The following is a 144,179-nucleotide window of genomic DNA, read 5'->3' on the forward strand; positions in this document are numbered from 1 at the left end:
GAATCAAACTGAAGACCCAGAGATGAATCCACACACATTTGCTCACTTGATTTTCGACAAAGAAGCCAAATCCATTCAATGGAAAAACGACAGCATCTTCAACAAATGGTGCTGGTCTAACTGGATGTCTACATGTAGAAAAATGAAATTAGACCCCTATTTGTCACCATGCACAAAACTCAAGTCCAAGTGGATTAAAGACCTCAACCTAAAACCACAGACATTAACCCAGTTAGAGGAAAAAGTGGGGAAGAGTCTGGAACTCATAGGCACAGGAGACAACTTCCTGAACAGAACACCAACAGCCCAGGCCTTAACATCAACAATTAATAAATGGGACCTCATGAGGCTGAGAAGCTTCTGTAAGGCAGGTGACACTGTCAAGAGAACAAAGCAACAGCCTACAGACTGGGAAAAGATCTTCACCAACTCTTCATCTGACAAAGGTCTAATATCCAAAATATATAAAGAACTCAAGAAATTAAACACCACAAAACCAAATAACCCAATAGAGAAATGGGGCGCAGAGCTAAACAGAGAATTCTCAACAGAGGAATATCAAATGGCTGAGAAACACTTAAAGAATGCTCGACCTCCTTAGTCATCAGAGAAATGCAAATCAAAACGACACTGAGATTCCATCTTACACCCATCAGAATGGCTAAGATCAATAACTCAACTGACACCTCATGCTGGCGAGGGTGTAGAGAAAGAGGAAAACTCCTTCATTGCTGGTGGGAATGCAAACTAGTACAAACACTTTGGAAAGCTATCTGGTGCTTTCTCAGAAAAATGGGAATAGGGCTTCCTCAAGACCCAGCTATTCCACTCCTTGGAATATACCCAGAGGATGCACTACCACACAACAGGGACATATGCTCAACCATGTTCATAGCTGCCTTATTCATAATAGCCAGAACTTGGAAACAACCTACGTGTCCCTCAATAGAAGAATGGATAAAGAAACTGTGGTACATTTACACTATGGAATACTACTCAGCTATTAAAAACAAGGAATTTCCAAAATTTGTGGACAAATGGATTGGACTAGAAATTGTCATAATGAGTGAGTTCACACAGAAGCAAAAAGAGCTAAATGGTATATACTCACTTATATCGAGACACTAGTCCAAGGTGTACGTCCCCATGAAAAACTGTACCTACCAGGATAGTGGGTAAGAGGGGAGGACACCCTATTGAAACTTTAGGTGTGAGAAGCCAGGGAGAAAGAGGAAATAGAAGGATCCAGCGGGTCCTGGAAAACTACAGGCGAGTCTGGGCCCTGGGGTTCTCCGCAAACTGTGGCAACAGCCAAGGAAAAAATAGGCAGTAAACCTCGAACCCCTACCCGGACTAGCCGATGGACATTCTCCACTGTTGAATGGAGAAGGAGATCTAACTTTCACACAAACTCTGGTGCCCCATATTTGAACATGTCCCTTGGATGGAGATGCCTGGTGGCACTCAGAAGAAAGATAATAGGTCACCAAGGAGAGACTTGATACCGTATGAGCATATTCAGGGGGAGGAGGTCCCCCTCAGACACAGACTTAGGGGAGGGGAGGGGAGTAGGAGGGAAGTGGGAGGAAGGGAGGAATGGGAGGATACATGGGATGGGCTAACAACTGAGATATAATATGAATAAATTAATTATAAAAAATATACAAGCCTTTTGCTACCATGGGCTCACATACAAATATATAAACATGTATGTTTATTATTTAAACGTTATGTAAATCTACATAAACATACATTCCTCATGTATGTTCAGAATGAGGAAACGCAAAGAAAGATAATATAAAATGAAGGAAATTTAATATTTGGACTACCCCAAGGCTTTTCTAAGCCAATAGTTGATAAGCTGAGGTGCAAGTTTCTATGGAGAGAACAAAACCACAGATCGTTGGGAACCGGAACCACACGGGCAGAGCTCCAGTGATGTAAGCTAGAGCAAGAGAGGTCTGTAACAAGAATGCTGAGATGGGCACAGTCCAACAAGGTGTGGCTCTACAAGAGTCTGATGGAAAACATGAACAGACTGGAAAGGCATCTATCACTAAAATGTTGGGACACATTCAGGTACAGCAAGGACAGATATGAGAAGGAGCTGTGAGCGCTGTCCTGCCAGCAGATGTTGATACCTTGGGTTAGATTGATGGTGGTCATAAGGATGGGAAAAATGTGAGGAATCTGAAACTCTCATGACTTATTAATGCTACTACTTATTGGTTATAAGAGTTCATGTAAGGAGCAAATGAGGAGGACTAGGCAAGCCCCTCATGCTGAGGATACATCATTTGGGAAAATACCAAGTCCTAGCAAACATACAAAACTAGTCTATTTTTTTAAATGCTATACATGATCTTTTCCATTAGAAATATTCAGTCTAATGAAGACAGTTCTACATTTGACACATACTTTTCAAGACGTTCTTTGTGAAAGTTGTCCTGTAAAATGAAGGGGGGAAAGAGAGTACAGATTCTGACAGGTAGATTTTATGTGGCAGATTTGAAAAGGGGACCTGTTATTCCCACTGCAAATCCACTGACTGGAAATGAGTTACACCATCTTGGCTGGTTGCAAAAGTGGTTAGAAAAGCTCTCTTCTTAGAATAGATAACAAACTTGGTAGAAGGCTATCCATCTCTGGATGATGGGGAGATAGTTCCATGGTACAGGAAACTAGATGTATAATCACAAGGAAAAGCATCAGATAGCCACTTAGTTCAAGCTCACTTCTAGAAAGTTCTACCTCAAAAGTGGCCATGCATGGAGTCATGAAAATAAACATACCTCCCCAGAAGAGTTTATGTTGATGAAACTCTTTGAGGGGAAAAGTTATCCTTTCTTCGCGTCTTCAATGCACAGTGCTAAAGCGTGCTAAAACTGCAGAGGGCATCCTTATTTAAAAGAGAGGAAGACAGAGGCATCACACTCACTGGTCCTTAGTGATTGTAAACTCTAGTTATAGGAGCCACAGCTGTGATCAGTGCTCACCCTTGCTGGTGGCCACCCCTTTAGTGTCTTACTTTTGCCCTCTGGTGTCGGCTTCTGAGTCATCCTCCTTGTTAGACAAGAAGAATGTAAATTTCCAACCTAGCCACTTTCTCGCCCTTCTTCATGCCTATAAAAGGTTTGAAAGAGTGAAAGCTTTTTTTTTCTTTCTATTTTTTTTTCTGCCTTCATTAAAGTACAAGATGGGAGAAAAAGAAACAGAAAATGGAAAAAAAAAAACCGAGAGTCCCACATTTTCTAAAAATGTATTAAAATAGCCCCCAATGGAGGAAAAAAAAAATAATCGGGTTTACCAAGCTCTTCTTTTGTACTTAGGCTTTACCTAAAATCTGAAATTTGTATTAAGGAGAATTTCTTCTGCAAATCACGACTCACCATACATATGCAAAAATATGAACAACAGTATCTGTCACTCACATCAAAACTTAAAAACATGCAAAAATTAGTTACAGCTGATTTCTATTTTCCTTTCCCCAATGCAACTTCCACTTCCTCAGTAGTGAAAACAATCAAATGGGTACACACTAGCTACCTCTCCCATGCTGTAAAAAACACTACACAGACTACTTAACCTCTTTGTGCCTAACTTTCCTCAGTATTAGGCAAAGACTAATAGATTGGTATATAAATGATATATGAAGTTAATAAGTTAGCATTAAGATGCCACCACTCAGCGAGTTCCATGTAGCTCTTGGTTTCATGTTCCTTTTCGATGATAGAAACATGTAAGTTTCTAACCTGATTGTAATTGTGAGGTGAGTGTTCCTCTTTCAATCAGCCACTAAGAAGCTGGCATGGAGTCTGCCCAGAACAAGCTGTCCACTTTACCATCTTCTGGCCCCATTTTTAGACTTTAAAGTCTACAAACATGTATTGATTATTACGATGTGTGGTTGACAGCAGTTCAGATGTCATTCCTGGTGTCTGAGACGTAAGGCTCTCTCCTAGAAAGCACTCATGCTGACGACTCATGGGAATGCACCTGTTGCTTCGGTCCTTCGATCTCTTTTCATCTCCTTCCATTTTCCCACCAAGCAGAAAGCTTGCTCCATAAACCTATCTTGTATCCTCATCACCACGCAAAGATCCAAATCCAAGTCACTTAATCTGGAGTAGCAGCCCAACACTTCGACTAGATACGTATTCCCAAAGCAATATGGTGAGGCAGAACTCAGAGCCCTGAGGTCAAGGATTCTGAGTTTTAAGATTTCCACAACAACCTCACCGCGGCTTAGAGGAACACCTTTATGCAAAGCAGTGGGCTGGCTCTTTTGGCATACATACAGTTGTTATAAGGAACACATTTCCGAATATCTGCACGTAAACCCATACTAACAAATCTCCTAGGTTAAGCTAGCGTCCTCTTTGAAATCTGAAAATAATTCTGCTGGTAATTTATCCATAGCACCACATGGGAAAGGTATTCGTTATGTAATCCATGTATAAAACCGTTACAGAAAATGATCTGACTGGGCTCAAAGAACTAAAGTACAGCAGTGTGCCATCAATTTGGCGAATTATTTTTAAAGACTTTAAAAACCTCAGTAAAACAGTAATAGCATGTGTACAAAAGAAAGAAATAAGTAGAACGAGAAGAGTGTCTCTTCTCCACCCAGAGACAGGCTGATCAGCTTGGGTGGTTTAGCGAGAGGACGGACAGCACGTGGTTCAGAACTGCACGGCAGTCCTTGGATTTAATCCTGCTTGTGCCATTAGCGGAGGCCAAGGTTGATGCTGTTCCACCCAACCTCTTCCATCCTCCTGGACCATCCCCTGTGTGTTCCACCCAACCTCTTCCATCCTCCTGGACCATCCCCTGTGTGTTCCACCCAACCTCTTCCATCCTCCTGGACCATCCCTTGTGTGTTCCACTCAACCTCTTCCATCCTCCTGGACCATCCCCTGTGTGTTCCCCCCAACCTCTTCCATCCTCCTGGACCATCCCCTGTGTCTTCCACTCAACCTCTTCCATCCTCCTGGACCATCCCCTGTGTGTTCCACCCAACCTCTTCCATCCTCCTGGACCATCCCCTGTGTGTTCCACCCAACCTCTTCCATCCTCCTGGACCATCCCCTGTGTGTTCCCCCCAACCTCTTCCATCCTTCTGGACCATCCCCTGTGTCTTCCACTCAACCTCTTCCATCCTTCTGGACCATCCCCTGTGTCTTCCACTCAACCTCTTCCATCCTGGACCATCCCCTGTGTGTTCCACCTAACCTCTTCCATCCTCCTGGACCATCCCCTGTGTGTTCCCCCCAACCTCTTCCATCCTCCTGGACCATCCCCTGTGTCTTCCACTCAACCTCTTCCATCCTCCTGGACCATCCCCTGTGTGTTCCCCCCAACCTCTTCCATCCTCCTGGACCATCCCCTGTGTGTTCCACCCAACCTCTTCCATCCTCCTGGACCATCCCCTGTGTGTTCCCCCCAACCTCTTCCATCCTCCTGGACCATCCCCTGTGTCTTCCACTCAACTCTTCCATCCTCCTGGACCATCCCCTGTGTGTTCCCCCCAACCTCTTCCATCCTTCTGGACCATCCCCTGTGTGTACACCCTCCAGCTTCTGCATATTTTTCTTTTACATAGGTGCTATTAGAGCTTCTTTTCAGAACGGGTAGAAAACTGAAGGCATGTGCAAGCTCATCCCATGAGGGTGGCATGGGATTGTGAAGGCCCATGTCACAGCACAAAAGGGACACACATAGTACAGCTTATCCTCCATGATGCCTTGGTGTGAAGTCTGAGACTCTATTAAAATTGCGTATCACTTAGCCTCTTCCCTTTTCTGCTTCCTGCACACCCCTAGCCCTTTACTCTGGTATCTCTTCTTAATACAATCACTTGGCCAGCTGTGGTGCCACATGCCTTTAATCCAAGCACATGGGAGGCAGAGGCAGGCAGATCTCTGTGAGTTTGAGGCCAGCCTAGTGTACAAAGTGAACCCAGGACAGCCAGGGCTGTTACTCAGAGAAACTCTGTCTCAAAAAATAAGACAAAACAAAAATCACTTGATGAAAAATGTTGTTCCTGGAGGCCAACTTCTGAGAAATCTGGCCTAACACATCTAAGTGAAGTTGGATTTTAAAAGAAACAAACAAAAAAACAAAACAAAATAAACAAAAAACCCCACAAAACAAGAACAAAACAAATAAAAAAACAGCAACAACAACAACAAAAAAAACAAACTGGGCATTAGTGGTGCATGCCTTTAATCCCAGCACCTGGGAGGCAAAGTAGGTAGATCTCTGTGAGTTCAAGGGCAGCCTGATCTAGAAATGGAGCTCCAAGACAGCCAGGGGTACACAGAGAAACCCTGTCTTAAAAAATTAATTAATTAATAATTTAAAAATTACTATGTGAAATCCATTTCCCTAGTTGCAAATTCAGAGAAGATGGAGTTTTTATAAGGAATTATATGAGATAAATTTTAAAGGAAAACATCTCACTGTCTATCACATGGTCCGCTTGCATAAAATATTTATTTAATGGAGAAAGTGCATAAAGGTTATTGAGCTTAATATGAGTCATGAATTTATGTTTCTCAAAATAATTATTATCCCAAATGTTCTGACCTTTTCTGGCAATGAATGGTTGTGTAGCCTTGATAACATTTCTATAAAAATGTAAATACACTTAATCTTCACCTTTCAAGGTAAACATGACATTTTAATAATAAGAGAAAAACTCATACCACAGAAATATCATTGTGAAAATGAGTGTTTGGAGCAGTGCTGTTATGTTGAGAGTCATATAAAGTAGTTCTCATAGAAATTCACATCCGAGTATTTACAAATCTCATTTTAAGTCTTTAAAAGTGAATTAATAAGCTACAGAAACTCTTCAAGGAGGTTGGGGATGTAGGACAGTTGGTAAAGTGCTTACATAGCATTCATACTTTGAGTGCTAGGCCTAGCATCACATAGAACCAGACATGGTGCTGCATCCTTGTAATAATCATATCAGGGCCATGGAAGCTGAGGTCATCCTCCGCTACATAGCAAGTCTGAGGCCAGCCTCTGTCTCTCTTTCTCTAATATATACAATATATTATATTATTAGCATATAATTATAATATATATTAGAGAGTCATAAAAGTGCAGTTCCTTGTGATTGGTTCTCAATAAAAACTGATTGATGTATGACAGAAGAAACATTTATCCAGTTCTTGTCATATTTCACCCTTATTTAATAATATAATTTTAGCATTGCTACTTAAATATAAATTTCAAATATTTAAATAGAAGGATGATGGAAAAATACAGAGAAAGACAGAAACATGCCCATAAAAATTTTCCCTTCATGAGAACATGTGATCAAAAGTGGACTAGTTCATTTCTAAAGACTTTCAAGATCTGGATCCATTAATAAAGAAACAGATTTTCAGTCTAGATCACCAACAAAGAATAAGTGATATGCTTATTATAAGACACTCACTCATAGGGTATCAAGTCTCTTCTTGGTAGCCTGATATCCTTCCTCTGAGTGCCACCAGGCCTCCCCATCCAGGGGACATGGTCAAATATAGGGCACCAGAGTTCATGTGAAAGTCAGTCCCCACTCTCCACTCAACTGTGAAGAATGTCCTGTCCATTGGCTAGATCTGGGTAGGGGATCGAAGTTTACTGCATGTATTGTCCTTGGCTGGTGCCATAGTTTGAGCAGGACCCCTGGGCCCAGATCTGCCCATCATAATGTTCTTCTTGTAGGTTTCTAGGATCCTCTGGATCCTTCTATTTCCCCATTCTCCCATGTCCTATGAGCATATACAGGGGGAGGAGGTCCCCCTCATTCACAGTCATAGGGGAGGGGAGTAAGGTGAAAATGGGAGGGAGGGAGGAATGGAAGGATACAAGGGATGGGATAACAATTGAGATGTAATATGAATAAATTAATAAAATATATTTAAAAAGACACCCACTTTACATATAATATTTAAATTAAATTTAAAGTAATTGAGTGCCTAATTACTATGGTAGTATGAATCAGAATATTTACAGATAAACTATATTAACTTCGTTCAAGGCAGAGCTAAAAACATGCTCAGTATTTGTCTTGGACCTCTTAAATTTCTCTATCTCTAATTTTGTTTTTCTTTGTCTTTATCATTTAAGCTTTTACTTATTATCAAGAATTAACAATGTTGATCTTTATTTTTTTTATGTTACTTTTTAGCGGTACAATGACATTGTACCTTTGGATATTTTTTTCATAAACATTTTTACTTTCATTTGTGACTTTACTACTTTGCCAGCTCGATAACATTTTAATCAGATAAAGATATTATTCCTACTTTAAATTTCAGTTTTTGATTTGGCAAATAAGATGTATTGTCACAGGGAAAAAGTAGTATAACAAGCATAACCCATACGTAGTAAAGGATAGGAAACACCTTCGCTATGGCTAGACATCCTCTCCCATGTGGAGGTTTCCAATCTGGTTTGACATTGGTACTATAATACATCTTTGCTATGGTGACTTTGAGCATTTGGCTATCCAGGAAAGTTGTTGTTCTACCAAGCTGACACATCCACAAAAAATATGGTACAGGTCTTTTCTAGACATCTTATATTAAACCATCTTCATGAGATGCTACATTCTGAAACCTATGATCTCAGCATCTACAACTAGTAAACTTTGGGGAAGGGATGCTGCCTAACAGTAGGGGGAGACAGCAGTTTGATTCTGTTCGATAAGTATCTCTAGAAAAGTCGCCATCCTGGCTCTGGCTCTTACTAAGATCCCTTTTGGTAAATGTCCTAATGTAAGAAGAATATTAAGCCTCTTGCCCATTTGAATTTATCACCTTTATCTTGAGTCTTAACCTTTATCTTTAGGTCAGTTTTAGCCACCCCTTAATGGCCAGAATGCTGCTCAGAAGTTGTTAACCAACAAAGTTTGTCTTTAGGTAGATCCAGTGGTACTTGTAAAGGAGTATTCTGATTATTAGAAAATGATAACGACCACCCTAGCTTTGGGGCAGATTGCCACTGCCCAAAGAGAAAGAAAGAGCATCCTAGCCTCTGGCCCTGAGTCTCTGACACCCTTGGAAACATCTTGTGACTTAAGAAGACAGAAACAATATCTCTAGCCATTGTGTTGCAACCAAGGGTGGGATTTAGGACACATAAAAAATTCCCAAAGTAGATTTGTCCTTTTTTCAGAATTTGAGTCTTTCTGTGACAGGCTGTAAAACTCCTGTTTATTATTGCTGTTTGGCTTTAATTCAAGAGTTGTATTATGGCAGAGAGCCCTAAGAATAGACACCAAATATAATTTTGAAATAACACATAGAAAAAAGCAAAATATTTGATTATCCTTTCTCATTGTACCTTACATTCATGGAGCAACTGTCTAATTTTGCAGAAATCTCATTGTTAACGTCTATCCACGGATTTCATTCACCCTGACTGCTGTCCAATCTCCTTAACATGTAGAGAGGCGTGGCCTTCTTTTAAGAAAATGATGACATTGAACTAACAATCATGATTCTTTTTTGTCAAGCAGAAGAAGGAGCAGTGGTCAGGAGAAGCTCCATATTACTCTAAAATGAGTCCTTTTTATATAGTTACAGTTATACAATTCACAGTTTTAATATCCTTGTAATTGGAGGATAATTTGTTTGTTCAAGTATTATATTCATGGAGTCTCTGTTCCTGCACTTGGTGACATTTTCCTCTCCAGTACAAAATCTACTGTTGTTATTCCCGTTTTCAAACAAGGACTTCGAGGCTTAGAGAGAACAACTTACTCCAGCTTATCATCAAAGGGAGCAGAGGAGATATTAAATCCTTAGGAGTCTGACTCACAGGCAATGTTCTTAACACCCTATGTTGAACAGAATGTCAGCTAAATTCTTGACAGCCTAAGAAATTGGTTTCTGGTTCCTAAACTAAAACCTCTACCCTCTAAATCTGATTTCTTTCCTAAGTCAGATGCCATCTGCATTGACATTCCTCATGGACCTTTTGTATTTATCCAGATTCAGGAAGACTTCAATGACTTTCAATTTTCCAAATTGGGCTTAGCATCCATGCCTACAAGACAATTGCAGATCCTCAAAAGACAGAAGCAGAGGGGGCTTCTCTGTCTTTAGTCTATAGCAAAAGCTAGGTGACAAGCCTGTGGCTGCCATGAAGACTCAGCATTCAGAAGACTCTTTCTGAAGTAGCTTTTTGTTCTTATTTGAAAAGAAACATGACATCATCTCCTTCCTCAACTTTGGCCTCCCTTGGGTAGTTTCTTTAAAAGTTGGTGCATTTTGGCAGTTTTTAACAGGCACCTTCCCCAACATCAACAGATATTCCTGGCAATGATGAAACCAAATTACAATGCCACCAGTTCTTCTGTGAAAGCCTGTACAAGCAGATCCCTCTCTGGTTATTTATTATCAACATATTTAAAGTAAGTTGGCATCATTGGGGTGGGCAAAAATTACTCACAGGAAATGAATTTGAAAGTTCTGAAGATTCCACACACAGAAATGAGAACTCATAGTTCTTGGTATGACTAAGGTAAGGATAACATCTATCTGCAACAATTTGTTATTTCCATAATTTTTGTTGTCTTACAAGGGAAACTATAAAAATCATTAAACTTATAGCAAGCAACAAGAAGGCATCATGTCTATGACTAGAATTTGACTCAGCGTCTCAGGAAAAGTATCATGTGTTGAAAATCCCTAGAAGGCTGAGTCATGGAGTATGGCAGATGTTGGGCAAACTAATTTGAAGCAACTTCATATTGGATACCTGTTTTCCTATGCATGGACCACTTATCCAGATCATAGTTGCACAGAGGTGGTCCAGTGCACATCTCTCTTCTTGTTTTCAACACAGACTCTTGGCTGCTAACCTAATTCCTCCCATTCAGAATGTCTAGGAATAGAGCTTAAGGAATGTATGTTTTTTAACAAGTTCCTTAAGTGGTCCTTTTAAACACTAAAATTCAAGAAACTTTTTAAAAGGCGAGTAACAACAATGTAATAGAAGACACCTCAGTGAATGTTACTGAATGTAAAACAAAACAAAACAGGGAAGTGATTAGGAAAATGCCTAGGAAAGAGACCTTGAAGGAACAATACCACCTCTCCAAGATTCTGGTTAGTGTCAGAGTCCAAGGTTGGAATGGACATCTTGACACACATGGAAAGTGATTAATTTTTGAAAGCTTGAACCCTTGGTCTTAGAGTTAGGAACTGTTAATATTTATCATAGTTTGCTTTTTTTGCTGTTATAAATAGCATGATCAAAAGCAATATGAGTATCAAAGGGTTTGTTTCAGTTTATAATTCTAGGTCATGATCCATCAAGGGAAGTAGAGTTGGGAAACCAATGCAGGAACCTGGATCTGAACCAACGGAGGAGTACTGCTTAATGGATTACTCTCCGGGTTATGCTTAGCTACATTCTTATATAGTCTAAGTCTGTCTGCCTAGGGATGATGCCACCCAAAGTGGGCTGGGACCACACACAACAATCACCAAATAAGACAGTCTTTCATAGACATGGCCACAGGTTGTCTGATCTAGGTAACTCTTCAAGTGAGGTTCCATCTTTGCAGTTGGTCCTATGTTGTATCAAGGTGAAAACAAAAACTAACAAGGACAATATTTGTCTTATGCGCTGTTCTATTGCTGTTAAGAGACACTGTGGCCAAGGCAACTCTTATAAAAGAATTTAATTCAGGGCTTGTTTATAGTTTCAGAGGCTTAGTCCATTATTATCAGCATGGTGCTGGAGCAGTAACTGAGAGTTAATCCTGATCCATAGTCAAAGAAAGACCCTCGGCATGGTATGAAGTTTTGAAACCTTAAAGTCCACCCCCAGTGACACACCTCCTCTAATAAGGCCACCCCTCCTACCCTCCTAATCCTTCTCAAATAGTGCCACTCCATGATAACTAAGTAGTGAATATGAGCCTGTGGGGGACAGGGAATTTTGATCCACCAAAATATTGATAATGAGAAGGAACTAAAAGGAATCAAATACAAGATCAGATTTTATTTCTTAATTCTACTCATAGAGTTTCTACTTGAGAACAGTGTTTCCTTTGAGTTAATATCAAAGTCAAAATAATCTTTGGGCTAGCATCACCTTACCAATGGATTGTTGTAAAATTTAATGAATATTTTAGATGACAGGAATTATAGAGCACCACATATAGAGCGCTGGACAGATGAAAAACATGTGCTACATGAAGTTCCAAAGAAGTCCACTTGGGGAAGCTTGAAACTGTTTACACCATTCCTTGTACTCTATATTGTCTCTCAAGCCAGTCAGGATTGTAAGATGGTTGTTTTTAATTAGATGATGTTCTTTAGTTTGTTTGGGGTTTGTTGTTCTTGTTTCTTTGTTTGCTTTGCTGTTGTTGATGTTTTGTTTTTGTGCTTTTCCAGGCCTCTGGAACAGTCAGTTCTGTAGTAGGGGGTTGGGAGTTGGTAAACTGTGCTCATCAAACTTCATCCAAGCTTGCTTGTTGCTGGGTATTAATCAGTGCTAAAGTGGAGAGTTCAGATGTATTTCATTTTACACACACACACACACACACACACACACACACACACACACACACACACACAATCCTGTAAATAGTCTCTTTAGGTAGCAAGACTTATAGCTTCTTGGGATCAACATGTCCTTGGCAGAACTTTCATCTTCAAACTAGAGAGGTAATTTATATCCTAGGCACAAGAGCATCTTCTAAGAAAATAGCATGAAATATTGTCTTGCAGACTCAAGCAGGAAAACTACACAGGGACCAAAACTCCTTTTCTAGCTCTCAAAATTTATTCTCTAGTATAAATATTGGTTGATGCAACGACTTATAGTGTTGTCCCTAGAGGGTTGGGCTTAAAACGTCAGACAGACAGCTGAACCTTCATATGTTTTCTTCTTGTCTGTTATAATAACAGGTAATGCTCAATCTGCTCTCTGTTCCCATGTGCTGAGTGCTGCCTTTCTGAGTACCCCATGGTTAGACGCAAGTTTAAGATTCTGTTTTCTTCTCTCATTTATGAGGATAGAAGATCTTAGAAGAAATGATGCCATAGATTCCTGGTCTGGGACACATGAAGTGAAAGAGGGACCTACTGGGAGGAGATAGAGGCATCATATCATCAAGAGAGATTATAACAAGCCTCAAAGATGAGGTTCTTTGACTCCACAGGCAAGACATATTTCTGTGGGGCCTATTGCTATCATTATTGCAATTTTGACTTACCTACAATAAGACTCTTTTCAGGCTTTGAGCTCATATGCTCATAAATAACCAAGATGGAGAGAAAAAAACAATATACCAATACTGGCTTCATATTATAAAGCAGGGTGGATATAGTAAGAGTATCAATTACCATGTCTCTAAATATTCATTGTGAACCAACCAAAGGAAGGCTCTGGGATAACAATAGCAACACAAAAACATATAAGTTTCAAATCCTGCAAAATAGACAAACCATCAGGAGTGGTTATAGGAGAGTAGTTATGGCCATTAGTCTATATTTACCATGAGGTCTTCTTATTGATTCTTTACATTAAGTATGCTGATTCATTTCTTAAGGTACCTAGATAGAATATTTGTTATGTCTTTTTGTTTCTCACACAGTAAAGTATTTATGATCCCTATGCTTTAAGAAGTCTGAAGGGCTTCTTTAATTTCTTACTTAACTTAATCTTATGCCATCAGAAGATCACATGTCTGTGAGGCAGAACAGTTATAAGATGGCTAGCCCATGATTAGCAACTGTTTTTCATCATTTTTTTTCTGGTGATATTTTCCTCCATATTTTTGTGTCTTCTATGTAATGAACCTTCCTTTTGAGCTCACAAACGTTGAAGATAAAAATGGTATCTCTGCCATTTTAATAGGATTTTCTTAGTAGAACAGAAGGCCTCTGCTAAGAACTGTAGATATCAAAGAATTGAGTGAAGGCACTCACAGATGGGATGCAAGAGAATTATGCTTGATCTCCAAAATCTACATTTTTAACTTAAACTGTTGCCATCATTGGAAACATGTCTTTATTGCCTTCCCCAAAATGCTCAAGATTTACCCCAGAGACAGGAAGACCTTACATGAAGATAAACCATTTCACAGAATGATGACGATATATAAAGATAGATTGGACATCTGGTCAACCAACACCCATGTAATTATATAAGTGAAACTTATATATGAAACTTAGAGTAACTTCTTCAATGCTCCCTAAAGAATAGGCCGAAAAGGATTAATACTGTACCAATGAGAGTACATTATAAATGCAGTTAGTTTGAAAAATGAGTTTTCAGAAAAATATACAGAAGTATTACTTTGCAGAGTAGACCCTTAAAGGAGAAAAGGCTTGATAGTTATTAAATTGCTCATATAAATTTTCATTTAATTTAACAACATTGTAGAATTATTTATCCCACTTAGATTTCTAGGACTTTAAAGCCTTTTTCTAAATTGATGGTAAAAACAAAAAAGGAGCCATTCGTTTTATAACCTGTACAGATGAAGCCTTCTGTGTGTTACACAGTGCCTGAGCCCATGAAATTTGGAATTATCTCATTCCTTATAATTACCATGTATCATTAGTGATCCCTTTAGGAAATTTTCTAGCTTTGTCTTTCAACATCAACATTTTTGGTATGTTTGGAAAAATCTCTATAAATGGTATATTCTCGGTTGTCAACTTAACTATATCTGGAATTAACTAAAACCCAAAACCAGAGGACACACTTTTCAGAAATTTCTGCTTAATTTGTAGTGGGAAGATCTACTTCTAATCAGAATCTTTGATGTGGGAAGACACACCTTTAATGCAGATCTGATCTGGGCCGGGCCTACTGCTGGAAGCCTACATACAGACAAGGAAGAAAGAACAACTTTCTCTTGTCTGCTTGTTCTCACTCCGGCAAGTTCATTCCCTCACTGCTAGTAGAGCCTACTGCTTTGGGATTCCAGTGTATACTGAAGACCAGTGAGACATCCAGCCCACTGAACTGAACAACTACTATATTCTTGGACATTCTACCAGGAGACAGTCATTGGTAGAATAGTTATAACTCATAACCCTAAGTCATAAACCATTCTAATAAAGTAAGTATATATATATATATATATATATATATATATATATATATATATATATATTTCATTCTATCATTTCTATTTCTCTAGAGAATCCTGACTAATACAGTGTTCCAAGACTCAACTCAATGCAGTTGATAATTGTTTTGTTGGTGTTGGTGTTGGTGTTGGTGGTGGTGATGTTTTTTTTTTTTTGTTTTTGTTTTTTGCTTGCTTGTTTTTTTACTTAGCATTCATAATAATGGGGCAATGGAGATTTACTTTTGCTCAAAGCCCTTCCTTCATCTGCTGGCCATGATCTTTCAGGACCAATGCCAGGAGGCTCCTGAATCAACACTGAGGATGAAGCTTACTTCCTAATGGATCATCAGGAAAAAAGTGAGACACTCTAGGATCTAGCTCATTTATCACAATTTTCTGTCTTTCTAAAAATATATAAGTAATGCATATTCAATTAAAAACAGTCTGAAAATACTAACAATGGAAGCAAAATGAAATTAAAACCATGTATATTCTATCACCTAAAGATATTCCTGTTTTTATTGATAAATGTTTATTTAGTTTTTAAAAATTGAAGATAACACACTTTTTCCTACAAGATTGAGATCTATTCTACATATTATTCAATATTTTTCCCCACAGCAAAATTTAAAGGTTATTTGATACTCCATTATATACAAATACACATAGTCCATCCAACCAAGGTGCCTAGCACAAGGAACTTGATCAATATGACAGAATGTAGCTAAACTCTAATTTGCCATATATGAAACCAAAAACATCATATTTGAGATGACTAAGTTCAGAAGCTTTGGGACAAGTGTATGGAGAAAGATGCCAGATGGATACTTGCCATGATGTACTTGACTTTCACTCTTATTCACACAACTCTTCCCATCCCAACCCACGAAGGGCAAATCCATCTTTAAAACCAACAAAAAATAGATGCTACTAAGAGTTAAGAAAGTGCTCTGCTCCCTACTTATACCTCGTAGCCCTTACTTAGCCAATATTAAAAAAAATGGCAGTAGAATGGATAAATGTTGGGGGATATGAGGACTGAGGACGCTTGGGTCCACCTCTTAAACTGAAACTCAGGCATGCCATCCTATTGAAGCTCCCTAAGGCAAAGATACAAAAATGTTGGGAGTAGAAAGCTGGAGGCAAGCTCTTCCATGTGCCCTAAGAAAAGAAGCCTTCTGAGCAGGTAGCTAGCACATCTGCTAAGCCTTGCTCTGGGGTGAGAGAGGCAGCTGGGGCACGAAGAAAGGATGCAAAAGACTGGGAACAAATGGGTTCCACTGGAGTGATAGCTGCATCCAAGGACTTGATGGCTCAGTGTACACCTCGGGAGTTGTTTGCATGAACACACCAGATGATTTCTCTTGACAATAATCTATAAAAATCACATAAGCTTAGATGTCATTGCAGGGAGGAAAGAGAGAAAAGAAAACTACTAAATTGTCTGATTTAAGCCGTAAGAGACTAAAGTACTTTAAAGTAGACTATCGATGGGCAAAGGAAGGACACAAAAGGAGAAGCTTGTGGAAATGTGTGGTTTGTTTCTTTTTAACAGCTTTCCTAAGATGGTAAAATCCAAATACCCTAAACTGTGCCTGTTTACAAAGTATAATTCAGAAGGTTTTAGCATAACTACAGTGCTTCATAACCGTTCCTAGAATCTTGTTTTTAAAATTTGCTATATCCCCCTAAAAACAAATTGTGCCTGTCAACAGCTGTAAGAACTTTGTGTTGTTTCATCCTTGCCCCGACCTTGTTTCCCTAGACATGGGAAACTGTTATCTTGTCTTTTTGTCTTTACACATCTGTATATTCTTGAATTTCATAAAAGTGTGTACACACACACACACACACACACACACACACACACACACACACATACAGGTTGACTTTTTCACTTAATATGATTCCAGGGCTTTCTCAGGCTGTATTGTCTCATTATGGATTGAGTTGTTTCCCAGGAAACCTTTACATGCTGATGTTTAAGCTCCTCATATCTGGGAACATGACTGGGTTTGGAGACAGATGGTATTTTGGGAAAGCCTTGATCCAATCATGCTGCGATGTTATATACATTAGGATATATGCATGCAAAAAGACTGTGTAAAAGACTGGAAAAATATAAGGAAAGATGGCCATTTTCACACCAAAGAGACCTTAGAACAAATCAATCCAGGCACCACTTGGATGTCAGACTTCCAGCTTTTAGAACTGTGAAAACACACTTTGATAGTTAAAGCCACCTGGTTTCTGGTACTTTGTTATGATAGCCTTAGACAGCTAGTATGTGTGTATTAATATTATGGTATGTTGTTCTTTTTGTTGAATGATAGTTTCACATGCTATGGACATGCTGGATTTTACTTATCCATTTATCACTGGTGGACTGTGGTTTTGGCTATTATGATTAATACTGCCAAGAACATTTGCATGTAATTGTTATGTGGACCCATATTTTCATTTTTTCTCTCATGCATACCTAGGAATGGAACTGTGGGTCATATGGTAACCCTGTGCTTTACATGTGAAAGAACTGTCAAACTGCATTCCAAAGAGATTGTGATTTTTAGCCCACAAAGTATACTTCTCTCTGCAGAATACATGGAAAACATCAGGTTTTTCATAGAAGATTCTAGAGCTGGCATGAATCTGTTAGGGATTGTCAGGCTTAGGCTTCCAGCCTTTCCCATATTCTCTACATGCAGGGCATCTGGTTTCAGTCATTAACAGCAACAGTGCCAACAGGGCACATATTTAAAATTAATGATCAAAATACAGATCAAAGAGAAGATATCCTGTTACCTCTGATTAAAGAGTAACTCAATACTTTGACAACAGGCCAGGTAAACGTTGCTTCTGAAATATAACAAGTGGTTCACAAAACAACCTTTAGCAGAACCCTAATTGGTAATTTCATCTCCAGTGTGAACTTTAAAAGGCTATTTCTTTGTGCAACCTTGGATTGTAGTCAGGCAGGGCTGAGAGAAAACTGTGGCCTCTTTATTTGTTGTTTCTCTTGCAGACATTTGAGTGAATAATGTAGAGCTCAACCTATCTCCACAAGAACTAAACAAACGATAATTTTGATTTTTTTATCATGAAGTATTTTAATTTCTATTTGTCTTTGATTTCATATATACAAGGTATTTTGATCATATCTACCCCTTCCCAGCATTTTCTCTCTCAAGTTCATGTCCTCTCTCTCTCTCTCTCTCTCTCTCTCTCTCTCTCTCTCTCTCTCTCTCTCTCTCTCTCTCTCTGTCTCTCTCTCACTGAATCTAAATCTAATGAGTGTTGTCCATAGGTGAACGGGTGTGGGGGCATCCACTAAAGATCCAACTTCAAGGTTGCACTCCCACAGCAGCCATCAGATGCCAACAGCTGTTCGGTTAGAGGCAGTGCCTCAGGAGTCCCTCTCACCTACAGTCTAGACTATGGAAAGACTGGCTTGAGCTTGCACCAACAGCCTCAGCTGCTCTGGGTTCACATGTGCAACAGTCCTGTCATGTCTGAATGACATTTTCTCAGAAGTCCTTCTCAAGGTAAAAATCTTTATATCCCCTCCTCTAGAATCTTTTCCAAGACTTGAGGAGCAGGCATATGATAGAGCCTTCCCATTGGGCTGAGCACTCCATAGTCATTTAGTCTCTCTACTTTGGCCGGTAGTGCTTCTCTATAATGACCCCCACTCACTTCGAAAAGAAGCTTCTTTGATGAGGGGAGAGAACTATACTGACCTATTGTGTATGGCTAAGGATTCAGAAGGTAGTTGGATACTATAGGATTTCAGCAAAACAACAATGGTAGGTTCTCCTTCACTGTTTACAACCTCTCCAGTCATAGGTACTTGTTTGGGTGTGGAGTACCAAGCTTGACTTCCATCCCACCAAAAAGGCCTTAATTCTAAGACAGCTGTTTGTTCACATTAGCTCCCAAGACATCAGTGCCACTATCGTACCATTGGACATATGTAGCTGGGCCATCCGTTATTACAATTCATGGGAATTACTACTGGGTAGGACCACTGATATCTTTTCTGCTTCAGCAGCTTATGTAGCACCTTCTAATACTATAAAAATTAGCCCATGATTCGATTTCAGTACCGTTGGTGACCTGTACTGTGACTGATGTGTGTATTGTCTACAATAGTGTCTTACTTTTTAATACTAGTATGCAACAAACAACAATTATATTAGCCTGCATTGTTTTAAGAGTCTCTTGGTCTACCACGGCCAACAACTCAAAGAAGCAGAATCTCACATCTGACACTGGGTATTTTGTTTGCTAATCTAATGGCTTCCAAGAAGAGCACTATCCTCCCAGTATAGAGCAATCCCAGCTAAACTGCATACTTATATAGGCAGAGATTTTTAAAAAGCTCGTAAAACAGTAAAGTTATACACAGAGGAATAGAAATAGATGCTATGAAGTGGGAAAGAGGAAACCAGTGTGGGCTGACTTCAGTGTGTGGAGGGTAGGAGGATAAAGCAGGGAGGAAGTCACTTCTTTAGGCCCAAGTTCCCAGCATGCAATCATAATATTTGGGTCACAAAAGGCATCATAGTCCAAAATGGGTTTTTTTTTGGTTGTTTTATAGAAAAAGAAAAATATAAGAAGAAAGCTACCCAGACGTGTGTGACTCCAAACTACCTCCAGTATTCGTCATAACACTGTTTATTAATTAAATAACATTAAAAAATATTGGGAAAAACAACAAGTAAACCTATTTTATAAGCTTTCTAACATTGATTTTTCACATGTCCTGTGTACATGACACATACTGCAGACAAAGCCAAGTATATGGTGTGGGTGTTCTTTAGAAATGGATTGTAATTCAAATTTAATTTACAAAAATGATAGAAAATCTCCTGTCTTTTTCCCTCTCATTAAATGAAAAAGCACATTGAATCAGACCTCAACTCCCTTGTCTCCAAAATTAAAATAATGAAAGTTAAGGAGCCTCTCATCTGAAATAGAAAGGACATTAGAAAAAATGGATATCCAATTTGATGGGGGAAAATTATCCTCTTATCGTGTTCTAAATAGCAGGAACTATTAGGACCACAGAGTAGCTGTTCAGTAGGCAGAGGAGAGGCCCCTGAGCTGACCTGTCACTAAGAGCTTGCTTTATCAAAAGTGAGTCATGAGGAAAGCACCCCCGTTGCTACTTGTATTTGAGCCATTTGTCTCTGGCACAAACCAGCACGCTACTGTGATAGAGAGCCTAAGGAGCCTTAGGACTTTTTCAGGAGCCCTTGGGGACCATGGCTTTTGTAGGTACATGAATGTTTCCAGTGTACAATCACAATATTTGGGTCAATAAAAATGACATCATAGGAAAGATGTTTACTTCAAGTTTGCCAAATACAAATAGCCAAATCACTATGAAGGTAACATTTATATAATTCCTGATTGTCTTATGGTTCTTCCTGCTGTATGCAGTTTATTTTATTCATGTGTAATAATATAAATATATACGTTAAAAAAAGAAATAATAAAAGAGACATCATAGTTCAAAATGTCTTTTCTTAAATTTTGTATAAAAAGAAAAACATAAGAAGAAAGGCACCCAGGATCATGTGACTCCGAACGCCCTACACTATTCCTCGTACCTGTGTTTCATAATCCACTCTCAGATTCTCTCCTTTGGTTCTCATCAAAATGCAAGCACACTTCGGAAGTATGACATGCACTTCACATGATTGAAGAGTAAGTGTTCAGCAGAAAGTTCAGGAAAGGGACCGTGTTCTACAGTGTGAGGCACAGATAATTTGGAGCTAAAACAAGCCTGAAAATGGAGAGGACATATAAAGGGGCAGAGAAAAGAAAGTCTGAACATGCGGAGACAGAGCCGAGAAGTCAGTGGGCCTGGTGTGCTTTGTAAGTGCTGTCACCAAGTCTGCTCATCAGCATAGAGCTGCTAAAGATTTCTTAGCCAATGATTTTGTATGTGATTTAAATCTCTCCTTGGTTTTACTTGCCCTTAATAATGAATAGAGAATGTGTAGAGCTATATCTTTGCTTTAAAAAAAAAAAAAGGGGATAGGTGTTTTAGAATGCAACAGTGGAGTCAGAATGCCTAGGTTCCAATTCTACTTACTAGTTGCTATGGTGGCTTAAAAACACATCTGGAATTAGCATGATGTGTACCTTATGACGTGTAGTTACATGTGCAACCTATGTAAGTTCCATGACCCTCCCCTTTTTATCTTTGCTCTCCCCAGTGATTTCTTAGTAACTGCCTGCACCAGTCAGACTTACTGATAGTAGCTGTGGGCTAGTGCAGTCATGGACCCAAACTTCAAAGGAAACAGGACACTGTGCAAGAACTCCCTTTCAACTGAGAGTAAAATACTGGGGAATCTCAGATACAGGTGCTAAGAAGAATCTACAGCCACAATCTAGAGCCGGAAGCATGTGCCATCTTGACTCTCCAGCTAGTAGAAGTTTCAGACGACAGTGGCACCAGCCTGTGTGTGCCACTCACAGGAGAGCTACTCCGCTGTTTCCTTCCTGACACACAGGATCACACATTGATCAAATAACTCGCGGGCCACATCTTACAAGGTGAGTTCATCCAGATAAACACATTGGAAGTTAAAAGGACAGCAAGTAAACAAATTCACTTAAGACAACTAATCAACCCGATAAGATGGCTTACCTAAATAGCACACTGCAGAAAACATGTTTGTTCTTGTGATTATGGAGAGGGCTGGAAGCCCAGGCCCCCCTGCTGCTGCCCAGCAGCCTGAGAGGATATAGCCATGTCCTCACAAGAAATGGAAACTCAAATCGTGAACTTCAGTTACTACTGAATGTGTAAACGCGTGCATATCGTGAGAAAGTTGAGACATCCTGAGTCAGCCCATCAGGAGGCAGGCCTGCCTGTAGTATAGTTTTTCACAATTTGCTTTGTAGCAATAGTGACTGAAACATTGTTCTCTAGGTAAAAACATTCACATGTCTCAGTGTTTCATTGCATAGACATTAGAAGGGTGACCACTGGCCTGGGGTATTCATTTGCTTTTCTTGTATTTGTTTTTCTTTGCTTTGTTTTGGAGTCCTTGTTTGTTGTTTGTTTGTTTGTTTGTTTGTTTGTTTGTTTGAGACAGGGTTTCTTTGTATAACAGAATCCTGGCTTTCAAGGACTCCTTTATGAACCAGGCTGGCCTCCAATTCATAGAGATCCACCTGCCTTTGCCTCCCAAGTGCTGAGATTAAAGGCATGGGCCACCATGCCTGGCTTGGAGTGCCTTTTTTTTTTCTTTCAAATTAAGTGCAACAATGCAACATAATTTAGTTCTCTATATATCATACTTTGCAGTCACAATAAAGTAATTAGAGAAATAAAACACCATCAAAAGATTAATATAATTAAATTTACTCTGATATTACAATCAAGCTTAAAATCAATTTGGAAGATTTATTTAATTTGTGTGTGTGTGTGTGTGTGTGTGTGTGTGTGTGTATATGTGTGTGTGTGTGTGTGTGTGTGTGTGTGTATGGGTGTGTGTGCACACATGTGTGCATATGCTTATGAAGACCAACTGAGGGCATCAAGTCCCAGGAAGCTGGGGTTACAGGTTTCTGTGAGATGCCCAGTGTAGATACTGGGATCCGAACCTAAGTCCTCTGGAAGAGAAGCATTCACTCTTAACTCCTGAGTTATCCCTCCAGCTCCCAGGAAGAACAATTTTCAAAATAAAGAGCCCAGGGAGGATTTCCCAGAATTCCACCTAATACTAGAATGGTGTTTCAATGTGCACGCAGAAGAGTAAGTGGCACGGATGTGCGCACAAAGCTTTGGCAGGAACACAACCAGTGGATTTCAGCACTGTTTGGTTGAGCAGCAACCAGCCCTGGGCAGCTGCTAGGTGCTTGAAATAAAACCTAATAAAATGTAAACAGTTAATAAAACTTAAAGTTCAAATCACTATATATGGTGAATGGGTACCATATTGGTAGCACAATTTCAGAACATTCTTGCTAAGCAGGTCTAGAATCTGGGGCCTATAACAAAAGGAATTTTTTTTAACATACTAAAGTAGCTCACTCACAATGTGTATGCTGGTTATCAATGAGCAAAGGTAGGAAAAACATCAACCACTTTCTATATTTTATTTTTTTTAATTTTAATTTTATTAATTTATTCAGATTACAACTAAATTGTTACCCCATCACTTGTATCCTCCCATTCTTCCCTCCCTCCTGTTTTCACCCTATTCCCTTCCCCTAGGTCTAAGACTGAGGGGGACCTCCTCCCCCACTATATGGTAATAGGCTATTAAGTCTCATCTTGGTAGACTGCTTATCCTTTCTCTGAGTGCCACCAGGCCTCCCCACCGAGGGGAAGTGGTCAAATATGGAGCACCAGAGTTCATGTCAGAGTCAGTGCCCGCTCTCCCATAACTGTGGAGAATGTCCTGTCCATTGGGTAGATCAGAGTAGGGGTTTGATGTTTACTATTGTATTGTCCTTGGTTAGTGCAATAGTTTGAGCAGACTCCCCTGGGCCCCAATCTACCCGTCATGATGTTCTTCTTGTAGGTTTCTAGGATCCTCTGGTTCCTTCAAGACACATAAACATATGTTTCATAACAAAAAGGGACTAAGCTTACAAATGAAATTCAGGTTGATTTGACATATCTACTTTAAAGGACATAAGAAAGCCCTTTTCCCCCTGAGCCATATCGGTGACTGTGGCTAAGGTGCAGATTTCCATTGTTCTGAATGACAAACTCTACCATCCAAAGATGTTGTGTGACCCTCTGTAGTCAAGGAATAAAGGAAGTCATAAGTCCTTATGCTTGAAGTGCACATCAGTGAAGATATTACTTAGGTGAGCTACATCAAGGCAGGGAGATCTTTTCCTTCAGGTTTCAAATGTTACAGTGTTCTCAGCTTTAGACTTGGCAGGGCCTAGAGATTGCTCTAAGTCAGAGATTCAAAATAGCTGGATATTAAAAAGACAAAAAGCCCAAGAAGAGTTTGCCTTTTGACCTATAACTCTCCATCATTCCACTACCTCAGTGTCCTAAGCTTGGGTCAAAGAGTCTTTGGGATCTTTAATATAAATCCAATCTCAGGCTCTTCGGAGTCACAGCTGCAAGTCAGCAGGTGAGATTGACCTGAACTACTTAACTGGCTTCATGGTAACTGCAAGGGCCTTTTAACTATAGAGGGTAAAGGCAGAAGAAGACAATGACAAAACAAGGTGTGAAGAGCATGCAGGGTCCGAGAAATGCTGCCTTCTTGCCGTTGAAGGCAGTGAGGGCGTGAGCTGGAAATGGGAGCCACTTCTAGAAACCGTAGGGAAAATAAATCAAGGGAAGTCATCTCTTGGGCTACCCAGAAGGTTCACAAACTTGTCTGGGGACACCGTGTTAGCCTCTGACCTCCAGGACTCATCCAGTGTACGATCATAAGAGACTCATTCATCTGTTTGGAGTAGTAATAGAAAGCCAGGCACATAACCACGGAGCCTCTTAACCTAAGAGGCCCCTTCAAGATTCCAAAAAGCATTCTGCTGCCTCTCTGGGCGTCTTTCTCTTCTTCAAGTAGTCCCAAGTTCTCCAGCTACCCATCAAGTACTATGGTTCTGTGCCCTACCATCCTGGCCAGTGACTCCAAGTCCGTAGATGGTTTAGCAGAAGCAGTAAGCAGTGTCACCTACTATAGAACATGAGTCCACCTGGGCCTCAGTGGCACTTTCTCTCATGCATGGACCTTATATGATATCCCTCTGTAAAAGGCTGACAGTGGCTTCGCTTTTGTGGAAACAGATACAGAAAGAGAGTTTCCAGTTTCACCTTATTCTCCATCTACCCACCGACTCTGTTTTTTTTAATAGATTTGCTGCACAGTAACTTTAATCTTATTTCTTAAAGACACGATGAGATTGTGGTTCCCAAGTGTCAGCTTTCTCTTCTAACTTTTTGTGTCCTGCAAATTGGTCTTTTCCCCATTAACATATACATCAAGAAAATTAATTAATGAGTTTCCTGTGGCATAGCCTTGTAGACCCTTCTATCTTTGTCTATCCATCCGCAGAACAGATTGAGTTTCTTTAGTGACTCAAACATTTCCATTTCTGGGGATGTGGAGTTTTCAGTACTGACACTGGACCAGTGGCTAGCAAGTGGGGCTTCCTGGCCATATCTCAATGTGCCTTACTTTATGCAGGTCACAAACAAACAAACAAACAAACAAACTGAGAATAAGGCAGACTCACCTCTCAATTATCACCCACCCTCAAATCTAGCCTTCTTCATCTCCTTTAAGATTTCCTTTCATATTCTGCACTTTCCCAAGAGCCAAGAAGACTGATTTAGTTTTATTATCCATAGTTTATGTTAGAGTAAAACATGGACCTGTCTTGTTTATTTTTGCAAAGTACAGACTCTCACCACTTAGACATCACATTTAGCATCTGGTTACTGAAACGAGGGAAAGAGCGATTTTAAAATAATGAGAAAGGCTTTTTAAAATTGCTTTTGTTGCTGCTGTTTCTTCCTGTAGAAGTAGAAGCCTGTGAGAATCTGCCCAGGACTTTTAAAACAGTTTCATGGCATAAGGGAGAATTATCTCCCATTTATTTCCCCCTTCCTCTCATGTGTCCCACCATGTAGCTTTCTTTAGAGCTGGGCATTGAGCCCAGAGCCTCATACACTCTAGGCAAATGGTCAAAAGCTAAGTGGTATCCCAACCCACTCAGCACAAAGCCACATTAGACTGGGTTTGCCCTGTGCTTACAAAGGGGCTAACACCCTCCCCCCCCACTTATCCCAAGCAGGAAGAAAGGAACGAAACCGTGTACAAACTTGCAAGCCATTGAAAACTAATCAAGATTAGATAAGCAATTTAAGCAGCCCTATAGCTCCTAAGGAAATAGAAGCAATAATAAAAAATCTATCTAGCAAAGAAGAAAAAAGTCCAGCACTACATGTTTATAATGTAGAATTCTAACTGACTCTTAAAGAAAGCTAATGCCAGTACTCTCAAATGATCACAAAAGAGAAACGAAAGTAGGATTTTCCAATTAATTTTATGAGGCCTCTGTTATCCTGACACACACACACACACACACACACACACACACACACACACACACACACACTGATCTCCTAGATCAGTAGGATTAATACAAGAAAAATGAATATCCTACCAAAAGCAACCACATATAGACCCAACAAAGAAAATTACAGACTAATTTCTTTCATTAATATAGATGCAAAAGTTCTTGGTAAAATATTTGCAAGCTGAATCCAAAAACACATTATAAATATCACCCACCATGATCAAGTAGGCTTCATCCCAGAGAGGCAGGGATGGTTCAACATAAATGAATCAATAAATGCAATCCACCATATTAAAAAACTGAAAGACAAACAGCACATGATCAACTCATTAGATGCAGAAAATGCCTTTGACAAAATCCAACACCCTTCATGATAAAAATTTTGAAGAGATTGGGAACACACATATCTCACCATGATAAAGACAGTTTACATCAAGTCCATAGCCAATATCAAATTAAATGGAGAGAAATTCAAAGCAATTATACTAAAATCAGGAATAAGGCAAGGTTGTCTCTTCTCTCCATCCAATTCAATATAGTACTTGCATTGTATGGCCAATATCCGCTTATAAGTAAGTATATATCATGTGTGTCTTTCTGGGTCTGGGACACCTCACTCAGTATGATCTTTTCTAGTTCCATCCATTTGCCTGCAAATTTCATGATTTTCTTGCTTTTAACAGCTGAGTAGTATTCCATTGTGTAAACGCACAGTACTTATAATCTTAGCTAGGGCAGTAAGACAACTGAAGGAGATCAAAGGGATACATATAGGAAAAGAAGTCAAAATATTTTTATATGCAGATAATATGATTATATACGTAAGTGATGCTAAAAATTGCACTGTGAAACCCTTGCAGCTAATAAACAGTTTTATGAAAGAAAGTAGCTGGATACAAAGTTAACACAAAAATCAGTAGTCTTTGCTATATATAAATGATTGGGAAAGTAGTCAAGGAAACAACACCTTTCATATAATATAATATATATATAATAATAATATAAAATATCTTGTGATAATTTTAACCAAGAAGTAAACGACTTGCATGATAAGAACTGAAAGTGAAAGACTTTTATGATAAAAACTTTTATGACACTAAAGAAATAAATTGAAGAATATGTCAGAAAATACAGGGATCTCCTAGACCAGTAGGATTAATATAATAAAAATAGGTATCCTACCAAAAGCAATCTACAGATTCAATGCAATTCCCATCAAAAGTCCAATGCAATTTTTCACAGATGTTCATTCATGTGGAAGCAGGAAAACCCAGGATAGGGAAAAGAATCCTGACTAATCAAAGAATTGGAGGAAGCATCACCATTCCCAACCTCAAATTGTACTACAGAACTATAATAATAAACAATCATAGCCTGGTAGTAGAATAAAAACAGACACATTGATCATCTGAATAAACTTCAAGTCAAACTGAAGACCCAGAAACAAATCTACATACCTACAGATGTTAAAGTTACTTATATTTGCCTGTTTTTAAATGTAGGCGTGTGGGCCTACTGCCTCTGCCTGCTGTCCTAGGCCTAGTCTCGGAAGCTTCTAGTCTCCATTCAATCTAATCTAGGCCTAGAATGTTTTCAGCCTCTGAGACTTGCTTCTGAGTAAACTCACCCCTTTTTTTTTTTTTTTTTTAGCTCTTTCTGAACTCTGGCTTGCTGGTTCAACTCAGCTGTTCTAGCTGAAACTCCTCTCCAAGCTGGCTGATTCAATCTGGCTTCTCTGTCAGCCTCTGAATGAATTGCTCTACTTGGCCTCAAACTAACTTAGGCAATATGTTCTAATCTTCTGGCTCCTTTTCATTTTATGGCTTGTTTTGTCTTTACCTGTGTCTAGCTTATGCTCTCTCTGCAACCTGTCTCTCTGTAAAAACTCACTGAGTAAAAATTTCCTCTGAATTCCATGAAATAATCTGCCAAGAACTCAACACTTCCAACTCCCTTACTCAACACTCAGAGATTTGCTTGCCTCGGGCATGTCTGTATTCCAGCTGAATCACATAGACCTAGGAGGTCTTTGGATGTGATCTCTTGCTATGGCAGCCATGTTGTGAATTAAAATGTCTCTACATAGAGATACCTGATTTTTCTTTTAATAAAGAATCAATAAATACAAGCTAAAAAAAAAAAACAACAAATAGAGAGCATCTTCAACAAATGGTGTTGGTCAAACGGGATTGCTGAACATAGAAGCATTCAAGTAGAGCCATACTTATCACCCTGACCAAAACCCAGCTCCAAATAGATAAAAAAAAAAATCCTTAGCAGAAAATCACATACACAGAACTTGATAGAGGAGAAAGTGGGAAATAGCCTTGAAGTCATTGGCATAGGAAACAACTTTCTGAACAGAACACCATTAGCAAAGGCAGTAAGATCAAAAGTTAATAAATGGGACCTCATGAGGCTGAAAAATCTGTGTGGCAAAGGACATTGTCATTCAGATGAAGCAGCAGCCTACAGAATAAAAAAAGATTTTTTACCAACTATATATCCAATAAAAGGCCAATATTCAAAATATATAAAGAAATAAAAACCTAGATATTAAGAAAATAAATAATCCACTTCAAAAATGTGGTACAAATTTAAACAGAAAATTCTCAAAAGCAAAAATTCAAACGGCAGAAAACACCTCATCCTTTTTCATTGGGGAAATAAGTATCAAAACTACTTTGATATTTTATCGTACATGTCAGAATGCCTAAGATCAATAAAACAAGTGACAGCTCATGCTGTTGAGGACGTGGAATAAGGGGAACACTTTTCCACTGCTGGTGAAAGTGCAAACTAATAGAGCCACTATGGAAATCAGTGAGGCTGTTTTTCTGGAAGCTGGTAATTAAGCCACCTAAAATTCCAGCTATACCACTTTTGGGCATATAACCAAAGGGCACTTCATCCTACCACAGAGACATTGGCTCAGCCATGTTCATTGCTGTTGTATTCATAATAGCCAGAAATTGGAAACAATCTAGATTTTTCCCAACAGATTAATGAATATAGAAAATATGGTACATTTAAAATATGGAATATTACCCAGCCCTTCCCCTCAAAAAATAGAAAAAAGAAATGAAGAAATGAAGGAATAACAAAGGAAAAGGAAGGAATGAAGGAATAACAAAGGAAAGAAAAAAAGAAAAGAAATAATGAAATACAGTAAATGGACAGGACTAGAAAAAAAAATTATCCCGAGGTAACCCAGACTCAGAAAGACAATTATGGTAAGTATTTGCTTATATGTAGATATTAGCTGTTTTGCCAATGGCAATGAAGCTACACGCCATAGAACCACAGAACTTAGATATAGAGTAAGGGACTAGGAAGGGACAGATAGATCTCCCCCAAAAGGGAAATAGAATAGATAGTTACAGATGGTAGGGGTAGGAACTTTACCAGATGGATCAACTGCGTAGGGGGAGGGAAGAGAGGATCTAGGAAAATAATATAGGGAGAGACAAATTAATGGCCATTTGAGGGGTGTGATGGAAACCTAATACAGTAGAAACTTGTTAAAATATATACATATATGAAGGCTGTCTAAATGAAATTGCTAAATAATGGGAAAGACAGAGCTCCAACTGGACATCCCTTTTCACCAAATTAAACTTCCAATACTGGTTACATCCTATTGAATTGTTGGTCAAAGGGGCCCAAAGGGAACCCCCAAACAACCTAAACTGTTGCCGAGACTATAGAATGTTCTTCACAAATTGACAGTAAAACCCCATTGCTGAAGATAACACTACACAAGTAATTGAACAAGGAGGAGTTGAGTTGTTGCCTACATGCCTGCACCTCTACTTGCTAGTATCTTTGGTACAGCAAAGTAAAGTGCTCTGCAGGTTACCAAAGGAGAAATACTAAGCAACAAAACCTTTTTCTTTTCTTTTCTTTTTTTTTTATTAATTTATTCAGATTACAACTTAATTGTTCTCCCATCACTTGCATCTTCCCGTTCCTCTTACCCTCCCACCTTCACCCTATTTACCCTCCCTTAGGTCCATGTCCAAAAGGGACCTCCTCCCCCACTTTATGGTCACAGGCTAACAAGTCTCATCTTGGTAGTCTGCCTATTCTTTCTTTGAGGGGAGGTCATCAAATATGGGGAACCAGAGCTCATGTCACAGTTAGTCCCTGCTCTCCACATAACTGCGGAGGATGTCAAAACCTTTGATCTACAATGATGTCATGCCTGTAGCATGCTAGTGCAATGGTGGCACAAAGCTTGTGGGAGTAACCAACCAATATCTGATTTGATAGCCTACCCCATGAGATGAAATTCATATCCAACACTGCTTGGGTAACCAGTTACCTGAAACCAGGTATACTAGAGACCTGGGATGAATCCAAATACTTCTATTCAAAATAAATAAATAGTTAAATAAATAAATAAAGTAGCAATAAAATGGACATTTTGCTTTGCTCATAGTGCAGTGCCTTGTTCAGACATCGTCAGAAAAGCTTTCTCCTGCAGCAGATGGGAACAAATACAGAGACACATAGCCAGACATTATGCAGAGAGTCAGAAACCTTGGAACACTTAATCCTAAATGGGATGTCTCAGGGATAGTGTTCACCATAGAAATGAGCCTCTCTACATCAGCATGCTTGAAACACACTGTGAACTCACAGAGATGGAGGCAGCATGCACACGGCCTGCAGGGATCTGCACCATTTGGGGTTATAGAGCTGAAAAGAGAAGTGGGGGAAACAAAGTACTCGTAAGGATAGGATGAGTGCCCAGCAGCTGATGGACAATAGAAAATTAATTGAGTATAATATTTGGACATGGCCAAGGGTGTGGGGAGAATTGGACACTGCCTAGGCAATTGGCTACTTAAATCTGATCTTCTCTCCCTAGATCATGGTTTCGCCTGTCTTTGTTTTGTTTGTTATGGCCCATGCAGTCTTCATGTCATGTGCTTTATTGGCATCTAGATCACCTAACATTAGTAGGATATTACTCATCTGCTGCTGCAACTCATGATAATCATACACCACAAATACATTCATGCCAATCTGATTAAAACAAAGGAATTTGCACAGATGTATGAATGATCAAAGAATGATTTTTAGAAGGAGGAGTGATTTTTTAAAAAAGTGTCTATCACTAGTGAGCAAAAAATTGAATTATTTTTCATGACTCATTTTCTATTTGTACAATTCCAGCTATATCCTTTAAGTAGAACCATATTTACCAACCTAAATAAAAATTATAATTAAGAATGTAAATGTTTTAAATTATACACTTAAGGGGAAATAACAGCATTTTGCTAGTCTATTATAAATAATGTGTATTTTTTTCATTAATTCTACATGCAGCATTTCTTTGTGGTTAAGCTTGCTCCATTCTTTTCTGATCTATTCTCAAAACAAACAGGAAGTGTTCTCGGTTTCCTTTAAAGGTTAAAAAAGAGCTATGAAAAACAAAGTAGACTAGCACTAAGCTGCAGCCAATGGGCTTATTAATCCTTCCAAATGAGAGTAAAGATCATTACCCAAATTCTTTGCTCAAACTAAGCAAGCTTTATTTTCTGTCAATCAGAGCTATCTCCTTAAAGTGGGGTTTGAGAAAATAGCATCGAACACAGGAGAATGTGGGGTTTATATAGACTGTGCTGGGGGTTTTCCAGTGAAATTTTTGGTTATATAGAAACTTAGATAAACATTTCAAAATTATTTTCCAGAGCTTCTTATCAGAGTGGAGGTCAAAGGTATAGGGTGCAGAAGATGTCAAATTCCAGAAAGTGGATCAAGACCTGGTCTAACCCAATTTTTCACAGAAAACAGGAATACACTTATATTGACCTTGTAACTGACAGACCAAAGTAACTCCATTTTGCGTAAACGATCCATTTCTGTATTTAGGTGACCTATTCCTGAACTCCAGATCCAGAAACAACCCACAGAATATACACTTGGCACAAAGATCTAGAATAACCAATCAGCTGGAGAACAGAAAAGTACTGAAAGTCCAGATGCTCCCCCAGATCTTCCAAAACGTTATTCCTTACATCTTCTAAAGAAGTTAGTCCTTTGTGGTTTGGCACTGGACTCTACCAGACTAGTACTAATCAGTTCAAAGGGCAACATCTTGCTACAAGTGTTAGCCAATGAGATGCTTGCCAGGCTAGAAACTTGCTTATTTGCTTGCTTACTATAATCTACAAAAAGTCTTCCCTGCCTGTGCTTTGGGCTCACACATGATCCGCTGCATTGATGACAGTGGAAGCCCAACTTAAGCTAGGACTAAAGCTCTTAGTAATCACTGGGGTTTTGTTAAACTGGGCACAATATAAGAAGATGGCTTTTAATCTTAAGATGGAGTCAGGCTAGTACATCAGGCTCGTGTCATTTAAATATTTAACTAGAAATTTCCAAGTACAGTTTTATGGCTGGTAAAGTAACTCAGTTGGTAGGGTGCTTGCTTAGCATACAAGATACTCTGGATTAGATTTTCAGCACTGCATAAAACCGAGTGCCGTTGTGCATAATATTTACAATGAATTGTTTACAATAAAAAAAACACATGCAATATAACAATGGGTACATATAGCATTTGCACTTTTAAAACAAAGGACTTTTAATTAATAAGTAAATTAGAGACATGGTCTCTTGAAGCCTAGACTGGCCTCAAACTGACGATGGAGTTAGGATGACCTTGAACTTCTGATCCTCCTGGCTCTACCTCCAAAGTGCTGGAATTGCAGGCCTGCCCTGCTGTAATACAGTTTGCTATTCTGTGGCTAGGATAAACACAATGACCAAGTAGGGAAAGATTTCTTTTATTCGTAGGTTGAGTCCATTATTGAGAGAAGACAAAGCAGGAGCTGAAAGCAGAAATCTGGAGGAAGAAACCATGGAGCAACGGTGCTTACTGGCTTGCTTCCTCTGGCTGGCTCTGCTACCTTTCTTGTACAGCTACCCAGGAATGTTACCACCTGCAGCTGTATGAGTTCTCCCATATCCATCAGTGATCAGGGCAATGCTCCACCATAAGCCAACGGGCAAATCTGATGGGCACACTCCTTTCCCAGGTAGTTAAGGTGACTACCAGAATCACTGTTCTATCTATGATTAATATAGACTCCAAAGAAAAAGCCATATGACAGAAAACTTAGCTTTAGAACTAGTGGGTAAAGGAGATAAGTACAAATTGCATTGGAAATATGTAAGGCAGTGAGATCCGTGGTGTTTGTGTAAGGGCACTGATTATACTGGACCTAAGGTTTTGGAGAGACAATAGGCCAGAGAGTCAGGGTAAAGTAATCCCAATGTATTAATTGTATTTAGAAAGACAAAGTGCTCATGAAGAGAGTTGGTAAAGTTTGGGTTCTTCATAAATAAGCATTGAGTAAAAGGTTGGGGCATTAATATCAGGAAATAAGATAAAGCAATATTTCATAAGATGTAATGCCCCCCCTCCCCTTGCCACTTAAAGCTGACCTTGGGGTCATGGGAAAGGATGAACTAGCCTTGTCCTTTGACGGTTACAACACTCAGGAGAGTAGGCCCTGCACCTCACCTGGGCAGCACAGTAGATCAGGTCCTGGAGGAGGGATTGAAGGTGAGCCAGCCCTGGTGGGTGAGAGCAAGGGAGAGTTATCCCCACCACTCCTGGAGAAGGTGCCAGGGTGATATACACCCCCCCACACACACACACAAACACATACCTAGTCGGGAGAGCTGGCCTCGATATCATGAGTGAGGAAGAACTAGGCCTGCCCCTGTATTTAGCAGCACAGTGAAGCTGGCTCAGGAGGCACGGGTGCCAGTGAGCCAGCCCCAAGGGCCTTAGAGCAGAAGAGCTGACCCTGCCTTCTTTTGACGGCGGTATTGGAAGACCTAGCAGGAACAGTGCTGGAGAGCTCCCCCTGGTGGTGTAGATAAACGAGCTGGCAGGCTGACAAGCTAAACTACCACCTAGGCCCAGACCCAGGGCTTCGAGTTGGCCCACCTCAAAACCTACATTATCTATGAACTACTGGGGCACGTGAAAGGGCTGGTCCTGCTCATCCAAAGCTACAGGATCTCCATGACACAGGGCAACAACAGGATAATTGGGAGAAGTCCTGTGAGGATCCAAAATTGATGGCGCCGTGGAAGCCAAGGACCTCAAACCAGACCAACGACTCTCATTGCAATGGACATTTTCAAGTGAAGATGTGAGGACAGAGATGTAAACTCTGGGATACATTATAGCTTCCATGATAAGATGTTTTCTATGCTTTGTCTTGTTTTACTTGTTTCTTGTTGTTTATCTTGTGAGGGAAAGTTGCAAGGTTGAAGGGACAGGGAGATGAGTGGGACGGCAGTGCATGATCTGGTGAGCCTGATTTGAGTTCAACTGGGTTCAAGGGCTAAGCACTCAGAGGTGACAGTCCCTCAGATTGTTCCAGGCCAAATAAAACAACTGAATGATAACTATGATAAGGCTGAAGGATGGTAGGATAAGTAAGAGCTAAAATGGTTCTCTGCAGACCCTAACCAACGTTCCTGTTGGTTTCAGATACCTTGGAGTGAGACGTGGATGCTATATCTAAGTTTCAAACTCCTTGGAACGATATTGGGTTTTGCAGGAGGAGGGCAAGGCAGCAGCCACAGGTCAGCTGTACTTTAGATGCTTCTCCCATCTCTGCCACTGACTATGACCTGTAAACTCATCTTCACAATGTCTCTACTTACTCAGTAGAGGTTGGCTTCCAGGACTTCTGAAGTCTGCCCGCCCTTTAATAGCCTAAAGTCATATAGTGCTATGTATTTGTTGACTTAACAGGAATTTACTGAGGCAATTTTTGTACCAGCCAGTTCTAAACATACGAGATACACCAAGAAGGTGGACAGAGTCTCCTGCCCTTGTGGAGAGCAATTCTTATGCTTTTATAGTGCTGTATAATATAAGAAAAAGCAATGACATGGGATTTTAATCAGGAAAATATACCTTAATTAAATTCCTCTAGCATTTGTGAAACTTCTCCAAAGAAGAGCAGTTTGATATTCAAGGAGTCACAGAAAATATATCATGCCCTAAAAGAAACCCAATGAATTATTTACTGGGCCATATCATAGCTTTCACACACTGTACAAGAAATAAGATTTTTTTCCTACCTTTTGTCTATGAGCGCTAATAAAATTACTGACAAGCTTTCCACACTGACAAAGGCAGGAAGAAAATTAAAGTCCAGAGAAGAGGAAATAAAATATGCTTTCAGAAACTTGGACTGAAAATATGTCAAGGCTCTTCCTGGTGAGTCAGACAGAAAGTTATTAAAACCATGATTGTAACACAAGATATGGAAACAAATAAAGAGTATTTCAACCCGTCTCATATGAGCTTCAATATTGGATCTTATTTTCAGCTGTTATCATGGGAGGCACTGGGCAGAAAAAAATTGCATGAAAATGTCCTTTATTTTTGTTTATTTTCTTAAGACCTTTTAAAATATTATAAACAGACAAGGATTTATTTGAGGGATCTGACTTGGGGCTCAGTATGACACATTAGAAAGAATTTTTTGACAATACTCAATATTCGGCAAATAAGCATAGCATTAAGCCTATAGAGCTATCCTTTACAACCCTGAATTCAAAGATCTATTTAAGGAAGAAAAAAAGTAAGAAACAAACAAACACACAAAAGTAAGAAACTGAACTTGGAAGAGTTGAGGAAAATGATACACAGCACAAGTTCCCACATCAATCTGGGAAAATACTTATGAGTTTAGCAGAACATAGACTAGAGTAATTATGTTCTATTCTTCTATAGGACAGTATAACAATTATTGGTTGAAATCACCTCTAATATATTTCAAAATGTCTAGAAAAATTACAAAATTTGCAACACATAAAATTAATCCGTGTTTGAAGAAATGCAAAAGCTAATTTGACCTGGTTTTATTATTTATTTCATACATGTATTTAATTACCAAAATGTAGTGCACAAAGAAGGCAAATACATCTTAATAAAAACAAAAATAAATTGAATTTATTAGAAAAATCTTTTTTAAGGAAGGAGTTGTGATATTTTTAAGACTTAGCCATTCAATTTTGTGTTTTACATCTACTGTTTCATATGTTGTTTTTATTTACAAGAGAAGTGGAAACAAAATTTTCAGGGTGGTTTATTTTGTTCGCTTAGACACGAATCAGGCAAGCAAATCCAACCTAACTAGAAATCACCACAGTAGGGACACTACCTGCACGACAACCCAAGAGCAAAGTCTGTGGGGAAGAGGAGAGTTTAGTAGATATGGAACATACACACAAATGTTGTGGCTCATTTGCTCAGGACGTCCTCCTCAGAGGCAACAAAAAGACCCATTTTATAGAGATGTTCAACTCAAACCTTATATTAAAAAGAGGAAAAAGGAAAATAGAGAAGAAACCCAAAACAACACACAACCCCACAACCACCCAGCCATAGCTTCTATCCTTAGTCAACTATATGAGATGAGGTTCTTTTCATTTTATAAAAAGATTAACACACATATGGGAAATATCTTATAATGTTATATTTGTAAAGATTATGGAATTGCAGAGGTCTTCTAGACAGCAAACCAGAACCGCTCTCTAGTCTCTGCCTCTGTTGCAGAGTCTGGGATACTGGAACTGTGGGATGGAAGCCCAACCTGGGAGAAATCAGGAAGACAAGCACTTTGGGGTGGTTGGGAGCGACTCATGTGGTACATGGCTCTGTAGAAAGGTGACCGTAGGGTGTCAGAAAGGTCTTTAACTCCTCTTTGACATGAAAGATTAATTTTTTTTACAAAAATCCAAGCAGTTTGGTCCCAAACCGAAATGAGCACATCAGTGTTTTCAATATTCAAATTTAATGAAATAACAAGTAAATTTTCCCAGGATCATGATTCTATGTGATTTAATAATAATATTCTTTTTTCCTACAGAAAATACAAATATCCCATGACCCCAAGTACTAAGTACACTTTAGGAAAATAATTGTAGCATAATTCAACAGATGACTGGGTTATTGTTGCTCCATCTAGGACAGATGGCATAGCATCAGTCCTGCACCTTCACCACTATGGGTTTTTGTTGCTCCATCTAGGACAGATGGCATAGCATCAGTCCTGCACCTTCGTCATTACTGCCATGATGACAGTGGACTAGCCCTCAGAAGCTGAAAGCAAGCCCCCAGTTAAACACTTTCTTCTCGAACTTGCCTTGATTATGATGCCTCTTCAGAGCAAGAGAAGGATGACTGAGCTAGGCAGAGTAGGTCATTCAAATGCCTTCTTCTCATGAGAACAACTAGTTAATCAAAAAGAAAAAACAACCATTACAGTGAAGGCCTACAGAGCTCCCACAATAATGAAGACTTATGGAGACAAGAGTTAAGAGAAAGAGGAAACACTCACAAAATGGAGTCGGGCATGGAGAACCTTTGCACACAGAAGCATCTACCAATTCCTGGGAGACCCCAATGCTGTTAAGAATGTCAGACAGAACCACGTGGCTGCATGACCAAAATCAGGGTTCAGGTGTCACTGAGGAGCTGATGTGCTGGGCAGTAGAACATGCAAGTCCATGTTTGGACTTAGAAAGGGAGAAGACTCAAGGAAGAAGGTGGAGCTATGGCCAGAAGCGTCTGCACGGAGAGAACCTACTGGGATCCTTTCCATTCTGATGGAGTCAGACAACGAGAGATCTGCAGCAAGTATTTGTGTGTTCCAGAGGCAAACGTAGACCGTAGAAGTGCTTGGCTTAGAGCTACTATATGTACGATGGGGAAATAGAAGAATGAGTATCCTTGAACAGAAGGGCTGGGGTGGCTGGGAGCTCAGATGTGAAAATACTTCTGAGAAACCTCTTATTCCTAGTTTTCTGTTCTTTGTTTGGGGGGGTTGGGGGCGGAACCTAAGCATGCACTACACCTGCTCTGCTAGATGTGGTTGGAGGCTATGACATTTAGGAATTGAGAGTTTTCCAAGTTTCCCAGCGTCTTAAATATTGGCTTTGGTGTTTGACCAGATAGCCCTACTCTCATCTCATTTCTTTCTGGACTTAGAGTGGGACAAAGAAGAACAAAAAGGACTCTGGAAAGAAAACAGAGCCAACGTGGCTTAGGTTGTCTTGTTTTTAATCTAGTCTTTTGGCTAAAGTTTACTTTATGAGACTATTTTTTAAAAAATCCTTGAACACAGTCTTGCCATTCAAAGCCAGTGGTGTATGCTTTCATCAGTACCCTGGTCCAAAGCAACAGAAAAGAAACAGGAACCTGTGGTTCCTCATCCTTCCAACCCCCACTTACAAAATTCGACAGGTTCCTCTTGTAACCTAGACTGGGCTGTCCAATATGATATCCACTAATCACATAGGCGATTTAAATTAACCACAACTAAACAGAACTTAAAATCTATTTTCTCATTAGTCATATCACAAGCATCCACTAAACAATTGTGGTTAGTGGCTGTCACATTGAGCTGTGCTAAGTATAAAACATTCCTATTGGCAAATGTATCCTGGTGGATGGCAGAATGGCAGACCAACTTCCATGTGATAGGGTGGCTGACTATAAAAAAGAAATTGGCAAAGCAATGTTTTGAGGCTGCCTGGAAAAGACGCTTTTCCAGTGGGTAAGGGTCAAGCTAGACCTGACATGTGCCTCTTCATTTAGGAAACATTGTTGATTTAACACATGTGAGGATTTTAGCTGAAGTTCCTTAAGAACTCACGTGTATATGCCAAGCAATAATCCTTTATCTCACCATGTGGGGAGGTGGGAGACATCTGCAATAGGAAACAGTAGACGGAGATTCTAGAAGCTTCTCTGGTTCATTCTATCCCAGGAGCTTGACTCTTTCCCTCTTGATCTCATATTTTCTTTTATAAAAATCACATTCTGTTTTCATTAGAATTAAATTCAAATTTTAATCTGGACGCTATGCTGTTCAGAGTGAAATTCGATCTGAATTCTTTGTTCTGTGACTCCTTGTGAAAACACCAATCTCTCCCAATGTGTGTTTCCCAAAAGTTAGACAGGATTCCTTTCTCAGGGTAGTTATGGCCTCAGACCTCAGAAATCAAGGGTGATGCTTCCAGATTTGGTGTTGGTTTATTAAACCCATTCTGGGCCAAGGTTCCTGGAAAAAAGCCTAAACATGAGAATGAGAATTTAAATCTCAACCAAGAAAAACTGAATAAATTATCTAAGGATCTCAGTTCTGTGTTGTCTTCAGTGAGGGAAGTAAAGATAGCAGCACCACTCATTTCATCAGAATGCCAAAGTAAAGAACATGAGATGAGCATTCTCATGACATTAATAATGGAAAAAAATGCAAGAAAGTGTCTGTCAGGGACTGTATGTAGAAGGGCAGCCTCAGCGTTCTTCAGGCTGAATAGGGAAGACTGTCAGTTCAAGACCAGCCTGTGCTACACAGTGAGAATCTATCTCCCAAACAAGAGCATCACCCACTGGTACTATTTTTTCTTCACTTTTTTTCAGCAATACAATAAAGATAAAAGGTAATGAGTCCTTTCATATTAATTCAGTTATAAGTGCCATCCAATATTTTATATGTTACTTTCTTTTTAAAAGATTTATTTTAGTTTTAATAGTATGTGCTTGTGAGTGTCTGTGTGTGGTACATACATACATACATGTGCAGGTGTTCACTGAAGCCAGAGGTTACATGTCCCTTGGAGCTGGAGTGACAGGTGGTTAGGTGCTCATTACTCAGTAAGGGTACTGGAAAGTCTGCAGGCACTCTTCAATGCTGAGTCATCTTTGTAACCCCATTATCTACTTTCTAATCAGGGAATCATATACATGCACTTCTTTGGTGTGGATAGTAAGGAGGTACATGCTTGTGTCCATCTAATAAGGCATATTTTTAATGAACATGTATAACTTTTCAGAAAATTCTCAGCAAATATTTCAAGTACCTATTGCAAAACAAACCACTACAGAATTCAGTGTTTCTAATTAACAGTTTGCTACTGTTTGTCCCAGTTTGACAGGTTGGATGTCTCCTCCGGGAAGCTCACACGGTGAGGTTTTTTTTTGTTTTGTTTTTTTTTTTTAATTGCAGTTATCTAGGGATACAGTCACCTGAGAGATTAGCACGGCTGAGTGCTGTTCAAAGAAACAAGACAAAACAAAAACCCAACAACAGAGCTAAACAGAGCTCAGCTTTAAATCCATAGTAAAAGTAGTATAAAAGGAATATATACACAAAATGAGAAAGGAGGCCCAGTAAATAATAGAGATCAATCTGAATATTAAAACATTTGTCGCCAGGCATGGTGGTGCACACCTTTAATGCCAGCACTCGGGAAGGCAGAGGCAGGTGGGTCGCTGTGAGTTTGAGGCCAGCTTGGTCTACAAAGTGAGTCCAGGACAGCAAAGACTACACAGAAAAACCCTTTCTTGAAATGTCGCCCCCCCCAAAAAAAAATTGTAGCTGATTGAAGTATTGGATGGGAAACAACTAAACTGCTGCATCATGGGAAGGGGGTGTATGTTGTGGCTTGAATGTGAAGTATCCCCCACAAATTCACGTGTTTAAACATTGGGTCCTCAGAAGCACCAATTGGGAGGTTGTGGGAATTGTTGGACAGGGGCGTGAGGAATCTGGGGAAACTACATTTCCCCCTGAGTTTTCTGTTTCTTGATCCCTGGAGACGAGAGGAAGCCATGACACTAGCTCCCTAGCTCCCACTGCCAGGAACAAGATGGTTCCCAATGCAGTACATTTCTTGCCGTATTGAACTGTATTCCCCTAAACCATGAGCCAAAATAAATTCTTACTCCTTTAAGTTAGTCCTGTCAGGTATTCTACCATACCCATGAGAAAAGTAGCTAGTAGGGAAAGAATCTTCCTAGAAAGACTAAAGAGGAGTCTTGTTGAAGGGAGGCCAGACTGATCAGATATAAATGGTAGAAGCATGAGGAATTTTATTATGTATCATAAAAAATGACTATCTACCAAGCATGGAGGGGGTTCTAAACCAACCTGACAGAGTTCTCAGGAAAGCAGTACCATGCAGATGTGGCTGGGATTGTTGGAAAAGGGAGGCAGAGTAGAGAAGGTTTGGAGCAGTTTGACTGAGATTTGGTTACTGGCAGAGCTTTTGTCCATGTTAGGACAGATCAATGCTGTTCTGGGGATCCAAAAAGACTAGGTCACCAAATGTGGCTTTTCGGTTTGAGCCTTTTGTAGCATTGTAAAAAGGCCTGAGAGAAATTCCCAAGAGAGAACATTGCCAGAGAATCAGGTAGAAACTGCAAGTTTTCTTATGATCCAACCTCAGAGATCTTGGAATGTCACGACCAATATGTATTATTGGTCCACACATTGCTAAGACAGGCTAGATTCCAAATTAGAGGAATTATCTTCTACAATTTAACATGAAGAGGAGGAGGGTGTGATTGATGGCAGCTCTTTTTAGGAAATCTCATAGTATCCATATGCTAAGTCATTTGAGTTCTAAAACTAACTATTTAGGAGCATCACACAGTTGAGAGTTGACCTATATGCCTATCTTTCTGTGAGTAGCCTTGCTTAGTTTATAATGGGCATCTAAATGCAAGGAGAACTCTTCTAAAAAGGTAATGTTATCAATTAAGGAACATGAAAATACTCATTGATTGAAACATGGAAAGATCCATTGTCTGGAAGTCTTCTAAGAAGGTAATATTATCAATTAAAAACATGGAAAGAGTCACTGGCTAGAAAAAAATGTTCCCATGAACATTACAGGTACACTTATAGAGGCAAAAATCAACAATGTCCATATACTCATATATATGTATAAATGGATGGATTGATATGTGTGCATGTCTGTGTATATTGTATGTATGGTTGTACATGCCTCCGTCTCTGTCTCTGTCTCTGTCTCTCTGTCTCTCTGTCTCTCTCTGTCTCTCTCTGTCTCTCTGACTCTCTGTCTCTGTCTCTGTCTCTGTCTCTGTCTCTCTCTCTCTCTCTCTCTCTCTCTCTGTGTGTGTGTGTGTGTGTGTGTGTGTGTGTGTGTGTGTGTGTGTGTGTATGTGAATGGATGGATGTGGGTGCATGTGGAAGCTGGAGGACAGCCTCCAATATCATTTCTGAGGAGTCATCCACCTTTTTTTCAGACTAGGACTTTCATTGGTACCCAGGGCTCACCATTTTTAGATTAGTCAGACTGGCCAGTGAGCCCAAGGATTTACTTGTTGCCACCTCCTCTTCCCTAGGATGACATGGCACCATGCTTGGTTTTTACTTCATGTTTGAGCAGAAAGCCCTTTACTGACAAAGCCATCTCTACAGGCCAGGGACACAATTACTTTGAACATAATGTACTACTTTGACTGGACATGTTATTTTTAATTACCAAATCTGTATGTAAAGCTATGTCTGAATAAACCTGTGATTTTATTTTGTCTTAATCATATCATGGGGAGAATAACATTAGCATTTGATTGTGAAATTTTAGCATTTTGCCAATTTCCTTTCATCTGTTCCTCTCCATGTAGGTAATGAATACCTGAAAGACGTTATCAAGGGCTAAATGATTGCAGGCATTCTTTAAGAAAAAAGGAAAATAATGGGCATTGAGAACAAAGAGGACATGTTCTTAAAGGTACCGCAATGAGTTTTACTGTTTTTCAGAAACTTTACCTTTGTGGCACATTTGAGGAGCTTTACTATAACTCCCCTGAGCCCAGAAATTGTTAAATCCACATTGTTATAGTTAATGCTACTTTCTTTTCTTTTGGGTAAAGATGAAAACATCTGGTCACCATATGAAATTCTCCATTGATTTAAAGACAAATGTTATCTTTGAGCGTTCTTGTCTTCAGGCCAAATGTATCTGCTCATTTATCTTCTTTGCTCGCCGTGCCAGCTCTTCTGTTGTTTCTGAATTCTCCCCTGGCTCCCTATAAGTTTTCTACATTTCTAAAACTATATAGATTAAAATGAATTTCAGTTTTCAAAAAAAACCACAGTACTAAATGTGATCATATATAATATTTTAGTGATCCAATTATAGTAACTTAATATAGGATTTTCAGTGTTTAAAATGCATTGACCAAATACAGCTAAAAGACAACAATTTTTAGTAACTATACACAGATAATATAAGGTGAGTCAAAAAGCGTAATAAGACCAGAAATGACAGCTGGAAAAGTCTAAAATAATAAACTGAAACTATCATAATGATATCACAGTAATAGCTCTACAAGTACTAAGAAGCTTAGATTCTGAGAATAAATAATATTTTAGAATGAAATCCAAGCTATAAACATGAAACACACTTAAAATACAAAGGCAAGGGTTGAATAATTAGAAAGACCCAGAAAAGAGAATAAGACTGTAGAGGATATAATAGCAAACACACACACACACACACACACACACACACACACACACACACACACACATCAATGTATATAGAATAACATTATATAACATACATAAACATAGTAAATAATATATATATATATATATATATATATATATATATATATAGTGTTAAAGGGAGAAACACACAATCCTGCTTTTCATTACGAGATACTCATCTTTTAGTAATTTTTGGGATTACTGTACACAAGAAGAAAGAAAGAAAGAAAGAAAGAAAGAAAGCAAGAAAAGAGAAAGTAAATGAGGTAAGAAAGGAAGGGAGGAAGGAAGGAAGGAGGGAGAAAAGAAGGAAGAACTTTGTAAATATTGGAGATTAAACAACAGTATGATCTATTTTGACCTAAGTTATATTTCTAGGACACTATAACCCCCCAAGATTAATGCATAGTTTTTTTTCACCAAGATAAACCCTAAAATAATTTTCAATAAGTTTAAAAGGATTAAAAATTTAAAAAGAGGAAGTTTTATGAAAAAAATCTATTTGACATGGCCCCTGTCTTTCAGAAAGTTCAACTATCATATACACCTTCTGATTTTACTAAATACTTGATTTTATTTTGTTGTATACTCCTGCAGAGTTTATTTGGACCTTTCTTTAGTACAGTGGTTTTGAACCTGTGGGTTGTGACATTTTTGAGGTCAAACAACCCTTTCATTGGGTCATGTACCAGATATCCTGAATAGTGGATACTTACATTATGATTCATAACAGTATCAAAAATACAGTTTTGAACTAACAATGAAAATCATTTTATGGTTGGGGTCACCCTAACATGAGAAACTAGATTAAAAGGCCACAGCATTAGGAGGGTTAAGAACCTGTGCCTTAGTCAATCAACTGTTACTGTTTCATCTTTCCCACTAGCTCTTTGTATGACACTCCCATATGGATGAGCCTTATAAGTTAAAGTACTCAGTTCACAGGACTGAGAGGATGCATTCCAGCAGTCTCAGCCTTTGGGAGACCTTGGCTTTGGTCCCCAGCACCAGCTGAGACAAACAAAAAAAATCATTTTCTATTTGACAAGCAAAGACTGCACATGTATATATTTCTGCCCTGGAAATCTATTCTCATGTTTCTGGGATATTTAGCTACCTGTAGCTCACTATGACTGGCCATGCAAAGGACAGAACACATTGTAGTCATTGCCGCTGTCTTGTTCACAGAGGATGGAGCAATCTGACACTATCTGACAGTGTCTCCTGGCACATGTCCTTATTCTGAGCTCTTCAGTGTCCCCATCTCAGTTCAGAGGTCTCATGAGGGTAAACCGTGTTGCTGGTTTTATCTGCCGCCCCCCTCAGGGCAAAGCACTACTCAGCAAGTCTGAGCTCTCCAAGTCGAGGACCTAGTTCTTTAGGCAAAGCCCGCCCTCCGGGAACATGCTGACAGACATGTCCTCAAATCTGCAGGACCAAAGGCCTTCATCCTCTCCCAAATCTAAGGGAACACTATTCATCTTGTTCTTCTCATGACCTCAAATCACTTCACGGTTCTGTTTGTCCTTCCTCGGGCACAGGGAGCATCGTCATCTTGTCAATAATCTTGGACTTGTCACAGCAAAGAACGAAGAGCAGCGCTGGAAAAAGTATCTGATTTTTGGAATAATCCTTGAAGCATTGCGCACATGTCTTCTGGATGATGACATCGGGAGGAATAAAGAAAACATCCATTTATTCTGATCCCAACAAATCATGCTCCACTTTCTTGATGACTGACTCCTAGCACCAGCAAAAGCAGACGTTACAGCATGCTAGCCCCCTGGGTGCCAGAGACAAGCCATTTTAATTATTTCTTTCAGCTGCAAACAGACACGAGCTGTATTCTTTCCATGTGACAAGGCCAAAAAGAGTGGGGGCAGGCCAGAGATGTAGCTCATGATGCCACCCACAGTAGCCTGAGTTTCAGAGGCTGCTTTTCACTGTTAACCTTAATTGTTAACCCAACAGGACCTATAATGACATAGGAGATGGGCCTTCAGGCATAATCTTGGTTATATTAGCTGAGGTGGAAACACTCATCCACAGTGGGTGGTACTGTTCTCTGGGTTGTATCCTGAAGTACATAAGGGAGCTAAGCAGAAGCATGAAGTCATCACCCTCAGCCTGCGGACTGTAGGTGTGATGTGGCCCAGCTGCTTCGCATCCCTACTGCCTTGCTCTCCCTGCCATGATGGAGTGTACCCATGCACCGAGAGACAGGATAATCTCTTCCCCTGTGGTGATTTGGCCAGACACATCATCACAGCAACAGGAAAAGAAAGCAAAACACTACCCCTCAGTTAAAGGCAAGGGCTTTGTTTTGCCACAGAGAGGAATTTAGGAAGCAGAGCAGAGGTTCGGGAGATGCTGGGGGGAAAGCATAAGACATGCCCACTGTGGGGATGGGTTTCTCAAGGGACGGTCGCACTTTACTGCCTTTACAATAGTCACAAAGACAACTTTGGTGAATTCTGAAGTTATCCTCAAAGGGCTAATAAAATGGTGAAATAAGATCACAGGATGGTTCTTGGTTTGCCTTGGACTGCAATACCACTGGGAAGGTAAAACTCTGTATGACAGGAGAGGTAATATGGTTGTCACTATATAAAAAGTCAGACATCTTGTTTGTGGCATTCCTGGAAATTCCCCAGGAAAGGTGTGAGGCCACAATTAAGACCAGATATGCTCAGACATAGAGGCTGGTTTGTTGTAATTATAACATCATTATTTCAAATATTTCTACATAGAAGAAATATTATCTCTGTCAGCAACTGGCTTAATCACTGATCAAATACTGTGAGGAGACACCATGACCAAAGAACTTCCTAAAAGAGAAAGCATTTAACTGGGGACTTGCTGACAGTTTCAGAGGCTTAGTCTATTGTTGTCATGGTGGGGAACATGGCAGCATGCACGCAAGCACATGGGCAGTAGCTAGTAGCTGAGAGATACTGATCCATAGGCAAAGAGGGTAGCAAAGGGAGGAGAGGATGAGGGAGAGGGGGAGAGAGAGAGGAGGAGAGAGGGAGGAGAGAGAGAGAGAGAGAGAGAGAGAGAGAGAGAGAGAGAGAGAGAGAGCGACTGGGCTTGGCATTATATATTTTAAAGCTGACTTCACGGCATACTTTCTCCAACAAGGCCACACCTCCTGCTCCTCGTCCTTTCAAACAGTTCCACTCCCTGGTGACTAAGCATCCAAATAGACAAGCTTATGGGACTATTCTTATTCAAACCACAGCCACCTTCACAGCAAGTATAATTATACTGGAATTCTTGCATCGAGTATTACTGAGCCATCCTTTACATAAGCACGTGGGCTGAAACAGACTGAGCAAAACCTCTCAGGTGACAAGATGTTTCAACCAGACTCTGGAGTGAGGGGCTCCTTTTTCTTCCCGAATCTGTATAATAATCCCTGTCTTTATATCCTACCTCAATAATTATTTTATTAGCCTAACATTTTTATGCATATAATGTATCAAAAATTTTGTGAAGAGGAACTGTTTTCATCACAGCAAGCCTATGTAAATTTGTCCTTAGTGTTTCGTCCCATCCCACCCCTGTTTTGCTAATGATGAAGAATAGAGAGGTTAATCCAGCTACATCATCAGCAAGCGACATAGTTAGGCTATGAAAGTGAAAAAGCCTTTGGCACTCAGAGCCTTAGTTTTATTCCCAATATGATGTTACCCCTCTCTTACATATGTGACTTTTATCTAAACATGCAATCAGTATGCTAGCAGTCCTTTCTTCAGTTCCTGGTTTTATTGAAACATGGATTCTAACCCCAGAGCCCCTGTTCCAAGGTCACTTGGTCCTTTTTCCCACCTCTCCAAATTCAGCCACATGTTGGGTGATGTAGATAGTGCCTCTAAATCCTTCTTAAAATTTCCCTCTTTTCTATTTCTTTTTACACCCTGATATTTCAAACCACCTGTATCATCTTGCAAATATTTTCTGTCTTTTTACTCTATTGCATCCCAAATGCTTGTGTAGAGGAAGACTTGGTAAGTTCTAAACTAGGGCCCAAACATGAACCTGCTGCCAATGAAGTTTGGAATCCATGGTTTTACTCTAGATACTGCATTCTGTGTGTGATATTTCTGAGGCTATGTATTAATATTTCTGGCATTTTCTCTACCTTCTCATTTCATGTCATGAGGAAAGATGGCTATTTATAATTTTCTGAATATCCCTTCTACATTCCTTACTTGTGCAAATGCCATTTCCTCTCTTGAAATACTCAAATTTCCATTCTTTCACCTTAAATGCACTCAACATTCCCTTAGAAATTTGAAGTTGGTGCTCATCCATGCCCAGCTCACTTCCCTCTCCTGGATACCCAAGCACATCATACTTTATAGCCCTGTTACAGTTAAGCAGAAACATGTGACTAGTTCTAAACAGTCACCTGTGGGTAGAAGTGACACATGTCACTTTTGAATTGAATTAAGATTCCATGTGCCATCCCTTGCATTCCTTGTCTCAGAGACTTTATAAGTCAGTGGTCTTCAATGCCAAAAAAAGCAATACAAAGATAATTCAAATGCTTTATCACCTTGAATGATTGTGTGGAACAGAATTCTTCCTGGATACATAATGGCCACACACTAGGAAGGTAACAGCAACCCTTGCTTTGTTAAATTGCTTTTGTCATTTACTCTTTAGTATAGCATAGTTTAGCCTGACTGTAACAGTGCAAGATTCTAACCCTTCCTTTTCAAGCTATAATTTTTAAAGCTCAAGAGTTGGGTGTTGTGGTGCACACATATAATGCAACAACTGGGGTCAGGGGTGGGAGTTGATAGAATCAGGAAAGTCTAATCTACACACACACACACACACACACACACACACACATCTCCTTATAAAACCAGAAGTTTGTGTGTAGTTTTCTTGTAGAATGCTTTGTTCACAGTACAATAGTCATTTGTTTATTTGTCTAATATTCTTTACTTCTAGGTCCCCGCTGGACAGGAAGCTGCCTCTCAGTCACTGAGCATGCTGTTTGAAAGGAACTAAGCGTTCTGTCATTGACTCAGTATCCATCATGTGAATGATGCATCCAGAACAGGTACCTGATGATTACTTCGCACACTGAAAACAGTTGAACATTCAGAAAAAAGAGAAAGAAGGTACATACATTATTCACATTATTATCATAATTTCAAAAGATTTTGATTAACATAGCTTAGGTCTATTTTAGGTTACTATGTACAGTCAACGAAACCAAAAGAATTAGAGAACCGTGACTTTTTAATGTCGTGGATATAAAAGTATTTGTCACCGTAGATTTCGCATATTTTTTGAAAGACAAATACAATTTCAAAATCTTTCTTTGGCTGTCTAGAGTTTACCTAATAACCTCAATGTGCTTATCACCTCAGGTGCCATGTATATTACTAGATAACAAAGATAGAATTAGACAAAGAATGAGAGACAATACAGCAATCAAATCACTGTGTTTTGATTGAGAGCGCTGTGTGACTAAATGTATATGATGTTCTCAGAAATGCCCTCTTAGATTGATATTGTTCATCTATTTACTATTCTCTGAGATTGGTGGCTTGGATGTTATTCAAGACAGAATCTAGTAAAATCCATGACATGCCAGCCCCATTATCTGGTGCTGTCATTGTGAATACTTATCCACTTTGAACTGTCCAAATTTATTTATCTGTTAATAAGAAATAAAGCAACCAACAAATATTTATCGAGCACTTACCCTACTCAGTCAGCACAGGGGCATCGATTCCACACACAATTAAAAAGAATGACTGAATTGCTAACCTTTGAAGAAAAGATCATAAAATAGTGAAATAAATCTGATAAACAGCTTTGGAGAGAAAGAGATAATTCTGTTGACGGAGATGAGAATGCAGAGTTCACAGGAGATGACTGGTCCCATTTTCCATTAGGAAGAAACCCTTTCATTCTGAAGTGTCAGCTGGGCTTGCCATGCCAATAACAAGCCAAGATAGTGGGTTAGCATTAATCAGAGCAGCTTCAACCCTTATCAGAGAAGCTCCTTTTTTTGGCAGTAGATGGCAATTAATACAGAGACCCGCACAAGTCATCACACAGACAATGGGAAACTGGAACATCCAGTCCTAAATGGGACATTTGTATTATACCCACTCTCGAAGGCTCAGAGATCATTGCAGAAAAGAAAAGTTTCTAAGAGCTAGTGGGTGGATCCAGTGAAATATTGTTTCCCAGACATGGCAAGGTTATTTTTTACTGCAACTGTGTGCATAAGGCCTGCACAAGATCAAGCCAGGGGAAGGCATAAAGTCCCACCCCTATTTGAGGAGGTCCTGGCAACTGACGGGAAGTGGAGGGACCAGCTTCCTTCACAGACACAGGCCAATGCTCATGGTTACACTACTAGTTAAACGTATATAAAATTATTATACTTTTATGGCTGAAGATATGACTCAATGGGTAAGAATACTTACTACTATTCCAGAGGGCTTGGCTTCAGTTCTTACCACCCACATGCTAGCTCACATCTATCTGTAATGCCCTCTTCTGCCTTCTATAGGCATTAGGCATGCACACAGTGCACATTCACATGCAGGCAAAAAAAGTACATACAAAATAAAATAAAATGACCTTGTATTTAAATTAATCAAATGAGTGCAACAGGGTAATGGTCCAGTCAGTGAAAATGATTATCATGCAAGTTCCTGAGCTCAGATCCCAAACACGTACCTAAAAGGCTATACATGGCAATATACACCTGTAATCCCAGCACTGGGGAAGAATATTCAGGAATCAGTCTAGCTGAGCCTGTGAGCACAAATACAGCGAGAGATCTTCTTTCAAACAATAAGACAATAAGCTGAGAAATTGCTCACTGGTTATGGGTACTTACTGCCCTTCCAGAAAGATCCAGGCTCAGTTCCCAGAACCCATAATGTGGCTTATAAATGTCTATAACTCCAGGTCCTCCTCAAATCCTCATCTGGCCTCCACCAGACACACACTCAGTGTGCAAACATACATGCAAACAAAAACATTCTCATACAAACAATAAATTAAGGTGGAGAGTGATCAAAAATGAAAAAATTAAGGTCAAGAGTGACTGACAAAGAGACTAAACTTAATTTCTGGCCTCCATAAGCCTGCTCATATGTGTACATACATACACAGCCACACACAAGCAAGTATAGGCGCACATTCACAACACACAGACACATGAGCAATTATTTGCTTCTGTAGATAAAGGAAGTGGCTTATACAACTAGATATTTTAAAAACCAGAATGGAACATTTTGGTATCTTGCCGTGTTCACTCACCTTTCCTCCTCACAGTGCCACTGTCAGAATCAGAGGTTACCCTCTCTTTTTCATTGTACTTGGCCTGTTCTAGGCACTCACTCTCCATCAAGAAATCATTTCCCCATTATTGCCCACAGGGCTCATTTATTGAGACAAATGTATTTTGTGGTTGTAAAACTCATGAGAATAAGAAATCCAAGAGGTACAGTGAAGACAGATCATTAGGCAGAATTAAATAACATTTACAACATTTTTATTTCCCTATAGTATTGTTTGTTTGTTTGTGTGTGTGTGTGTGTGTGTGTGTGTGTGTGTGTGTGTGTGTGTGTAGGAGAGAGAAAGGTTGAAGTACATATTGAATAGACTTCATGTTTTAATGAGTGTGTGAAATTCCTTCACAAGAAAGATACACTAGTTTTTTTTTTTTTTTACATATATTCTTTCTTAGTCAAAGACAAGTTTTTATTTGAGGATTCTTTCTAGCAATGTACAAGTGGATTTTATTTAATGGAATATCCCTAAATATGTACATATGAACGAATAGAGAAAGTATTAATGTATGAAAATTAATAAATAAAAACATTAACAATCATCATGTAGTTTCACACTCTCTGACCAGAGATGAAATGTCTCTTATGATAACAAAATTTATGCCAAGGTTTTGATTACTTTTGCAATAAAAGAAAACTCAAATAAAAAGAAACCCTAAGTATGACTTTCTGTTATTAAATGATATGCAGATATTCTAAATGGTGTATATACAGTCCTGTTATGGTCTAAAAATACTGGTTATAGTAGGATTTATGACTTCCCCAGCCATAAGCAGTTGGCTAGATTATCAAACCAGTCCACTCTCCAGCCACAGTCTCAGTAGTTATCCTTATATTCCTGGATCTTTACATCCACCCTCATCGAAGAAGTATCTTTTTTAGAAGACTGAGACCACTAAAACAAAAGGCCAGAACTGGTCATAATGCAGAAAAAAACTGACTACGGGGTCTTGAGTCCCAGGGGATATACATGCAACACAACTCTGGCACCTAAGGCTTAGGAAACATCATGGAAGACTGGGTGGAAAGACTGTAAGAGCCAGAGGACCAGGACATCTTCTGTGTGATTATGTCTGCTGTATAGGAAAAGACACATTCATGTTTGTACATCCATGATATCTCAACAATATGGCTGCCTAACAAGATGTGAACAATGACATTAGTTGAAATTCTAGTGTGGAAGGGGAAAATCTCACAAGGTCCTACCCCCAGATGAAGATCTACAAGCAGTTAATAACAGTTGAGGGAGGGGAGAATCAGTTTTTTTTCCAGGGATGAGTACCATGATCAGTTATCCAATAGTAAGTTTTCAGTCCTAAAAACATAAATATATGAGCACCAATCCTACAATAACAAGCATATAAAAAATAATTGGTAGCGTTGCTTTAATCCTGAGTTACCTGTGCATACCCAAATGAGAGAAAATAAATGAAAATAAATAGTATAAATGATGTTGATCTTGAGGATTATGAGAAATAAACACACACACACACAAACACACACACACACACACACACACAAGAGTTAACTCAGGATGACCTTCAAGGATCAAAGACTAACATGTAGTTCTTTCTGTAGCAATATATATATATATATGAAATCCGAAAGGGACATTAATGATTCAAAACAGACAACAGTGACCATTCTCCATAAACAGTAATATGGCGGAGAACTGTCTCTTCCATTTTGAGGGAGAGTTACCCTGTGCCTTATTTGGATACAAAGATCAGCAAGGAGATTAGGCAGAACTTTGAAGAGGAATGGGAAGTCAGAACTGTGTAAGGGCTTTGCCCTCCATGTTTGCTGACACTTTGTCTTCTCTGACCACTTAAACCAGGTCTTCAGTAAAGCTTATGTCACTTCTGATGGCATCTGGATCTCAGATAACTGTCTCATGATAGGACTGGCTCAGAAATCAGTCCTGCTATGGGAACAAGTGTCCTCTGTTGACAAGCGCTTCTTGAACTACTTATTGAAATTTGTATTTCTAGGAAATGTTCTGTCTGGACAGGAAATTAGAAAAGTGGAATGTTGGTGTCTTTGATTGGTATGTTATTCAACCGCTTTAGTCTCAGATTCGACAAAGTGGGAAAATAACCTTGGAAGCTTGCTCAGTCATGCCTGTTGCATGAGTGTTTAATGAACAGATATATTAAATTGCTTTTTGAATATTGAGTATGGTGTGTGTGTGTGTGTGTGTGTGTGTGTGTGATTCTGATGAAAACTTTCTGTTTTCCTTTTCTTTTTTCCACACTGCAATCTTGCACTTCTCCAATAGTCTGCTACCAAGATCTGAAGTTGTCTGCCATTCTTATAAACTGGATCATTAATAAGAAATGGGAAACCTCAGTTGACAGATCCTTTGGCTACCCGTCTTTTGTTGGTTGAGGTTCTATCTCCTACCTCCTTCTCCAAATCCAGAGATGATGGGTTGCATCAGTAGGCTCTTTTTTTCCAACCCTCAGACATGCTAGGAGTCCTTGCAGAAGGGCAGAGTAAGAGATGAACCTGAGATGACAGTGTTTGCCCTGTAATTTCCTGAGGCCTGGCCATCCAGACTGGCTGTGTTCCTCTTCAAAGGTCAGTACTATCCAAGAGGCTTCAATCCAACTATTCTCTTGTGTTCTTTCTATTACTCCTTCCTCTAACTGGCAGGGCCTCCTGCTCTTCACTCCTCCAGCTCTAGGGTGCTGCGCTGTGCCTTAACTCCTTTGTTGTTGTTGGTGGTGGTGTTTCATTTTCATTTATGTTTTTTTTTGAGAAATGGTCTCACTATGTAGTTCTGGCTATCCTAGAATTCAGTATGGAAGACCAGGCTTGCATCAAATTCACAGAAACTCTCCTTACCCTGCCTCCCATCATGCCTGGCTGTGACTTATTTCTTAGTTTGCACATGCCTTTGTAAACTTCCTTTATTATGCTCTTCTCAAATCAACCATTGGAAGGTGCCATCTGTGTTCTGATGCGAACCTCCACCGCCACAAGTCTCATTAGTATATATATTTATAGCTCAACCCATTTCTTTCCCTTAATTTGTCGTCATTACTTCTTCCAATCTGAGTAATTTTAAGATTGTATGCTAATTTTAATTTTTAAAAAATCATTATTTTACACTCATTTTGTAATGAGTTTTACATTCCCTTATTATGATACAGAAGTACACAAGGAGAAAGAGACAAAGAAAATGTTCCAAATATGAAAAATATGTAAATATACATTATTGAAAGCAACTTTTGTAAGACACATACTTTTTTTTATTTCTCCATACTCATCACACTAACACACGAGCACTCGTGCACGCGCGTGCGCTCGCGCGCACAAACACACACACACACATACACACAAATCAAAGTCAGTAAAGAGCCCAGTGACCTCCTGGACTTGGAAGCGCCACAGTAAAAGATGCACATGAAGAATGCCTAGCCAATCTTTCCACATACTCACAACAAGACCTGCCAATGTAACCTGTACACGCAGGCCAGAGGGTTCAGAAAGAAAGACCCAGATTGGGAAGCGCAGTGTAGCTCCACTTGTGTGTGACCATACCTAGAACATCACCCAGACATGCTATCAATAACTGGGAGAGAGCTTTCGATTGTGGCAATCAGTTCTACCTACAGAAGTGTATCATACACAAACCACTTTCCCAAGAGACTGGAAAACACAAGTTAAATGACGAACTGGCAAAAGATGGGAATGTTCTCAAGAAGGGAATAGAATAGTCATGGCCCTTTCAACATGGTCCTTTGTAGAAGTAGAGAAAGCTGCCACCCCATAGGTACTAAAATGGACCGGTATCCTCCCCAGCAGACGTTATGTTGAAGAGAGAAGAACATGTTTTCTCCTAAACCCAATAATGAATATCTGTTAGGCTTAGAGTATCCCAGTCAGAATCATTCTAGTGGTTAATTCAATGATAAATCTATTGCTCGCTAATGTTTGCTTTCTACCACTGGAGAGTACAGAAGTTCATATTTTTCAAAAAAGGCCAAGGGCATGCATAATGTCTACAATTTAATTATGAAAAGGACAAAATGGAAAAAAATTTTAAAGCAATAAAGCAAAAATAAACTAACAAGGATCTTGAAATTTCCCATTAAAATTCTAGACATTGTTTTCCAGCTACTGAAGAATAAGATTAACCACTCTCAACAACCTTTCTTTAACTTAACTAATAAAGAAAATGACTACAATGCTGTCCCAACTGCTCACACAGGATACAGCTCCAGCAAACTGATAGGCCTCATGCCAAATAGCAAGGTAACGTGGAATGGGAAAACCTGCATGGTGATGGTGAGCTTGGGTTTCAGCTTGATCAGACTGATCTATGTGATTAGTAAAGCAAACTTCTGGGGATGTCTCTGAGGGGATTCCCAAAGAAAGTATCTCTAAAAGGCTTTGAACTGACACATAATTTAACCCATTCATGGATTCAACAGTTGAATGAGTTACTAGAAGATGCAACTATGAAAGATGGGGCTTAGTTGGAGGAAGTGGGTCTCCATGGATATGTCTGTAAAAGATACAACGTGCCGTTAGCCCCATTCTACTATTGCGTTTTGCTTCTTGGTGGCCATGTGGTAAATGGTTTTTTTACAACCATACCTTTCCTCTATGCTTTTGCCTTGCTGCAACCCTAAAAACAAGCACACCAACCAACCATGAGTCAAAACCATGAGCCAAAAGAAGTCCTTGCTGCTCCCTTCAGCTGTGTCTTCTGAGTGTTTGTCACAGAGATTAAAAAGACATAAAGCTTCTAACATACATATAGGCTCAGAGTTAAGAGCCAATAGGGAGAACAATCATGAATGCCATGAAGACACTTGGATTTCTACCACTCGTATGTGTCTCAGGTTGCCTTGTTTTGCACTGGTATTCCATGTTGCACATTGTATGCTGACCATGACTCATCCTTAGGGTTATGTTGGGCCAGGCAAAGAGCCTCAACTCCAAACCAATACCAGAACATACACTCAAATAGAAGGGCTCCACAACATAAATTTCCACCTTTAAGTACTACTGGTTTGAAAGTGCTATGTCTCCAATGATACCCAATTTAAATGGCCCATGGAAACCAAGGAAAGACTTTCCCCTAATAGTCAAGAGTGTATATAAAGATAAGCAAACATTCATATGAACTTCATGACTTTCCTTTGTCCTGTGCTTCACCTCCAAGTTTCTCTGTAAGGGTCTCACAAGACTCACTGTGGAAATCATTTCTCTCAGTCATTAACTAAGGAAAAATCAATGAAATGGGCAGATATCGAGCAGACAAATGCATTAGGAAGTAGAGGGAGACAAGGCAAGGAGAACTATAAAGTAGAAAACGTGCTTTTGTGTGTCTAATATACTCCAAGCATCACATTACATACTTCCTAATGATTCACCATGTACCCTGAGAGCCCATGTACCTTGTTCCCAAAAGGATCCCTAAATTTATCTTAATGTTAACTCAGTAAAAAGATTTAAATCTCCTTTTTAAAGATTTATTTTTATTTGCATTTTGCATGTATATGTGTGTGCTGTATACGCATAGGTGGATGTATGCGTTCAAACCTGTGTGTGAAGTTGCATACCCATATGTTTGAATGTGCCTGTGGAGGGCTGAGGTGGATGTCAGAGGTCTTCCTCCATTTTCTCCAGACTATACATCGAGGCAGGGTCTCTCACATGAACCCAGATCCTAGTCAGAATTAGTCAGTCAGCTTGGTGCAGGGATCCTGTGCTCTGCGATTACACACAGGCCCCAAGAGTAACTAAACTTTTATGTGGATAACAGGGATCTGAACTCTGACCCTCGTGTTTGCAAGGCAATTGCTTGCTTTACCTGTTAAAGAATATCCTGGGCTCTTTTAATCTTCTTTTTCTAGATATAGAAGCAAACTCAGAGGACTTTTATAAACAGCCCAAGAACCCACACCTAGTAACTATGCAACTACAACTTGAGCACTAGGCTAGATTCAGAGAACTCCCTTCTTTCCACATCACGTCTAGCAAATGAAGTAAAAGTCTTTATACCAACGGATACTCTCCTCTGGTCTAATAAAGGGTTAACTAAAGAGTGTTAGAGTGATGCTGTTTGTGGTCACTTAGTTGGTGAAAAGCTAGGCAGACTAAAGTCTCCTGCAATAGCCAACCTTATTTAGAGCATCAGACAATTTATACTCAGGGTTAAGGAGAGTCACCTCAATAGAATGTACAATTACAAGGACAAGCCACATGTGGCAAATATATGTTCTTCCATAGAGGCACATGAATAACAACAGCTGAAGCAAACTCACTCCTGTCCACTACAGCTCAGAAAATGCATTCCAAGAATAATTCTGTGTGCTGAAGAAACTGAGGTCACAAGACTCTTGTCTTGTTTTCTTGGAGTTTTCTCAGAATTCTCACACAACTCCATCCTTGGACTGTATTCTGACAAGATGGCTCAGACGTTAAGAGCACTTCCTTCTCTTTCACGGGTACAAATTTCAGTTCCCAGAACCAACATCTGATGGTTCCCAACGGCCTATAACCACAGTTCTAGGGATCTGACCCTCTTCTGACCTCCACCGGCACTCATGTGTGCATTCACACAAACACACAGACATACAGACACACACACACACACACATGCATACACACATATGCACACGTACGCATACACAAACATAAATAAACATGGAAAATTAATATTTTTAAAGAGTTAAGCAAAAACTAGAAGTCTTGCTTAGTGGTAGTATAAGAGGGAAAGCCTGGAGTTAAAGTTAGAAAGCATCATCCTACCCATTGAGATGTTGTGTGACAGGATGGGTAAGAGCCTCTCTAATCCTTAGTTTAATGTGGGGGAAAATGAGCCATTGGGGCTCCCTGGAAGGATGTCCTGAAGCTGGGTGAGCATGGTCCAGGCCTATGTCTGTAGAGTGGAAACCATGGCAATGCCTCCCAAACCCAGAAATGGTTCTCCTTAAAAAACTAGCATGAGCTTGTATAGTGTGACAAAGGCAGAGCAATGTGTGAACAAAAAGAAACACTATGTGATGCATTGATCTTGTTTTGATGTGTTACATACTATCTATGCTTAAACACTGATGCCTTGATCTTGTTTTGATGTGTTAAGTACTATCTATGTTGAAACACTGATACACTGATCTTGTTTTGGTGTGTTACATACTATCTATGTTGAAACACTGATACACTGAGCTTGTTTTGATGTGTTACATACTATCTATGCTTAAACACATGGAGAAGCTTTGCTTTTCAAGGCCCAAATATTACTGATCTCATTTCCTTTAGGAATTCTTTTTTTAAATCTGCTTTCACAAAGAATTTCATACAAAATAGCTATATTTTATGCTTTAAGCGCTTTCTTCAATAATTATACAATTTTATTTAAGAAGAAAAATGCATCCACAAAATAACATTTATTTTTCTCAACATCTGTAGACTTTGAATGCTAATTTCACTCCTTGGGATTGAATTATTGTTGCAATTCCATGAAACACTAATTGAGGAAAATGAGAAAATCACACTTATACTCTGTGTTATGTTTCTAATTATATTTATGTTTTGTATGGCTATAACATATGTAAAATTATATATTTATACTACTTTATAGATTATATGCATAACTTACATAAAAATATTTTATTCTACATGCATTTGCTAATAATATTGATGTTTTCCCATGGTTAACTCATGTATTTGGGAATTATTTCATATCTCTAGAAAAAATTATAACTTCTACAATATTATTTCTATTTAGTAAAATATAAACATTCAGAAAGTCAGGAATGGTGGAGTATGCCTATCCATAAGCCCAATACTTAGGAGTCTGAGGCAGGGGATTTTCCTAAGTTTGAGGCCAGCTTGGACTGTATAAATAAGTAATAAGATAGATAGGATTATATTTCAAGGATCTGCATGAAACAACAGAGAAGAAAATCTAAAACAATACACAAATAAATGAGATGGTGAGGTAGCTCAGTAGTTAAGGCACTCACCACCAGTCCTGACAACCTGAATACAATTCATGGGGTCTGCATGGTAAAGGAAGACAAGCAACTCTCAAAAGTTGTCCTCTCTGGTGCCCCATATTTGAGCACTTCCCCATGGTGGGGAGGCCTGGTGGCACTCAGAGAAAGAATAAGCAGGCTACCAAGATGAGACTTGATAGCCTATGAGCATATACAGGGGGAGGAGGTCCCCCTCAGTCACAGTCATAGGGGAGGGGAATAGGGTGAAAGCAGGAGGGAAGAGGAATGGGAGGATATAAGCGATGGGATAACAACTGAGATGTAATGTGAATAAATTAATTAAATAAAAGATAATTGTCCTCTGACCTCCATACACACACCAGAATTGTGTGAGCCCCCTTCCAAATAAATAAATAAATAAATGTAATTTTAAACACCAAATCAAGGAATAAATAATCCTTAAGAAATTATACACACACACACACACACACACACACACACACACACATATAAAAGCTGGGAATGGAAATTTTATTAGAGCAATTTCATCTAATTCTTTAAATCCCTTCCTACATTCATGTTTAAATCACACAGTAAATTAACCATCAAAGCCTATTTTCATGTTCAATTAATTGGAAACTCAGGCCCTTCTTTATTTTTGTTGAGCTATTTTTTTTTTAAAAGAGGAACAAACTGAATTGTAAAGTACAATTGCTATTCATCATTACAATTTTTGCTCCACTTACAACAAAAGAGTTACTGAGAGTAATGCTTATTAATTATGTCCATATCAAGAGTGCTATTCAAAACCAACTGTTAAGAGAGGTGGGTTGCTGCCTTTGGCGGCTCAAACAGGCCCCTACAGACCGGGTATGGTACAAGATATCTACCACCTAGACATGTTAGGAAAAAGCCTAAGAAGTCCCAGGTCCCAGATGAGCATCTTGGGATGAGGCACAAAATCATTACAAAAAACAAACAAACAAACAAACAAAAACAAAAACAAAAACTAAACTCTCCTCAGCTTAAACGCTGTCCTGTGATACATTCCCCATGGCCATTTCACTTCTTAGCATGTAGCTTAACACTGATGGGGAAAGCACGGCCATGATGGCATGAGATGCACTGGACTTAGGTGATTTTAACTCACATGCTTCTATTTTCTAAAGACAACATCTTCCCAGAGACACACACATTCTATCGTAGCATCCAGGGGACAGAGAGGAGAGAGTATTGAGGGGGATTGTCAGCATCTCTATCTTCTTTAGTGCTGTGCAACTGCTAAGCCTCTCAACATGCATCAAGACATACCACACCCAACTTCATGTTTTCCTCCTGTAAGAACAATGCATATGAAAAGGAGGAACACGAAACCATTCACCAATACTTAATTTTCCCTTTGTTTTGTCCTTGAGATCTGTGCAGGACAAGGACAATGAATCAGCTAGTGCTGTGGGTGTGAGACGTGTCCTTTGAGGAGCACTTGTGGCCATGAGTCCTGGCTTGACCATGTGCATGTGGTAGACAATGATTGCTTTTCCTCTTTGGGGTCACCTTTTAAACATAATCTTAATTGTTTTTCCTGACGTCGTTGTAACGGAAACCATAAAGCACTGCGCTGATGATAAGCTACTGACTTGAAGATGCAGACTTACTCTGTAGATGCCTAGGAACCTGGACTCCTGCTGTGCACTATTTACAATGAAAGAACAGGTTTTCTCCTGGGTCACTCTGTCCTTTTCCTTGCCCTCCATTAATGTGCTTGCCAGGTTCTGGGAAAAGAAGAAGCAGCTGCAAAGCTCCATGGCAACTTCAGTGACAACATGGGCCTCCTGATAAGTTGGCTTTGGCACGTGAGCATGATTAGGGAATGGTACACTGTGTAATCAACTCAGCAAGGTGGCGTCAGAGAGAAGGAACTGGAAGGATTAGAAAGGAGTTAGTCAGCTGACTAGAGGTACACAGCTGAACACAGGAAAGAGGGGTGTGTGTGTGTGTGTGTGTGTGTGTGTGTGTGTGTGTGTGTGTGTGTGTGTGATGGAAGTGCCAGAACTGTGCAGATTACTCACATACCATCCCACACAGGCCAAGACACGGCTATTTTGGGTCTCATAGAAGTAGTAAAATCTTCAAAGGTCACCCAAGCCTTGGCCATAGATATGTACCTTAATTTCTCAGTCACTTCATTGCTATCTAAGAAGGTAATGATTTTCTAGTATCTTAAGATGTGAAGAAAATAACAAAAGTGGGTGTGATTTGGCCATTTATTTGGGTGATCAGCTAAACTCTGAGACCCTAAGTTATAATAATTATCTTAAGAGAGCCAGAGAGGCAGGTGGGGTAGTCAATATGGACACTTTTCCAGGACTAGCATGCCGATGTCCATACACTAGCATCACATCCTATCATAAGTCTCCAATGACTAAGAAACCCCACCAGGCATTAAGGACTTAAAGAACAGAAAAAAAGAACCCAAAGGTTTCAGCTAATTTTGAGGGATCCTCAAAAAACGAATAGAAAGAAATTTGGTGAAAAGCTTTCCTCATGACTGACAGCTTCACTGTAGCCACAGGAACACCCACATGTGAGGGATTAGAGATTTAGCAACGTCTTAGACATGCACATGTCCTTGAAGTAAGTGTAGTCTTAATTTTCATTAATTACGCTATTAGGTTTTTTAAAGCTTGTTAAATGCCAATACTAAATGTCACAGGCACTGTGTAGAGTAATTTGGTGATTCTTTATGTTAATCACTTAACGACGATGACTCAACAAATGCACGTGTGCATGCAAATCTAAAACCCGACAAACAGATATTCAAACAAAAATTGTATATAAAATTTCCGTAGCTGCATTATTCACAATAGCCAAAAAGTGGGCGCAACATAGATGCCCAATAATTAAAAAACAGATAGTGAAAGTGTAGAGCATCTATAAAATTAAAGAAATGGAGAACTTATATTTGCTAAAATGTGGGTGAGCCCTGAAAACTGAATGGTGAAAGAAGGAACCCATGGCGGTTATCACACACTAAACAACGTTATGTTAATGAGCTATCCAGGATAGCCAAATCCACCACAAGAGAATACAAAGTGGAAGTGTCAAGGGCTGTAGGAAGAAAGGAAGTGAGGAGGGTGAATTACACTTAGGAGGAAGGTTATTCTGCATCATCTGTATATGGAGAAGGTCTAGTCAGCTGGGAGGGGAGAGCCAGTGAGTGTCATCACCACAGAAGACTCTGCAGGCTCCTGAGGCTCTCTGGCTTCACCTGTGCTTCAGAAGGGAAAAGGTCCCAGGCCATCTGGGACCTTGGAGACCTGCAGGAGATGAAAAGAGAAGCTGACCTCGGTCTAACAGAGCCTAATTTAAAGGAAGACCCACTGATATTAGCCCGCTTCATTTAAAACTCTCTTTCTTGTGTGTGGGGGTCTGTTTTGAGACAGGGGTTCTCTGCGTAGCCTTGGCTGTATTGGATTCACTTTATAGACCAGGCTGGCCTCAAATTCACAGAGATCTGCCTGCCTCTGTCTCCCCGAGTGCTGGGATTAAAGGTGCTCACCACCAAGCCTGGCTATTTAAAACTCCTACATCTTTGAATTTTAGAAGTGTTGTGTCAAAATACTAACTCGATCAGTGAGAGGTTTTGAGTTCCATGTGCAATGACTTCTCCCATGGTTTTGCTCTTTCCACTTCTGACCTCTGCTCTCAAAGGACAATCAGCCTATGTATAGAGCCCAGCCAACAGTGCAGGGGTAGGGCCCACTCAGTAGCCCAGGCTAGGATCCATTCCCTAAGATAGCTGTGACAATCTGCTCCACTTGTCAACTATAGAATGCACATACAAATATCCTTCTACCACAGAAGGCTTTCGTGGAGATCTAAAGAGCCAATGGCTGCAGAAGTGCGTAAAAGACCAGGTAAACATAAATGAGATAGGAGGGACGCACAAACTATGCTGAGCCCATCAACCTTAGACTAGATTACTGTCTTAATTAGGGTTACTAATGCTGTGATCAAACACTATGATGAAAGCAACTTGGGGAGGAAATAGTTTATTTGGCTTACAGTTCCACATCCCTGTTCATCATCAAAGGAATTCAGGATGGGCACCAAAGTAAGGCAGGGACCTGGAGGCAGAATCTGGGGCAGAGGCTATGGAGGAGTGCTGCTTCCTGACTTTCTCCCCATAGCTTGATCAGCCTGCCTCCTTATAGAACCCAGAACCACCAGCCCAAGGATGACACCACCCACAATGGGCTGAGCCCTCCCCATCAAATCACTAATTAAGAAAATACCCTATAGTCTTAGGGAGGCATTTTCTCAATTAAAGCTTCTTCCTTTCAGATAACTTCAACCTACGTCAGGTTGACACAAAACCAGCAAGTACAATTACTCTTATTACGCTCTTAATTTCCTGTTCAATTATAGTGAAAATTAGTAGTATCCCAATGAGGCAGCAGAGGGAAAAAATGGAAATATACTGAGAAATAGCAGCCATTCAGCAATGAGATTTCTGCCTTTGGGGGAAAAAACTCAATGTTGAATTTTAGCACACTGATCTCCTCAAGACAGGCAGGAGACACGTTGTCCAGAAAAACTAGTACCCCTTCCTCATCTCCAGAGAAGGCTTCGGAACCTTCAGTTGTCACACACAGCTATCCACAACAGGACAGAGGGCAGCAGCATGAACAGCCACAGCAAGGACGCTTGGGGCACCAAAAAAGCAAAGCAGGCTACTGTCTCAAGGGATGGCTAGATGCATAGAGTCCTCTGACTACACACTCTTTCTAGGAAAAATGCATGTCTAAGACAAAGCAGGGCTAGGGCCATCCACTGAATGCCAATCTACCTTAAGCATGGGATAAAGGAATTAGGCCATAGGATATTCCTTAGTATCCATCCTCATAATTTTTCAAGGTTTGTAAACTTGAATTGCATAAGTAACTTAGCCATAGACAATTACAACACTCTCTGCATCTCTTCAAGGCCAGATTTATCACTGTAATTGGGAACCCACCATCAATGAGCCAAGAAGTAAAGACTTCCACTTAATCTTTTTTATTGAATCATTCCTCAAAGATATACAGAGTGCCTACTTGTATCAAGTAGCTATTGCTGCATAGAAAAAAAAAACCCATGCCTCAGTGGCTTAACACATTATGCAGTTATTGTATTACAATCCATCATTTGTCTAGATCATAAATCTAGAGCTGAGTCCTCTGCTTTGTGATCTATAAGCAAAGGGCTACATTCATCTCCCGCTTGACTAAAGAAAGATCCACGTCTAAGCTTTGTGTCCTTGTCACTCTCGTAGTGTTTGCTGTGACTGCTGAGACCCCATGTTCTCTGTTCCATGGGCTTCTCCCGCATGGTAGCTTTCTTCAGGAATATGTAGAAACCAAGAGTAGGAATCAACTAGAAGAGGGACATGAAAATCATTAGCCACCTACTCACAGGAGTGACACTTCCATGGATCGACCAAGTCCTATTGTAAGACACCAAGCAATGGGTCCCACCACATTCAAGGGAATAGGATCACTTGAGGGTGTGAACCCCAAAGTGAGGACATCACCAGGAGGCTTGTGAGGAAGCTGTCCAGCACACCTTCAAAGGAAAGCCCTGTGTGTATCAACGCTGAAGACATGTGGCGAACCAACCAAACAAGGCCCATTCCTTCCTCAAGTTCATTGTCAGGGTTTGAGAGACTGAATTATGAAACTCCAACATCCATAAGGCAGAGGCAGGAAACAGAGCAGAAAGGAAGTTTGCTGGGGCCTCAGGCCATACACAGTCTTTCCTGAAAATGCATATGTTGATGGGTTCACAATGGCATGATAAACCTGAGCTTGGAGTGATGTACACAGGCTGGAATTGTCTGTGGCAAAGCTATTTGTGCAGCTCAAGTTTACAAATGTTGGAAATTTTCTGGAAAGTGTGTGATGGTTCTTCAGCATCTCTGGGTCAGGTGGATGAATGGGATGTGAGACTCTAATTATTTCTTTAGATTTGCCTGGGCAACTCCCAATATAAACGGGATATGTGATTGTTAATAAGAAGCAATTAGAGAGCAAACAATAACTCTTTTAATGAGCCCGCTGCTTCTCATAGCTCCACAGAATACCTCTCATTTAATTACAAATGTATTCTAATGCAAATGCTCCCAGAAATAGGCCATACTTTGTCCTATAGCCACACAAAGGTACAGACACCTGAATGTCAGATTCTCCTCAAAAGGAAAGTTGGTAGGAGAGAACCCTGCTATTGTGAAGGAGAAAAAGAAAAAAAATCATTTTTCATTATTTTGTAACATAGCCTCTTACTTGAAAAATAGGAGTAACAATAATGGTTTACTGTGACCCCAGACTATGTCTTCCTCCCAAAATGTGTGCACACTCCTGAGAATCTGTGATTTTTTTCTTACCCAGCAAAAGGGACTTTTCAGTTGTGTTGTAGGTTAAGAATTTTAAAATTGGGAGATTATATCCTAAATTATCTAGTCAAACTGAGTCACAGAGTTTCTAAAAAATATACAAATATAGACAGAATGTTGGGACAGATAGATGCAATGAAGCAGAGAAAGGAGAGGGATGGTGAGATGGTTCAGCAGATAAAAGTACTTTACCGACAACCCTGGTGACCTGAGACTCTTCCCTGGGACTCACATGGTGGAAAGAAAGAACGGACACCCACAGGTTGTCATCTCAACTTCACACAGGTGTTGTAGCATGGCCCCTCCACACATACAAATGAATAAATGAGTGAGTGAGTGAATGAATGAATGAATGAATGATTGAATGTGATTATGAGTCCTGTCTTCACTGCCCTCCTCACGCTTTCCTCCCAGCCGATCTCCATTCCTTCTTCCTTCCATGCAGAAGAGGGGATGGCGACATTGCAAGAGCCAGGCAGAGATGGTGGGCAATTTTAAGGAACCAACATTTCCCAGACACAACAGGGCAGATCCACACATGAACTCAGAGTGATATCACTCACATGACCTGCCCATGCCCAAGCCAGACAAAATCCTAACACAAAGGAGGGGAAGTCTTGGGGAGAGGAGAGGTGGGGGTAGCTGGGATTAGTGGAGGGAGCAGAAACTGTAGTCAGGATGTATTGTATAAGAGAATAATCTATTTTCAATAAATAAATAAGTATTTTAAATGGAGGTGAAGAGGGCACAAAGTTCCACCCTTAGATAAGAAGTTATTTGCAAATGATAATTACTGAGAGAAGTAAAATTGATTTTGTTTTGTTTTGTTTTTCCAATAGAATGAAACCAAGTGTACCAACTACACTCCAGGGCAGTCCCCGTGCTCAGGAGAAGTTGAGAAACACAATTTGGACTCCACTTTTAGTGGATCTCTTTTTTTTTTTTTTAAGAGAGAGAAAGAATATGACATGAGGGAGAATGAGATGATCTGGGAGTTCGAGATGGGAAAGACTATAATGAAAATATATGGAAATTTCAGAAAATAAATTAAAATTATGTTTTAAAGAGGAGCAGGTGAAATACAATGAATAAATCAAGACTAAGAGGGCCAATAGCTAAGGACTTGAGTGGCCTCCCGGATATTGAAAGAAGCCCTCAGAGCAAGCACCTCCCTCCAGCAACCACAGAAAGCTCAGTTCTACCAAAAACCTGAATGAGAAGGAAATTCGCTCTTCCCTTGAGTGTTCAGAAAGAAACACAGCCCTTTAGACACTGTGATTTTAGCCCAGATAGACCCACTCTGATTTCTGACTCACAGATATGCATGTCAGTACAATCTCTTGATATTTAAGGCTTTGAGTTTATGGTAATTTGCTATGGCAACAATAGAAAATTAATGGACTCACAAGGTTGTTAGTGACAATTCAATTCATTAATATATAAAGTACTAGAAATGTATGTGGAACATTCTAAGAGCTGGCACACATTAACTGTTCTGTGACTCTGCAATCCTGGAGTCTGTAGCTTCTACATTGCAGGGGTGGGGGTGGGACCAGCCTATTTGAAAAATGCTTCAAGAATGTATCCACTTTCTTTTATTTATGAATAAATATCTCTTAATAAACACATATTCTCATGTAATAAGCTGTGGGTCCCTGATGCCAGGTCCCCAAAAGATAGTGACCACTGAACAATATTTTTAACACTCACAAGTTAACTGAATAAAGGACCCAGTGACCTTTTGAGGTCTAACGTTCTACTTTTTTCATTTTGGTAGAGCAATTTTCTCCTGGATTTAGCTTACCACATTTAGTTGCTTAATAAGAACTGGAGCACATGCAAAACCTCTAACTAAACCCATTTTCCATAAGGTACATTCTTTCTGTTGTGACCAGGATATGTTTCTTCCTGTTCTGCCCTATTTACTCATCACCGAATGCTTAGAACATTCACCACAAACACCTCAGAGAAGAGTAGGCCTGAACAGTGAGAGTTTGCTGTTCCAAACCAAAGAACAATAAGAAATAACAGATGATGTATCTTTCTCATCAATTTCCAATCAGCTCTTGGGATTAAATACTTGCTGGCAATAAGGGAGGCTAAGATCTTAGTATGAGGGAAATTAAAATACATAAGTGACGATGCAGGAGAGCATCTGCTTTCTGAGGCTTTTAGAAGTGGGATGTACACCATGAGGCACAAGGATGGCTCCCTGATAAGCAAAGCGAGTTATGAAATAACACTGATTCACAAGCATTTTATGAGTCCCGCCCCATTAGGGACTAGAGAGAGTGGTTAAGGATCCACACTACACTTGCAGACAATGTGAGTTTTGTTCCTAGCACCCATGTGAGGCAGCTTACAATGACCCATAACTCCAGACCCAGGGAGATCCAGTCAATCTCTGGTGTCTGCAGTCACCTGCATTCATGTGTACATATCTTTCAAATACACACACACACACACACACACACACACACACACACACACACACACACACACGAAGAGGAGGAAGAGGAGGAGGAGGAGGAGGAAGACATAAAAAAGAAAGTGTTTTCCATCTTTCTGAATATTCTGTCCGGAGACAAATTCAGCTTCATGCCAGAGGACCTTTGTAATAATTGTCCTCGTATTTGGTTCATGTCCTTTTACAACCTCAAGGAAACAAGCATCAAGCTGAGACTCACAGGATGGTCCAGCATATAGCTGGGATTTAATTACATTGTTTGTCTCCAGTTGTATTCAACACCATGGATGCCTTCTGTCTGGGAGAAGTGAAATGCTTTTCCATTTTCAATGGTAGAATGATGTTTTCTTTTAAAATTACTAATTTAAGGCTTTTAAGGGAGTCTGATTGCAAAAACAAAAAAAATGTCAAAGCTGTTCAAGCTTTGCGTTATAAGAATAAACTGGAGTTTGGGAAACAGCATGGTGCAATGTACTGTGCAATAAAGGTTTAAAAAATTCAGTGTACAAGGCAGAAGACGATGCTGCCAAATGGGTTTATTGGGTTCTGAACAGGCCCACAGAGAAGAAGAGAAATTTTGCATGAGTCAGTGAGAGGTGGGGTGGGGCTGGGAAAGAGCTATGCCATGATTGAGTCCACAGGGCAACACAACCCCCTCTGGAGGGGATAGAAGGTTAGGGAGAAGAAGGAAGGAAGAGGAAGGAGGTGGAGAGGAAGACTGTCACTTGACTCACTTGAGTAAAGATACATGAAGGAAAATGATGGCTGCACCTGTAAAGAGACTGTAGACAACCTTCCATTCCAAGCTGGTTGATCATCTTTTTCGTATCAAGGAAAGAAGCATCATTTGTTTCTCTCTAAAGCTAACTCCTCCCATGCTCTCCACGGCAACAACAACAAAAACGCTGCTCTTCATACAAACATATCAAGATGCATGATACCAGGCAGCTGTGGTTATCCCCATTGTTCGTACAGCTTCTGCACTGTCCATGATCAAGGGCCACATAGCTCTAGGGAGTGATTAGAGCAATAGTCACGTTATGCACTGTTTTCACCATATGCCATGTTAACCAACAGGTAGCTCTAATCCCCACTGAGAGCCTACAACTCTAGCAGATGCCACTCACTGAAGTTCAACCTGAACGTCCATGGTTTGTTTGCAAATTACAACCTTTAAAAAATAATCCCCTTTAATGCCTTGGAATCTCCAAACAGCCATTCCCAAGTTAACCATTTGTGTACCTTTGTCTATTTTAAGCAGTAACGGACTAGTTAAAGTTCATGGGGAGAGCCATGAGAGCAGCTGGCTGCTTTAGGAAACTTTAAAATTTCATAGTATTTAAATTTCCTAGATTCAGAAAATGAGTTCAGGAAAACTCTGTAAGCACACTGTGCTGGTGTTGTCCTAGCCTGTTTACTGATTTTATATTAGTAAATATTCTCCAGAATACAAATGCGAGTCTTCAGTTCTGTTCTTTACAGTCCACGCCATGGATAAGGAGACCTTTTCTCCCACCTGAAATTGCCTCACAGTGTCTCTCCTAGTAACTCGAATGTGCGCACCATTTCTTAGTGAGGAGGCATGTCGAATTCCATTGCACTTGACCTGTCACCAAGTGGTTGGTGGTCAAAGTCTGGATTCAAGCATTGTCCCTCCACTGTCTATATTTGTACTAAAGTACCTCAAGAGACGGTGAGAGTGAATCAAAAACCCTTTCCTGTTGTAATGGAGGTTAATATATGCAAGTTATGATAGAAATGAAACATAAGAGAGAATCCTTCATAAGCAAATCAGAGTACAATGGGCGCTCTCTGAATGACTGGTAAGGTAGTGGCAGAAATGATATACAAAAGTACTTTAAAATGGTATATTGTGGGCACTAACCAATCGGAAAAGGTCATTTAGGGGGACACCTCACTGACAGACTCTGAGAACTCAAGTGACATTCACTTAATATAGACAACTTAGTTCTTACCAAGAGGACTCACTACATCAACTGCAGAAGTACAAGGAAAGCTCTTTATATTCATCCTTTACATATTGATGCAAAATTTATGTTTATGATATCTATCTTTAACCACTCATATGACAGTACATTTTTAGAAAATAAAATTTTAAAAATAAACCAACAAAGTGAGATGTCCTGATGCAAGTGCTGAAAACGGATGATAGTCCGAGAATCCATTGCTTCCTGTCTAAGCCCTGAGCCCTTCTATGGTTTGAACCAGTGATAACTCACACCTCAGGGGTTCTCCTTTGATTAAACTACTTCACAATTGGCTCATCTGGTCATGAGTCCCATAGGAAACTATTAGGCAAAAATATCCAGCTGACTTCCCTCGGAGATAAGGAACAGGCAACAGCCTGTATTCCTAGACAAGTATCTAGTTCTGTTCCTTATGCCTACTGCAAGTAGGAAAGTTAGTGGGATTTGACCCCATAATGTCATATAAGGTTGGTACCGAAAGCTGATAAATAGCTATAGCAACTAAAAATGACCAACATTCTTGGAATCATACCTGAAATTGTTGTAAGACTATCTTGTTCCATCCAGTGTGATATGGTGGAGCACTGGAACGGTAAAACTTCATGAAATTATCTGTTCATCTGGTCCTCAGCCATCTAAGAGTAAGAGAAAAACAATTATTTTCAACCCAGTCATAGAGGAGATGGAGAAGGAATCCTTTGGTCAGTGTGTACAGCAGACTAGTAAAGGTACTAGTTGCTTTTCATATCGGTGTGGTCAAATGCCTGACGGAAACAACTTAAAGGAGGAAGGATTTATTCTGCCTCGCGGTGTGTGAGATACAGTCCATTGCGGTGGGAAAGACATAGTGGGAAGAATGCCAGACTGACAGTTAGGAATCTTAGACCAAAAACAGAACCAGCCTACAATTGTAAGCCTCACTTCTACGGCCCTGTATGTACCATCTAGGCCCCCATGTTCAAAGATTTGACAACCTCTATTGATGATGCAACCAGTTGGGAACCAATATTCAAACACCTGAGCTTGTGGGAGACATTTCAAACTCAAATCTTAACATCAGATATCAATGATATTGCATGTCCAGCATATTTTTTTTTTACTGACACCTTCCTCTGAAATTCTATTTTTCTTATACTTCAGGGATAGGCATATTACTCAGGCTATGTTGTCCATAGACATGTGTTTGTTACAAGGGTGAGCATATGATAAAAGAGAGCAATGAGCAGCCAAGTGTTTATTCCTGGGCACATTACCTTGACAAAACCAGTTGTAAGTGCCGTGGTCTTATGTGAATGTGCATTGTTCTATGCCTTGGCTTCATCATTTACACAAGAAGAATCATCACAGTTTTCAGAGAATTACAAGTAAGTAGAGCACATGAACCCTAGAATATAGTAAAGACTCAATACATCCCCATCTTCACTGTGCTAATTTTTAAAAATTTTATTTGTTTATATATATTTATTTATTTGGCATATACACTTATATTATTACACTTAAGTAGAAAAATTGCATATAGCAAGAAGAACCACGAAACAATGGGGGATCATATGAACGTTACACTCAAGGTGTTTTGGCTAATTGCATTTGGCAACCTTGTTGAAAACATCTTTCCTATCTTGACGAGTCTAAAATTCTAAACGAGAATCAATATCTATCCTCTCTCTCATCTCTGCCAACTCAAAACTTCTATCTAGACCTAAAAAACAACTTAACCCCTAAATAGCTTAGGTTAATTGTAGGACTAAACTGTCGGGACTTCAACCCCATCAGAGACTGGAGAAGGAATGAAAGTTAATTACTTGAGTAAATCAGAAGTGCAAGTTAGTAGCTTCCAAAATGAGAAGGAAAAGAAAAAGAAAAAAAATGATAGACAGTTTGCTGCTTGAACAATCATCCAAAACTTTCTATAGTGTTGGAGCATCATGTTCAGCCTTCTGGCCCAGTATAGCTGACAGACATATTTGTGAGGCAGGAACTGTTGAGGACTTGCTTACTGTGTCTTGGCAGAGTTTGGTCGTCGACTCTGCCTGTATCCAAGCTTGCCCATTTTCAGGCAGAATTCTGTCTATGACAGAAACGAGGACTTTTTGCCCCATGGTTGGTTTGCCACATTTGAAGCCATCTCCATAAGGAGGATCTTTGATGCTCATCATCCTTAGTTATTGTTGGTTCAGATCCTCAAGGAGTTAGTGGTGATCTCAGGACAGATTTACATAGATAGGTCCAAGCTTCTGACTTTGCAATGTAGGCTGCACCTACAAAGTGAACTCTGTAGAGCAGCACAATAAAGTTCTTTTACAAAATCTCATAATGCTTTAAATAAGGGCACATGAGGTTCCTGGGGCCGTGTGCTTGATACACGTTATAAGAAATAAGGATCTGAGTCTAGAAATAACATTCCAAGCTCAAAGATCTATGCATTGTTCACTTTCAAAATATCAATCAGTAGTATTATTGGAATTATAATTTTATGTGATATTGGTGGGAATTTCAAGTATCTCTTATAAAGAACAATAATTGTCAAGATTTTGTAGGTAATAAAAATACTGGTGATAATTTAATCTATTAAATTACAAACTATCATTATTTTTATCGATCCAAGCTTCTAAAATTAAATATCTTAGACTTGGTAATTTATCAGCAATAAAAATGCATTGTTCATGGTTTGAGAGCTAGGAAGTTCAAGAGCATGGTACCATTTGCTTCAGTGTCTGATGGGACCCATCTGCTTTGCCTGTCTTCATATGACAGAGAAGGCAGATACACTGCTTTGAAAGTTTGTCATAATGACACTAACCTGGGGTTAGAGAGATGGCTCAGTGGTTAAGAGCATTTGTTGCTTTTCCAGAGGACCTAGGTTCAATTCCCAACACTCCTTCAGGTGGCTTGCAATTGCCTGTAACTCCAGATCCAGAGAGTACCACACATCCTTCTCTCTCTCTCTCTCTCTCTCTCTCTCTCTCTCTCTCTCTCTCTCTCTCTCTCTCTCTCTTTCTCACGCGCACACACACACACGCACACAGACAGATACAGAGACAGAGAGACAGACAGAGAGACAGAGAGACAGACAGACAGACAGACACAAGCACACACAATAAAAATAAATCTGTATAAAAGGCAACAGTGCTGTTCATGAGGACTCTGCCCACCTGATCATCACTCTTAAAAACACTCTCCCTATGAAGACCATCATACTGATACTTCTAATACATGAATGAGGGAGTGAAGAAAAGACAACACCACCAAACCATAGTAATCATCAAAAGGATAAAAACAATTGACTGTATGATTAGCATCACTAACAATGCCATGGAGAAATGATCATTTATGAGTCCTTGGATTTAAGGTAAGTTCTTTTCATGAAATCATGAAGATAGGTGCTCTTAGAGCAAACAGCTTCTAGAAGAGTAGAGAGGCCTAGAACAGAAAGAAATCCTACTTGGACTCATGTTTTCCCACAGAGCTTTCCATTGACAGTTGTCACCCAGTTTTGCTTCTTGTCTTCCTAGGGGCCTGCCACTTTGTCCCATATTCCTTCTTATGTAGTGTCAGGGAGCTGTGGCACTGAGGGTATCTGGCTTGGAGTAAGAGTGGGGCCAAGGCCTGTCTAAACCCCAGAAATCTTGTCCTGAGATCAGCCAGAGTAGGATTTCTCCCCACACCCCCACAGCTCCCTGTGCCTAATGTGCCATAACATGTAGTCTTGTGCCCCGTGCTTGCCCTCACCAGGAAGTCACATAGCCTGGTAACCAGGTTAAACTTCCTCTCCCCTTATAAGGTCATGTCAAGGAGCACCTGGAATTCCTCCTCATGCAAGTGAGGCATCTCCAGCACCAATGATGTACACTCATCCTGAAAGTCCCTACCCACCCACTAAAGTTTAAATAGCTTCTGTCGCCCCTTATTAAATGAACTATCTGTCTTCTGAGAGTCTGTTCTTGTCTCACTCCCCAAGTCATTTTGCTCCGCGTCAACCACCTTTCCCTATCAGGATCCACCAACTATAGTAGTCTTGGCCCATAGCGCCATAATGGGTGGGGAAACGAAACTTGAATGGCATTTTGATTCTATCAGTTCACAGTTCTCTTCCTTACTCTTTTTTCCAGCTTCTTACACCAAATGCTGCAGATGAGGTGCCCTATTTTCTCTAGGCCCAAGTGAGTGATAACCATTCAAGCTTATAGGCTGCCTCGGGTTAATTGCGTGACAAGGAGCTAATGGCTCAGCGTGTAGTTCCCTGGAGATGCATCTCCATAATATACAAGTCTCTGGAAAGTTCACATTCTTAACCCAAAGCCAGAGGATAATGAGAGATGCTCTAGATGGGTGTGACGAAGGGGAGAGACAGTAGCTGGTGGTGGAGGCTCCTTAACAGTAAAATCCTTCACCCAGATGATCTGGACAGTTGCCTACTCTAGCATCCATGGAACTTGCTTAGAGGTGGTCTTCTAAACATCCATGGAACTTGCTTAGAAGTGGTCCAAAAGAGTTTTGCCTTAGTTAATTTATAATTCATTCTTCTATCCCTAAAATAGATTTTGTCTGAACCTTAGCCCCTCTATATTAAAATTGTGGAATCTAATCATTTTATTAAGAATTGCGTTAAGCTCAACTGACTAGCCCTAAATGTGAATAGATGGTTTTTATTCTTTTCTACAATGGATAAATGTTTTACTTAAAATATCTTAGATGTGTTAAAAAAGTGTTCAGAAGAGCAACATCCAATGTTCCTCAGATACCGTCACTGGGATTCAGATATGTTAGGAACTAACCAGCTTGAGAATAGATAGGTACTGATCCCTAGTCTATCACACTTAAGTAGGATTGGTAAGGTTTGAATAGGGAGGGTAGCTTTTCCTCCATTTAGCACAGTTGTATATGGGGAAAATAAAATTCCTATTTGGCAAATGCATCCAGTGATCTAACAACATTTAGTATGGGCTTACAATTTAAGATAAATTGTTTCTATATCTGTAATGTCTACATCTATATCTATCTATATCTACAGATAGATATCTAATTTCCTTAATGTGCAAATTAAGAAAATAAAAACATTTACTGAGTAAAAGTGAAATATGACTTTTTCCTTTCATATCATTGGCATCCTTCATACACAAATAAAATATCTTGACAAGGTGAGATAGTCTGACTTCCATAAGAGTAACCAATGAATTCAGAAAATGATTTCTATATTCATGGGAGGAACACACATGCAAGGCTAACTGATAAAGCATAGCTCAGATGCTAACTCACCATGGAACATTTGGTGAGCACCACTGCCAAGGTAAATCCTTTAGGATGTTGGATCAGAGAAACTAACTGCCCAATTAAACTAGCTGACATAATATCCCTGGGACCATCCTGGCCCTCCAAAGTAATATTGTAATAAAGAAATAATTGGATTTTGTGAAATAAGTCAGAAATATCCACTTAAGCTAGCATACTTTGTCCAAAACTCTTAACATATACAGAGAAATATATTTGTTGGAGATAGTTGAAAATAGTTTATACAAAAGAAATGTTAGTATCTAGATAAAAACAACTCTCTTGACTCTCATGCTAATGGGAACCCTTTCATTTCTAATAAAATGTTTTCAATGCCTACAAGGATATCATAAATATTTATGATCGGACAAACAATGTTTGTTTCTGGGTTCTAGAACCTTTTATGAGTTTGTCTAAAACTGTTTTGTCAGGTATAGCTGGGGGCATACTTTCAGTGACTGAGACATCACATTTAAGCCCTGTGGTGACACAGGGCTATATTTCCAGTACTCAGAAGGATAAGTGCAAAGGCACACCCTGTGTTGTGTGGTGAGACTTAATCTCAAACGCATTAGCTCTTCGACCTCAATGATGACAGGATGGGATATAGGAAAACCCTGGAGTAAATTACAATGAATTTATTCTCATCCAACTTTGCATGTGTTCAGTTATAGAAAGCAAACTTTCAAACAAATGAGAGGCCACTCCCAATAGTCTTAGCCCTACCCAGGATGAACCTTCAGATTTGGATTATTTGTGGTTCCCAAGTGGCTTAGATCTGCTTTAAAGATAATCAAATATTCTGACACTTTGTTTTCCATGTAAATACAAGGCTCCACTAATGTGAAAAAATCTATCCTCCAGGTAAAGTGTTCAGCCATAATAATACTGAACACCCTAACCTGGGTTAGATCTGGTTTGAAATCACAGAGAAAGGCTCAGGATTTTGTCATGTGTCAGAGTAAAGCAGAATTTTAACAATAGTAGAACTGTCAGTGTCAACTTACCCTGTATGGCTCCAGGGCAGATGCCTTCTGGTATTTATTTTCCTGAAGTTCCCAGCTTTCCAAACTTATATAGAGCGTCTTAATTCAAGCAACACTGACTCATCCCCCAGTGGGGAAAATAACTAAATATTTTCCACAGAGACATATATGCATCCATGAGCTATAAACTTACCTTGTTTTAACCAGACTTCCTTCACTTCTTTCCCAGGATCCCCATCAGCTGACTCCTATGACTTCCATCAACATTCCCTGGCAAAACTAGCTCTCAATTAGGTTTGACATCAACAGAAAGAAGATCTTGGTGCAGTAGGAAGAGGGCTTGGTTGCTTAGTTAGAGTTTCACCAAGCTATTTTATGGAGCACAGAATTACACAGAGAATTCTCAACAGAGGAATCTCTAATCGCTGAGAAGCACTTAAAGAAATGCTCAACATCCTTAGTCATCAGGGAAATGCAAATCAACAAATCTCTGAGATTCCATCTTACACCTGTTAGAATGGTTAAAACTCAAGTGACAGCACATGCTGTCGAGGATGTGGAGCAACCTCCATTGCTGGTGGGAGTGCAAACTTGTTCATCCACTGCAAAAATAAATATGGAGGTTTTTCAGAAAATTGGGAGTAGCTTTACCTCAAGACCCAGCGGTACCACTCCTGGACATATATCAAAAAAAAAAAATGCTCCATCATACCATAAGGACAGTTGATCAACTATGTTCACAGCAGCTTTATTCATAATATTCAGAAACTGGAAACAACCTAGATGCCCCTCAACTGAAGAATGAATAAAGAAAATGTGGTACATTTACACAATGGAGTATAACTCAGTCACTAAAAACAATGGCGTCATGAAATTTGCGGGCACATGGAAGGGGCTATAGAAGATCATCCTGAGTGACGCAACGAAAACTCAGGAAGACACACATTGTATGTATTCACTCAGAAGTGTATATTAGCTACAAAGTACAGAATAACCATGCTACAATCCATAGACCCAACGAAGCCAAGGAGGGCCCAAGGGAAGATGCTTGAATCTCACTCAGAACAAGAAATAAAATAGACATCTGATGTAGGTGGAGGGAGGGAACTGAGTGGGAGAGGGAGCCGGGAATGTAACAGGGGTAGGATCAGGTACGGGGAGAGCAGCGAGGGGGGCAGGGGTTGGGGGAGAGGACCAGGAAAGAGAACAGAAATAGGTGGGGTGGGAGCATCTCTGAGACAGGATAGGCTTCTGGGAGTCTATGGGGGGGGGTGACCCCAGCTGAGACTGATAGCAGTGGAGGTTAAGGAGGCTGAAGTCTCTGTCTCTTGTAGCAAGGTGGGACTTCCAGTGGAGAGAGGAACCCACTCATCTAAAAAACAAAAACAAAACAAAACAAAACAAAACAAAAAAAACCCTTCACCTCAAAATTTGCCTTGTTTACAAGAAGTGTAGGGATAAAGACAGAGCAGAGATTGAGGGAATGGCAAACCAGTGACTGGCCCAGCTTGAGACCACTACTTGGGAAAGAGCCGGCCCGACACCATTAATATTACTCTGTAATGCTTGCAGACAGGAGCTTAGCACAAATGTTTTCTGAGAAGCTTCCTCCAATAGCTGATGGAAACAGATGCAGATGCCCACAGCCAAACAATAGGGAGAGCTCAGGGAGTATTGTGGAAGAATTGGGGGAAAAGATAAAGGGAACCGAAGGGGTCAAGGGTACCAGAAGAAGGCCCACGGAGTAAACTAAACTGGTCCATGAGTGGTCACAGAGACTAAACCACCAACCAAAGAGCTTTCATGAGCCAGAACTAGACCCCGTACACATATGTAGCTGATGTGAAGCTTGGTCAACGTGTGGGTCCTCTAACAATAGGAGCAGAGGCTGTCTCTGACTCTCTTGCCGGCTTTTCAATCTCTGTATCCTATCTGGGATGCCTTGTCAGACCTCAGAGGGAGAAGATGCACTTAGTCCTGCTGAGACTTTGTTACCCCTTGGGAGCCTCCTCTTCTATGAAAAGAAGATGGGGGAGTAGGGGGAAGGAAGCATGACAGTGGGACTGGAAGGAGAGGAGGAAAGGGGCTGAGATTGGGCTGCAAAGTGATTGAATAAGTAAATAAATAAATAAATAAATGTGAAGGAAAAGAAATGGGGATTGCTGTCCCCACCCCCTATCCGCCTGTGAATTCCTCTTCTACAGTTTGCACTCCTGATAGATCCTGATGATCCCATGAGTTTCCCATGATCACCATGCTTAGCAATGAGTGGCCTCCATATCGTAGCATGATCTCTATGTCAGCCTCTCAGCATTTCCTATTTAAACACTCTCTTGCATTTCCTCTTAATTAATATCTAAATGTAAGTCTCTGCAATTGAACAATCTAAAATGGGTCTTGTTTCCTGGTCAGAAATCCATTAAACTAAGCAGAAGTAGATTCTTTTATTCCCACATAAGGATCATCAAACCAAAGCAGGAAGAAACCAAGAATAAAACACTGGGAGATGGTAGAGTTTGGGGAAGTGGGAGGTGTAAGCCCTCTAAACCAGTGTGTGCTCAACTGCTTTTCAGAAAGCAAATAATACTGAGTGTGGCCACTTAAGGCCCCCTAAAGTAGGAGATGTGAAAACAACATTGAGAGAGCTGCTGTAAAACCAATAAAGGTTTTGAAGTCCCAAATGGTTTAAATCACGAATTGAGCCAGGCTTGGTTTTCTCTTAAAACCAAATCTAGCTTTAATTAACGTTACATTTTCTATATGGCACTTCTGGATGTAAAGTAAAAGCATTAACTTTGTGTTGGGTAAGGACCACTAGGAGAAAACTTGAGTTTCAGTGTGGTCATCAGCACAATGTATAATCTTTAATCACATGTTCATCTTTCTCATAAACATAAAGTTTATTTGGGCTTGCATGAAAGGAAGACCCTTTCTAATCAAGTGTGGTTTAATTTATGAAATTAGAAGTCATAGAGTAATTACTAGGTACTAACATGTCTTGTAAAGACCCACAGTGATATTGCATGCCCCATTAACTATGAAAGGGCGACATTTCAAGTCTGAGCAGATGGCTGTACTGAGTCAGTTAGATGGCAGCATCAGCTCTCGTGTCTCTGAATCTATTGATGTGGTTTTGCTGTCCATCAGTTATATTTAGACTGGGAACAGAAGCTGTCATTGGAAGAGCTCCTAAAATTGGCTCTGTGAAACAAAAACTTCCTACAGATCCCCAGAGTGGCTCTCTCCTGGAGACCCCCACACCTACTACCCTTGGCTGGGACTCAGGGACCACACGGCCACCACACGCAACACCTCAATGAAGATAGAGAAAACACAAACAGTAGAATGAAAAAATGCAAACCATTCAAGATATGAAGGCATTTGCTCCAAAGCACTTGCACCAAAATTGACCACATATTAGGACACAAATCAAGTCTCTGTAGATATAAGAAAATTGGAATAGCACCCCACACCCTATCTGGCCACCATGAATTAAAGCTGGTTATCAACAACAGTAGCAGTGGCAGAAGTATGCAAACTCATGGAAGCTGGAGAAATCACTCCTAAATTAAGTGGGCTAAGACAACAATCAAGAAGAAAATTTAAAACTGTATATGTTTCAATCTAAATATCCAGAAAGGTTAAGTATCTAGTAAATGGCAAGCAGTAAGAGGTAATCTTCCAAGGAAGAGAAAAAAACTATAGTGTTATAAAGAGATAAAGGAGAGACTAGAATAGAATAGGGAGAGGATGGGAGTGCAGAGTGAAGGGGAGACTATGAGGGTGGAAAACTAACACTAAAAACCGTTTGAAAAGCCATATGGACACCTACTACTACAGAGGTTTCCTAAAATATAAACATATCTAATAGGAGTTTAAGTGGAGTCACAATACAATGGAAAGGCAACAGACATCTTATCTCACCAAGGGAGACCTGCAGTGCCTGGAATGAGTTACATCTTATTGAGTTACTAGCCCACAGGGTCCTATAGGCCATCTGCTAAACATCAAAGGTCATCGATCACCAAGGCTGTGTGGACTGCATTCCACAACCTGGTGGTAGCGCTGTACTGAAGGAGACACAACTGATGTCATTGAACATTAATGATACCCTACCATTGCCATCCCATTTCTCTTCCAAAAATATCATTCTTTCCCACACATTTCGTAGAAGAATATTGGAACAAATCCTGTGCTTTTTCTGGTCACTTTAAAATGGTGAAGAACTAGATTGAGTCTAGCATCAAACTGAAGCCTCACCTCTCTGACTTGTCACTGCTCACTTCTCTCTTCCAATCTTCCCTTGCTATGTTGTCCTTTAGCTGGAGTTTCTTGTCTCTCTCTGTCCAACACCAGAAGCAAATAAGAACTACAGGAAAGATATCTTCCTTAAGAAGCTAGAAAAGGACATGCCAGAGGAACTACAACATCTCACAAACACAGGTCATTTTCAGGCTGAAACTCTTTAAGGAACTAGAACATTCTGATGGTTTGAGGCGGGCAGTAAACGTCCTTTTCTGTTTTTCCTGGGGTCTTAGATGATAGAGTTTGGGATGTTTGCTGAGAGAACCATGACGCTAATATAGAGTCAGCAGCTAGAGACAGAGGTGTAGCTCCAGTCTGAGTTCAGGTGCCTGGAAACCAGGGGAACTAAAGGTTGAAGAGTTAGTCTAGGGGCTGGAGAGATGGCTCAGAGGTTAGGAGCACTGGCTGGGCTTCCAAAGGTCCTGAGTTCAATTCCCAGCAACCACATGGTGGCTCACAGCCACCTAGAATGAGATTTGGTGCCCTCTTCTGGCATACAGGGGTAAATGCCGGCAGACACCATATACATAATAAATAAATAAATCTTAAAAAAAAAAAAAAGAGTCAGTCTAAAGACTTGGAGGCCCTAGACTCAAAGGATTCCATTATTCCATGTGAGTCTAAGGGCAGGAAAAGACGAAGAGTTAAAGAAAGGAACAGGAGAAATCCTCTCTCACTCTGCCTGTTTGTTCTCTTCAGGCCTTCAGTTGGTGGGTGCAATACAAACTGAAATATTAATCCCACTCAAAGTAATTTCACAGACACATTTGGGGAAAAAATGTTCAAACAACTGGCAACTTGTGGCCCGGTCAGTGTTATATAAAATTCACCATCACAGACACTTATGTCAGAGCGCTTTCAGGATGTTTCTAGCTTTGCTTTGAGCATTCGTCCATGTGTTTGGAAGATAGCTCTGAGGTCTGTAACTTTCCTCTAATGGACACATAGCCTACACTCACTGAACGCCTTCTTACAGGTCTTGCCATTTGGGAAGTACGAGGCGACCTCATGTACTTGAGCATCTCCAAGTGCCTGATGCACCTGACTCTGCATCTATCACAGGCGGTGCCCCAGGCTTTCCATTTCACACCAGGTCCTTCTATTGACTGACCTTTCCCTGGGGGAGGAAAGCATGCTTTGGCAAGACTTCTTTTCTAAGGTGTTTCCAACATCCAACTCTTTCTAAAACACACTCTGCTGGGTGGGTCGCTGTGTGCTTGTTTTGCTGATGCGTGTGGCTGGAATGTGAGTGTTGACTTTTTAGGATAAACTTCTGATGCACTGCATCCCATTTTAATACGCAGGGTTTAGCTTGCTGCCGTTGTCCCCAGCTTTCAGCCCCAAGATGAACGTCTGAAAGCTTGTTCCAGGCATGGCTCTCTCTGTGGACTTCAGGTGCCATTCATTATTAGTGAAAAAGAACTACAAGATGGAAAAGCACCCCGAAGTTTTCTTCTTTCACACCTTGATGATTATGTTATGTGGCTTCAAGGATCTAGTAGGATAAATCCTACAGAAACTAAAACAGAATACACGTGTTTTTGTCTGGTTCAAAGACAGTTTCTAATATCCAAAGGTGAAAACAAAAGAACTCTTTTTACAGGTAGAAAAGGGAATAGAAGACGCGGGTTGAGTGGAAAACACCTTAATCCAGGCACTTGGGAGACTAAGGCAGAAAAATCATGAGCTGGAGACCATGCTGGGCCACATAGTAAAACCCTATCTCAAAAGAGCTCTGTCTCTGTCTCTGTCTCTGTCTGTCTGTCTGTCTGTCTGTCTCTGTGTGTGTGTGTGTGTGTGTGTGTGTGTGTGTGTGAGAGAGAGAGAGAGAGAGAGAGAGAGAGAGAGAGAGAGAGAGAGAGAGAGAGAGAGAGAGTTTTAAACAAAACTATTCCTATAGACACTCTGCATACCTAAAATATAGATAGAGACAAAAATTACAATTCTCACCACTTCAGGCAGAGAATACACAGGATAATGACAGAGGGGCGGCACTCATAGGTGGCCTCTCAGCAGTCCATGTGTTGTTCAGCAGAGGCAACAGCAATGTCAGCAACAACAAAGACCCTGTGACCTTGGGCTGTTGCCTCAAGGGGAAGCCAATTGCTCTTTTCTTTATGCAATAGCTTACTGGGACTTTGACTCTTACAACAGGAGCCACACAAATATGACCCAAGGTATATTTACAGTGCTATTGCCAGCAAGAGCTCTGCAATTTGTTTGTGGACATTTCTTCACTGTGTTCATTCATTTACAGTCTCAACAGTGTTCCTATTTTATTCAAGCAAAAGGCATTACTGAAGTTCCCAAGCAGACACCTCAGTAGGTGACATGGACATGTGATCAAAGGCCTTGTGATTTCCTTGAGGAAACAAGTTCTGCATGTTTTCCTAGATGACATCGTGGCTATTCACAAAGGGATTAAGTTCAATGTCCACCTGGCCCTGAGAGTAGGAGTTTTGGGACCCTAGTATCTGACCTTGGAAAAGAGTCTAGATTTTTGAAGATGAAGACCCAGGAAGAACTACATCTTTACTCAGTGGCCAAATCCCTCATAGTTTCAACATTGGAAGCAAAATGTCACAGGACAGGGTCACAACTGAACCTGTGCCATGCACATTCTTAGCGGCGTTCTCACTTTTACATAATCCAGGGTTCTTTATCATCTTTGGTTCTTGTGGCCTGACATCAAAGTAAACAGGTTTTTTTTTCCTCCTAAGACTCCTTCTTGGAAGTAGCATTTTATTTCTATCTGAGTGTTTTTATCTAGTCCATGGGCATAAAAGTTTGAAATAGATGCTTTCTGGATTTACCTGCCTGCATATTATGAGCTGTAATTTCTTTTTGCGATACCCTCACTTCCACCCATAGCCCCTGCTTTCTGTTTATTTGCTTCGATTTACCCCATAAGTTCCTATCTAGAAAACTATGAGAAGGTTTCAGGGTCCACTCCCACCCATATGGAACAATTACCCCTTCTGGATATTTCTAGAGCACCTTGGACATGACATAACAATACTCATAGCATGTCTTTTGGGCAGGGGGTGGGGAGGGGGTGAGGCAGGTTTTTTTCTGTGTAGGCTTGGCTGTCCTGGACTCACTTTGTAGACAAGGCTGGCCTCAAACTCACAGTGATCCACCTGCCTCCGCTTCCCCAAATGCTGGGATTAAAGGTGTGCGCCCCCAGACCCAGCTCTTATAGCACTTCTTAATACTACAGTACTATCAGTATTACTGGTATTTTACTACTGCTAGTGGGTTGGGTTTTTTTGTTTGTTTGTTTGTTTGTTTTGGTTTGGGTTTTGTTTTTTTTTTTTAATGACTGGCTGGTGCTCCTGCTGCTTTTAAGGAACCATCTCTGAATTCATGGTGCTGGACACAGAAGACCAGCATGCAGAAGGGATTCATCTTCACTGACAAAGGAAGAGATGATGCTAATGAGTTGAAATTAGAGCCCACCATTTTGCATAGCCCTAAAGCCCTATTAAGTCTCCTCTGACAAACTACCTCAAAAGGTACGTATTTCTCTTCAGCACCAGTACAGCCCAACTGTGTCTTCATTAAATCAAACTAAAATCTGAGGGAAATGTTTCAAGTTCTTTGGAATATAGGCCTGTAATCTTCAAACATTTTCTACATAGGTTGAAAATGAAAGTCCTAATCTCAAACAGCTCCACAGACCAAGTCTGAGAAGATAAAAACCTGACAGAGACAAACAGAAGCTTTTTTTTTTTACATGATGCAATAAGAGAAAGATATAACTTATCAAAAGCCTTGGTGGGAAAGGCACACAAGGCAACAAAATGTGAGATTTATATAGATTTGAGATCTGCTCTGCCTTCTGAGATGCTTAACATGGTCTTTAGTTGTAATATGAAGGGATTATCTCTGAAATACAGGTGATGAAACTCTGATTCTACCACATTCTGGTTGAACTAAATAAATCCTGGGGTGCTGGTTTTCAGAGTGCGATGTGAGTACGGAGGAGAAGATGCAAGCCTGCAGAGAAACCCCACACATAGAGACTGCTAAAGGACTCCATGCCCAGGGACTCTCCATCCCTCTTTCTCAGCGTGCTCTTCCTCCTCCTCGGGTGACCATGACCAAGGTTACTCTACACTACCAAACCCCATCACTGTTCTTCCATTCTGTACAAAGGAAAATAGTTCTTGTTCACCCACCATTGTGTAATGCCATGTTGCTAAAAGGTTTGAAACGGAGAAAAAGAACAACCAGATTCTCATTAAATCAAGAATAATTCATTTGGGTAATTTATTTAGCCCATTAAAGGTACTTAAATTTTTTTTTTACCTTTTCTGAATAATAAGCATGTATTAGAATTTATAATATGCTTCTACTTTGATTAATTGTATACTATTATTATTATTATTATTATTCTAATGTATGTTCATAAAATTTTAACACATAAATCCTTATCGCCAGAAATAAAAAGTTAAATCATTGCAGAGAAAAATTAGTGATGCTAATAGATAAGATTTTAGGTATGAAAGTATATTAACAGCATAAAATTCTATGGAGTAAATGAAATAAATTACTTCAGGGAGGAATAAAAGTGAATTTCAGTCGTGAACAAATTAAAGAATGTGTTTGTTTTCGAAACTCACAATGGTGAGCATAGATCACCTTGATGTTTACTTCCCTGAATACATTGAAAGGGACAATGTAACACTCATATTTTTAAAGTCAATATTGCCAATATTCCAGGAATTATATCTTCTGAAACTATTTATATTCAGGGTGAAAAAGTCCTAAGCATGTACCTAAAAATGTTCAGACATACACAGGCTTTAAACTACTTTTAAAGAAAAACGAGCAAAAGAGCATTACTCTGTCCTGCTGAATCATGTATCATTCTGAGCAGAACTTTCTGAAAAGGATTGGAAGAAACTAAAACACATTCAAGAAAAACTCCTAAAGTGAAAAATGACCTAGAAACACAACATGTAGAAGAAAGGGATTTAGGGGTTACCCAGAGTTTGAAGGGCTACAATTGTAGCCCAGAGAGTAGGTCAAAGACTGATCGATACTATGACAGACAGTTTACTTCCTATGCTGACTTCCTCCAGAGCAGAGGGCATTTTGTTTGCCTTTCTATGCGTGGGGAAGCTTGCCAGGGAGTCAGTAGATAACTAGGACGTGTAAGATCAACGTAAGAAGGAAGTTCCTGTCATCAAATTTGACCAAAGACTTCAGGGATTGACCGTGCATCCTCACCTAAGCGAGAATTGAATTTGAAGTTTGCAGAGGGCTAATGTAATACAGTGCTGTGTCCCAGAATACATTGCTAAAGTCACTTAATTTCCTCTTCTGAAGTCTAGATAGGAGTTCTACACTATAAGAAAGAAATGCAAGGAAGTGATATTATGGCTCTGAAGAATATTTAACATGAATATGCTTAAGAGAGATCATTTCTGCCTCAAATATTACAAGGGATGGCTTTATTCACACCAAAGTCACTTTAATATTATGAGGAAGTGTGGCCGTTTGTGATGAACATCACTAATTTGATTGGAACAACTCCAATAACCAGAATCAATTAGAACCCTAACAAGAGTCAGGTGGCTGTAGCAATTTCTTTCTAACCATGTCCCTGACTCGCTAATTCAATAATTATGTCCAATCTACTGAATTTTCCATCAAAATTATCTTAACTGGATCCAATTAAAGAAGGCATTTGGGTACATCTTGACACAAGTAGCAGAAACTAAATTGAAAGAGGATTGCCAATGCCATTGATTCCCATAGGACTCAGATAGTCTTTCATTTTCATACTCAAAAAACCCAAACTTCTTTAATGGTGGGTTATGTTTTCTGGCATAAACTAAAAGAAGAAGAAAGTATCTAGTTGACATAACCCAACATGGGAGGCATCCATACAAGCCTGGTGCTCTGGAGCATAGTCACTCTAATTTAGCCTATCTACCCAGTTTCTCTCCATGTCCTTATAGCTCGAGCTTCCTGCCTCCCTAATAGCCTGCAACCCAGGGTGGACAATCTTTCTGTTAGTAAGAAGATGCTTATTTTTGTACAGTATAGTGAGTAGTTCTCTCTCATTTCCCAAATGAAAGACTCAATAGTAATATTATTTCTGTTTCTTTCTCCTCTAGAGAGAAGTCAAGTTAGATCCTCTAACAAGCCAGAGGTGAAATTCAAACATCAGGAATCCTGTGTCATTAGTGAAACCTCTAATAGGAGGCTAAAAAGACCTTAGGTAGCTGGAGACCTGTTGGCCCTGAGAAATCTCTCTATGTATCCTTCTGTAGACTCTGTTTTGAAGCCCATTATTTCTTCACTTGTCACAACCATATACACATTAATACTTTTTTAGCTAATGAAAAGATGTCATTAGGACTCTCTCCCATTATTTTGTTAAAAATACAATATAATAGGGAGAAATATGGGCTTATGTCATGGTTTCAGTGATAACTAGCCAGTTCTTTGAATTTTTGAGATATTAGCTCCCAAGGGGATAATAGGTATCATACGATATCCACCTTAACACATTATCTCACCAGAAGCTATAATAATATAAATATACAATGCAAAGTCTTAGGTAAGAAATTTATTTTCTTGTCCTGGCTTCTTTTGATTTTCACTCTCCTTAGAAAGTCTTTCCATATAAACATTTATTATTAATAGTATTGATATTTTCATCTCCACAGTGAGCATTGTGGTTTATGCACAGGTCATCCTTTCCTACAATAGAGCCAAATAGCAAACATTTTAAATATGTAGTCTCAAATAAATGATAGCCTTCTGCCCAAATCACCTTCTCCTCTGATGTCTGCTTTCCTACACATCTTAAAGCTCCTCTCAGCACATAATATTCCTTGAACCTTTATACCAGAATGACACAAAATGAGATAGCAAATAAAAGCCCTAAAGTCTGGGTACCATGGCCCGACCTCCCCCCTGTGATGAGCACACAAGCTGTTTTCTCCTTGTTCAAAACTGCCTGGTTGGTGGATCTGTCTGTAATAATAGCCTGAATTCTCTGGACCAAATGCAAGAGAATGGAATGGAAACTCTCTCTCTCTCTCTGTCTCTCTCTCTCTCTCTCTGTGTCTCTCTCTCTCTGTCTCTCTCTTTCTCTCTCCTTGTTTACTTTGAAAGTGGAAGGACACCGAGCCAGAGCATCTGTCTGTTATTGACTTCTCCTGTGTCCACTGCTTTCATGATGTGACACTGGATAAGCACTGACCTTGCTGTATAGTGATGATCTGCAGCACTGAAACAACACTCCTAACTTAAAACAGCATGAGTTGAAATTAGAGGGCAAAGAAGAAGAAATGTGTGTGATTCTGATTGTCCTTGCGCTAAATGGAGTGTTGGAATAATATAATATGTAAGAAAATAACTGTTTCTATTACTTGAGTTATATGATTATAACATCTCTAACTCTCTTTGTAAGAAACATCTCAGAGATAAAAATTTTTAAATCACAATAAGTGGCAAATAGAATATAATAAGAGACCAAAAGGGAAGAAATGCCTGTTGCTTTATTACATAAATCTCAGCAATACTTATCTTTAAAAAGGCAACACCATTTAAAATAAAATATTTTCAAACCCACAGTCTCATATTTAAAAGGCATTTTTATTAGCACTTCTAAAAACAGAATGTAGTATAAGATATTTTGAAGACATTATCACTCACCTATTAAAGTATGTGTTATTTTGAGAAATTAAACTGAATGTGCATATCTAAACTACAGCATTATTATTTCACCAAATCCCATCCAACCTTTCTGTATATAGAAAGTAGTGTGCAATAGCACTTGACATTAATAGCACTTGATAATACCAGCTGCACAGACATCATGATAAAATGATTGTGACTACCTGATGACCACAGATTGATGGACTCACACAATTCACATGAATAGCTGACCCGTTAGCATGTACTATATGCAGTTACACATTTTTCTACAAGTAAGAGAATGGATGGATGTGTGTGTGTGTGTGTGTGAGAGAGAGAGAGAGAGAGAGAGAGAGAGAGAGAGAGAGAGAGAGGGAAGGAGGGAGGGAGGGAGGGGGAGAGGTAGAGGGAGAGAGCAGTTAGGATAAGGCAGAAAGCAAATCAAATAGAGAAAAGGAAATATCTTAAATGTTGGAGGTTGAATTTGGATGCCTGCATAAACGTGGTTTAAACTTATTTAAGGATCAAATTTGCACATCTTTACAAAAGCCCTTGATGACTTGCAGTAACTTCAAGAGCCTGCAAGGAAATTAGTTGATTCACAACACTGCTGCCAACACTCAAGTCTTCACTCCCGCCACCTGTTCCTGCCATTGCCGTAGCACCAGAAGCTACAACATCGCAGAGGCACTACAACCTCCACCTAAACGAACGTTCATGGCCTGAGAAACTGTGCTCGTTCCGGAAGGACAGAAACTTAACAGTTTAACAGGGAGGTTTCCCATAAGACCATGACTCCGGAGTTTTCTCCAAAATAAATATTTTAAAAGTATGCAACTTGACATTTTTTAAGCTTCAGGAAAATATGAAGAACTTTTCTGTTCTTTTATTTTTGCTTTAGTTATGCACACGAGGGAGAAACTTTAATAATCATTGCCTGAAAGTGTGCATAGAATTTTTTAAAAATTAGTTGAATCAAGAAAAAAAACCTGAAATCCGTTCATACATATTGCAGTATAGAGAAAGGGGCAAATTCAGTGATCTAATATACATGTTTGAATAGTATGTGGCTGTTGGGCTTGGGAAGAAAGTGTTTTTTTTTCCTAATGAGCTATTTCAGCAGCCCAAAGTGTGGGAATTTTCCCTTTATTTTTAGCCTTTTGCCTCTGTATTATCCATGTATAGTTGCATGACATTTGGGCTACAGTCAACCCATACGATGCTGGTAATCGCCCTGCTGCTGTGACTTTTTCTGAGGATATAGAACAAATTTGTATTTGTTCCATTCCCAGGTGGGGCAATGTAGAAACTGATGCTACTATGCTCTATCATCTTAGTCAACGGATGCTGCTGTCACAGACTAAAGAGGCTCTGTGACCCACAAAAAATGGATTTATTTCCTGTAGTTCTGGAGAGAGACCTTTAACTGCTAGGAGCCTCTGTAGAGGCTCTTATTGTTGTATTTTTGTCATATTTGAAAAGGCGAGTGAATGAAGATGAGACAGAAAAAGAGGAAGGGAGGGAGAGACTGGGAGGGAGAGAGAGAGAGACAGAGACAGAGACAGAGACAGAGAGACAGAGACAGAGAGAGACAGAGACACAGACACAGACAGAGAGACAGAGAGGCAGACAGAGACAAAGATAGCTTAATTCTTCCTTTTATCAGAAATTCTCACCATCAGTAACCAACTCACTCCTTTGATAATAACTTCCCCAATTCATTCTTAAAGGGACAGTCCTCCTGACCTAACCACCTACGTTTCTTAGATCCCACCTCTCCACACCATTACATTTCAGATTGCTCCAAAGTCTTAAAAAGAACACATTCAAACCATAAACGTTTCTCTTGAACAAAATAAGCATGCGGATTCATAGAAAGAACAGAAGCCATGATGTGCAGGGTACGGGGAGCAGTAAGTATACTCATCACTGTGCAGGTCTCCATCAACATGTAATGGGGGTGCTTTCAGCTCTTTCTCAAAGAGTGCAGCTGAGGAAAACCCAGCCAGTTCTCATTGGCACTTACGTACAATTGTGAATCAGGATATCAACGCCAATCAGCATTCCTGACACTGTCTGTGAGTACAGAATAGGAGAAAAGATGCGGAAGCCATCTTTAAGGTGGGGATTGCCTCCAGGGACCAGACAGAAACAGCGTTGGAATTCCAACTTCATTGGAAACAGGAGGCATCTATAGAAAGGGACAATATTCCATACATATGTATAAAGAAAACAGTAAGCATATGTAGGATGTGAATTGGGCATGTGGCTGCTCCATCTTTTTGAAAAATCTTAATTACATTTTAAGTAAATAGGAAATTGCTGCTTTGCTTCAAAGGCAGAAACAAATGATACAAACAAAATGATACAAACCTTTTTGGCCTTTTTTACCTAAAACAATGACAATGTGTACTGAATGCTGACCTTTTTCCTCTCAAGCGATAACAGACACAGTTTCTAGATGAGCCACAGGTGCACTATTGCAGGCAGGCCAATGGAGGGTACCGAATGCAACTTTCCAACTATGGAATAAGCAAGCTTCTGGAGTGCCTTTCACTCAGCAAAGATAATGTATGGTTCCCTTTTGTCCAGAAAGTCAATTTTTAAACTTAAATTTATTTTTTTCAAATAAGTTTTCTCTGTATTACACTCCTTCTGTATATTAAATATTTAACATGGGAATCTCTCTTTTAAAAACAAATTATTTTATTTATCATTGTGACCATATGTGAGAACGTGTGTATAAGGATGGGTGTGTACACACTGTAGCGAACCCAAGGATGTCAGAGAATAACTTTCAAAAGTTGCTTCTTTTTTCCTCCACTATGCATTCAGGACTCACACTGCATGAGTTTCCATCCACTGAGCCGTCTTATCGTACTGGGTTGAAAATTTCTTTTGACATTAAACACAATTTTTCAGCTACCATGGTCTCTATTTAAATTATAGTTCTTTGTCATTGTTGGACAAGGCATCCTGGTCTCCATCCCAGCAACCCTGCCATAGCAACCCTTACCATGTGGTCCTTTGCAGCTCTCTCCCTACAGGCTCCTACTTCTCCTCTGTGAAGTGAGATGTCCTGTACACGATTCAACCCAATTACTGCACACTTAAGTAAGCTAATGACTGCAAAGCCCTCAGAGCAGTGCCTAGAAAACAAAATGTACAGAGTAAATGCCACCTGCTTGTTGCTAATATAATAATATTCTGCTGGAAACTACTGTACTTCCCAGCAATAGTTTATTATCCTCTAAGTCAACTTCCCCCATTTGATTTCTCCCTCTGGAGGTTTAATGGTTTTTTTCCCCACCTCTCTTAGCAACATTGATTTTTCCAACTCTTTTCTGTTTCCATCCTAAAAAAAAAAAAGTACTCCATGTTTCCATTTTTCCTCATCTGACATTTTTGCTAAACATTCTGAGTCCACCAAGGCCTCAAAGCCCTTTATCCCCTCCCTATAAAACCTACTTGATTCTGGCATCCAAACTACTACCTGCTGACATTTGGAAGACATGAAAAAGGGAAAGGCAAGCTGATAGGTAAAATGGTATTCATGACTCCAGAGCTGAGGTGGTATCCATGGCTCCTGAACTGAGGTGGTATCCAGGACTCCAAATATGAGGTGGTATCCATGGCTCCCAAGTGATGTGGTAACCATGACTCCTGAGCTGAGGTGGTATCCATGACTTCCAAGATGAGGTGGTATCCAAGACTCCAAAGATGAGGTAGTATCTATGACTCCCAAGCTGAGATAGTATCCATGACTTCTGAGCTGAGGTGGTATCCAAGACTCCCAAGTTGAGGTGGTATCCATGACTCCCGAGCGGAGGTATCTATGACTCCCAAGTGAGGTGGTATCCATGACTCCCGAACTGAGGTGGTATACTAGGATTCCTGAGCTGAGATATCTATAGCTCCTAGGGTCATACTGTGAACTGGTTAAGAGAAAGATCTTTCTCTACATCCTCAGCTTCCACATTTCTGGCAGAACTGAGATCTTTAAAAGGACCTTGGTAAATAATGGATGACGGATCCTGAGAAGAATCAAAAACTGAGTGTCATTCCATCCCACACAAGTGTAGCTTACACCTAGGCCCACTCCTTAGCTTTTGGTTCACAATCTTGTTTATTTCTTCATGATCAAGGTTTGAATCATCTGCCATTATTGGCTTAGGTGAGGCCATGCTGCTAATAGACTCTCAGGAGACTGGGTAAAGTGGGAGTGAGAAAGACGACTCAACAGAAATGTTTCTGTGATGTCTTGGTCTGACAGAGTTGACATTTCCCTGTGATGTCACACAGAGACCACGGTAGGTCCCAGATCTGACCAGATCAGAGAACAGTAACCAGGACTCTCAAATTCTTTTCCCAAACCTTACTAGTATTCCCACTGCCAGCAGTCTGAATCCTTCCCGATGCCTAACTTTTGGGTCTGCCTTTTCTTTTTGTCCTGCAGGATGAGTATAAAGGTATTCTCCATCACACAGATAAAGGAACCGATGTTAGATTCATAAAATGACTTGCCTAAACATTCGTTGAGAATTCACTTCCTATGAACCGCAGTTCAAATCAGGAGTGTTTCGCCCCAGAGCCCTTCCACAGCTCACTGCACGGAAGGCAGCCAGAGATGAGAACAAGAAGACCTGGGGGAGGCTGGCTGGAGAAGTGGACTTTCACTTCAGCATGGTGGAACTCAGCAAACCCCTGAAAACTGTTCCAGATGGATGAGTGCCCTCACTGCAGACAAAGTTTTGCCTGAAACAGGTATTGGAAGACTAAGGCATTAAAATGACATCTGATTAATTCCCTGTCTATATCGAGTCCAAGCAATGGCCTCTTTCAAATATTCTCAAAAGTTTGTGTTTCACTCCGTGTAGAAAACGTTGGGGTTTCCCCCAAAGCCACTTGCCAAATTCAGTGGGATTGTGTCTCCTGACTATATATACAATGGAACTCCTAAGTCCTAACAGCCAGTAGGAAAGACCGTGAAATCACTATTTCCCTCTCCTACATCATTCACAGGACAATGATGTAAATAAGATGAACTGCAGGTATCAGACTTACAAGGTCACTGGAGACTGCTAATATTCTGTTGCCTCCAAGAAGATGGACAATTACGTGGCTTTAAGGCCCCTCCCTCCAAAGGGACTGCCAATTGTGTCAAATCCTACAGCACTCCCATCAGAAGGGCTCCACGATATTGAAAACAAACAAATGTGTTTAAATGTCAACCGTCACAAGAGTCTGTGTGGGAAGGCAATATTATCAGTCAGGATCATGGTCTTCAAATCCATAATAAAAGCAATAAAAAACATAACTAATATTTAATTGCCTTACTTGGGAGATTTGTAAAGGTAAAAAATAAAATCAGTGCTTGGACCACCCCATACTGTGTCTAACCTTGTAATGCCATAAGCAAAACCTGTGCTTATAGTAACTTCACTGCCAGCCTTACCACTTAAAACTCACAGGCCTCTCTTTTCATTCTAACATTATAACTGCACCACCCAGAATTCCATAATCAAAAAAGATCACGGCTGCAAAGTACACCAGTGCCTCTGACAAGCTTCTACGGCACAAGCATTTACCAGTGGCTCTTCTATACCTGGCATTTTTATGAGGGTTCATCTATTAATTATCTGGGACCAAGAGTAAAATAGGCATGCCAGAGGACAAACAAATGGCCTCTCTGCAGGCTTCAAGAGGAGGAAGTGTTCTTGAATTGGAAAGGCTGGAAAGAAAAGTGTACAGCTATGCTCTTAGCGTGTCTCCAGTGTACAGCTATGCTCTTAGCGTGTCTCCAGTGTACAGCTATGCTCTTAGCATGTCTCCAGTGTACAGCTATGCTCTTAGCATGTCTCCAGTTTACAGCTATGCTCTTAGCGTGTCTCCAGTGTACAGCTATGCTCTTAGTGTGTCTCCAGTGTACAGCTATGCTCTTAGTGTGTCTCCAGTGTACAGCTATGCTCTTAGCGTGTCTCCAGTGTACAGCTATGCTCTTAGCATGTCTCCAGTGTACAGCTATGCTCTTAGTGTGTCTCCAGTGTACAGCTATGCTCTTAGTGTGTCTCCAGTGTACAGCTATGCTCTTAGTGTGTCTCCAGTGTACAGCTATGCTCTTAACATGTCTCCAGTGTACAGCTATGCTCTTAGTGTGTCTCCAGTGTACAGCTATGCTCTTGGCATGTCTCCAGTGTACAGCTATGCTCTTAGCGTGTCTCCAGTGTACAGCTATGCTCTTAGTGTGTCTCCAGTGTACAGCTATGCTCTTAGTGTGTCTCCAGTGTATAGCTATGCTCTTAGTGTGTCTCCAGTGTACAGCTATGCTCTTAGTGTGTCTCCAGTGTACAGCTATGCTCTTAGCGTGTCTCCAGTGTACAGCTATGCTCTTAGCGTGTCTCCAGTGTACAGCTATGCTCTTAGCGTGTCTCCAGTGTACAGCTATGCTCTTAGCATGTCTCCAGTGTACAGCTATGCTCTTAGCATGTCTCCAGTGTACAGCTATGCTCTTAGTGTGTCTCCAGTGTACAGCTATGCTCTTAGCGTGTCTCCAGTGTACAGCTATGCTCTTAGTGTGTCTCCAGTGTACAGCTATGCTCTTAGTGTGTCTCCAGTGTACAGCTATGCTCTTAGCGTGTCTCCAGTGTACAGCTATGCTCTTAGTGTGTCTCCAGTCTGAAGCAAGAGGCATGGCATTCTGCCAGTTACCATGAAATGAATGGACACTGAGGACCATATGAAGCACAGTGGAAGATGTCTGAAGTCTCAGATAGTCTTCAAAACTTCAATATGAAGTATGAATACTTAATGCCCACTTTATAAATGGAAAAGAATTGAGAATCAGAGAGCTCGTTCGTGCCTTCAAGACCCCATAGAAAACAATGTATTCGTTGTATTTTTCTCTTTCAACAGCACTGTTTTCTTCCCAAACAAGAAAAAAAAAAGTCCTCATTTTACTCTGAATCCCAGGCCTACATCTAAGATGGACTTTGCTCTGTATTTTCCATGTTCCAGCCACTTGTTACTTGAGTCAGACAGCAGTTAACCGTCTTGGAAAAAATGGAAGCATGACACTCATATGTCTTTCAAGAAACCCTAAAATGATAGCCCACTGGATCCGCCCACTGGAGGCACCAAGGCTGGCTTCCTCTACTCTGCTCCCAGTCAATGAGCTGGCAGCCATATTAGTACCAGGTCCTTCCTGCTGGAAGTGGGGCTCTTTCAAGGGAGCATCAGCCATTGCCCAGGGACCACATTTCACAGTTGTGGACACCTCCTCAGAACTGTGCTGCTGCCTGGAGATCTCCATGGCAACCATTCCTCTTTCTCAGGGCATCATCATGGTCCTGCTGCTGCTACTGCCCTGTCACCTTTCTTTCCATGCAGTCCTTAATCCATCAACCCTTTTGGCACCTGATTCCATCCTAGAGGCTGCTGCTCCTTAAAGACCTGAGCAAATAGAATACCCTCCGCCCATTCAATCCCTCTCACTCTTTCCCTTCCTCTCTGACTGTCAATCTCAGATTCTTGGTTCAAACCAGTAGGCTGGGTTCTCTTCCTCTAGTTTTCATCCCATTACTCCAGTCCAGGCTCACCTCTCCAGGCTGCTGCCTACTCCTTGTGCCTCTAACCAGTTTGCCCAGTTATCTAGCAACAAATAAAGGTCAAAAGTAATCCACTAATACTGAAGTGCCTTTCATGGCACCTTGTCTTCTGCAGGGTAGAGTGCAGCATGCATGGAAGCCAACAGTTCCCACTTACCTTGGCCTTGCTTCCCTCATCATCTCTTCCTTGGCACCTGACCTGCAACTAGTCCTAAATCATGCCCTGTTGTTTCCTGACTCTGGAGTTCCCTTCTGTCTGAAAGCCCCCTCTTTGCAAGCTCAGAGGCACAGAATTTCCCATGGTTTTAGTCACATTGTTAAGTAGTCTTGTTTACTTTGAGATTTTTTTTTTCTTTTAAGCTGGGGTGTTAAGGCTCAAAGATTATTTTTCTGATTATTTTCCTGATAAACCTTACTGTCCTTGGATAGATGTAGCCCTTGGAAACAAACAAAGATGTACAAAAAGATTCCTACACACAATGCCCAATGATTATAGTGTTCTTTGCAATAATAAAAATGTAAATCAATCTAAAAGGTTCGCAAAAACAGATGAACCGAAACAAGCAATCATGCCATTCGTAGGTGGGACACATGCAGTAGTTAAATGTAGAACTTAAAACTACCTTAGTAACTGTTTCAGCGGAGGTTCTCAATCTGTGGGCTGCCATATCAGATAGCCTGCATATCAAACATTTTCATTATAGTTCATAACAGTACAGAGTTACAGCTTTGAAGTGGCAACAAGTAATTTTATGGTTGGGGTCACCACACCTGTCTCAAAGGGTCGAGGCATGAAGAAGGTTGAGAGCCACTGGCTTACATTGCAATCAGTGAAAAGTTAGGGTCCACGTTTACGTTTTTAGTTATCATTAAAAGGTACATTTAATTTTAAACAGAAACATAGAGTGCAATTTTGAAATGTGTAGGCTGTCTCTAAATTTCCTTTTTACATTTTTCAGCATCCTAAGTATTTTTTCCTTTAACCACTTTCAAGTTTATAATGTTTCCTTCAGGCCTTGTGGGGGAGCACAGTGCTGTGATCACAGTAGCACATCATTGATACACTCCTGGGAACCTGCTAGCAAGATGTGTTTTCACTCAGGTGAGAATTTCCTTTTCAGCTTTTATATATATTTTTCACTATATGTATTTAGAATAATTTTTCTTCAGTTATTATCTAGATAATATTTCTAACATAATACACTTTATTTTCATATATATTTTTTTCCTAAAGCACTCTCAGACCAAACAATACATCATGACAGTACCTAAAAGGCTGAGGTGGGGTGAAAAGTCTTTAGATTTTACAATATTACTAAAATTCAGAAAATACGTACAGACTAACAAATAATTGTTCAGTAATACCCAAAGAAAAACAAAAATGCATTTTAATTGCAAACAAATTTTGTTTCCTTTTGTTAAACTTTAAGCTTATATAACATTAATTGATGTTAGTAAGTACATTTTTGTTTGTTTTATTTTGAGACAGGGTTTCTCTGTGTAGCCTTGGCTGTCCTGGACTCACTTTGTAGACCAGGCTGGCCTCAAACTCACAGCGATTCTCTGCCTCTGCCTCCTAAGTCCTGGGATTAAAGGCGTGTGCCACTACACCCAGCAGCATATACATTTGTAAGTAATTATATGCATGTCATTGTATTTCATTGTAGTTGTATATTTCTTAAGAATAAAATTACTATTCTTTCATATAACCACCATTAGAGGAAATTATTTTTAAAAACACACTCTGACTGTTCACAAAAGTCATTTTAAATATTTTCACCTTTGCTGTGGTTCATTTTCTCTCTTACTTGGAGAAATCTCAAGCTACTATTTGGACTTTACTTTCCCATTTCATGTGATTGACAAAAGCTCAGCTCTTCCATTTTCTAAGTAATAAAACGGGATCAATAAAGTAAACCCCTCACAGTAAGGTAATTGCTCTAAGACTCCTGGTAGCTGTTTATGTGTTCTGATCCAATTTAATCATATCAGCTAACAAGGTGTACTTCATAGATTCTCAAAAATAAATGTTAGGTTAGGAGGAAGTGGAAAATTTCCAGACCAGAAGTCCCTGGTCTTTGTGGCTCCATAGCTGGGCTGCTTCAGAGCCTTGGACCATCCTGGGACCTGGGTTTTCTCTCATTTTTCTACAAAATAGCATAGAAATGCAATGTCTTGAATACATTTTATTTTCTAGTTACTCTTATATTAAAGCACACTGAACTAATATTCTTGAATGTGTCTCAGAATTAGCCTGGAAGCTCTCTGCAGTCACATGTCAGAGAAGGTGGACATTGCCTTCCATCTGAGCTGGAAGGGTTGGCTTTGGAAGGCCCCTTTGAAACACAGCTAAGGCAAGACACATTTGAAAACCCTGTGGCCATGGCCAAGGTCGCGTATCCCGGAAAGCCATTCCTAGAACCTGCTTATGCTAGAAAGCCGATCAGGCTCTGAGAATGCGGGTTAGCTTGTTACACGCAAAGCCTCTGCTTTCCCTCTTTCTTTTTTCCTCTATATGGAAATTCACACTACACTAAACACTGAAGAAAGATCCATTTTACCATTTCTTCCCCCTAAAACTTTTACTGATATGCTTGTTCTGCTTCACTTGATCCTCTTACAAATCACACGCAGTTTTATACCTGATAAAAATATATAAGGGCAAGCACTCAGAGGAAGGACAGCAGGTTACCAAGAAGAGACTTGATACCCTATGAGCATATACGGGGGAGGTAATCCCCCTCAGGAACAGTCATAGGGGAGGGGAATAAGGGGAAAATGGGAGGGAGGGAAGAATGGGAGGATACAAGGGATGGGATAACCATTGAGATGTAACAAGAATAAATTAATAAAGGAGAAAAAATAAAAAAAAATATATATAAGGGCACTGATTTTATATTTATTGGACATTTGTCAGCTGTTCAAACTAAAAGCAGAGGATTGAAGCAATGAGGATTTTTTTTGAAGATTTGAGATTTCAGAGGTCTATAGAAAGCCTTTATACTTTTCATTGGAAAATAATTTTGAATTTTACCAAAAATAAATAGCCAAGAAGTAAATGTATAGTGTTTGTCTACAAGGCAAAAAGTAGGATATTTTTAAGGCTAAATTAGCAGTGTTTTAATTTAATATTGCACTAATCCTTTCAACAAAATAAACACAGACTATATATACATTGTTTTTCAGATGATGCATGATTGAACCTCACTCACAATCATGTGTACACTCACTGACAATTATGTGCATTCTCACTCAACAAAAACTTATTTACTGCCTTTCACTTGTTGGTTTTGAAAACTGAAAAAAACTACCATACACAAAATAGGTGGACTTCTTGTTCTTGGGAAGCCTAACATTCTAGGAAATAAGAAAGATGGACAGACAGACACTATATGATAGAAAGATAGATAGACAGATAGACAGACAGACAGATGATAGACACATATGTATATATGTATATATTATTAAGTAGCAATTTGCATAAGAAAAAAGCTATAGAGTGTAAGAGTATTGAGAAAATGGAAATCTACTATAGACATTCAACAAGCATGACATGGCATAGCTCATATTTTAAAAGAGTCTTTGGGCTTTGATGTAGATGCCATCAAGAAAGTTGAAACTAGAGACTCTTTGGGAGGGGACTCTGGGTAAGATGATGACACATAATAGATGCAGAATCTGCTTGGAGAGTGGATCCAAGGGTGCTGGCTGACAAAATAGTTATGAAGTACCAGAGAAGAAGAAGTCAAGGATGCCTCTAAAGAGTTTGGTCTGAGAAACAGAGTATGCAATTGGGATAGTAAAATTTACTGAAATGGGTACCATCTTTAACTACATCTATATTGAAAACACAATTGCATAAAATGCACTACTCTGCCCTCCAATGCAGATGAAGGAATAAGGAATAAATGTCCACCTCTGCTGTTTATGTGACGGTTTCATGAGTTCCCTGGGGTCATATTTTAAGGATAACTTCTTCAGGTTTATGGGATGTGATGATTTGTTAAGAATTAAGTCTTTGCTGACAATACAACAGGTATGAAAATGACATCATTAATGGTATCATCATCAATTTTTTAAAAAAACTTTTTATTGATTCTTTGTGAATTTCACATCGTGCAACCCAATCACATTTGTCTCCTGGTCCCTCCATGTCCACCCTCCTCCCTTGCAACCTACCCACCAAAAGAAAATTAAAAATAAAAAGATAATAGTAATAAAAATTAAAACCTTGCTGTGGAAGCTGTGGTGTGTTATAGTGTGTTCCATAGTTAGACCCTTTTGTCCAAACACTTTACTTGCGAATGTTCATTGCAGTGAGTCATTGGTCTGGCTCAAGGGCTCTGGCTTCTGTACATATCAATACCAGATCCGCACCAGGACTCCTCTTGGATATCTTGTTGTTGCCCTGAGTCACGGGGATTCTGCAACTTTGGATCTGTAGGACAGGCTCCTCCACCACTCCAGCAGTTCATAGATGAGGCAGATGTTGGGGTGGACCAACTCAAAGCCCTGGGTCTGTGCCTGGGTGGTAGTTGAGTTGATCAGCCTGCCTGCTCTCCCACTCATGCCCTTGGATCCTGCTCTACTGTGCTTCCCTGGGTGAGGTGTGAGGCCACTCTCCGGAGTGCTGTAGCTGTCAAGGGACAGGGACAATACTCCCACACTGCCCAGGCGAGAGGGGCCGGGGGAGAGCTCTCCTGAATACAGTTGCCAATGAGCAGCAGGTTCAGCTCTACACAGCCCTGGTACATCAGCATAGCATCAGGCAGCTGCCCAGACCCGGGGCTTCCACATGGCCTTTGGTGGTAACATGGGCCATGAACACAGCACAGATCCCTGGTGCTGTGGGGCCACAGACCCAGATATGGTCCTCAGCAGCTGTATGGGCCACGGTCTCATCATAGCCTCAGGTGGCAACACAGGATACTTTACATCAGCCTGTTCTTCGCTACCCAGTTGTGTCTCCAATTCCACCTCATTTAATTGTGCACAGATCATTCTGTTTCTCTTTCTCTTCCATCTCTCCACCACTTATTTGTTCATTTTAGTGGTGCCCAGGCCTCCGGGTGTCTTTTGCCCTACCTGTGCCACACGGCAACAGATGGGGGTTGTCTGGACACGCTCTGGACATGGTTTTACGAAACAAGTGCTCAGTGTGTCAGGCTGGTCATGAACTCATAAATCCTCCTGCTTTCATTTTCTTAGCTGGGACTACAGGTGTGCACTACCTTGTTCAGCAAAGGTGGCTGTCCTAGCTCCTTTGCTGTTGATCTAATTAACCACTCCGACCAAAGCTAGTTAGGGAAGAAAGGTTTATTTTATCAGACAACTCCAGGTTACAGCCCATCACTGTGGATCTTGAAGTGGCCAGTTGCATCACACCCACAGACAAGAACGGAGAGAAAATGCATGCAATTCACTCTCTCCACTCTTACACAAGCCAAGACCCAAACTAGGGGAAGGGAGTGGCTTTGTGTACTTTAAGCTGAGTCTTCCCACATGGCGACAATTGTCCATGGATGCGCCAAAGTGACCCGATCTCAACAATCTTTCATTGCAACTTTCTTCACGGATGATTAAAGATTGTGTCAAGATGAAATTTAAACTAACCATCACTTTGGTTTTAAAAACATAAGTCCACCCCTTGAACCCCAGAATTCAGAAGGCAGAGGCAGGTGGATCTCAGTAAGTTCAAGGCCAGAACTAGGTCCAGGACAACCAGGACTACACAGAGAAATCCTGTCTTAAGAAAAAAAAAAAACAACCAACCAAACAACAACAATAAAAACACACTCATAACAAGTATATTATATGGCCCTTTTTCCTTAGAGATGAGACATAGAGAAGCAAATTATATGCAGTTCCACTGAATTACACTTTCTAGTGGCTGTTAGTGACACCATCATGGTTTGAATATTGAATGTCTGTGTCTTTTGGTTTCATGTGTTAAGAGGTGGTTGAGACCTTTAAGAGATGGAGCACAGCAAGAGGTCCTGCTATCACTGTGCCTGCTGAAGTGGTTAGCATAATTTTCTCTGGATGCCAAACTTAAATCTAAGTTTTACTTCCTGCTTCATCGTGACATCTCTGTCTCCATGGCACTACTGTCATGATGCTACCTGCATGAGATGATGTGGCTAGGGAAGACCTCACCAGAGCCTTCCTGTGTAGAGTCTCAGCTTCCAATTTCTGAACTAAATACATTTTCCCCATAAAGGACTCAACCTGGTATTTCATTATAGCAATAGCAAACATACTAATCCACTTAACATACCATAGACTCATCCATCAGTCCATAAAATAAATATTTCTGAATGGCCATCAAAACCACCAGGAGGCTGGGGAGATGGCTCAGCAGTTAAGAACATCAGTTGTTCTTTCAAAGAACCAGAGAACCTGAGTTTGATTCCCAGTGTCCACGTGGCTCCTCACAACTATCTGTAACCCTACTTCAGTGGATACAATCTCTCAGAGATTCAGGCAAAATACCAATGTACAGAAAAGGAACAAAACCACCAGGAAAATACTCTTGTTTTGTTGCTTTTAAGTCAGCAACTTCAGATATCTCTTCGGCCCACCTCCACTATGGATGTACCCCCCCCTTACTGATAGACAAATTGAAAAAATGATATTATATCAGAAAAGAATGAGCCAGTGAGATAGTTCAGTAGGTAAGGGTGCTATATATTAAAACCTTAATCATCCTACCTCAATCCCTAGGCACTGCGTGATGGAAGCCGAACACCAAACCTGTAAGCTGATTTATGACCTCCACGCATGCTATGGCACACACAAACACACACACACACACACACACACACACACACACACACACACACACACACCACATAACACAAAAATTACAGACATGCATAAATGTAAGTTTTTTATGAAAAGACTGCTTAGGGAAAAAATGCTTAGGAAGGAAGAGGACCAAAGAGAAGAAGCCATCAAGAGTACCTGATTACCTTGGTCTAATTTCATGAAACTGCAGCCTATTACCTGCCATCCTTGAGGGAGAAAAATCAAGAGAGGAAAATTGGTGAGAACTCCTAGGAGGCTCTCATTGAGGTAATAACACATTATCCTTTTCTTCCAGTATTCCGTGGATGCTGAGAAATAACCAGTGAATCTTGGCTTGGCTCTCTACACTGTAATTTTCTCAGCAGGAACTAAAATACTGCTTGCTTTTATCTGCAGTGGTCTCTTCCCCTGCAGACATGCTGGCTACGTTACAGGTCTGCTCATTAGCCCTGGACTCCCTCAATGGAGAACACTCTTCCGTTATAATTTCTGCTTCCTGTCTTTAACAGTCCAGCTGAAAGTGACTCACCAGGGAGTATGGCACAATATTTAAACAGTGCAGCCAAACTGCCCCAAGTCTTGCTGACCTCTACCATGCCCCGGTGAAGGGATTATCCGGAATATGAAACAACAATAAAACTTATCTGATGACAGAAATATATTTTCTGTAGGAGCAAACATGTTTCCATTGATCCAAGGAAGATGTAGATGCAACTTACCTGTGAAATCAGTGAGGGAAGGTTTACATTTAATTTCCTGCACTCCTCTAGCTTGGGCACTGATCAAACAATGCCACAAGTTCCAAATCAAAAGTGTGATCCATGCATCTCAAAACTCATGAAGTTATTTACGCAGAACATACTGAGTGTGTGCAGGGCCACGCTAGACACTTCTTAGACACTGGTTCTCATTAAAGGCTTTGTTCATTTTCTGTTGCTGCTGTAAAAACCATAAACTCAGCAGCTTCAAACCAGTCAGTGTATTGCCTTTCAGTTTTGGAAATCAGAAGAGCAGCTACAGCCTCACCAGGCCAGAATCAAGATGTCTACAGAAGCTTGACTGTGCTGCTGTGTGTACACTCCAGGGGCCTTTTCCGGCTTAGAAAATGCCCTGATTAAGACTGTCAACTTGACAGAACCTAGTCTCACTGAGGGGATTAGCCTCTAGACATACTTGTGAGAGAGTGTCTAGGTCAGGTTTGCCTCTAGGCTTGTTGGTGAGGGGTTATTTTGATTGCATTAGTTGGGATAGGATGGCACAGACGCTGTGGGTGACTCCACTCTCTGGATAGGGTACTGGATAGCATTAACGGAGATAGGGCGCTGAGCAGCAGCACATACTCATCGCCCTCTGCCTCCTGATTGTGGAGGCAGTATGGCCCAGCTACTTCAAACTCCCACTGCCTTTATCTTCTCTACTTTTGAACCAGAATAAACCTTTTCTACCTTAAGTTGCTTTTGTCAGAACATTTTGTCACAGCAACAGGAAAGAGAAGTAAAAAGGATTGTTCAATGGCTCTTGACTCATTTCTGTCTTGAAGGTATCTCCTCACTTGTCCTTCCTGGCCACAGTTCCATCTGATTTCAACCAGAACAGTTTTCTGCCATTAAAGACTTATATGCAACTATGTTGAACAACCTGGATAAATCAAAAGAATTATCTCCCCATTACAAGGCTTTAAGCCTTAGTCTTATTCAGAAATTCCCTTTTGACACAGAAACTAACATCTTTGGGTCTCCATAATTAGGATTTGAACATTTGTAGGGGTTGTTATCCTATCCTCCAGGGATATATGATAGGATGTGACTAGAGACTTCATACTAACTAATATGGAAGCTCCCATTTCCTTGAAGTTATTAATACTTCAATAAAGGTTCAAAAGGAGATGCATGTAACTTTTCTCATATCAGTTTACCATTTCAAATACAACATTTATAGTTTATCATTTATTATTGAATCTTGGAAGATAAAACTATTATAATGGCTTTGTTTCATTCATACTTATAATTCATCTAAAAATCATGTTGCTTATGCGTCTTATTCCCATAAGCCCTTCTATTAGGAACTGAACTATCTGCATGGTTAATGCTTCTCTCAGAAGCCGTTGATTATTAAATGAAAACTCCAGGGACAAAGGCAAGATGCCAGTCTATGAACTGAGAGTCGAAGGTCCTTAAGAACTAATACATTCAAAGTTTAAACCTTCTTATTCACTGACCTTACAACCTCGACAATCCTATGGCTGTGGACCAGCTTCTCACACTGTCTCCAGTGCAACAGGCTTAGAGTTTTATATTTTATATATGATAGACTCAATATTTTATTACCCCGTATTAGGAAATACATGTTTGTACCTATGCCAAATAAGTCAATAAATTTTTAAAAATATAAGGTTTAAAAAGACAAGAACAAACATGGAAAAAAGGAAATGCCAGGAGTAGGAGGGAGCTAAAGGAGGCTGGAGAAATTCGAAAATGCATTGTATTCATGTATGAAACAGCAAAACTGCATTTTAATAAATATAAATTTTAAAATGTGTCCTCTCAGAGCAAATGCAATTCAAAACATATTTCTCCTCACCAATGGCAAGAAAAGAGACTTAATCCCATTTTCCTGTCAAACAAACCAACTTTCAAATTTCAAAAGACGTGGAGTTAATGCAATTCATGGACACCTAGCTGACAAGAAGAGTCATTTTGAGGGTAAATGTAACTGATTTACAAGGTCTCAGGAAAATTGAGATGTGAGAGTTAATAAGCTAAAACTTAGCTTGTCTGCATTCATATTCCCATGCCACGGGAGCACAACTTTGGAAAACTATTTGTTTAATGCTGTGTGTGATCATTTATTACTCAGACACAGATGATTAATATATCTCATAAGTCTTTGACCATTGTGACTATGCATCTGTTTCTTTCTCACCTCTTATCTGCAGTGTGCAGCCCTATATCTAAGACACAGAGGAAAATGGTGGAGAAAGCAGAAGCTGGATATGTAGTTAACTCAGGGCATGTAAGAATGTAGCTGGAGAAGTATGTCTGACATGTGTGATGTCATCTGGATGCAACACCATTCTGGAATGTGACATCAGATGTTTGTAGTGTGACATCAGATGTCCTTTTCTGAGACCAGGGTGTTCTAGCATAAAGGGTACAGGGGAATTGGAAGTGATTAAAAGAGCTATAGAGGATCTATTAAAGCTGCTCTTGAGGGCACAACGGAAATGTAATATCCAAGACAAATAAGGAGTCTAGGCACAGAGAAGGTGAACCTATCAGTTATGTTCTAGCTCCCGTGACCACAGACCTGACAAGATGTGTCTTTTAGGCAGAAAGGTTTTTCTAGGCTTACAGTTTAAGGTGCACAGTCAGGGATGGCAGGGAAGTCACGGCAGCATAATAAGGTGGTTGATTGCATTGCATCTACAGCCAGGAAGCAGAGACAGCACAGACAGTGAGTGGAGTGAACTCTCATATCTCTAGATCTACTCTCGAGGAAGACTCACTTCCTCCAACAAGGCTACTCCTCCAATAGGTACCACGGCCTTCCACAATAGCACCACCACAGTAGCACCACGTATAAAGTATATGAGCTTTCTTTGTCCAGTTCACTTTGAAACCTCAACAGTGAGGATGATGTAGCCTATGCTGAGAAGCAACCACCTACAGTAGTTCAAATGCTGTCAGGTCCTGAGCATGTCTACTATTAAGAGGGTAAGACTTAAGTGACGAGAGAAGGATGGCATTGTTTGCCTGCAGCCTCATTGAATGAGCCAGCACAACAGCCTTTAACTGCAGAAACCAGCTATGGATCACAAAGGACCTGGATACTGAGGGTACTTCCTGTTATGAACCATCCATTAAGAACATGAGTCAGCATGTGTCTAGTTCCCCTTCCTGACTAGCTCTGACACAATAGAGCATAAACCACTGCAAAATCTTCTTTCTGTATCCTTTCTACCCTCTCTTACTTTATCACCTACCATTTCTCTCTGTTCCTAGCACAAGGTCTCCTTCTGTTTCTCAAACACACTGGACACCCTATATTTGGGGACCTCCAGAGTGTCTCGGACACTCTGTCCCCAGACAATCACATCCCTAACACTCTCCCTTTTATCAAATGTTTGCTCTTTGCCATCTTCTCAAAGATGTGTATCTGGACCACCCTACTGAATACTGCATACAACCCCATACCCTGCATTTCCTGTGGGTCTCGACTATTTGTTAGAGTCATTGATTGTATTGACTGTCAGAATATTCAACTAAAAAATTAGTTTTGTAAAATCAGGGTCTCAGTTACTTTTTAAACTCTACTTTAATTGGTGTATCTTGTACCTCATCTTCCTTCTAATCCCAACCCTGACCCTAGGTAGGAAAGAAAGAAGGTTAGAAGGGACAGGGGACATAGACCTCTTTAGACTTAGCTCTGGCTGGTTAGAGTCATCAGGGTCTTTGGGGAAATTCCAATCTCGGGATATCTTGCAGTCCAGCAGAAACAGCAGCCTTCTTCTAGCTGCCCCTGACCTGCAAGACCCTATTCCCAGAAACAAGGACAAGGTAGCACCACTGGGTTGAGAGAAAGTGTGAAAACTGCAAAGCTATCTAATAAGCAGGCAGATCTCCCTGTGTAAAGGGTGGTTCTTGGCCGAGGCTTCCCTCCTCTTCTCAGAGTGCAGGCTGGCAAGGAGGGAAGCTCAGACAGTGGCTGGATGACATTTCTTTGGCATTGCTTTCCTAAAGGACCCCAGAGCCCACAATGCATGACACCATGCTCACTCAGTCATTCCCCCTCTTAATCAATCGCTTTGCTGCTTTACTACATCTCTGCAGGAGCTTAAAGTGGCACATTAAGAGATGGTTATAAATGAGTCTCTCCATAGCACTGTGAGCTCTGAGGCAAACAGACGGATTTCTCTATTGCATCTGTTTCAGTTGACTAGGTACATATTGACATCAAATGATGGTCACTTGGCTCAACATTTTTCACTTGTTTTGGTCCCTCTTACATGGTCCTTGTCCTTGTTTCTTTCCTGTTGTTATGATAAAATATCCTGACAAAAAGCAATTTAGAGAAGGAAAGGGTTTGTTTGAGTTATAATTCCATGTTACAGTCTGTTCTAGTTTGCTTTCCGTTGCTGTGACAGCACCACGACCAAAAGCAACTCAGGGAAGAATGGACTGACTTCATCTTACAGGGAGATCACAGTCCATCTTTGAGGGAAGACAAAGCAGGAACTCAACACAGGAGCTTAAAGCAGATGCCACTGATGACCTGCTTACTGGCTTGCTCTTCCTGGCTTGTTCAGGTATCTTTGTTATATAGCCAGGCCCAACTACCTAAGAGTGGTATCACCTCCCAGTAGACCAGGCCATGAAATATCATCTAACAATTAAGATAATGCCTCCATAGATATGGCCACAGGCCAATCTGATTTAGGCAATCCTCCAGGCATCATCTCTTTGTCCTAAATGATTCTAGGTTTGTGTCAAGTTGACAACTGAAGCCAGCTGTGGCACTGTCCACCATGTCAAGGAAGCCAGGGCAAGAATTCAAGCAGCTAGTCATTTCATGAGCAGAGTCAATAGCAGAGAGAAACAAACACATCCATGCTTCCATGTTCTTCACTCTTCTCGATTCCTTCACTCATGCAGTTCAGGGCCCAGCCCATGAAATGATGCTGCCCACACTCACGGTGGGTTTTCTATCCTGGCTCATCTAACAAGCAAGACAATCCCCACAGTCATGGTGCCTCACAACCCAATCTAGGCATCCCTTACTCATGCTCTCTTTCCAAGTGACTCTAGGTTGTGGCAAGTAGGCGTTTAAAGCTAATCATCAGGGATTGGGGTAGCTCAATGATAAACCACTTCCCAACATTTTCAAGGCCTCCATTTAATTCCTTAACACCACATAAAAATGCACTTACAGAGCTAATGAGGGAAAGTTCCCTTTCTTTCATTGGGCTTCAGAGAAAGGGTCAGTCAGGCTTAGGCCTCATTTGAAGATTTGACCAAGGGAAGATCCACTTCCCTGGTCACATGGTGATGTTGGGATTTAGATCCTTGCAAGCAGTTGCACTGAGGGCCTCAGTCCTTTTCAGGATAAGATTACCCATAGGGTAAGTCACTGTGAACCAGCTGGTGCATCAAAACCAGAAAAAGGGGGGAACTTCTGAACAGAACAGAAATCTTAACCAAATGCAGCATGTCATAACCATGGAAGTGACAACCTCAGCCTCTGCCATGCTTTATCATCTACAAGCAGGTCATAAGATCATGCTTCACTCAAAAGGAAGAGATTAGAGCTGACATACCAGGAATCAGGGGTCCCTGTGACCCTCCCAAAGTCTGTCTCCCACATGGCCTTACTCAAAGTACCAATACCACTGTTCAGAGGCATGGAAGGGTGAAACTGTAAATGTGACAAGACACATGAAAAAAAGTTTATAGCACCACAATATTTTCTCATGGGGGAGATGAACTACACAAATTAGAAAAGGTGGGGTTTTTTTTCTCTCTCTCAATTCTTTTTTTCTTCTCTTTGTCTTAAAAAGAGGCGTTTGAATGAGGAGAAGAACCTGGAGGCGGATCTATGTGGTTATTCTTTAAATTACATATTATCTCGCTTCCTGTCTACTTCTGAGTCACTCATTTACATCACCGAGTTATTTGAGGAACAAGAATATTGAGAACATTCTATTTCTCCTCTGACCAGCTCACTGAGGAAATGTGCACAGTGTGCCTTACCTCTCAGCAGAAAGCAACAGTGCCTTCAAGAGAATGAGACAGCGAACATCACCAACACTCTTGTCTTGGAAAACATCATTTGGATGCTAACAAAGCAGAAATGGCTTTAAATGGAGCAAAGGCTTGAAACCCCTTGAAAGAAAAATGGTGCACACCCACGCATGACTTTTTCCACACTTGTAGAAAAGATCCAAGCAGATTATGAATTGAAGGCCCTACCCAAATTTAACAGCTCAAGCTACTAATACCGAATACAATTTGTTTGTCTGGTTATTTTTTCTCTCCTGATATTATCTTTATATGGAAGTCCTTGATCCATTTGGAGTTGAGTTTTGTGTAGGCTAAAAGAAGAAGATTTTGTTTCATTCTTTTACATGAATGACATGCAATTTTCCCAGGGCCCCATGTTGAATAGTGTGCCTTTTCTCTGGTGTGCATTTTATGGGCTTTTTTTTTTTTTCCAAAAACGAGGTAGCTGTAGTTGCATCAGCTTGTATATGGATCCTTTATTCTATTCATTGGCTTACAAGTGTGCTGTGTGCCAGCACCATACTGTTTTTTATTGCTGTGTCTCTGTAGCATAGCTTGAAATCTCGCATGGTGATTTCTTCAGCAGTATTCCTTTTGTTCAGAATGATGTTGACTCTTCCTGGTCTTTATTGCAGCCACTGAAAACAAATGAATAAGTAACATTTTAGTTAATTTATCTCTCTGAGGTGAGGAATATGGAATATAAGAATCAATGCGCATCTATATAAAATATAAAAATATAGTACTTTGAAAATATAAATAAAAATCACTTTCTTGAGAACAGGATACTTCACTAGGGAAAGCCTAATTTCTTGTACAAAATGATTCGTGATCCCTCATTTGCTTAACTGTTATGATGATGTTTATTCCCCTTTGATCTATTAGATATGTTTATCTTTGTCTTCTGTCTGAGGTATTCTTTCAGTATTCTCTGTATATATAGCTCATTAATCATAAATGTATTTAGCCTGATTTTCTTCAGTTATGACAGGTAGTTTTGCTGGGTATAACATTCTGGGTTGGTTGCTGTGGATTTTCAAAAATTTTAATATACCTTTACAAACCTTTCTGGACTTTAAATTTTCTTTTAAATAATTAGCTCTTATTCTGATTGACATGGTGTTATATATAAACTAGGCCCTTTCTCTTGCATATTTCAGTGTCCTTTCTTAGCATTTAACTATAATATGAAGTGAAGAGTTTCTTTTCTGGTCTTGTTTATATTTTGTTCTTTATGCTCCTTATACTACCTGTATTGTAATCTCTTTCCCTAGATTTGTGGAATTTTCTTCTACTATTTTATTGAAAACATTTCTTTTTATCTTTGTAATGAAATTAATTTCCTGCTAGGTCCATAATTTATATTGGTCTCTCGGTGGTGTTCCAAAACTCTTCTCTGAGCTGTTCAGCTTGGCTTGGGAGTTGGAAACTAACATCACAAACAATCCAAACCAGTACTATGACGAGGCTTTCACCACTCTCTAGGAAAAATGTGATCACTCTGGTCACTGCTTGCAATAGACTGTATTTCCTTATGTTTCAGATAGCTAAAGCAGATGATAGTTAACTCACAAAAGACTACGTCATTGCACAGTATGCAAAGTGGCAGTAAGAAGCATTTGTCTTCTTTCTAATGAACCGTATGAGTTCATTTGAAAGAATGCAATATGTGTTTTATAGTGGTAATCTCTTTTTCCCCCTGGAATCTCACATACTTTCTGACCTGGAGAAAAGAAGCCTGTCAACTGGAACTGGTGAAGATGATCTTCATTATTGGTGATAATTTAGAATCACACAATAATTTCATTCTAATCATTCCCAAGTTGTGTGAAACCAAAACAGGTGAAGATAGCAACTTTCTATTGTCTTATAAGTAAAAATTCACACAAAGATTCGCTCACAATTGAGAATACTTTTGAAATTCTGTGTTTGATTTAAAGTTCTTAATTTACCCATTTAACTTTTGGTTAAGGTAGATTGACTTGCAGCAGAATAATGCCCCTACACAAACAAACAAAAATTTTAGAAAATCAAAATATCAGTACAAAATATGTCCTATAAAACTCATCAGATATTTGGTAAGTGGGTGGTGAATGAAAGTGCTGAGACTCTGGATTGGTAAGCACCTCACACGATATCCAGGAGAGAGGCTAAGCATTACAGAGACTCACAGAAACAAGTACAACATTGACAGTTTTATGGATCTGAAAGACAAAAATAATAGGCCTTCCAGAGACAGATTTTTCTCTGTGATGCTGAGTTTTAATTGTGAACCTATTCACTCTAGAACCTCTTCGGAGGAGTCTCAATGAGGGATTCTCTAGATCAGCATTTATGAAGGTGACTGTCTTCCTTGCAAATATTAATTGATGTGGCAAGACCCAGCCACCTGTGAGCAACATCACTTTACAGTCTGAGCCCTGAACAGTGAAAACAGTTAGCAGAGCAAGTGGCCATGCACACATTTACTCTATCTCTGTTCTTGGCTGCAGAAGGGGCCAGCTGCTCAAGTCCCTGCACTGTCTTCCCTACAATGAGGGTCTGATCATGATCTAGAACTGTGAGCTGAATAATCCCTATCTCCTCTGAGTTGCTTTTTGTCAGCGTACATTATCACAGCCACAGAAGTTAAGCTAGAACACTCATCTGGGGCACAGTTGAATTCTGAATCTTTATATAATATTATATCAGAAGTTAAGTCAAAATCCAGTAAATGTAACAATTTTTCCCTGTCTTATGGGTATAAGAAGATGAGAACTGCAGTTCAGAATCCATCAGGATTAACAATCTCTTGTTCAGAAGAGCAAAGCAAAGATAGACTAGCCTTATTAATACAGCAATATAGTCTTTATTCAACTTGTGTGTGGAATGGGCCATGATAGCCAGTAATTATTATCTCTCTACCAGGAAAAGGAAAACTCTCTTTGGAGAAATGCACTATATTACAGATCTTCCACAATGCAACAGATAAAATATTTGAAATTAAAATTAAAAATCACTATATATATATTAAAAGTAACATCTTATAACCAAACACCCAAGTTGTGAGAGCAGAGAGAGAGAGACAGAGAATAGTACTGAAATTTCAGATAAGTGCTTTAAAAACAAATATGAATAATGCATTCACAGAATTAAATGAGTCATTGAAAACATACATAAAATTATAAATAATTTCAAAAGTATTAGTCTACTAATCACAAGCAAAAATAAATCCTTTCTCTCTTATTTTGTTCTTTCAAGGTAATCTCATCATAGCGACAGAAAAAGTAACTAATATGTCAGCTATTGGTAATCGTAAGGTCATTTATTTAAATCCACAAAGAAACAAAGGCATTTATGATTTAAAAAAAGAATTCATCTGTTGTTGAAATATGGGGCATACTGAGAAATGGAAGGAGAAAGCCTCCATGCCCTAGGCATGCTTCACCCTGACCTGAGCATTACATGGTCTGTGCATTTGTGTAAGGCTACTGCACTGCAGAGTTGAGGCTTTGACCCCCACTGTTCCACACAGTGATCCCATAAGAATAAGTTGTGTTATGGGGGAATAAGTCTCACCAACCTTATTTCTCTTATTAAAATGGCATTACTTCCTCTTGGCATATTCCATGTGCTCAGGAGCTAGAATTCTGGTTCACTTCCTTGCTTACTGACTAACCCTCAAAGATGATGAAGCTCCAGTGAGAAAAGATAAGTGGATTCTGTTTACAGGTAGAAACACTCAGGAGGTTTATTGACTGCCCTGCCAGTAAACACAGGAATGAAATCAATATGGAGACTATACTAAAATTTATGGAGTAATACCAACATAATAAAAAAAAAAGTCTTCAAAGTGTTTACAGCCTGTTTGAAGAAATACAACACCCTACAATATATACAAGCAGAAAACGTGATACAAGCAAATTAATACCGTGCTGAAAAACCAGCTGTCTCTCAGATCCGCCTGACTATAAAATCAAGCTGTCAGTTTTGAGTCAGCTCACATTTCCTTACTTTGCTTTCATATCTAGGAAGAAATAAAGATGAACTGTGATGAACTTGTTAAAAACCGAAGCACATTTCTACTTTCAGAATGATTTTTTTTCAAGATCATGATTGTGAACAAATTCCTTTTCTTTCTGAGTTAAAATTTTTGTAAATGCTTAGTTAAAACTATTGTTCAACCTGCAATGTTTAAACCATTAACCGGAGAATAAACTGCCTTTATTGTTCATAGAAAGGACAGAGTCACACAACTCTCCAAATAAAGTGTTGAGATCAGGCTATGCCCTGCTCCAAGTATGAATTGGCATGTTTTCATTAGGCTTGATATTTGAGTACTTAGTCCCCGGCTGGTGACTCTGCTTGGGTAGGTTTCAGACATGTGGCCTTACTGGAGGAAGCATGTCAGTGTAGGCAGGCTTTGGCATTTCAAAGCCACACGGCATTCTCAGTTTGCCCTCTCTGCTTCATGCTTGTGGTTCAGATGTAGAGACTCAGCTTGCTGTGCCAGCCACCAATGCCTGCCTGCTGCGATGCATCTTCTCCGTAATGGTGATGGACTCTTATCTCTCTGGAACTATAAGCCCAAATAAACCCATCCTTCTATAAAGTGTCTCGATGGTGGGGTTCTGTCACAGCAATGGAAAATAAATAATGCATTCCATATTTTAAATAACTCTTTTTTAACACTTTAAAAAATTTATTCATATTACATCTCAATTGTTATCCCATCCCTTGAATCCTCTTGTTCCTCCTTCCCTCTCGCTTTCACCCTATTCCCTTCCCCTATGTCTGTGACTGAGGGAGACCTCCTCCCACTGTATAAGATCATAGGGTATCAACTCTCTTCTTGGTAGCCTGTTATCCTTCCTCTAAGTGCCACTGGCCTCCCCATCAAGGGGACGTGGTCAAATATGGGGCACCAGAGTTCATGTGAAAGTTGGTGCCCGCTATCCACTCAACTGTGGAGAATGTCCTGTCCATTGGCTAGATCTGGGTAGGGGTTTGAAGTTTACTGCACATACTGTCCTTGGCTGGTGCCATAGTTTGAGCAGATCGTCCCATCATAATGTTCTACTTGTAGGTTTCTAGGCTCCTTTGGATCCTTCTATTTTCTCATTCTCCCATACTTCTCTCACCTAGAGTCCCAATAGGATGTACATAACTCTTTTATTCAGGCTGCGCCTTTCTCTGAAAGATTCCATTTTACAAGCAGCTTTTGGCTCCATCTCGAGGGTAGAGAATAAGTGAGCTCTGGATGGACCCAAAACACCACCACCTGTCTGATTCTGCCCAAATGAAACAAGCTGGTAAATTACTTATTTCTCTCACAATAGAAAGCGTGACATCCTATAAATTCCCCTGGGTGAATTCAGACTGTAGGAGCACATGTACATATTAAAATCATATCAGAGAAACCAGGCCCAAAGGCATACTGGGCACAGCAGACTGGGAAAAGAGTATAACTTCTTCACCTGGCTTCAACAAAACAATGGAGACCTGACATTGCAATGGCATCTGACACCTGGTGAGCACACCAAGGAGTGACAAGCAGATGCCTCCCAACTGTCCCTACAGCCTCAGCTCCAACCATGACTGTTTCCACAGCCCACTAAACTTCCGTCTTCCCATCTGCATACTCACTTGTGTGGATCTGGATCTGCCGTTCCTTCTCTGACACAGCTCTTCCCTTCCACCTTGAAGCTGGACTGAACACTGCAGCTTCGCTTTGACTCTGAATCCCCCAGCCTCATCTGCAGCTACCTTATCAATACAAACTATACTTCAGTTTCTATGTGCCAGCTTCTAAATCCTCTTGAGCTCTTCTGTCATCTCTTGAATTTGTGTTTATTCTGTAAAGCACAAACACATGCAAGCGTGTCTACTGTGCATTACATGAAAGATAATATTAGCAATTAAGATCAGAATAAAGGAACCCACAGCCACCTCAGCTAGATTATCAAGGTCACCAGGATTAGCTATGAATTGCTGCCACTGAAACTGGTGTGCCTTGTGAAGACACTGCCCGGATAGCCAGGAACCAGAGGCTCAATAGAACCAAACACGACCAGAAAAAAAAGTCAACGAGATAATTCCTAATGACGTTCTGCTATACTTGTGACCAGAGCCTAGAATAACTGTCACCAGAGAGGTGTCACCCAGCCACTGATGGAAACATAAGTAGAGACCCACAGCCAAACAATAGGCAGAGCTCAGGGAATCCTGAGAAAGAGAGAGAAGAGTGAGTGAGGAGCCAGAGGAGTCAAGGACACCACAAGAAAACCACAGAACCAACTAACCTGGGCTCATAGGTGCTCGAAGGGACTGAGCCAACAACTAGGGAGTCTGCACGGGCCTGACACTCTGCATATATGTTATGGTTGTGTAACTTTGTCTTCTTGTGGGACTCCTAACTGTGGGAGAGGGGCCTGTGTCTGAATCTTTTCCCTGCTCTTGGGCCCCTTTTCCTCCTACTGGGTTTCCTCATTCAGTCTTAATATGGGTGGTGACAAACTATTTATTGCAACTTAATATGCTATGTTTGGTTGATATGCCTGGAATGCCTGCCCTTTTCTGAAGGGAAATGGAGAAGGAATTTATTGGAGGGAGAAGAGAGGAGGGCGGAGGGGCTGGGAGGAGAGGACAGATGGGGAACTGTGTTGGGGTGTGATATATGAGATAATAAAATTTAAAGGTTAACAGTAAAGAAATTCTGACTTTAGTGTTTATCTGATTCTGGCATAGCACAGTCATGACAGCGGGATGATTGGAGTCAGGCATAAGGAAGAACTTCACAAACACAATTTCTCCGTCTGTCTTTGGTGAGCATTCCTTCCCTGAGGAGATCTAAACCTTTATTCCCTCCCCTTATACGGTCCCAACCACAAAGCAAAATACAATGCCACCAAACTTTACCCTGTGGAACAAGTGAGTTATTAGGTTCACTGACAGAGCACGGGTAAGGGGTGTTTACAGGGGAAAGGGTAACCTCAAAGCTGCTTTCCTGGAAAGCCTTTACTCAGCACAAATAATGGCTTCTCAATAGTTACACAAATGATCTCACTTTCTGTTCATTTTCCCCAGTCTATACACTCTTGCATCTCCCAAGAACCCAGGCTATATGAAATTAGGGCAGAATTGCATTCAAATTGCTAGAAGATGCAAGAAAGGTTAGCCATCATCACAAGTGAGGGCCAAAGGATGTCCTCCCATTCTACTGCCTCCTTCTCTGAATGAATGTCAACAGTCAACAGGCCCCATTGTGATCTTGGCTCTATGGTTGGTCTGCTGAGGTTGGTGGCTCTCTTTCTTAGGAGAGATGACATTTTATAACGCTAAGCTTAGCCACATACCTCGGCTAGCTACCTCAGCTCTGGCTAACTCTTGTCCCCAAATCCCATTGTGTAAAGCACCTGTCCATGATGTTTCAGGCTGCATTGCAATGAGCTTAGATGAATTTTGAAGAACTCTTTCAAATTGCAGCTTCTACTACAATCTTGTCTGGCAGTAAAAGGATGCTCATTTGAACCTGGTTAAATATGAAAGACAACCTATGACACTCAATCTCTCCTTTCTTCTCCCACGTAGGCATAATACAACTGGGATCTGCCATTCAAGGGTATTCTTTGTTGCAAAACGGTAGGCTGACAACATGAACTAAAAAAGAACCATGTGGGGAAGGTAGTATCAGTTGTCACTGCCTTTACCAGCTGCAGGGCATGGCAGCCAGTTAAGACACACCCTACATAGTGCAGAAAACTACCAGACTGCGAATTGGCTCGAGGCAATGTGGTGATATGTAGCTTGGGCAAACACTAAAATTTTTTAAAAAGAGGCACAACATTCCTCCCAGATCGTGTGCATGGCATTCAAATTGCACTTTTATAGTGGCTTTGCCTGATGCTTTATGGTATAAGCCAGTATGTCTGAGATATGCTCCTCGTTTATTTTATTGGCTGATTTTCTTTTTTCTTTTGCATTAAGCCCTTCCAACAGTAATGAGCTTTCAAAAAGGAATACATATGTAATGAATTAAGCTTAATTTCCATTTTATATGAAAGTCCACAATCAAGGAGAGATGAAAAGAAGAGAGAAATAGAAAGAAAAGAATAAAAGGTCTATGATGAATATGTAACTTGTACAAGATGTTTTTCAGTACTCACCAGCTGCCCTAAGAACAGCTTCACGAAGCAACTCCAAGACTCACATCTATCAAGAATATGTCACCATCTACTTTATAGTATTTACTCAAGATGACTCCTCCAAAATGATGATCAAGTAAGTGCATTTTGAGAGCTGGAATCCATCACTCTGAGAAGCATGACTTCATTTCAATGCAGCGACAGCACTTTCTAAGTTACTGCCGCTTGTTTTTTGGTACCAAATTTTCTTTGCATGATTAAAAAAAAGGGGGGGTAGCAAAATGATAGCTGCTAATGTAATGGTTCCATTAGCTGCATAGCTTGGCACACTGCGAGGTGAAGCTGTGTTCGTCACTGTCAGTGGAGGCTTCAAATGGAAAACTAATGGCGTTAGTTCCAATAATGCTCGAATTTTCTTTTCATCTAAGGCACAGAATCAGAGCAGAAGTTTTTGAAGAAGACTCAAAGATAAAGCAGCTGGTGCTATTGTGAATATTATTGTAAATTCAATTTAAAAACCCAGTGTTGGAGGGATTTTCATGTACTTTTTTCCCTGCAGTGATAATGTGCATGCAATTTTAGTGAAGCATAGTATAAGAAGCAGTGGTAAGAAACGATATTCTTATTAAATTAAGAAATCTATGGAGCAGAAATGTACCAGGGATTGATGGCATGGCGCACACAAACCTTAGCTGCATACAGATAAGTTGCCGTATTCCACCTCCAGAAGCAGAAGCTACGGGCATCAAAATATCCAAATGTTTCCTTTATATACACCGAAAGCAACCAGCCTCCATATATTTTGTGATACACATAAGCTGAGCCTTAAAATATACTTTTGTCTTAGGTCTGAGGAGACGGTTCAGTAGGTAAAGCGTTTGCTGAGCAAGCCTGAGGCCATGCATGTGAATGCTAAGAATCCCTGAAAAGCAGGGTGTGGTGCCTCATATCTGTAAGCATGGCACTAGGGACAGAGTGGGGGCTCACTGGGCCAGCCATGCTAGCCATGAAGGTCAGTTTCTATAAGGGGCCCTGTCTCAAAGAAATTGAGAAAGCAGCTGCAGAATCATAACTGACATTGACCTCTGACCTCAGCTAGCACCCACATGGGGTGAAGATTCTCTGCAATGTGCACATATATGTATACAATCACAACATGCACGTGCGTGTATACAATATAAACATGTACTTAAGTGTATACAAGATGCACATTCATGTACACAAAACTCACACAAATAAGTAACTAAAATAAAATACATTTCTTTTTTTTAAATCAATAATAACATGCCTCTTAAACCATGAAGGAATTTATTGGAAAATATCTTTTTATATTAACCTAAGTATTTAAGACAATATTGAGTATTTTCTAAAGTACGGTACTTAAATTTTAAAAAACCTGTCAAAAACATTTACTAAACTCTTCAGTGACTGACACACTGAAAAACTTAACTTACCACATTTACAGAATCACATTTCTTTTTAAACAAAACAATAAAAAGAGGCTATTGAGGTTTGCCCAGACAAAATTTAGGGAGAACTGAGTAAGTTAGACAGTGAGAACTTGCAGAGTGCTACAAGCTGGCAAGGGATGATTGGCCATGCTCTGTAACACTGCCACTTGTAGGAAGAATTTGATGAAGTGACTTTTTCATTTTTTAAAATTTATTCTATGAGAATTTCTTTCATGTATACAATGACATTTGATCATGTTTATGTCTCACTGTTCCCTCCTACCCCTTTTGGACCCTTCAAACACACCCTTTCTAACCTCTTATCCTCTTACTGTTTTGTTGTTTGTTGTTGTTGTCATTGTTGTTGTTTTCAATAACACACTGAGTTACCACTGGAACATTGGGCAGCCTACCACAGACTAAACCCCTGGAGAAAACTAATTCTCTCTCCCACAGCCAGCAAATGCCAATAGGGATGAGTTCCCACAAGCCCCTTCTGCATCCGTGCTACAATATTGATTAGCTTGCTCTCTCTCTGCTCTTTTGCAGGTATCCATAGCTGCTGTGGGCTAACACCTGCAGCAGCCCTGTTGCTGATATAGTGACCTTAACACAATAAATTTATTACCTAAGCCACAGTGGGAAGAAATGAAGAAGACATCACCCCTATACTATCTAAGTTTGATAAAGCTTTTTTAAAAAAATCACAACATATGCATAAGGCAGTATCAGTGAATCTCATTAATTTGAAAATTTTACGTTAGTCACTGTAATACAATGAACAAATCAATGTTAAAATGATAGAGAATTATTTATTGAGTTTTATCTTGTAATATTTGCTGTGATGGGTGACCTAATTAGAGTAAAAATGACAGTCTATATGCTTAGGAAGAAATATCTGCATGTTGACAATAATAATTAGCAATGAGAATAACCTCCTTTTAATAGAGCTCACGGTATACTCACTGGTACTATGGAAACTGTGGGCAGCATACTCTTTAAATATAAATTAAGGTGCCAGTGAATCATATTTACTAAAAACAGTCAATTACGGTATCAGTGAATCAGACCATTAATAAGATGAAAGTTTCAACTTTTATTGAAAAATGGAAAAAAAAAACATATTGTCTTAGTTAGAATTAACTGTCAACTTGACAGCATAGGATCATCCAAAAAATGAGTCTCAGGTGAGTAGTTGTCATTACCAGGTTGATCAGTGGACACATCTGTAGGGGATTGTCTCGATTGAAAATTGTTCTAAAAAGGCCCAGCCAACTGACAGAGTATCATTTCCTGAGATGCATACAATAGCTAGTTGATCATGAACTTGACAAGTCAGAGAAAAAGGCAGCAAGCAGAGTTCCTCCATGGTTCCTGTCTCCAGGTTCCTGTCTCAACTTCTCTCAGCGATGGACTAAGAGATGCCCTGAGCATTGTAAGATAAAATCAATCCCTTCCTCTAAGTTGCTTTTGGCCAGGGAGTTTTACATAGCCACAGAAATCAACAAGAATATGTGTTAAAAAGGATATCTTCTGGGGCCGGAGAGATGACTCAGAAGTTAAGAACTCTGTCTGCTCTTCCGGAGGTCCTGACTTCAGTTCCCAGCAACCACATGCTGGCTCACAACCATCTATAATGTGATCTGATGCCCTCTTCTGGCATGTAGGTGTACATGCAGATAGAGTACTCATACATAAAATAAATAAATAAAATCTTTTTTTTTTAAAGATCAAGTGCTAGAACATAAAAATAGATATACTTAAAGATGGGAGTATGAGCAGATGGTGTTAAGAAACCAAGCTATAAACATGTGTGAAGAAAATTGTTCACATAGTTGATGCAGAGCTTGTTTAAATTTTTACTCTAATGCATAGCTATGTCTATTGTTCTATTTTTTAAAAAGACTTTACTTCTGAAAGTCATTTTGAGTTGGCCCTTTTAATTACCATTATTACAAAATTAATTGTGATCCATAAAAATGAAAAAAATTTAGCTAAGTGGGGTAGCACACACACATTTAATCCCAGCATTCAGGGGGCAATAGTTGGAAGATTTCTGTGAGTTCAAGGCCATCCTAACCTACATAGCAGGAGCCTGTTTTATGATACATAAAAATTGTCAGCTTTCCACATTGGGCACATTCTTTCCTTCTCAAATTTTTCCAAGATTAAACTATGTGATGTAGTCTCCTTTTCCATGAGGGGGGAAAAAAAAGGTAAGCTGATCAAGGAACCAAGTCAAAGGCTGTGATACTTGTAGATGAGTTGAATATTATTTTACTGTTATTTTATGATAAGGTTGAAATCAAAAGCAACTAATGGTTCATGGTGAGATGTAAACAAAGGATGCTGGAGTTGTCCCTGTACCACATTCCCTTCTGATGCTTTGTGGTTGAACTCTGAACTCACCACTTGCCTTACTGAGAGATGCTATGGAGAGCCACTCACCACCAAGTGAATAGACTCCTGTTGCATTTCTTTTTTTTTTTTTTAAGATTTATTTATTATTATGTATACAGTACTCTGCCTGTACATACACCTGCAGGTCAGAAGAGGGCATCAGATCACATCATAGATGGTTGTGAGCCACCATGTGGTTGCTGGGAATTGAACTCAGGACCTCTGGAATAGCAGTCAATAGCTCTTAACCTCTGAGCCATCTCTCCAGGCCCCCTATTGCATTTCTTTAGGTGGTCAATTTTAAAAAAATTAATGCCTGGAGTTAAGGGCTTCTAGTGTTTGACTGGGGGGGCTCAAATTTAAAATAACCCAAAAGATTCCAACATAATATTGTTACATAAAGTTGAAGATCCTTAACATGCCATGAAACTTCATCATGCAGAAGTTGCTTGAGTTTTAAAAAGTATTTTTTTTTCCAAAAAGAGTTAGGGAGTTTGAGGCGGGAAGAGGAGGTATCTGGCCAGGAGATCCATTAGAACAAGCATGTATTATTCACTCCGGGTCCTGTGCAGCAAAGGCTTTATTCATTTCACATCCGTCACAATGTGGTAAGATAGGGACTAGTGTTTATCTGCTTGATTAATGAGGAAAACTGAAACCTAACAGCCAGTTAAGCAGTGGAAAATGACACCACTGTAAATGGCAGATCTTAAATCAATGCCTCTGGCCTTTGTGGGGAACCCAGACCTTAATTACTATTGAAATAGAATTACTTGGGCAGGTTGCTCAACATAAATCTAGCTCTTCAGAAAAATAAATTATTATTTTTTCTTTGTCCTGGGCAGTTACATTTTATTATACTTAGTTGCTTTTGTTTTTTAAAAGTTTATTTAACAAAAATGAACTTACACATGATGTTCTTCAGCTGACTAGGTTTCCCTTGTGTACTTGGAGCAATCGTCTTTTTCACTCATTGTGTCACTCACTCTGTGCCTACTTGCACAGAGCACGGTGCAACAGCACATCCAACAGAAAATAGAAAGTCAATAGCCATATTTGGTAATCAATTGGTGAAATAGCTGTCTTCTTCATTACTAATCAGAACACTAAGAACTTTCCACCTTTTGAAATATTTTCATTTGAACTGAGAGATTATAAGAACCCAACAAAGGCCCATTAAATTAAGAAAACTCAGCCCATTTCATATCAGTAAAAGTGAGTTTATAGGTTCACACTGTACTATATGCAGAGGAAATGAAATAAAGAAACTAAGTTGAATGTCTGTGATGATTGTTCAGAGCATCACATCTAGTTCTGTTCACTAAAAGAGGCCACTTGATCCTTAGAAAGAACAGGGTATAGCCAATGTGCTCAGTAACTCACAGCCAACATGGTTTCTGCACTGGGCCCACCCAAAGCTAGCCCTCCCAGCAGTCAGTCAGAAAGGAGGAGCCATGTGACCCGACATGCTACCTCTGAACCATTGGTTATTGATAGATTACTGAAGAGGGGAAATCACTGTCTTTAGTCTGTGCCCACTGCTGAGCCCACCAGCATATACTTACACAAAGAGCCCTGATAAACTCAGTGAGTCACAAACCAAATGAAAAATTATTATTTGTGGGGAGGAGGGAAATAGGCCATGAGTGCAAAGGGGGAGGGGGAAGGTGGTCAGCATGCCCTGTGTATATACACAAAACTGCTTAAGAGTAAATCTAATTAACAAAAATAAACACATTTTTAGAATCAAATTTGTAATTGAGATAATACTTTGATTTTATTATTGTACCTATAAAGAAGAGTGAAAGTAGAGACAAAGATTTTTGTGATAAATAAGTGACAAATTTGAAAAATAGTGAGATTCCTTAGCTGCCTTATAATTAACTGTCTTTAAATGGTCAAAAGAACAAACTCTGGATAAGTTAGCTCAAGCCAAGTGTGGTTCACTTAGAGTTATCTCAGCTCATTGTCAAAAAACAGTCAGTCAAATAGCAGAGTCTTGTGTCTACAGAATGCTCTCCGAAGTCGAGCCTTGGGAGTAGGCCAGACTTTAGGTTCTGTACATGTTATACATTAGAGTCAATATCCTAGGAAGAAGATGAAAGAAAAATGGAAGTCGGAGATTATTAGTGACCACCTATCACATTTTTGAAGACAGTAGACCTTTCTGACAATGAACACTAGCACATACACAGATCCTCCTCTGGGCTAGCATCCCTTCAAAGCAGAGCAAGCAATGTGTTGAATCCTCAAACATCCACTATTGTGTTTCACCTGAAGTGATGTAAATAATTATCAAGCATGTGCTACCTATCAAGCACAGCCATTGCACCTTACAAATGCTGAGAGACTCGAAGCTCACATGAGCCCCCAAGGCTTGTCTTCCCAAAGATAGAGAAGGCATTCACAGGTAGCTCACAGACCCATGGATGGCTGAGTCCTAGATGGGGGATTCAGAAGCCAAAGCCTATCACTGAGGGGTACCACCTGTCCCACATGGTCTATGTGTTTAAAGCTTATCCTTGCCTATGGAGGGCAATGCACTGGTCATCTTTCATTAAAAGAAAAAAGAAAAAAGAAAAAACAATCATCTAAGGCAATAGTTATCTTTGTTGATAACACAGAAACATTTAGGATGAAGTTGTGTGATCTCAGCTATAAGCCAGAAAGACTCCTACTGGAGTTCTAGTTTTTAAGTAGATGTCAAATTATAAATCCAAAAGGGATACAGGAATGAAATCTGGCACAAAACTGCCACTGAGATCCAGGAGTCACTCTACTGTATCGCATCCAAGTGCCCAGAAACTAAGGTGTTTCTTCACAGCTGAAAGTGCTTTCGTGTTTGTTTACCTGAAACCTGGAGCCTGTTAGTGCTCTCTCTACCTTCCGGAGCTGACTGGTGTAGCCATCACTGCCTTCCACTGTTTGCAGATAGCTGTGGTAGATACTGCTGTATCTTCTCCCCAAACACAACACCCCAGCTTCCTGAACTGCTCCTTGTGTGCCTTTGTTGACAGGCCTGTAATGGTCTAGGTTTTAAACCTCTAGAAACACTGGTTAAACATCAGATTGGGGTGAAAGTCACTGCCAAACTAAACTGACTAAGGAAATCTCAGCCCTAAAACTCCATTTCATGCTTCTTATTCCCTGGAGAAAATTCTCTCACTGTACTCAGAGGGCCTATGCATTCTTGTCATTGTGAAGTAATGGAAACGGGTTATTTTATATGATTCTTGCTATTCACAGTATACAGTGAAATTACTAAGGCTTCCAAAGTTCAGGTGTTGTCTTGAGACCAGCCATGGAAAGTGTAGCTAGCAACAGAGATTTGGAAAGATCAATCAGTAAAGACCACCATCTCTAATCCAGCTGTGAGGCTATAGAGAGAGAAGGATCTCCAGAGCCTGCTGGCCAGTTAGTGTAGGTGACTAGAGTCAATGAGCCAACTTCAGGTTCAATCAGACACCCTGTCTCAAAACATAAAGCAAATGGGGAAAGAACTGACCTTTGACCTCCACTCATTGATGGACACACACGAGTACACACACACATACATGTGCATACACACTTGTACACAGGCACACAGGTGCACACACACAAACTCATATATACAAGTGCATACACATGTGCACACAGATGTACACAGATGTACATACACATGCACACATGTGCACAAATATGCATGCACACAGATGTATGAACATGCATGATTGTACACACATAAACACATACATGCATGTATATACACATACACAAGCATGCACACACATGTGCACATGTATACACATACATGCACACATAATCACACTCGCACACACAACACATCAAATATAATTGTCTAAATCATTAGATAAATTTAATAAAAGTTGGCCACAAAAACCCCGTAAGATATCTTGCTTGTATGTGGAGAGAAGGGGCCATTTGGAAGGCACCAAATGAAGCTGCCAAGGAGGTGCGTGTGCTCTGGAGACAGAGCGTCCTTCTTCTATCCATATGTAGAAGGCCAGAAAAACAGATGCTGTGAGGAGAGGTGAAAGAACTGGCACCTGAGTAGAGGAAAACCACAACACAACCAAGTGGGGACACGGCAAAGTGCTGAGAAGGTAAGCAAGGGACCCCGCAACTGTGCCCAGAATACGTCACTTCTCCACTTGGTGGTGTCAGCGTTAACAGAGGCCATAGCTATCACTCCCTCAGAGCAGGACAAGCACAAAGAGAGAAAAGGGCAAAGTGGCTAATTTCCACAATCCCAAAAGTTACATATGTTTCTAATGCTGTTGAAGTAAAAAAAAAAAAGAAAGAAAGAAAGAAAGAAAAAAGACAAAAAAAAAAAAAACAAAAAAAAAAAACAGGGCAATCGTCAGACCTGAGAAGCTTTCACTGGATCAAGCTAATTGCTAATTAAAAAAAAAAAAACTTTTAAAGCAAAGTAAAGTCTTCAAAGAAAAATAATCTTCCAACTGAGAATCTTAGGGAGATAAAATTTTCTTTTTACCTTTCCCTTCAGATTCTTGGATGGATTTAGATATAAGACACAGGGCTGACTCCAAATACTCTCCTATAAACCCACCACACCCAAATAGTCTTTCAATTCATTTTTAAAAGTCTAGTCACTAACAAAATCCCAAACAAGTTACAAAGAATCATATAGACAGCAATGTCTGGTTTTTTCCCCCTAATACATGAAAAATGAACATTAGCAAATGAGTCTCATTGTATGTTCTGAGCTGCTTTTCACCCAACAAATTCTTCAACGAATAACTTCTGGATGCTTCTCAGTATCAGCAATAATCACATAAATGGGCAGCCGAGCAAAGCAGAGCTCTTGTAGCGAGGCTTAGAGTCAAGGCTGTGGGAGAGGGCAGTGGTGAGTAGCCGATACGGTTGCCATGGGTCAGGTCATAAGCTCCTTCTAAGGCTCTTGCAATGAATAAGGGGGCTGGAGTGATAGAGACTACGTGTGTGTGTGTGTGTGTGTGTGTGTGTGTGTGTGTGTGTGTGTGTGAAACATTTGAGCACAGGTGTATGGATGGTGGTGAACAGGTTCAAGAGTTCATTGGGAGGGGAGCAGATCCTGGAGCAGTCAATAGGATCTTTAGCTCTATAGGAAATTATGAACTCAACTATGTATTTACTATTGAAGCAACACAATAAATTGTCTAATTTCATTGTCATTCAGTTGATCTGTATGTTCATGTTGCTAATATTTTATGTCCTGATAATTAATTGCTCAGAATCAGCAAATTAACGCTGAGGAGATGGCCTAGTCTTAATGCTACAGTCACAAAAACGATGTCTCTTGTCCATCCCTAGGAAGTCCATTTGAATCCATGACTAAAAAAGAGACCTATGCATGTGGGAAGAAGTGAAATTAACACCAGCGCCAAATTCAACCTTCTGAAAAATTTAAAAGGTGAAGGTTATATAATATCGTGCAGTAAAATGTTAAAAAATCATATTCCGTGCTGTTATGTAAGACTTAGAATAACTCCTCTTGACCTAACGTAGAAATAACCTGCGTGCTCTTCCAACTGGTCTTGTCAAGTGTTCTCATTCATCAAACCGTCTGGTGTTCATCACGTTACCATGGATATCATCCTTGAGTTTACATTTTTGAAGTGTCTGAATAGTGTCTCCTCTGACGACAGTGGGGCATGTACTGAGGGATATTCGGCTCTCTTTCAACAATACTGTAAGAATTTTAGAATCTCAGTGTCTCAAGGGGGTCGCTGCGAATACCAGTTGTCGTGTGAACGTAGGTAAGAGTTTGTAGGTCAGAGGATTCCATACCAAGAGATTTCTACGACTTGCCTGAAGTGGAGATCATGATACATGAACAATCCCATAGCCTCGGAGGTTTTTCCCTCTAGAGGAAGGAATTCTGAACAAAAGATGTCTGACTCCTTACTTCTCATGCTTTCTCAGTGTTATCCCAGCCCCAGTCCACCCACTTCTGCTGAAGTTAACGAGCAGACAGGATGTATTTTACCTTGACATAAGAAGTTTTAATAAACCAGCAACTGGAGATTTTGCAGCCACATTTTCTTTTGTGGACTGGATGCTGATCTGATAACACAAACATGGATCCTAACAATGAGGAAGAAGCAATCCTAATGATGTCACCTGACTGACTCCAAAGGTCTCTGGACTCTGAATAGGAGGAAGACAGCCAGAGGTCATGGGTGCCAGGTCTCCCTATCTATTGAACAAATGCTCTTAACGTTCTCTACTCAGAGTCCTGGGAATGGAGAAAATGAGTTCCTGTGACGCCACACTGCCACCCTAGAGGCAAGTCTCTTCTTGCAAAACTGAGTCTTCTAGGTTAGGCCTGAATGTGAATCATTAAGTGAGGATCAAAGATTGGGGAGGTTTGGCAGCCAAAGGAAAAAAAAAAAGAATACAAAAAGAAAAGCTGAACTGATCCCTAACAAGGCAGAGTTCTGGAGAAGGCAGAACTCAACCCAGATAAAGCATGTAAGGCATAGCAAGGCGTAGACAACTTCCCGAAACAAGCAGAACGAAACCAACAACCTTGATTTTGAAAAACAAAAGCAAAAATGGGTAGCAGTTACCTCTAATACTTGAACTTTGAATCACAAATAGATGAAAAAGACACGAAGAAACTTTTAAGAAACCTATAGAAAAGTGAAACATGTAGCTCAGGGGTAAAGCATTTGGCTAGCATGCTGAAGGCCCTGGATTCAGTCTCTGCACTAGAAATACACACACACACACACACACACACACACACACACACACACACACACACAAGAATTAGATAGATGATAGATAGATAGATAGATAGATAGATAGATAGATAGATGATATAAAATCATGAACAACAGTAGGAAGCATACATTTAAACTGTTCACAGAAGCAAACTACTTCACCAGAAGACTGATAAACTCAAAGGACTATGGTGACTCAATCTGTAATCCTCATACTGGGGAGACTGCAGCAGGAGGATTGCTTCGAGTTTCCAGGCAAGTCTGGGATGCACACGATTATCAGGTACCAAATAACCCAGGGCTACATAGCAAGAAACTGACTGAAAACCAAAGATGGAGAAGGAAAAGGAAGAGGAAATTGGCAAGCACAAACAGCTTTGAGATGAATACAGACCCACTTTTGCTAGGTATATACTATGAGATTTTTTTAAAGTCAGAAAACAAATTGGAAAATGTTGTTCCCTTCTAGACAGAAAAAAACAACAATAAAAAATTGGCTCCCGGCAAGAGGACGCCATCAGACATCCTCTCTGCGGTATTTCAAAGCTATAGGAGAATGAAATTCCCTTCACAGCTCACTAGCTAAAATGACTGTAAAATCAATATATCCCTTATCTGTCCAGGCTCAAAAGGACTCCAGGAATGTAGCAGACAAATACTGGGCTTCAGGATAATTCTTGAAAAAGTAGTCTAACAAACAGAAAATGAATCACAATAGCAAAGATAGGAAAGATACGAAGAGAGTAGGGAGCGTTAATCTATGGATCTCTGCTACAGGGAAACAGCAATGGATAAAGGAAGGAAGAGAGAGAGAGAGAGAGAGAGAGAGAGAGAGAGAGAGAGAGAGAGAGAGAGAGAAGAGGCAACTACCATCTTGTACTTTACTCTTTCTTTAGGTTTTTAATTTTTTTTTGTTGTTCTCTCTCATGCCAGAGTGAACAAGTGGAGGACAGAGGTCAAAAATCAGAGTTCAGAGATAAGAGATCAGAGAGCCAGTTCTTACCAATTGCTGTGTTGAGTTCTAGACTTGAATTCATGTCAGCAGACTTGATGCCCTTACCTGCTGAGCCATTTTTCTGTCACTACTGTCACTTTATAAACCACCATTTAATGCTGCAATGATGACATTGGGTTGATAGCTTTAAATGCGGGAAATTGTCTAAGTGTTTACAAGCATTTCTATCAAAATAGTCTTTCCGCCAGTGGCTAGATAGGAAAGAACAGCCCATGACTGTCATAGAGAAGGCCACTAAGTTTTCATGTGATGTAAACCCTTTTGACCTTGTGAATGAAATTGTCTCGTGATACGCTAAACTGAAAGCATCCCATGTCCTGCATCAAAAGTGCTGAGAACAATCATGACACACTTTAATTTTTTCCAAACATAAGCCTGGATTTTGTCACAGCCTTTATATACTAAACCAAGAATCCTTGGCGAGAAACCAGAATTCTGGGGAAGGTCTGGACACATGCACTTATGTATGTGTGACACACGGTAATGTCCACAGAGATACCTCATACATGCCAAACACAGATTCGGGAAGGTAACACTTCCAAACAGAGGACTGAAAGACAGCTCAGTTGGTAAAGTGTTTGCAATGCAAATGTGAGGATTTGAATTTGATCCTCAGAACCAGTATAAGACCCAGGAGTGAGAGAAAGACTTATGGAGAAGCAGAAACAAGAGGTTCCCTGAGGCTTTCTGGCCAGGCAGCCATTCTGTTCTAGTTGGCTGGCTTCTAGGGAAATGATTTTTAAGCTGTCACAGTATTTTTAAGTTGTTTTCCCCCCTGCCCATGTATGTATGTATGCTCATGTGCATGCTCAGCTACACACACATGCATCCTTATACACACACACAATACAGGTCTAGATAGCTATTCAGATAACATGCCTCTAAGTAGCCTCATCTGCTACTCCTTATCTGAACATTGATTTTTATTCATATTGAAGGTTGTTTTATCTCTGAGATGATGAAGACAAGACAGCTAGAGAAAACTTGAATAGCAATGTACCTCTCATTTCAGCTTTGTCCTTCTATTAAGGAGGTTCCAGACAATGTTTTCTTACCATGAAGTTCCTGCAGTCAAGGCATGTAATATTACGGGTGTCATCCTTTGCTTGGTGGAAATGCCACAGAGCTACAACTGACTCTAAGTAAGATTTACATTTTAGTCTGAGTTATTTGTGGGTTTGTTTCTTAGTAGGCATAGCATACTTTTCAAAATGAATTATGCCGTCATCTTGAGACACATAGAGAAAACACGTTTGTTTTCCTACAATTGAATTTTCTGTAATATGATGTAAGCTCTGCCTAGCTAATCTTTAAAAGCCATTGCGTTGAGAGGTCATCAGAAGTTCAGCAAGAGCGTCATCAGCAAGTGAAATCTGCTCTCATTTTTCAAGGAACCCTTTCTTCTCTCTGTACTCTACTGTCATTAAAAAAAAAAAAGGCTGGCACTAGGAACATCACTAAGTCAGTAAAATGTCTGCCATACAGACATAAAGTCCTGAACTCAGATCCCCACAACTAGTGTGAAAAATGGCACAGTGGTCTGTCTGGTAATCCCAACTCTGAAGTGGTAAAAACAGGAGAGTCTCTGGGCCTCCCTAGGAGAGACTGACTAGTCTAATGTGCATTAGTGGTCTCCAGGTGTGGGCTCTGTCTTACAAAAAAGTACTGTGGAGAGCAACTCTAGAAGGCACATAAGGTTGACCTTTGGCCTCCACATGTATGCACATACACACATGTATGTGAACACATATATTCATATGTATGAGTATATTTTACATAACACACTCACACACACATACACTCACACATGCATATATACACACACATGGATGGGCACAACACACACACACACACACACACACACACACACACACACACGTATGCATATGCACCCTACATGAGAAAGAAACTATTTCAAATTATTAAGGATTCATCAAGCTTTCCTTTTTGTGGGGAAAAAGGGCTTCCATGATGCCTTCAGAAAATAATAGCACAAAGATTTAACCAAGAAATATTTGCTAAGGTCCTCAGCAAGGAAAAAAGGCATGTTTTTTGTTGTTTGTTTTTGGTTTTGTTTTTTTAATTTAAAAGTTGCCCTATGAGTCCAAACTTAAAATTAAGACTGATTAAAGAGTCAGACTTCTCCAGTTGGTGTCTCTTCCTCTGGATCTCAGGAAGCAAAGAATTGCAGAGAATTCCTTCAATGTCACTAACCACAGATGTACCTTGGAGAGAAGAGTCCACAGCTCCTGTTCCCAGCCAGTCACAGCCATCCGGATTCTGTGTCTTCTGTCTTAGTTAAGATTTCTATTGCTTTGAAAAGACACCATGACCACAGAAACCCTTATAAAACAAAGCGTTTCATTGGAGCTGGTTTACAGTTCAGAGGTTTAATCCGTTGTCATCAGGGTGAGAAGGGTGCACAGGCAGGCTTGGCTTAAGCGTTATGAAAGTTCAAAGCCCACCCCCCAGTGACACATTTCCTCCAACAAGGACACTGCAAAAGTAACTTTTATTCTCTTGGCTTAATTGTTGTCTGGGAGGCTTACTACCTCCTTCTGCAAGCCTAGGCCTAACCCTGGAATCTTCTAGCCTCGGTACAATCAAACCTAGGCCTAGAATATTTTAGCCTCTGAGACTTAATTACTCAAAAAGCTCACCCTAACTTGTTCTTTCTGAGCTCTGGGCTGGCTGGCTCAATTCAGCTGTTCTTGCTCAAACTTCTCCCCAGCTAACATATTTAATCTGGCTTTTTCTTGGCCCAGAATTGCTCTGCTTGGCCACAAACTAACTCAGTAATCTGTACTAATCTTCTGACTTCTTCTCATTTTCTGGTCTGTTCCATCTTCTCCTAAGTTCTGTCTCTGCAACCCTGTCCTGGTAAAAACTGCCTGTCTATCTCTGAAAAACTGTCTAAGTAGCTTCTCTTTCTTCTTTTTTCTCATGAGTGTTGGGCATATCCTATTCTGTCAAATCTTCTCTGATTCGTCACCTTTTCTGCCTCTCAATTAGACATCATTTTCAAACATGGGTTCCTCCTTCTGCAAACTAACTTTTCCTATGTTTGAAATTAAAGATATGTATCACCATGCCTAGATCTAAACTTTTCTTTACCTGATACTTGCCCTCTACCAAGCTGGCCTTGAACTCAGATATGTTTGCCTCTGTCTCTTGGGTTAAAAGCATGTTTGCATTCCAACTGGATGCATGCTTGTATGTATTTATGTTCCTGTGTATGTTCTCATGTGTGAAGGCTTACATGAGTTTTCAGGTACATGTGTACATGTGTGTGAATGGGGATGGAGGTCTAACACCGACACTGGATGTCTTCTAGATCCCTCTTTACTTTATTTATTGAGGGGATCCTCTTAAGTGAACCCAGAGCTCACAGAAGAGTTAGTCTAACTAGCGAGCTTGCACCATTGTCCTCAATCTCTGCTCCCTGAGTGCTGACACAGCAGACGGCTGCTGTACTTGTCCAGCTTTTCACATAGGACCTGTGGATCTAAACTCTGGCTTTGCTTGTCCTCTGACCTGTCTCCCCAGCCCTCCTGCTGTACTAAGCAATGCTGTAGTGAGAATTCTTGTCGATGCCTTTTGAGGCATGCTTCTGATAACTGTGTGATTACTCGCCACTTCTTGCTCCTTGCTCTACTCCAAAAAAGTGCAAGCATGTGAGTCTTTCCTTTACCTCGGAAGTACTTTCACTCATTTATTCTCTCACTATCCCCTGTGCTGTGTTATATCTATATGTCTACTGCTGTATAGAAAATTACCCTCCAAAACCTCATGCCTTAAAATAATGAACATTTGGGTGTAAAAATTCCAGGCTAGACTAAACTGTCTAGATTGCTGTCAAGATGGACTTCCTTGCAAATGTTGGAGTAAGGGTTTCATTTTCTCACTATCTTTGGCCATGGGGCACTCTGTTCCTATATAATAGATCTTAATATGGCACCTTGCCTTATCAGGGCAAGAAAAGAAGATAATGAAGGAGAGATGGCTACAAAGAAGACACCAGTTTTACTAAGCTAATCCAGCCATCCTTGCTATGTTCTGTTTACTAGAAGTCACTAGACAAACACCAATAAAAAAAAAAGGGAAAGAATTGTGTAATGGTGTAGTGCCAGGACATAGGGAGAGTTAGCAGCACACAGAAGAAAGATGATGACTTCTGTCCCCAACATCACACTAAGCAATGCCCAAACACCTCTCCCTGGTGACACTTTTTTCTCTTTTGTACATAATTACATGTGCAATGACTGGTGTGCAATAAGTTTCATAATGCCAGGATCAACACAATCACCATCTACTGTGGCCTTATGACATTGTGATATTATGACATCATTACTAAGTAATAGAAAACTGTTATAAATCTATGGAACCGCTGTCATTTAGGCATTCCGTGATTGACCACACTATTGAATGGTTCATATATGTATCAGATACGTGTATTGCATACACAAAACAGTGCACATATTTACTGTATGAAACTTTACGAATGTACCTTAAGGCCTCTTGTTAGTGTTTCATTTTCCTCTTTCTGAAATGCCACTCCCAGTCCCTCCCGGTCTCGTGCCTGTCTTCATTCATCTGTTATACCTAGGTATTTTGGATGAGATAATTTTGATGGTCATTCTAAAGTAATATTCCAAAAACCCACACACACCAAACTGCATTTCTGTGTAGCCTGATGCTTGATATTAGTTATCTGCCCCCCTCCCTTCCTGCTTGAATACACACTCCAATGGAGGAAGCTCTTGGATGTCCCAGTCATTATTTCTGCCTGGAAGGGGGGAAAGATGGCAATAATTGTTACCTGTCCCCTTCTAGAACACTCCATAGGCTGGTGTCCAGAAAAGCATGCGCTGCAGAAAAAGGACAAAATGCACAAATTATAAACAAATGACTCCTCTCAAGATATTGTCTCAAAAAGTAGACTGGCAACGTCAAAACTTCAACCGTGTTTACTATGAAGTCTTCACGCCAGAGAACCTGGTCAGCTTTCTACTGGAACGCCGAGGAGTGCAATGAAGGAACAAAGTTCAGTAACCTGCTTTGTTGAGAACTGACATAGAACTTAAGAGTAAAAGAAAATGATGTCAACTGCTCTGACCTTGTCTATATGATCATGAACATGGATTTTGAATAATAATCTCATTCTTTGAAACATTTATACACGTACCTCGATTAGAGTCACCCTCCACTTCCCATTCCATTCCCCCCCCCCAAGACCTCTAAACACATCTCTCCCTCCCAACTTCATGTCCTCTTTTGATATTTTAATTTTTATTACCATTTTCAACCCACTGAGTCAAATACATACACAGGCATGGCGTCCTCCACTGGGACATTAGTAACTTAGCAGGAGCCACCACCAGCCTGTCTCAGAGAAAAGCAACTCTCCCTCAGCAGCCATCAACTACTACTGAGCTAGGGGGCGGGGCCTCAGAAGCCCCTCCTCCCTCCAGGCTGAAAGCTTTAACTAGCTTGATCTTGTGCAGGTCTCATGCAGAGAACCACGGCTGTATAAATAATGATTTTGAACAAAATTATATTTTTTAGAATGAGCTCCCTCTACCAGAAAAGGATTTTCCTTCCCATAAATCTATATTCGCCTCAGATTCATAAGTCAGTATGGTCTAGTGCTATCACTCTATTAGACATGCACCATAGGTTTAAAATGACATCTTATTACTTAATGATTTTTAAAGATTTTTTTTCACTTTATTTCCTTGCATCTTGGGCTGATCTCATAACACACTGGATTCTATATAACAAAGCCTCATGTCATGTAGTGATCAGTATTATATGAACTGTCCTACTAAATGCATGTTTTTAATGTGTGTGTGCGTGTGTCTGTGTGTTTGTGTGCGTGCACATGTGTGTGTGTGTGTGTGTGAGTGTGTGCGCACGCGCACACACAGTGACTTATAAATCAAAGCAAGGGCTTTGCTTCTTTTTACTGATACAAAAATAGTGCATCTTAAAATTTAATGGCTGCTCAGGGTCATTGAAAAGTTGCAACAATACTGACCTACGTAGCAGACAAAATTCCTGGCAGCCCAGATGCTGACTAAAGTGACAATGTCCAGGCAAAGGGTGGGAAAGTGGGCAGAGGAAACCTTGGGTTGTGATTACAGCTGTTCTATGCACCTGACAGAAAGCTCTCAGAGAGGCTCCTTCCTCTCTTCTGCTTCCTTCTATAAAACAGCACAGCTACGTGAGTCCCAGTTCAGGACCCATGCTAACTTTATGACCTTGACGCTCTAAACCTGACTCTGCCTTACTTGCTCCATTGAGCTGTACTTGACACTAGATGAATTAAACCATGTAAAGTTATGAGTGGCCTGGCAGAAGAGACCATTAATAATTAATTTCCGTCCTCCATTTTCTTTTCTTGAGTGCACCATGATCATGTTCTCCGCCCCTGCCCCTTCCACATCCTCTCTTGGAAAAAGAAAATATTTAAGGAGGAGATGAGTTTTCTGCACCACCTTGCAGGAAAGCTGAGTTTCAGAGTCAGAGGAACTGCACCTAGACAGACTGCTGCAGGGTCTCCTGTCCTCCGCCGCACTGATGGCTAGAGTCACATGATTCCTTATTAGGAGGGCCTGCCTTGACATCACCAGATTTTTAACTGCATCCTTGGCCTCTACCAACCGGATGTCAATAGCTGTCTCTGCGTGGTGTGGCAATCACGGGTGTCTCTGGGTGTAGCCAAATGTTTGTACTCTTCCTTGCACAGCCCCACTGACAAGCGCTGTTGTGCTGTTTACCAGGTGGTCACCTTAATCCCATCTCCTGTCTTCACAATGGAACAATACAACACACAGCTGTGAGACTGGGGATCTACACGAGGAGCTTACTTTTTGTCACATCTTCTAAGGCTACTAAAAGCAAATGGGGATTTTGTTTCTCACTCGCCAGCTACAAGTGCAGTTTTAATGTGTACTTTTGAGAGATAGTTAGTGCTTCCATAAAGCTCAAATGAGGCAGGTCTGAAAAGAACGATCACACAGCAGACAGCTGGGAACAAATTGTCACTAACAGAGAACACAAGGTTTCCAAGCAGCTTTCAATGCAAACCCTTCCCTGTGACCAGGCTCAGGGGCACATCCGTGTGTACCTAAGTGTGCCATCTCCAGGGTTGCTAATTGGGAGTGCTGAAGAACAACTAGAGTCAATGCCCCTGGCACATTTGTGAGATACATACATACATACATACATACATACATACATACATACATATATACACAATAAGATGTGGACAGGGTGGACAAGAGCCAAGTGGTAGTCATCATGGTCCTTATGCTATAACCAGAGTCCAGTTAGTGTTGAGCATATGGACATGGGTTTTAGCCATCTGATATCAGACATACCCTTGAGAAACAATAACACTCCCTCTCCTAGTAACCACTAATTGCCAGGAGATCCTCACTTAGGAGTAAGGTGTTGTGAGTCCCTCCCCATCCATGCTAGAATGTCAGTCATCTTGATGTTGCAAAGATCTTTTTTATTCATATATATTTTTATTAATTTATTCATATTACATCTCAATTGTTATCCCATCCTTTGTATCCTCTCATTCCTCCCTCCCTCCCACTTTTCCCCTACTCTGCTCCCCTATGACTGTGACTGAGGGGGACCTACTCCCCCTGTATATGCTCATAGGGTATCAAGTCTCTTCTTCATAGCCTGCTAGTCTTCCTCTGAGTGCCACCAGGCCTCCCCATCCAGATATTGCAAAGATCTTGTGTAGGCAACCAGAGCTGCTATGAGTTCATAAATACAACAGCCCTGTCATATCCAAAAGACACTATTTTACAGCAGTCTTCCATAACCTCTGGGCTTACATTCTTCCCACCTTCTCTTCTATGATGACCCCTATGCCTTGGAGCTATTTCCTCACACAGTACATCTGAAAGGACATGGTGTTCCTGAGAATGACCACCAGGCTGCTTTCTGGCTTCTGTCTGTATACACACACACACACACACACACACACACACACACACACACACAGGGAGAGAGAGAGAGTACTCATTGGCATTGGAGTGACTAAATGTAGAACCATGTGCCTATATCCCCAACACTTGAAAAATGGAGCCAGGATTCAAGGTCATCCTTGGCTATATCAGATTCAAAGGTTGAACTGCCTAACACCCTATCTCAAAATAGATAGATAGAAAGAGAGATAGATAGACAGACAGACAGACAGATAGATGGATGGGTTGGTGGGTGAGTGGGTGGATGTATGGATGGATGGGCGGGTGGGTGGATAATAGGATATCTGTATAGAAACCTCTCTGTAGTTCTTCAGTGTGAAGTGCTGATGTGACAATGCTCTGGAAGCTTCCTGAGCACTGGGGTGCAGGTTTCCACTTCTGCCTGAAAACACCAGGCCATGGCCACGCTGAGATTAACTCTTTTGTTTGAATTTGAACATGTACAATATAGATATTAATTTAAATAACATTTTTACAAATATACAGTGGTGGGTGTTGTTGTTTTTTGTTTTTTTGCGGGTGTTTTTTGTTTGTTTGGATAAACTGCAAAATTTCAATATAACTCTATACTCCGGACAAAATGTCTGGAAGGAAAAATGTTTCAGTCGTTCTATGAATGTGGTGCCCTCAGAGCAACTTCTGACTTCGTATGTAACAACACTGGACACATTCACTAAGCATGCAGCTGTCACATGCATGGAGCTCAGCGTCCTAGATGTATTGTCTCACTTAATTCTCATTTAATTATAAATGGTCCTATGTGACATCCTTTACAAAGAAATCACTAATTGTATATTTGTTTCTAACTCTTAGAATGTGCCTTTTTCCTTATGTTACTTTCTTCAAATCATTGATTTATGATGTGACATAAAAGCCAGCAGTAGGTAATTTGATGGACATTGATTACTTTAGAAGACACTTCCAGAATCTCCTCTGTGACCATCTATTTTCCAGTTGACATTTTGTAACCTCTGTCCTTTATAAGGATGACACTCACCATGCACACCTTTTCCAGTGAGACTTGCTAGGAGAAAGAAAGAGAAAAATAAAGTTTGAGATGGAAATCTGTCCTTATTACTGTTCTTCCAATGCCTTTTATTCAAAAAAAAAAAAAAGAGATTAAGAGTGTGGTGATCTACTAATGTCTGGAAATAATGAAATAAGTTATCCCAGACCACTTTTTATAAGAAGGGAGGTTCAAAAAGTAGAGAAGATGGCTCACCATGTGGTATTATTGGGAGGTAAGGCTCCTTCTTATATGAAAATATCATTCTTAATTGCACCCCTATTGTGGAGTAAATCTTCCATTAAGATGCTTTTCTCTAACAAGAGAAATAATTACTGAATCCATTGTAAGATTCTTTGCATAGGCTCTCATTTATAAAATCTAAACTAAACATATTCTCAAATGAATGCCAAAGTTTATATTTAATGCTGCTTTATTCTGTCACTTTGTCTATAATATAAAGGTATAAAAAATCTGTGAGCTATTATTGTTTTCACATCAATAGCATCTTAGTATCAAGGAAACATGAACTCTGAAGTAGTTTAGAAGTTGGTTTAAAAGAGAGCAAGTCAATAGCCTCTCATTCCCACTTAGAACAGGTCACACAGGTCAGGACCTGGGGAAATGGTGAGTCCGTGGGAGAAGTAAAGACAAGAGTGAAACATGATCACAGCACTCCTGTGTCCAAAGTTGCTTCAAGTTTGCATCTCTTGTTGGCACACAGGCAATACTGGGCTTTTGGACGAGGCATAAAACAGAGGCATGGAGAGAGTGAGGTGAAACCTCCTCTCAGTGAAATAAATGGAAATAAACTATGCACCGCAGCGTGTGTATGTGTCTTTACATTTGTCTGTGGCATCACTGGAGTCTATGAGCATGTTAGAGAGTTCAGACTCCAATGGGAAGAAAGTGGTGTAGTTTGGAAACAGTGCCCTACACCACTTACGATCGCCCACAATGTAGTGCTCAGCAGCATCTAGAGAAACTGCTCATGGAAGCCTCTCCCCATTGTCACACTAAGTGGGAGCCGCCTTGTCTATGGCTAAAGAGTCACTGTGTGGCAGGGAGGGTGAACCATCTGTGTGTTTCAAACACCTGTCCCCTCCTCCCTCAAAAATCAAGGCTATTGCAATGATAACAAGAAACTAGACAGAAGCATGGTTAAAGACCTTCACACTTACGGGGCTTCTAGAAGGTGTCAAGAGACTGAGGTTCATATTTTTTAAAAAAAAGTGAAAAACACTTTAGTGATTTCCCCTAGGTGTGACTGCTAGTCAAAATGGACTATCTAATGCGGTCAGGTGGCCTGTGGATGCGATGCTAACGAACCCCACCTTGCCACCATCCAAAATTCCCTCTCCTTTCTCTTCTGCTTAATCTCAAGGAATGAGTCTCACTTTGGGGTGTGTACATCCCTAATGTCCCACTAGTTTACTAGCGTCGTTTTTACAGAGAACAAATCTCAGATTCAAAGGTTAAGAATCTTCACTTAAGATTTAATCATAGGTTGTGAGACTTCATTTTTGACATATCATATGAATAACTGGCACTAATTCAGAATCCACTACTTATGTTTTTATAAGTAAATGGATATGCTGATAGAGTCTTTATACAGATTTAAATATAGAATATTTCTATTGCCCAGTACTCTGGTGCCTCTTCCCAACAAAAATCTTATAACTATCCTGATTTCTACTTTCATAGACACGTTTTTATTTTTCTTGATTTTTTTTTTATGAAAGGATAACTACATAGCCTTCTTCTTAACAACCATGTCTTTGAGACGCATCTAGTTGAGTCTTATAATAGTCTGTTTCTTTTTTACGGCTGTGTAGTACCTCATTGTACGGATATTGCACCTTATTTATCTATTGTACCCTTGTCTGCAAACTGAATTGTTTCTAATGAGAGGCTATGATAAATAAGACTGCTAGGAACATTCTTTTGTTTCTCACTAGACTTTAATAACAAGGTTTTGATTTCAAAATTTTGTTTAACCATAAACACTTTTTTGTTTTTTGTTTTCAAGATAAGATTTTTCTGTGTAGCCCTAGCTATCCTGGAATTTACTCCATAGACCAGGCTGGCCTAGAACTCAGAGATCCATCTGCTTTTGCCTCCCAGAGTGTTGGGGTTAAAAGTGTGAGCCACCACTGGGCAGAAATACTTTTTAATGGAGGAAAATAATGTTGACTTTATATTGTAAACATAAAATTCAATTTATCTGAAAAGAATAAAATTTTTAGAAGAATTCTTAAATAAATAATTGGGCAGTATGGAATATACCCATCTGAGTTCATGAAACCGACAGCCAAAACACATGGAGCCGACGTTGAGGTTGTCTGAGGATTCTAAAAGAATCAGCAAGTCAAACATTGAGAAAAGAAGTTCCGTGGGAACTCCAGGAAGAGATGAAGTCCCAGGGACGAGGTGCACATAGGTCTTTGAATCTCACCGGCGCGGTACCAGCTAGAGGGAGAGAATAGTTTTGTTCATACTGAGATAGCCATCATCTGGGAAGACTTTCCCCAAGTCTGCGCTCTGATACCTGAGAGACATTCAAGGCGAAAGCGAAGGAGGGGCATTGGAGGCCATGTAAGAAGAAAGTGGAGCATGCCATGCCGCAGGCAGGGAAACAAAGGCGGGGAGCAAAGCCGGAGGAACACGGCGGATTCTCAGACTAACCAACAGGCTGAATGGAGCTGATCTGATTGCAATACAGCAGCAGTGACGCAAGTTACAAGAACAGTGAGACAGACGGGAAGAGGGTCTGCCCGGCAGGAGGCCGCCCCCCGTGCGCTGTAGCCAGACAGTTCATCAAGTAGACTTCACCCTTGAACATTTTCCTCACTATGGGAACCTCACAAGCACGAGGTAGATTATCAGCAGAAAGCTATTCAGAAGACGACTCCCAGATTTCCGTGGTGCGGGGGGCCTAGGCAGCTCCCCCCTTTCTTCTTTTTACAGGGGTTTGCTGCAGTCTCTGGCTGTGACTGTAGTCTGCCTAGGGAGCAGCGTCCATCTGACAGTGAGGCGCACACCAAGCCCCCTGAGCCCCCAGGCACACATATTCCAGGAATTCCACTCACAGAATGACGTTTTAATCTTCTCTTTGTCACCGCAGAATGTGTCACGAACATCCCGTATTTCATCCAAATGGGAAAGTTTGCTCGGAAGAACCTTCCATTACACAGCTGACACTGGATTTTGAAGGGGCTAATTATGTTTAAAGCTAGTCCAAAGCAGAGGAGGCATTGGAGCGTAAAATATCTTTTCATAGAAAAAAATGTATTTTGTAAAAGCAAAGAAGCTGGGGGAAAATGTGTGTCTCTCATTAGGAACGTGTTTCATGAAGCAGAGAGAGAGAGAGAGATCTAAAACTTCTGACCATAATTACTCTGATGGGCCTGAAGAGTCATAGTCTGCTTTTCCATCTCTGTGAAGCATAAACTTGGAAATATAATAAATAAGTATAGGTTATAAACTTTGTAAACTGCCTAAAAACATCTCCTCAGCACAGCCGTGCTCATAAGCGGCAGTCTAACAGAGTCATGGTGTGCCCAGGGCAAGGCACAGGCTTGTGAGCACTCTGGGCATTGACGACTCAACTCAAGGCAGGATGGGTAATGGCCGTACGCAGTGCATTCAGAGCTCAGATCTGGGAATGATGGCCTTCTTCCATTCCATTCGGGCACAAGATGTGAGACCCCATCTAACTCTAACATGCCAGATCCACACTAGCTTCTACCAGGGTGAGGATGTAGGTTTCCTGCAGGTAGATCCTGTATCGCTTTTGAGTAAAGCCTGGGGAGCAGATGAAAGGATTTCTCTGAGAGATGATTCCAGCAAGAGTTAGCACTTAAATCCACAAAGCTCAGTAGCTGGCTTTCCCCAAGGTGAGTGGGCTGCAACCACTTAAGACACAAATGAACACAAGGGCAGCGGACTAGTGAACAACTGGCTGTCTCTGCTGGAGCGGGGACACCTTCTTTTTTGCACATTAGTGCTCTGGTCCTCAAGCCTTTGGATTCAGACCAGGATTCTTGTGGTCTGTTTCCTGGTCAAATTTAAATTGAATGATGCAGCTACATTTCCTGTTTTGATGTTGTATGTATTAGCTCCTATTGTATACATTTTCACACACCCCTTCCATTTCTCCATAGAATCCAGACTAGTTCAACAATACTATGACCATCACTCCCTATTTCACACGGGAGGACAAAGCTTTTAAGGCAACATTACTGGACTACGCACTCTAGGCTGATTCTCAAACTACATGAGAGTCGCCACAGCTCAACTGTTACCACCTCTTCCCAGAGGCAAAAAAATGGCCCTGTAGTAAAATAAAAAATACGTTCACAGAAACATGCACATTAGTTCTTTAACTCTATCTCCCTCTTAGTCCTTGGCCAGGAGTCTCTCTTCTCTCCCCACACAGCCTTTCCCCACATTTAACATCCAAGGCCATTGCAGGTACAACACTTCATTGATATTGTGCCCTTTACAAGTCGACAGCTTGTGGCAATCCTGCATCCATCAGCACCATTTTCTCCAAACTGCACGTGCTACCTCAATCTCTGCACTGAATTTCAGTAAACATAATATTTCCATTTTTTGTTGTCTTTTGTAGTGTCCTGTGGTCAGTAATCTTTTATGTTATTAATGGGCATTTGAGAACTGCCAGATAGCAAGCCCGTGTGTGCCTGTATGGCGTGTGTGAAACTGATGTCCGTGCTCCACTCGCTGGCCATTACCCATCTCTCTGCCTCCAGAGGGTCCTAATTCCTCCAGATATCATAATACTGAAATCAGGCCAATGAATACCCTGCAATGGCCCCTAAGCACTCAAGCCAAAGGAAGAGCTGTGTGTCTCTCACTTTAAATCAACATCTAGTAATAGTTGCACCTAGTGAGGAAAGTAGGTGAAAAGCCAACGCAGGCAAAATGCTTAGCTTCTTGTACCAGCTGGCTGGTCATGTTGTGAAGACAAAGGAAAAGTTTTTGAGAGAAATATTAAAGTCTTGGTGCAGTGAACATACAAGTGGGAAAGCAAAGCTGACTTACTACTCATGTGGAGCTGGCTTTAGCAGTCTGGACAGAAGTTAAGTTCAAGTCAGCCATAACATTCCATTAAGGCAGACCTTATCCAGGGCAAAGCCTCAACCCTTTATATTTAACTCAATAGATGAAGGCTGCGAGAAGCCAAGGAGCTACAAAAGAAAAGGTGAACCAAACAGAGAACCGGCTCGGGAGGTTTAAACAGACAAGCCACCTGAACCACAAAGTGCAAGAGGCAGCGGGAGGTGATACAGAAGCTCCAGCAAGTTGCCCAGCTAGCTCACTGTGATCACTGATGATGGCCCTCTACTGAGTGACAGACGTTCAGTGTAGAAGAATCAGTGTTCTATCGAAAATGAAGCAATGGAAAACTGTGTGCTGCTTAGATTCAACTGTTGACTTAGCTCAACCTAGGATCCGGCTGGCCTGTGGGCAGGTCTGTAAGAGACTGACTTAATTGATATTTAATATAGGAAGGCCCAGCTCGTCGTGAGTGGCACCATTTCCTCCTCACAGGTTCCTGAGCAGTCCGAAAGAGAATCAAGCAAGCTGGAAATGAATAAGCAGGCAGGCAAGGATGTGTGGCTTGGTTTCTTTCTACTCTTGGCCGTCGATGTGATGGGACGGCGTCCAGTTCTTGATAGACTGTAACCTGGGACTTGTAAGCCAAATAAAACCCCCTTCCTCCGCTAATGCGCTTGTCTGTCATCAGAATATTTTATCATCACAACAACAGAAATGAAGCTAAGACAGGCCATCATGGCTAGACAGGAAAAGTGAATGCCTGATTTCGAATATTCAGGAAGAAGGCTGACTCTTCTTTCAGGGGCTAATGTCAGTGAGTTTAACTTAATTCACACACTTATTTAGCATTCTGAAAAGTCGTGGGCCGTTAAGAGTCAGAATGCACTCCACCCATACTCTGAACAAATCCTAACCACAGCACATCAATTTTCAATACAATTCCCTGACTATTTTTGGCCCAGTGTGGAGACCCGCTGCTCAGAATAAAAGATGCCCATTCATTGGCAATGCCCCTCATCTAAGACCTCTGATGGGTATTTACAAGATTAACACTATTTTTATGCCTGCCGGAATAACATCCATTCTACAGCTAATAGATCAAGGGGCAGTGTGGACTTTCAAGTATTGCTGCTTTGAAGAAACACATTTCTAAGGCTGTAGCTGCCATAGAAAAGTGATTTTTTTTTCTCTGCCGGATCCAGGCAAAGTAAATTAAAAACCTTCTGCAAAGGATTTTCCATTATAGA

At 40.3% G+C, this 144,179-nt stretch overlaps 2 long non-coding RNA genes across 3 annotated transcripts; one reads left to right on the top strand and one right to left on the bottom strand.

Moving 5' to 3' along the window:
• The first annotated feature begins 21,248 nt into the window (after window positions 1-21,248).
• LOC311596227 lies at window positions 21,249-48,551 on the top strand. Of its 2 annotated transcripts, none has more exons than XR_014778767.1 (4): window positions 21,249-21,670; window positions 34,701-34,795; window positions 42,666-42,772; window positions 48,499-48,551. It is a non-coding gene; the product is annotated as an uncharacterized lncRNA (long non-coding RNA). The 2 variants fall into 2 exon arrangements; XR_014778768.1 differs by lacking the exon at window positions 48,499-48,551 and adding an exon at window positions 45,075-45,134.
• Window positions 48,502-105,334, bottom strand: LOC311596228. The gene is made up of 3 exons (XR_014778769.1): window positions 105,265-105,334; window positions 70,246-70,348; window positions 48,502-48,633 (listed from the first exon to the last, which is right to left on the bottom strand). It is a non-coding gene; the product is annotated as an uncharacterized lncRNA (long non-coding RNA).
• Window positions 105,335-144,179: the final 38,845 nt, after the last annotated feature.

Source organism: Acomys minous (genome assembly GCF_964271855.1).
Source record: "Acomys minous genome assembly, chromosome: 4".
Classification (NCBI taxonomy): Eukaryota; Metazoa; Chordata; class Mammalia; order Rodentia; family Muridae; genus Acomys; species Acomys minous.